At 33.3% G+C, this 144,179-nt stretch overlaps 10 protein-coding genes across 10 annotated transcripts; 2 read left to right on the top strand and 8 right to left on the bottom strand.

Annotated features, from left to right (window-relative positions):
- Positions 1 to 5,941: 5,941 nt before the first annotated feature.
- Positions 5,942 to 6,631, bottom strand: LOC120271675. Its single transcript, XM_039278352.1, has one exon. The coding sequence runs from the start codon at positions 6,629 to 6,631 to the stop codon at positions 5,942 to 5,944; it is 690 nt and encodes a 229-aa protein (XP_039134286.1).
- A 14,143-nt stretch (positions 6,632 to 20,774) lies between these two features.
- Positions 20,775 to 22,483, bottom strand: LOC120271674 (probable protein phosphatase 2C 55). Its single transcript, XM_039278351.1, has 3 exons — positions 22,163 to 22,483; positions 21,292 to 21,444; positions 20,775 to 21,068 (listed from the first exon to the last, which is right to left on the bottom strand). The coding sequence occupies exons 1-3, from the start codon at positions 22,481 to 22,483 to the stop codon at positions 20,775 to 20,777; spliced, it is 768 nt and encodes a 255-aa protein (XP_039134285.1).
- A 9,840-nt stretch (positions 22,484 to 32,323) lies between these two features.
- On the bottom strand, positions 32,324 to 34,096 carry LOC120272365 (transcription factor bHLH93-like). Its single transcript, XM_039279183.1, has 4 exons — positions 33,521 to 34,096; positions 33,224 to 33,397; positions 32,969 to 33,136; positions 32,324 to 32,643 (listed from the first exon to the last, which is right to left on the bottom strand). Exons 1-4 carry the CDS (start codon positions 33,998 to 34,000, stop codon positions 32,557 to 32,559), a joined length of 909 nt encoding a protein of 302 aa, XP_039135117.1. The 5' UTR covers positions 34,001 to 34,096; the 3' UTR covers positions 32,324 to 32,556.
- Positions 34,097 to 44,873: 10,777 nt separating this feature from the next.
- On the bottom strand, positions 44,874 to 46,980 carry LOC120271673. Its single transcript, XM_039278350.1, has 4 exons — positions 46,776 to 46,980; positions 46,615 to 46,684; positions 45,511 to 45,880; positions 44,874 to 45,416 (listed from the first exon to the last, which is right to left on the bottom strand). The coding sequence occupies exons 1-4, from the start codon at positions 46,978 to 46,980 to the stop codon at positions 44,874 to 44,876; spliced, it is 1,188 nt and encodes a 395-aa protein (XP_039134284.1).
- A 12,709-nt stretch (positions 46,981 to 59,689) lies between these two features.
- On the top strand, positions 59,690 to 60,949 carry LOC120271672 (F-box protein At5g07610-like). The gene has a single exon (XM_039278349.1). It carries the CDS (start codon positions 59,690 to 59,692, stop codon positions 60,947 to 60,949), a length of 1,260 nt encoding a protein of 419 aa, XP_039134283.1.
- Positions 60,950 to 81,527: 20,578 nt separating this feature from the next.
- On the bottom strand, positions 81,528 to 86,885 carry LOC120272478 (serine/arginine-rich splicing factor SR45a-like). Its single transcript, XM_039279310.1, has 7 exons — positions 86,798 to 86,885; positions 86,678 to 86,697; positions 83,216 to 83,338; positions 83,016 to 83,115; positions 82,775 to 82,924; positions 82,176 to 82,245; positions 81,528 to 82,012 (listed from the first exon to the last, which is right to left on the bottom strand). Exons 1-7 carry the CDS (start codon positions 86,798 to 86,800, stop codon positions 81,777 to 81,779), a joined length of 702 nt encoding a protein of 233 aa, XP_039135244.1. The 5' UTR covers positions 86,801 to 86,885; the 3' UTR covers positions 81,528 to 81,776.
- Positions 86,886 to 88,787: 1,902 nt separating this feature from the next.
- Positions 88,788 to 99,293, top strand: LOC120271895 (UDP-N-acetylmuramate--L-alanine ligase-like). Its single transcript, XM_039278579.1, has 14 exons — positions 88,788 to 89,187; positions 89,520 to 89,725; positions 90,136 to 90,206; positions 90,865 to 90,953; positions 93,894 to 93,944; positions 95,142 to 95,237; positions 95,326 to 95,402; positions 96,640 to 96,823; positions 97,446 to 97,520; positions 98,036 to 98,286; positions 98,395 to 98,464; positions 98,544 to 98,639; positions 98,856 to 98,934; positions 99,034 to 99,293. Exons 1-14 carry the CDS (start codon positions 88,813 to 88,815, stop codon positions 99,105 to 99,107), a joined length of 1,794 nt encoding a protein of 597 aa, XP_039134513.1. The 5' UTR covers positions 88,788 to 88,812; the 3' UTR covers positions 99,108 to 99,293.
- Positions 99,294 to 100,540: 1,247 nt separating this feature from the next.
- LOC120272377 (transmembrane protein 120 homolog) lies at positions 100,541 to 107,345 on the bottom strand. The gene is made up of 10 exons (XM_039279200.1): positions 107,059 to 107,345; positions 106,903 to 106,981; positions 106,674 to 106,768; positions 104,203 to 104,307; positions 104,018 to 104,097; positions 102,939 to 103,029; positions 102,760 to 102,867; positions 101,283 to 101,369; positions 100,977 to 101,045; positions 100,541 to 100,881 (listed from the first exon to the last, which is right to left on the bottom strand). Exons 1-10 carry the CDS (start codon positions 107,272 to 107,274, stop codon positions 100,726 to 100,728), a joined length of 1,086 nt encoding a protein of 361 aa, XP_039135134.1. The 5' UTR covers positions 107,275 to 107,345; the 3' UTR covers positions 100,541 to 100,725.
- Positions 107,346 to 108,696: 1,351 nt separating this feature from the next.
- LOC120271475 (proteasome subunit beta type-1) lies at positions 108,697 to 112,247 on the bottom strand. Its single transcript, XM_039278152.1, has 7 exons — positions 112,207 to 112,247; positions 112,022 to 112,129; positions 110,722 to 110,803; positions 109,656 to 109,785; positions 109,438 to 109,580; positions 109,263 to 109,349; positions 108,697 to 109,111 (listed from the first exon to the last, which is right to left on the bottom strand). Exons 1-7 carry the CDS (start codon positions 112,245 to 112,247, stop codon positions 109,037 to 109,039), a joined length of 666 nt encoding a protein of 221 aa, XP_039134086.1. The 3' UTR covers positions 108,697 to 109,036.
- Positions 112,248 to 134,676: 22,429 nt separating this feature from the next.
- Positions 134,677 to 142,638, bottom strand: LOC120271943 (auxin-responsive protein SAUR50-like). Its single transcript, XM_039278628.1, has 2 exons — positions 142,149 to 142,638; positions 134,677 to 134,706 (listed from the first exon to the last, which is right to left on the bottom strand). Exon 1 carries the CDS (start codon positions 142,479 to 142,481, stop codon positions 142,161 to 142,163), a length of 321 nt encoding a protein of 106 aa, XP_039134562.1. The 5' UTR covers positions 142,482 to 142,638; the 3' UTR covers positions 134,677 to 134,706; positions 142,149 to 142,160.
- Between the last annotated feature and the right edge of the window lie 1,541 nt (positions 142,639 to 144,179).

Here is a 144,179-nt window from a genome sequence, read left to right as displayed (position 1 = left end):
CATTTAAAGCTTATTTAATGAATCATTATCAAGTGTGACTCAACTCGATTTGAGTTTGAGGATCATTTTAGTAAAAGAATAATTTAAGCTTGTTTATGGAATCATTAAGGTTTGAGTTCAAGCTTGTTAAAATCTTCATTAAATAAGTTAACAAATAATTACAATAATAACAAAATAAAAATTGTGATGCAACTATCTATAAATTTTTTTTTTGGTAATATTATTAATGATCCGGTAAATAAGCTTGTTCATGACAATATAAATGATTATATTAATGATTGTTACAAATAAAATTGTAAATGATACTATAAACGAGCTTTTAATAATACAATAAAGGAGTTGTTCACAAGATTTAATGAGTTGAACTTGGCAATGATCAAGCTTGGCTCGTTTGTCTTACGAGCTCATTTAACTTAATGAACTTGCTGACCTAAGTTTTTAACTAGCTAAGCCTTCGAATAGTAGTTTAGAGCCCTATATGTGTGACTCAAATTGACAACAACAACAACATAATCACATATACACCTTAATATACATATACATATACATATATATATATATACGAGCTCACAACCGAGCTTATAAACAAGCTTGTTCATGAGCTATATTCGCGAGCCAAAACTAGCCGAGCTTTCAGCTGCTCAAGCTTGGCTCATTTATTAATCGAGCTTGAAAATGATGTTCAAGCTTGGCTCGTTTACAATATGAGCTGAACACGAATGAGCCCTTACTAAGCCGAACATCGAGCCACTCACGAACGGCTCGTCTCAAATACACCCCTACTCAGGATATGTATTCTTGGGTGATCTTGAATATATCTAAATATTATGAAATTTATTTGTTTTATCCACATGTTGTCCTAATTTAATTATGATTGGGTCACATGTGGTTTTAAAATTTTAATTTGATTTGAATTAGGACATGCAAAATTTTTTTATATCTAAACACATCCACTATAATTGAATTTAATTAAACAATTTGAAAATATTTTAAAAAATTATTAATTAAATAAAGGGGTAACTTCACCTCCTCATGGATAGGGTTATCGTACCACTCCCATATCCATCTAACCAAACATTCAAAAATGGATATCCAAACTTTACATATCCTTATCCCTCTAACCAAATACCAAACAATCTTTATCCTTACTATTAAATCTATCCAACCAAACACTTAAACATGGATATTCCCATCCATGGATATTTCATTGATGGATATCTCTCATCCATGGAATACTATATCCCACTATCCAAACACTACCTTTATAGGATAAAAATTTATCAAGTAAACTAGCTTAAAATAATACAAAAATGCACAACAACATTGAATTACATATGACTTTACAATGCATGCTTCCATGCAAGAACTCCATCATTTGTCTGATTCTCACCAAATTAATCCTACATATCTCTTTCTATATTACATGACCGTTGAAAATTATCTCACAGTCCAATGATAACAATTTTTTTATTTAGCATAATTATTAGTTTTAATTAACCAACTTTTTCAAAAATATTTTTACTAATTGTTGATTATGATTATATATATAATAGTGTTTTATTAGGATATACATGCAACTATATACACATACAAATTTATCAAATAATAACAAATGAAAAAATAAGTAACAAACCTATATATACATACAACTATAGACTCACAAACACATTCATCTATATATATATGTGTGTGGGTGTGCTTAATCATGGGAGAAGAATGTTTCCTTTTTATTGATTTTTTTAATTTTTTATTTTTATAAAGTAGACAATCTACAAATTCTCAACTCTTAAATTAAGAGAAAAATAAACTACTACTCTATTGTCGTAGAGGTGATTTAATTTAATGTTTTTTATAATGCATATCATTTTTTCAATACCACAGTTTTTTAGGCCTTATATTTTTTTTATTTTTTTTTATTTACTAGTAAGAAGGTTTATCAACGTATATACAGTAAAAAGTCCACTAACATACAAAACAAATATAAAACAAAAAGGCAAAACATAAATTACAAAATCAACAATCTCATGCAAAGAAAACCTCTCTATATAGGATCAGTAGTAGTCATTCATCAGAGGCAACAATGTGCATCACCACAACAGTAATATCATCTTGCTTGCCACCTATTGATATTTTCCCATCTTTTGATTTAGCTATACTGTAAGGTGTTACCTTGAACCATCTTTTGGAGAAGCCCTTAGCCATCTTTGCAATTTTAGTGGCCAGTTTTTTTAGGTTCGGTACTTACAAGATATTCAATTCCATGATTGAAGACATTGTCAAAGAGTCCATCAGTTCCAAGCACTACTATGCCACCTGTCTTCACAGCAACCTCTATCAACTGTCATCATTTACATGCACCTGTATATATAGTTATGTTTATAAAAAAAATAATAAAATAAAATAATAAATAAATTGAATGTATTTCCTAATTTAAACAAAATATTGAAAATATTAAAATCTCAGGATCAGCCAAGAGCACCGATCTCGAGACGATCTAAAATATTCAAAATACACAAATTTCAGGACTAGTCGAGAGCACCGATCTCAAGACGGTCTAAAATACTCAAATTTCAAGATCAGCCGAGAGCACCGATCTCGAGGTGATCCAAAATATTCAAAATAGACAAATCTCAAGACCAATCGAGAGCACAGATCTCGAGGCAGTCTAAAATACTCAAATCTCCGGATCAACTAAGAGCACCGATCTCGAGGCGATCCAAAATATTCAAAATATCCAAATATCAAGATCGGCTGAGAGCACAGATCTCGAGGCGATCTAAAAATATTCAAATCCCTAGATCAATTAAGAGCACAGTTCTCGAGATGATAAAAAAATATTCAAATATCTGAATCAGCCAAAAACACATATTTCAAGGCGATTCAAAACATCCAAAATTCTAAGATTAGCTAAGAGCATCGATCTCGAGGAGATCTAAATGTTCAAATCTCAAGATCAGCTAAGAATACCGATCTCGAAGTGATCCAAAAATATTCAAATCTTTAGATCAATCAAGAGCACAGATCTCGAGGTGATATAAAAAATTTTAAATCTCAAGATCAGCCGGAACATAGATCTCGAGGCGATCTTAATCTCAAAATATAAATCACAAGACAAACATATATATATATATATAATAAATTAAAATAAGAAGAAAAAAAATTTAATTAAAAAAATATATTAATAATATATATGTATAAATAAAATTATTATTATTATTTTTATTTTTAAATGGTGAGATAAAATATATAATAAAAAAATCAAATCAGATAAATAATGATAATAATAATAATAATGATAATGATAATAAAAATAATAACGATAATAATACTAATCAAATCTAACAATAATAATAATAATAATAATAATATCAAACAAAAATATATATATATATATATAATAAAAAAATAAAAACTAATAATAATAATAAATAATAAATATAAGAATAAAATAAAATAAATAATAATACACATATACATACATATATATAGTAAAACTTCGACATATATATTTCTATATCTAATATGTTTTGTCGTACGTGGTCATGGGACGCGAAAGATCGCAGTCACCAATCGTGATAACTACCCACGGTCGTCCACGACGAGGGCCACGATCAAAGAAACCGCCTCACGATCTGCACAACCGACACTGGCCTGGCCTTTATAAAAGGACGGAGAGGAAGGCGAGAAGACGGGGGAAGAGAAGAAAGAATCGACGAGAGAATTAAAAAAAAAGAGCGAATTAGAAAGAAGATTTAGAGGAAGAAGAAAGAAGAAAACGAAGGTGTTATCTCCTCTCCTCCCATTCTTATATATATATATAGTAAAAATGTTGTCATCACCGGAGAGAGATGATCGGGGGAAGAAGGTGATGCTAATTCCCGAAGGCCACCGTCGTTAGAGAAGATACTGAAACCACCGCCAGAGAGAGAAATCATTGACACTACCACTATAGCCATTACCAAGACTCTTGACATTGCCGTCATCGCCACTATCTCACTGCAAGATGGGAGGAGGCTGAGAACAGTCGGACTCCTAGTTAGACCTCAAGAGCATCAATTGACTGCATTCTCTCTACCTCCACGAAGGTCCTCAAGGATGATCCCATGAAGGTCCAAGCCAAGTTTGCCTAGGCAACAGTTGGCCTGCACGTAAAGAGAAGAAAGTCCATGCATGCAAACAAATTCTTGGCCTAGTGCTTCACATGCTTCAGTTCCCATCTCATCGGTTTCACTTTTGCTAGAGAAGACGAAGGAAAAACAACAACGGCGAAGATCTCAGTTCGAATATCTGTTCTCATGCTCTTGAAGGACTATGCCGAGGACTGTAATAGATCTCTTCCAAGCTCGTTGCAAGCTTTCAAAATCATCGTCTGCATGTTGCTGTCGCTCGTGTAGAAAGATCATGATCTAAACACTGCATTGATCCTAGGGTGAGTTCCGGGAAGCCATCGCTGATGTCGAAAGTCGCAGCTTTTGAAGGAAGCACTAGCTTGATGGTGATGGAGTGTTAGGAAAATCAGAGAAAAACACACAAAGAACACTCAAAGAAGAAGATGAGGTAATTTTGACGCGGTCAACCAAAACTCCCCACCTTTCTATCTTTTATATTGATATTGATAACTGAATTCAAACTAAGTTACTTAGCCACCAAGAAACTAAACAGATTTAAACTAACAAAGTTATCTAAACATAATCCTAATATAATTTTAAATATAAATGCAATTTATAAAACAAGGAGGGTCATAACTGCAAACTTAAATGCATAAATGCAACAATGCCTAAACATAATTTATAAATAACATAGGGTCCTAAATGCAATAACAAGATTAATTCTAACATTCACCCCCTTAATCTTGTTATGTCTTCCTCATGTCCTTCAGGCTATCTTATCTCGCAACTCGCGATGAAAGGCTTTGTTAGGACGTCTTCAAGCTGCTCCTTCGTTTGTCGTACTCAACTTCGATGTAATCCTTTTGAACACAATCACAAATGAAATGATATTTAATGTCGATGTTCTTATTCCTTTCTTCATGTACTAGATTATTCTTCAAGATGCTCAATGCTAGAAAATTCAAATGATAATACCAAGCATACCATAACCATGCCACATCTCCATGTTTTCCAAGCAAACACACAGGATGTACTGCCTTAACATTTAGTATATATAATATATTCTTTTATCTCTTCACCCTTGCAAATAGCCTTCCACCTTTATCATAGACACACAAGTATCCTCCTTTTATCACCGACTCACACCCATGCTCATCAAGTTGGCCCAAACTCAAAATATTGCTGCACAAACTAGGTATGAAGTAAACATCTGTGAGAAGACGATGCTCACCATTTTGACACTGAAACATTACAGTGCCTTTTCCTTGGATGTTTACGATGGAATCATCACTGAATTTGACTCTCCCAACTATTGTCTCGTTCAACTCTGAGAACTGGCTTCGGCTCCCAGTCATGTGGTTACTTGTACCCGTGTCAAGATACCACAAGTTGTTCCCATACACTATTTCTTTAGTTCTAACACTAGGCTTGATGTTCACCTCATGCAACATGATCTCCTCTGCCGCACGCTTCATGTCTTGCAAGCACTCACATAATTCTGTCATGAGTAGCGCCGGCTCATCATCATCATCTTGTTTCTCCACAAGATGGGTTGTCATGAGTAGCGTCGGCTCATCATCATTATCATCTTGTTTCTTAACAAGATAGGCTTCCTCATCCTTCTTCTTGGATCTGCACTCATATACATAATGACCGAAATAATAACAATTATAGCATTTCACCTTGGTCTTCTCAAACTTCTTCTCTTGATGAGTTCCTTCATTTCCACTTCTATCATCACTGTGTCCGCGTCCACGCCCACGGCCACGCCAGTTGTTTCCTCCTCGTCCTCTCAACGAGTTCGACGTACCTTCACCTTCTTCTCTTGCCTTTCATTCGGCCTTTGTCAATAGGATGTGTTCTTCTTTCTCATCCTCATAACCCCGCAATTGCTCTTCATGGGCTTTAAGCGACCCGATGACCTCCTCCACAGTCATCATTTGGAGATTGCCGAACTGCTCAATCGTCGATGCAATCTGAAGAAACTTGGAAGGGACAACACGAAAGGGCTTCTTGATGACGTAGGCCTCCTCCACCTTGTTACCCAATGCACGAATTTTGTTGACTATTGTGGTCAACTTTGTGGCAAAGTCATCAACCGTCTCCGCTTCACGCATGCGTAGACCTTCAAACTCGCTTCTCAAAGTCTGGATCTTTGCCTCCTTGATGCACTCGGCGCCCATGTGCATTGTCTTCAACATCTCCCATGCCTCCTTGGCTGTCTCCTTCTCAGCCAACACAAGGAGCGTTTCCTCGCTAATACCCTGATAGATGGCAGCAAGGGCCATCTGATCCTTCCGTGTCTCTATCTCCTCATTCGGATCAATAGGCTCAATGACATCCCACACGCCTTGTGCATGCATGTACAGCTTCATCTTGAGCGCCCATGCCGAGTAGTTGCTCTTCGTGAGCAACGGATACTGGAGGGTCACCGTCCCGTCTCTTGTTGGAGCCTTGAATGTTGGAGTCTTCAATGTTGTCGTGCCGATGGTTGTTTCACTCTTTGATGATGAACCTGACATGATCTTTGGTATCTACTCCGAACCTTGCTCTGGTACCAAATGTTAGGAAAATCAGAGAAAAACACAAAGGACACTCAAAGAAGATGAGATAATTTTGACGCGGTCAACCAAAACTCCCCACCTTTCTGTCTTTTATATTGATATTGATAACTGAATTCAAACTAAGTTACTTAGCCACCAAGAAACTAAACAGATTCAAACTAACAAACTTATCTAAACATAATCCTAACATAATTTTAAATACAAATGCAATTTATAAAACAAGGAGGGTCATAACTGCAAACTTAAATGCATAAATGCAACAATGCCTAAACGTAATATATAAATAACATAGGGACCTAAATGCAATAACAAGATTAATTCTAACAATGGAGATCCGAGGTTGACAATTTAGAATCCGGATGATGGCCAGAAAGGAGTTCGTGGTGAGAGAGAGAGAAAGAGAAAGAGAGGAAAATGGAAGGGAATCAAGGGATCAAGGATCAGGATGCTGTTGAGGTACCTGTTGAGATCGGCTACTAAATTAAAAAAGGTTTGGCAATGGCTTCCACAACATCGTCTGCACTAGAAGACGCTCCCACGCAAACAAACGCTCACTTTGCGGGGTCTCCGGCGATCGTGAACGGAGGAGCAGATGGCTTCAACGCCGCACCACTGCCTATCGAGAGTCTGCGGCACCGGATCAATGAAATCGTCTCCAAGGTCGATGAGTTGGAGCGGAAGGTGGACAAGATTGCCAAATTCTATGGCAATGATAGCAAGGATAAGAAGCTGGCCTTGAAGAGCTCCAGGAATCAGGCTTTGAAAGACAAGGACGGCGAAGAGAGAATGCGAGATCTCATGCGGCAATTTGGCACGATAGTGCGCCAAATCTCACAACACAAGTGGGTTGATCCATTCAAGGAGCCTGTAGATGTTGTAAGCTATAATCTGCATGACTACTATGATATTATTAAAAAGCCAATGGATTTCAGTACAATTAAGAACCAAATGAAGGCCAAATATTTAACATAGATCCCATTCTGAAAAATGAGAAGTATAAATTGCATTGCATGAGATAATAGATGAATGGCAACCCTAGTGTGCAACTTGAGCATACAATATTAATCATCCGAATTGGTTCAGAGGATTTCAAGGTCCTTAATAGAGTCATAATCAATAAAGGTGTTGTTATCCCATGAGAAACGGAGCCATGGTATCTAGTTCATGCCTTGAGTAGTACATGATTCCTCCCATGTATAAGCAAAAGAGAGCCACCTGGCATGATAACAAGCAAAAGATGATTTGTTTTGTCATATTGTTGAGCGAAGCTAAAAGATCATTCAACAAAAACAGAAACAAACAATATTAGGTGTATGGCTTGCACTTCAAAAAAAAAGAATTAAACAACTACGTACGGAGTGAGAGTCATGCTACAACCTATGGCTATGTTTCTTCTCAATAATATATATGAATATTGAAGAAGAATATCACTAATATCTGATTAAGTAGTGGTAAATAAAAAAATAAAGCATTACATGCGATGCATGCATGCATATTCAGGTGTATGAATAAATGAATAAATAAAATGGGTCCCACTATGAAGGAGATACACATGGACATGGATAAAATATGAAGGAGTAGATGAGATACATGTAATGGCATGCATGCACATATGTATAATTACCTGCATAACTCATTAAAAATAAAGAACCTAAAAGGCCGGTCCCACCATGTACATCGGGATGAATATGACAAGCATGGATTTATATATATATATATGTGTGTGTGTGTGTGTGAGTGAGTGAGAAGCATGCATACTCATGAAGAATCCAAAAGGCTCTTATTTGAAGAAGCCATGCATGGCATGCACGGTTTTAGGGTTGTTTCAAAATAATCAAGGAATGTGGGGCCATCATTCACCAAAAATGCATGGTTTTAGGATCAATTTTATATATATATATATATATAACATTGAAGGACATGCAGAAAACCAGTGTTTTAATGAAAATGAATGAAGGTTGGCGAATTGAGAAAGTGACGGCTAAAAAAAAAGAGATGGTAATTTGAAGCCTTTGCCTATGTGGTTTTAAGCTAGGGGTATTTATTTCTAATGATAATGTTTGCCTATGGTGTCAAAAATAAAAATAATAAAATAATAAAATAAAAAAAAGTGATTCTAAGATATGGCTCTCAAGAATAACGATGAGCTAAAATCTTATTAAATCAAGTACATAATTTAAATATGAGCCAGAGAGGGTTTATGTGTTAGTTTTGAGTTGGTAGGTCCTGGTGGTCAGATTGACTGAAGTGGATGATGTATTCATGGCAAAAAGTAGCTTGCATTCAAGGAACATAAGACCTACCATTGTCCATGCATGGATATATACTCATGTGAGAACCATTGTATACATGAAATGATGAAAAGAAATAATAATAAAAAAAAGGAAAAGGAAAAGCATGTCAGTGTGTGCATGCATATGTACGTGGAGTATAGAGAAGAATCCAAAGGGCGGGCTCCACCATTCAAAAGAGGCATATGGGATAACCGATAAGCATGGATTAATATATATATATATATATATTTGAGAAATGATGTATTAAAGTGATCATGTGTGAGGATGCATGGACCGGTTGATTCCTTCATTAATATTCCTGGACTACATTGATGTACTATTGCACATGCTTTGTAACTTTGGAGCTTACCAAATATTAACCCAATTTAAGATGTCTCAAATTTGAGCTATGTAAAATTGATGCATTAGCCACCTAATGCAATGAACTCGTTCCAAAGCAGTGACAAGAAAGCTTATTTCAAGGCAGAGACAATTTCTAAAATAAATATATAAATTTCAAGGCAATGAGGAGATATGTATTTTAAGGTGACAACAAGGCATGCAACGCGGTGATAAGGCACAGACAGCAACGATATATGATATATATACAAAGAGAGAGTTATATTTTGATGTATAAATGATGTAATGAATATATATGTATATGTATAATAATAATAAATAATATATTTTCTTGCCTTTACTTGTACTTGAGCCCTTAATCGGAGGTTCCTAAGATTTCAGTCTGGGGTAATTAATAATAGAGGCTTGCCCCTATTAGGAATGGAAAAACCCACAAAGATAAAAAAATAAATAAAATAAAATAACATTTGTGATTCGATATATCGCCTAGTGTCACTTCACCGACATGACGCCAGGAGTATATTTTCTATCCTGAAAGTTAGGTTCTTCATATATTAGTGATTCCTTAGCTATTTTAAATTCAGTATTCGCAGAGATGAAATAAGGGAAAAAATGGAGAAAAAAATGATATTATCATAAGACAATTAAAAATTAATAATGCATGGAAGAATTGATAATAAGAATCAAACCTGTGCTCTTGCAAAATCATCTGAGCGGTTGTTATTTTGGCCTAAACTAAATGATATATTGAATGTGTTGTTGAATTGTAGACTTGAAAACTGTTTTGCCATGTCTCAAAATTATGAAACTGCGGTTAGTTTCTACAACATATGATTTAACAATAAATTAAATATAATTTTACATGTATTATATATATATATATACTATTTCTCGTGAGAAAAAAAACAATCAAACATCTTCATAGTTAAACGGTAATGTTAGTGCAACTGTACTATAATTGGCATGATTTGACACATAGTCAAGATGACGTGGTAACCTGTGTGACGTGGCATAATTAATGACATGACAAGGCATGATGACATAGCAAAGAGTCTTGAATTGGAGGGAAAATATCTTGAAGATCTTGGTGGAGTTATTTTTGGCAATGTATTACAACTTGAAAGACAAGATCATATCAAGACCATATTTAAGGTGATTTGATTGAAGATTAAATATGGATGGGGCTTAATTGAGGAAATACCTATCGATGGTATGATTGAAGGCTATTGATGGTATGATTTGAAGAAACCTTAATGAGGATGATTGAAGACTATTAAGGGCAAGATTTGAAGACATGCCCATTGTTGGCATGATTGAGTTGATTGATTGAAGATCTTTTTTAGGAAGATTTAAAGGCCAGACTTGGGTGAATTGAAGATCAAGTTTGGTAAGTTTCATGAAGACGCACAAGGACGTGCGCCCCTTGCGAGGGGACTGCGTGATGAGGAACTAAGGAGGTAGGCTAGTTGCCGACAGTCGGGATCGGGAGATTTGGTAGCATCGACTCGGACTAAAGCATGACCGGGAGGTTGATGGGTCTCGAGGTCATCCGCAACATAACCAGAACTCAGTTAAGTCAACAGTCAAGGACATGTTGCAACTTATGTTACAACAAAAGTTGCAACAACTAATTTTGAAAGGTTTTTAGTAGCTGCGGAGATTCTAAAAGAAGTATGTGTTATATTTAGGACGTTGAGGCTTCTATATAAGCTACCTTGCTCTAAGATTGTGGGTAGCTCTTATGGAGGAGAGAGTGTGAGCACTAGACAATCTAGAGAGGATAGTAATCTTTATTATTGGAAGAGTAAGTGACAAGTGTTTGTACTCATCTATTTTTACCTCTTTTAGTGAATTGTTTATCTCCAAGCTTGGCCCCCCCAGACGTAGGTGAGTGGACATCGAACTGGGTTACAAACGTCATGTGTTTCCTTCTTGTTTGGTTTGTGTGAGAGTTTTATTAGTGTTTGAGTGTCCGCTAAACCACAAACCACATCGGCGGAACTAACAAGTGGTATCAGAGTCTTGGTCGCCATGTTCTCTTTGGTTTCAAAGTTGGTGAGGTCCTAACAAGTTTCATTGATTGCCAGAAAGAAAGAGCTTTCGCCACATGACCATCGTTGATTAATAGTTCCAACTATCCATTTTGGAATTCACACATGAAGGCTTTTATCAAATCCATTGATGAGAGTGCATGGATTGCCGTAGAAGAAGGATGGTATCCTCCTGCCATAGTTGATGAAGACAACAACGAGATCTTAAAGAAGAAAAATAACTAGAGTATTGATGATATGTGTAAAGTTAATGCCAATGGGAAAGGTCTCAATGCAATCTTTAGAGGAGTTGATGAGAACCAGTTCAAGTAAATTACAACATGCGAGTGTGCCAAGAAATCTTGGGGAATTCTTCAAACCATTCATTAAGGCACCAACTTGGTAAGAGAATCTAAACTTCAAATGTTGACAACCATGTTTGAGAATCTCAGGATGAGAGAAGATGAGATGATAGCCGTGTTCAATGCCAAATTGATGGACATCGCAAATCAAGTTTACCAGCTCGGCAAAGAGTACTAAGATAAAAATCTAGTCCAGAAGACTCTTAGATCGCTTCCAAGAAAATTTGATGCAAAATTCTCGGCAATAGAAGAAGCAAGAGACATTTCAACTATAAAACTGCACAAGCTGATGGGGTCCTTGCAAGCATATGAGATGAATCTCAATCCTGAAAGAAGAGTGGAAGATATAGCCTTGAAGGTTGAAGCAACAAAGCCAAAGGAGCTACAACAGGCTATTGAAACAGACAATAAAGATGAAGATGATAATGAAGTTGTTCTTCTGTCAAGAAAGTTGCATGACATGATCAGATAATACAAGACACAAGTCGAGAAATTCCAAAGAAAAGATGGTTTGAATAAAGAAAAAGGAAGAAGTTGAAGATCATCGCATGAAGATCAAGTGTAGAGAATGTGGTGGCTTTGGGCACTATCAAGCCGAATATGTTAAAACTCTCAAGAAGAAAGGAAAGTCACTGAATGCTAGATGGAGTGATGGTTCAGATAGCAGCATGGAGGAAGAAGATGAAGAAAATTTGAGCAACCATCATACATCCTTTCCTGCAGTAATGGATGGATCCAAGCTTGTTGCAAAAATATGTTGCAACATCAGCTACAACATCAATTGAAACTGACAGTGAGTACAATGAGATAACAGAAAATAATCTTCTCACAGGTGACAAACTCATGATGAACAAACTCAATGAAATGATGTTGCAAAACCAACGCTTGGAGGAAGAGTTAAGTGTATGCAAACAAAAGTTGTGCTATGCTAAGAAGACCTTGGACTCCATGAACAAGGGTACTGCCAAGCTTGATGAGATTCTATCAGTTGGAAGAACTAGTAAAGCCCGATATTGTATTGGGTATATTGGAGAAAGCTCAAGTGTCAAAACAGAAGGTTCAGGAGTTGTGTTTGTCAAGTCAACTGCTCAACAAAACATTAAAGAAAAGTAAGTCAAAGTAAGGGAAGAACTGAAAAAAGAAGTGCCTACATACTTTCATTGTGGAGAGACTGGCCACATAAGACCCAAGTACATTAATTGACAGAAGATTTGAAAAGTGGAAGAATAGTTGGACATAAGCAGGCAATCATCAAAAGAAAAGTCAGAGGGAAGACTATTGTAATCAAGAAATTATGGATTCGGAAAGATGAAGTGCCAAGAGAAGAAATAGAGCCCTCCAGTTCAGATTTGAAGATGGTGATAAATCAGACAGGTATAATATCATGGTACAACAACCAATATGTTGACCGAGGACTTATGAAGTCAACAAGCAAAACACTCCAACGAGTGAAAGTCTCTTGATGTCTCTCAAATATTCAAAAAAAAATCAAAAACAAAAAAAAAGGAAATAAAAAAAGGAAAAATAAAAATATATATATATATTATAAAAAAGGGAGGGATTATTTTGTTTGAAAAAGATTTCTTTTTGAAATTATGAAAGGGTGCCTTGGAAGTTATAACTAATTAATGGGGCATAAAAAACCCTAAATCCCAATTTGTTTCTAAAGTTGTTTTTGAAATCAGGAGAAAAAAAGAAGAAGAAGATGAAGACGGTGTTTGAGAAAAGATGAGGATGGAAAAGGATGGTTTGCCATGCTCCAGCGACCCCCACAAGAAAATTGCTGCCCGAATTGAGGAAGTAAGGATGAGAGGGACCAATTCTGGAGGAAGCCCATCAAGAGAAGAAGAATCAGAAGATTTGCCAAAAGCAATCGCCCCTTTGTCTCTCCTCAGGATGTTGGTTCATCTGACAGAGTAATAGACGCAGGAACCTCATCACAAGAAGTTCCCACAAGCGTCAAAGACAGAGATAATCTCCTGAGTTTGGTGCATGAGTCTTTTCCAGGAGCATATGTCCAGAGAAATGAAGAAGATGAAAAGGATAATTCAACTATAGTTACAGATAAAGAAAGATCAGAGAATCAACAGGCTAGAGTTAAAGATACTACAAGAGAAGAAGTAACCCCAACACAAGCAGAAGAGGCTAGCGGAGGAAAAGTACAGATGCTCCCACTAGTGCTAAAGAAGAGGTTGCTGCTATTCTAAGTGAAGTTCTGGGTGATCTACACTGACATGTGGAAACACTTATAAAAACAGAACATGTCACAGCACCGATTACAACATCTTCTACAACATTTGACAGTTCACACAGTTCTGATGAGATCCCACTCAAAGATCGTGTTGCCCAGATTGCTAAAGGAAAGAAAGCAGTGTCCAAAAAGAAGTCATAGAAGAAGGAGAAGAAAAAAATCCAAGAGAAAGTCCTTCTCAGATCTAGAAGAAGAAGTCTCCCCTAGGCCCAAGAGAAAGTGCACTAAAGCTACGAAACAGGGGGATAAACCGTTAGCAAGTTCTAAGAAAGAAAAGAAGAAAAAGGCAACCCAGCAAGCTAAGGATAGTGATGAAGACAAGTTTTTGGACAAAGCTTCGAAGAAGAAATTCAAGACTATGGTTGAGAGAGGACTTGTGGTTGAAAGAATAATAGATGAAGTGGCTTTTGAAAATTATGGGTTAGCTGAACTACTCAAAGAAAGGTGTCTTTACAGGTCTGCAACATTTGTTGAAAGCTACAGTTTGTCACTAGTGCAAGAATTTTATAGTAATCTGCTACCATCTGATAAAGGCGTCACTAGAGTTTATGTTCGAGGTAAGTGGATTCCTTTTACTCAGCTTGCATGAACATATTCCTAGAGTTTAAACCTGAGGTGAAAGCCAACTATGAAGAAGGGCTTGAGTTGAATGAAGATGTTCTGAAAGAGATTACTAGAGGAAGGACAGAATCATAGGGAGAAGAGACAAGACTTCCAGCCTCCACCCTCGCAGCTAAGTACAATGTTCTGTTTAGACTGGGCATTCACAATTGGTTACCAGTCCCACACAATTCCAGCATAGTGAAAGAGCTCACGCTTTTATTGGTTGCTATTGGCACCAGTAAGAAGTTCAATCTGGAAAGGCTGATCTTCCAGAATATTGTGAAAGAAGCTGACTATACATACTCCTTAACATCACTTGGGTACAGTGCACTGCTGTCATAGTATTTGTTACAACATGGAGTACAACTCAGAAAAGGAGAAGCAGTCACGACAGTGAAGAAGCTAAAGATTTCCTAGAAGATGTTCAGCCCAGGTAAGAAGATTGATTTACCTGTAGGACGGGTGTCTCCACCACCAATGCCATACAATGCAGAAGAGATGAATCTATTGGTTGAAGAAGAATATGAGAAGATGTTGAAAGAGCAACTAGAAGATGAGGAGAGGAGGCAATGATCATTATCGGCAGAATTGTTTATCATTGCCCGGCAGAAGCAAAAGATTTTTTCCCGCCTTGAAATTCTTGAGAAGAATAAGAAGAGAGGATTCGATGGCCCAGAATCAAGGGGAGATGATGATCAAGAGACCTAAAGATAGGGGGAGGTGCCGGAGAAGGTGTAACAAGACTTGCAACAACTCATGAAAACTTCGGCATCAATTGTATCACAAAGGGGGAGAAGTGTGCTAGTACCAGACTGACTAGATTTTACTTGACATTTGGACATTTTGGTCTTATTGTTTCTGAACATTTTTATGTTTATCAGTTCTTTTAATTGTATTTTTTTCTCACTAGTTGCAGTTTGTAATATTCTCTCAGTACTTTGTTAGCAACTAGATGAAATCTTGTGTCAGTCCTGGTTTCTGTTCTCCAGTTGATGTTGTAACTGGAAGTTGTAACAGTGTTAGTCTAGTCTGTATCCCAGTCAGTGTTGTATTAGGATGTTGTAACAGGAGTCAGTTTGGGTGCAGAAGTAGTTGTGTCAAATTATGCCAAAGAGGGAGATTGTTAGTGCAACTGCACTATAATTGGTATGATTTGACACATAGTCAAGATGACGTGGTAACCTATGTGATGTGGCATAATTGATGACATGACAAGGCATGATGACATGGCAAGGAGCCTTGAATTGGAGGGAAAATATCTTGAAGATCTTTGTGGAGTTATTTTTGGCAATGTATTACAACTTGAAGACAAGATCATATCAAGACCATATTTAAGGTGATTTGATTGAAGACTAAATATGGATGGCGCTTAATTAAGGAAATACCTATCAATGGTATGATTGAAGGCTATTGATGGTATGATTTGAAGAAACCTTAATGAGGATGATTGAAGACTATTAAAGGTAACATTTGAAGACATGTCTATTATTGGCATGATTGAGTTGATTGATTGAAGATCTTTCTTAGGAAGATTTGAAGGCCAAACTTGGGTGAATTGAAGATCAAGTTTGGTAAGTTTCATGAAGATGGACAAGGACATGCACCCCTTGCGAAGGGACTCCATGATGAGGAACTGAGGAGGTAGGCTAGTTGCCGGCAATCGGGATCGGGAGGTTTGGTATCATCGACTCAGACTAAACATGACCGGGAGGTTGATGGGTCTTGAGATCATCCACAACGTAACCAGAACTCAGTCAAGTCAGCAGTCAAGGCCATATTGCAACTTATGTTACAACAAAAGTTGCAATAGCTAATTTTGGAAAGTTTTAAATTAGTAGCCGCGGAGATTCTAAAAGAAGTATGTCCTATATTTAGGACGTTATGGCGTCTATATGAGCTACCTTGCTTGAAGATTGTCGGTAGCTCTTGTGGAGGAGAAAGTGTGAGCAGCAGACAATCTAGAGAAGATAGTGATCTTTATTGTTGGGAGAATGAGTGACAAATATTTGTACTCATTTATTTTCACCTCTTTTAGTGGATTGTTTATCTCTAGGCTTGGCCCGCCAGACGTAGGCGAGTGGACGACGAATTGGTTACAAACGTCATGTGTCTCCTTCTTGTTTGGTTTGTGTGAGCTTTCTATGAGTCTTTGAGTGTCCGCTATACCACAAACCACATCGGCGGGACTAACATGTAATATATCGAAATAATAAAATATTTTAACTTTTAAAATAAAACACTTATGCTGAAAAAAATACTAAAATTTTGTTTCGGCACATGTACCTAGTCCCAGCAATTTTAAATAACAACAATTAATCTAATCATTCAATTTTTTAAAAGATAAATTAAACTTTAATATACGTGATACCCTAGTTCCCTCTCAATAATTATGAGTAGAGTTGTACAAAAGGTGAGCATCAGTTATATAGTCTATGGAATGGGAAAAAAAATCAACGATGGTTGCCTATTAGCATTAGGTCTTTTTTGCGTAGGATACTTAATTATATTCCATTGAGAAGGTGGGTTTGAACTTCAGCTCATGCAGGGTGAGGGCTAGGAGTTATTACGCTCTTTTGTGTGTGTTTGCTTCTCACAAGTGGTTTGTCCATATTTGTTAAAAAAATTCATTTGTTTATATATATATGTTTTTTCACCAAGATAAGAGCCGCTAAAAAAGTCAGAGAAGTGAGGGTCAACAAAGCAAGTGAAAAATGGGGCTCACACAAACAAGGGTACTAAGACCACCAGTACACAACTGCTACTTACTTTAAAAAAAATATACCTTCACTGGTGATTCAAACTATCATCATTTATGAAAGACTTTATAGGGATTCATATGCTAATAGACCCCTTTATCATTAGTTGTTTATATATATATATATATATATATATGTTAATATTGGATGGTCTTCCTAAAATTGTGATACTGGGAGACGGACCAAATTAGCCCACAGTCATATAAAAGAAAAGCCAATAATAATAATAAATAAATAAATAAATAATGAAACCTGGTTAGGAGTATCATGGAGTGCAACAATACATGCAGTGCATGCTCCGGCAGCCATAGCACCATGATAAGCTTCTGACAATACAGCAAACGGTTCCAACTGCTGCTGCTGCTTCCCTCCAACATCAGCACCCTTTTCTTCTTTCTGATCACTCGCTCATTGTTTCACCACTTGTTCCGTTCTCCCCATCAACTCTTGAGCTTACTCGCCTGGATCAATCCCTTCCTTGGTCCACCCGCCAACACCGTCGACCAGTGGCGGAACCAGAACTTACCGGTAGGGGGGCTAAAACTAGAGTGTAAAAAAATTATCAAATAAAATAATTATCTACAGTAAAAATAGTTCAATAATATTACTACAATTTGAAAATACATATAGTGAAAAAAAAACATTAACTATAATTTGAACTGTTATCTTTGTCATGGTGTATCTAACTAAAAAAAAATAACTATATTTAACTAGACAACTAAACAATCATTCATTTACTTTAACATGTATATTATTATATTAGAACAACTAATTTATACTTACTATGCCACATTATCAACTTAATTTTTTAAAATTAATAAATTGTTTTTATAAATTTTATTAATATTATTTAGAAACTTTTATTGAAAATTTGAAATTTGAATGCCACATTATCAACTTAATTTTTGTCTTAAATTTTTATAAAATTTAAAATTTCGGTAACTTTTTGAAAATAAGAAAACTTGTTAATCAGTAAAAGTATAAAAAACTTAACACTCCAACACATTATCAATTTAATTTCTTTAAAATCATTAAATTATTTTTATAAATTTTATTAATATTATTCATAAATTTTTATTAAAAATTTCAATGCCTCATTATCAATTTAATTTTTTCTTTAAATTTATTAAAATTTTAAATTTTAGCAACTTTTTGAAAATATAAAAAACTTATTTTTAGTTAGTAAAAGTATCAAAAACCTAACATTGACATCATATGACAATTAGTTACAAACAAAATATTATATAACAATAATATATAAATAAAAACCCTAACTTCATGGCTGCCGGAAAGCAACCTCACCGGAGCCGGGGGGGGGAGCCGAGCCCGGCCTTGGTTCCGCCACTACCGTCGGCTACACCGGCGATCATCAAATCTTCGCACACAAACATTGCATCGTCTCCATTCTTTCGCTGCTTCTTCGGCTTTGGCGAGTAACTCCAACCGGCTTCCATCTTCAACACCCTCTTCATTTTCCTTTCCTTGTTTTTTTCTTTTGATTAATTATCAACTCAAAACCAATAAATAAGATATATATATATATATATATCGTGAAAACCAAAAGAAGAGGAAGAAGAAAAAGAAGAAGAAGAGGAGGTGAGTTTTGTTACCACTTAATTTTCATGCACTTCCTTCAGCCTAAGCACACACCAATAAATAATTTATGTTAAGGTTTTAATATTTATGTGTGCAGTAATTATTCTTTCTTGAAATTAGAACGTGATCAGTTGATATTATTTGTTATAGTCCTATTAGTATCAGAAGTCCTCGGTTTTTAATTTAAACAAAGCTTAAATATATTTTTTTAAATCATATAACTGTCTCAATATTCAAATAGACAAGGATTTTATCCCTTCTAATTATAAATCACCACAGACTAAATAGTTTTTTTAAATGACGCGGATATTAACTTGATATCCATGTCATTCACGTTATTTTTTCTATAAATTTTAAATTCAAACTGTATAAATTTGTAAATTTTTAAAATTATAAAACATTATAAAACCATACCTAAACACTATAATTATAAACCCAAATACTATAAAAACTATATCAAAAATTCTAAAACATAACCCTAAACCCTAAATTTCACATCCGAATGCCCAGAAGGGGTTTGTAGTTTATAATTTAGGGTTTCGGGAGGGGTTTTCAGTTTAGTGTTTATAGTTTTAGATAACAAAAAAATTATTATTTTTTTTTAAAAGAGAGATAAAATTTTAATGTGGCAACTTATGATTTGAGGGGACAAAATGGTATCACCGTTTCATTGAATCCTAATTCTATTGAAATACTAATGATTGAAACTTTTTTTTCAAAAATAAATAAAATAAATAATAATAATAATACAGATGAAAAATTTAAGTATTTTTCTATCCTTTTCTCCCCCTTGATTAAAAAAAGTAAAATCTGTACCCTTGATTATATGTATAATAATAATTTTATTATTATAGATCATAATTTATGATTTGTTTTTTTTTAAGAGAATTGTGGACATGTATGATAGGATTAATATCTTCAACCAAAGTGGTAATAAAGTACCGACTGCTTTGTTACAAGAGTTATGATTTTTTTTTTAATTAACTGTTGAACCTAGATTTTTTTTTTGTATTTTAAAAAATTTGTATGATCCACCTTATAATAATTAGTTGCTAGTATAGGGTTGTAAATATAAGATTTGTTTATATTCATAAAATATTTTAATTTTGTACCATATTTGTATAAATTAAATAAATTTGAAATTTTAATTTAAAAAGCACATTTATCTTTTTTTTATTGGTGAGTAGTAGTTTGATTTTTCAAAGGAGGTTTGAATGATTTTTTTTAAATATTAATTAAGTTTCCCAAAATCTAGGGAGAGCAGTGGCCCCACCGGCCCCACTTTCGCCACACAATATTATATAGGGTTTTCCAAAATATTGTTTTGATTATTTGATTGTTATTTTGGGCCATAGGTTAAATTATCTCAATTTATATTTTAAGCATAGATTAGAAAATTTAGAAAAGTCAAATACTGTTCAAAGCATTGAAATGGCATGGAGACGTGATTGAGAAGATGAAAGGTCAAATTTCCCCTATCGTTTAATACTATTAATTTTTTATTTATTAAGTCCACCTTAAGAGGAGTCATATTCTCTACTTCTCCAAAATTGCAGAATAAGTGAGATTTATCATTGATTCATAATATATCATTTTAGTCGCACTTGGCAGACTGTCATTTATATTGTATGTTTTCCAGTGCTGATCATATATGCCAAAAATTAAAATTAAAAAAATTAAAAAAACCCTTTGCATGTAGAAAATTATCTCTTTTAATAGTTTAAATAAGAGAATTTCATTAATTCCAACACAAAAGGTCCATTAACATACAAAACAAATATAAAGCAAAATATAAAATACAAATCACAAAATCTAATCCATAGAATATACACAGAAAGAGAATTTTGAACTCTCTATGGTATATAACTAGTCATTTATCAGAGGCAACAATGTGCAGTACCACAACAGTAATATCATCTCGCTTGCCACCTTTGTATGTTTTCACAGCTTCTGATTTTGCCATACTGTAAGGTGTTACTTTCAATTTTCTTTTGGAGAATTCCTCAGCCATCTTTGCAATTTTAGTGGCCAGTTTTTCAGGTTTAGTAATGAGATTTATCTTGTTTCTTATAAGATCTTCAATTTCTTGACTGAAGACATTGTCAAATAGTCCATCAGTTCCAAGCACTACTATATCATCTGCCTCCACAGCAACCTCTATCGACTGTTATCATTTGCATGCAAAATTATATATAGTTAGATTCTTCATATATTAGTGATTCCCTAGCTACTTAATTTAACTATTTGATCACCCAATTGAAATATAAAATAACTTGGGGATTAGTGATGTTATTATGAGATAAAAAGAGAGAAATAATAAGAAATGCACATTAATTGAATAAAGTTTTTATTGAGATTGATAATTGTGAGATAAGAATCAAATTAACCTGTGCTCTTTTGAAATCATCTTGGCGTTGGTTATTTTGGCCCAGACTGTATGTTGTATTGAACCTGTGTTGTTGAATTGAAGACTTGAAAATTGTGAAGCCATTTCTCACAACCACGAAACCAGAGTCTCCAACATTCACTGCAGTTAGTTTCTGCAACACATGATTTAAAAATAAATTAAATATAATTATACAAATCTGTAGGAAAAAAACAGTTTTTTATATTCTAAAAATTAGAGGAAAAGAGATCTTCCATCCAACTGGTGAAATATCTTCCATCTAAATGTTATTATGTTTCTTCACATCTAAAATCAAAGTGTTTATGCGGTAATATGTCCAAATAGTAACATGTTTTAACCTTCTAAAAAAAACTTATGCTAAAAAAAATATATATTTCACTTACTGTTTTTTCTCATACATCCATCCCAAGAGCCCTCAATAAAAATAATTAATCTAACCTTTTGATAACTCATGTCTACTCCAATTTTAATTCATATATATCCCCAATTTTAATTCTTATTCTAATAAAAAAATCATATGCATATATGCATGCTGAACATTGGAATGTGTTCTTCAAAAAAGACGATCGGCATCAAACCCAACTCAAATTAAACACACTATTACAATTTTTTTTTGTGTAGTTTCAATGTCTCAGTTATGATATTTCTATTTATCATAAGATAAATAAAAAGATAAAAAAACTATCACAGATAAGTAATAATGTAATTAACTCTTATAAAAAATTAGTAGTTAGACTCCCTTTCAAATTACGACAGAAGATTTGAGTCGTGAGCGGGTGGTCTCTCTAGTTGCAAGATTAAATAAATAAAAAAATTAATAATTATTTTTTCTGAAAGAATAAAAAGCAAACCTGGTGAGGAATATCATGGAGTGCAACAATGCATGCAGTGGATGCTCCAGGAACTGTAATACCATGATAAGCTTCAGATAACACATCAAAGGGTTCCAGCTGCAGCTGCTGCTGCTGCTGCTGCTGCTGCTTCCCACCAACACCAGAACCCTTCATTTCTTTCTCATACACTCGTCGTCTCACTGCTTCTTCAGCTCTAGCCATGAGCTCTCTCGCATACTCACCCGGATCGATACCTTCCCTCGCCCACCCACCGACGCCGTCGGCCACACCGGCGATCATCACTTCCTCGCACACAAACATTGCATCGTCGCCGTTCATTCGCTGATTCTTTGGTTTTGGCAAGTAACAACTACCTGCCTTCACCTTCAACGTCCTCTTAATATTTCCTTGCTTGTTTTTCTTTTGATTCATATTCCCTTTCTTGTTTTCCTTTTGATTAATTATCAACTCAAAACCGCGCTGGAGAATTAAAGGGATTGGAAAATAAGGAAGAAGAAGAAGAGGTAGAGGAGGAGGTGGTGAGTTTTGTTACCATTATTCATGCGCTTCTTAATGTCTGCCTATGCCCACCGATAATAGTTTTTCTGAAGTTTCTAATGTATATATATATATATATTATATTACATTATTTAACTTAGTCCGATTAGAAGTTGAAAAGATTTGATTTAAAGTCAAAATATTAAAATAGTCCTCTATTATATAAATTTAGCACTTTTAATTTCTAATATACAGTATGTTTTTAGTCACTTTATTTCCCTATTTGGGGAATCTCAGTCTAGTCAGTCTAATCATGACCGTTACTCTTATAATTTATTATTATTTTTAAAAAAAATATTAAAAGAATATATGGAATTTAAAAATTCCAACAAAGAAAAAAAAATGAACAACATGATTGGGATTTTAGATTAGATCTATAAAAATTATTGTTAAAGAGGATCATACGAAATCAAAAATTTAAAAAAACATGTAAAAATAAGGAAAATTCTTTTTTTTCTTGAATATATATATATATATATATATATTTCAAATAAGATTGGTTGATTTGCTAAATCAAAGAGAATTAGGGATACTAGATGTCATTTTCATCATAGAAATAAAGTTCTGAAGTTTAGAGCCAAACCTGTACGGAGAAAAATTGGGGAACTCTGCGCAAAAGTGGTGGAGGAGCTCTGGTCTTGTGGATTGGACATTCGCGTGGCATTGTTAAGGGTCGCCGGAGTCCGGAGGGTGGAGATTATCGGAAGTTTTTCATGATTGGGAAAAAGTTTCTCACGATTAGGGATTAGAATGGGATTGGATTTCGATCCCAAACAAAGGATTCGGATCCATACTTATTTTATTATTATTTAAAAGCTTTTCTCATGTTTTTAAAAAACAATTGTATATATATATTAATGTAAGAAAGGACAAATGTAAAAAAAAAAATCGAGAATATTATAGTATTTAAAAATAGAGAAAAAAAATTATATAAAACGGTAACACCACGTCAGATTATATCTCTTTCCAATTAAAAAGTAACAACACGTCAGACTATATCTCTTTACAATTAGAGATCACCAAGTCAGATCAAATATATAGATTTTTTAATGGCGTAGATGCTAAGTTGACATCCACGTCATCATTCACTTAATTTTTTTATATAAATTTTAAATTAAATTAATATAAATTCCTAAATTTTAAATATTATAAAACATTATTAACCTTTATCTAAAACCATAAAATCTTAAATCCAAATACTATAAAATCTTATTACCAACATTTTAACTTAAACCCTAAATACTAAATTTTAAATTGCAACCCCCAGTACCCAAAACTCTAAAAATCTAATCCTAAATTTAAGCCTTAAAACCCTAAATAGTAAACCGTACAATTTATAATTTATGATTTATGGAGGGAATTGCTAGTTTAACGTTTACAGGTTTAGATGATAAAGAGAAATTAAAATTAAATAAAAATTGTAAAACTTATGATCTAGCAATTTCTGATTTAAGTGGATATAATCCGGTGACACCGTTTAATTGAATCCGGTTCATATTAAATTAAATTAAATTAAACTATTATCTTATTGCTTTTAAAATTTAAAAATAGATTAATTTATTATAAAAAAAAGTTAATGTATAAATGAAAGTATTTTATTTAAAAAAAATTTAATATTATTTAACCGATTATAAATTTAATAATGATTAATATCCCATCTTAACTTATCTCAGATTTTCATTAATATTTGTAAACTGGTTTATCAAAATTAAGTTATATTATTTTTTTATAGGTTAATTTATCTTATAATAAATTTTGTAAGTTCATATTTTTGTTGATTAATCAATTATTTAATGTTAATTATGTAATGGTTTTGATTGATTAGATTCAAGGTCATGTGTTATTGATGAGATTGGTAATGCGTTAATTCATGAGTACATACCTGCAACTTACTTGATAAAACCCGTAATGATTTGAGGGAGTGTTTGGTTCTTGGATTGGAGTGGGAATCACTCTTTTTTAAATCCATACCATTGTTCGGATAACTATTTTTTATTTTCATTCTTATTCAACACCTCTGCATTCCTAATTCGAGAACCAAACATCCCTTGAGAATTCGACAAAGATAACATTAACTTTTGTTAGTTGACATGAATTATACATTCAAAAAAGAGATTACACAAACCTAACCAACAACAAATATAATAATTTTTTCAATTAGGTATAGCTTTTTATGGATCTTACCCTATTGACATTTTTACACGTCGGTGGGGAAAAAAAATTAACACTTTCGTGGAAACAAAATATAAATCAAGAAACCTGAGCTTTATTTTCAAGTTCTTAAATTTGTGTAAAGTAAATTAGTTTTAATTATTAAAGATATATGGTGAAGATAGTTTTAATATTACTATTTTTTTTTTAATTATATTTATGGCTCAATCAATTTCGATGGGTATAAAGGACCACATGATCTCATCCATTCATCGTAAATATTGCAAGAAAAAGCAGATCTATCTGTAATCAAAGACAAAGGGAGGGAGCAAAGGGTGCTTGAGCCCACGAAATTAAATGTATCTATATATATATATGTATATATATATATATATATATATAATTCACATATCGATTTTATTTTTTTTTAAATGGCAGTTGTGATCACTTGTAGGATTTTTTTTAAAAAAAAAAATTCTACCCCGCACTTTTGTAAAATAAATTAAATAAAAATAATAATATTATTATATTATTGATGTTTGGGTGATAATAATAAATTATATGGTAGAACAAATAAGTATCTTCAAAATATTTTTATTTTTAAATTTTATATTTTAGATATATTTTTTATCGAATTTATCAATACATATTTTCAAATTTTTTTAGGATACCAACTATAAAAAATAGTAATAAATAAATAAAAATAAATACAATTTGGTCAGGTACTCAGCATCTTCAGTGAAACGTGAAGAAGGTTTTTTTGGCCTATCACTTTTCCTAGGTCCCGCAGCTTGCTCCTGCACAGTGTTGCCACCCTGAAACCCCGGCAATAGCACATGACGGTTCCTCTCGAACTCAGTATCTGATTCATCCGACTTTTCATCAACCCCCTGTGAAACAGCATCAGTTGACCGTGCCTCTGACCCGTCCTCTCCCTCCCCATCATATAGTAACTCATCCCCACTGGGACCTCCAGAGTCACCAAGCACATCTACCGGAACCAAGACCCAAACCCCCGCTAGGGATGGCAACAGTTGGGTCGGGTGCGGGTATTACCATACCCGTACTCGTACCTGATACCCCACTAGTATACCCGAACCCGACGGGTTTTAAAAATCCCAACCCACACCCGCACCCGACGGGTAATCGGGTACCCGCGGGTATACTCGCCCCCGCCCCAATTTTAAAAAAATTAATAAAAAATATATTATTATTTATAAAAAAATAACTTAAAAGTAATTATAATTTTTTATAAAATAAAATAAAATAAAATTATTATAAAATTACAAGACCAAACAAAGAGGAAAAATAAAAAACCCTAAATTGTTAAGTTGTAGAACATATTAGTATATATATATATGTGTGTGTGTGTGTGTGTGTGTGTATATTATATATAAATATTTTAGTAATTTTAATTTCGGGTCGGGGTACGGGTTCGGGTACGGGTCGGGTATTAGAATTCCCATACCCACACCCGCACCCGTTTCATACAAGTCGGGTTTTACCCGAACCCGACCCGAAATCCGGTCAAATCGTGTTTTACCCGTCAAACTCGGGTCGGGTCGGGTTAGGTCGGTATGGGTATTATTGCCATCTCTAACCCCCGCAAGAAATTTCCATGAGAAGCCAACTGGAGGTTTCAAAGTAGAGGCAGCAGAAATATCTTTAAAGTTCACCTCCTTTAATTTTGAGAGAGAAAAATTCACCAACGAATCAAGAGGGCCCCTGGATCCTGAAGAAGCTCTCTCTCCTATAGCCAAGACCCCCTCAGAATTCGCCACAGCCTTAGTTAAAAGCAACGGGCCCACATGATGGCCCACCTCACACATCAAAACAGGATCTCCAATGTCTGAGCTAGACAGCGCAAGCGGATCCTGGCCCATGTTTGGAAACGGCCCAACAAGGAGGGCAATAGGATCATCATCCACCACAGTTTGGGCCTCCAGAACCGGCCCCAACCTTATTTTAGATATATTTTTTATCGAATTTATAAATACATAAAAAGCTTCTACTAACTCATGTGAGTCTTAAGAAGGTAGGAAGGATCTCACTAGGAGAACAACTTACCAATGCTTTTGAGTCTACAATAAAATTGTGGTTTTTAAGATGGAGTTTCAATTAAATCATGTAGTCTTAAGAAGTAGCAGGAAGGCTCTCATAAGGAGAGCAATACTCTACCACTGATTTTGACTCAATAATAAAATTGTGGCCTTCAAAAAAAGATTTCTACTTACTCATGTGAGTCTTAAAATGTAGTGCGAAGACCCTCACCAGGAGAATAGTCTATAATTACTTTGGATTTAACAATAAAATTGTAGTATTCAAGATAGAGTTTTAACTAACTCATGTGAGTCTCAAGACACAATAGGCAATGATTTGAACTCAACAATAAAGTTGTGATCTTTAAAAGAGGGTTTCTACTAACTAATGTGAGTTTCAAATGCAATGGGGAGGCTATAACAAGGAAAATAGTCTACCACTCTATTGGACTCTAAAACCATTTTTGCACATTGGACCCTAATTTCTTTATTTTTTATTAAATTTTTACAATTTATGCAAGAAAGCCCCAAAAGTTTTTGTTTCAACATTTTTCCCTCAAATTGTGCAAATAAACCCAGCATTTTTGTTTTTCTTCTATTTTCTATAAACTTTGTAAATCGATTCTTACAATCTCGCATTTTTCACTTTTTTTTATCATTTTGCATCTCCCTTGATATTTTGCAAGCTATACCCCAAATTTTCTTTTTCTTTTTTTTTCTTTTTTCACCCAAGGCTGAGACATTCAAGTGCCTCATAAAGATTGTCTACACCTCTTCCAAACAATTACAATAATCTTTCTAAACAAATCAGCCATGCATTCCATCCTATTAAACCTCTATATCTACCTAAATCACTCACTTGCTAGTTTATGTATTAAATGATGCAGCGGTATACTCGACACCGTTGATTCGCGCACGAATACCCGGTAACAAGCTTCCAACACCTGTTGATCAAAGATATCTAGGAATTGGGAAGAGAAAAATCTTATTATTTAAGAAAATGATGATTACAAAACTGATTTTCTCTTGTCCATAGGCTTACATTAAATATGCGAAAATAGCACTAAGAAAGGAGATCATTCAAAAATTTACCAAAAATAGTAAATTCTCAAATATCAACAAGAAATAAGAGATCTATCAAAATAAAGACAATTGCCACAAACGGCTCACAAAAGAGATTTCTATCTTAAGATATAACGAAATCAATTATTACTAAAAATAGCAAAATTAGGGTTTTCAAGGCCTAAACGATGGAATTTGGCCAAATTTTGGTATGACTCACGAGTTTGTTGTGACTTTTGTTACTTGACCCGTTTCCCATCAAATAGACTAGGTAAAACCACAAAATCTTGTCGCCCGCCAAATTACCGAAACGCCCTTGAATCGTACTTCTCCATGTACGCACATGCCACGTCATCTATGCACCCGTCATCACCTCATAAAATCTCCACCACTATATATATACTCCATGATAAAAGACTATTGGTGGTATCTATAAACACTAGGAAAACAACAAAAATATAACTATCATTACCAATGTAAACTCTATTTCATGTGCATTTATCAGAATATGTGAGTAAGCACTAGCTTTATAAGTTATAACCTCACCCATGACATATCATAGTGCACTCAGGGGCGGAACCAAGGAGGGCTAGCAAGGGCTGAATCCCCCCCTCGGCGCCGGAGAAAATACTTATACTTAATTTCATGTAAAATACAATATTTGGATATGTAAAAATGTGGAGTATGGGTGTGCTTGAGTGGTTAGTAGGTTTATCCATAAGGTTTGGGGTTTTTTGATCCACCCAAGTTCAAATCCCACTTGGTGCATTTTTTCAGAGGCCTAACATATATACATATATGCTAGAGTGAAACAACAAAAAAATTTTTTATAAACAATAGTTTGGTTGTTTGTAGTGAGGAGGGTCAATTTTACCATATCTTAAAAAAAAAATATAAACTCGAGATGTATTTTTATTAGTTGAATTATTGAAAATCTCATATATTTTCTATCGGTAATAACAAAATTTTAAATTATACTTTATATTTTTTTAATATGTATATTCAAATTTTGGTTATATAAGCACATTATTTTCATTTAAAATAATTATTTTGTTAGATTATTTTTTTACTTTTTATTTTTTTATTTTGTCTTTAGACTTCAGCCCCCTCTAGCATCAAGTCCTGGTTCCGTCCCTGAGTGCACTTATAATTAGAGATGTTCTATTAGCTACCTCCAAATAGTAATAGTTAATTATTCCGTTAAAACCAATTAAACATTATGAATATAATTAGCCATTAGTTCTTTAATGGCTGTCAAGGTTTAGGATCTAAATAATAAGCATCACAACATGTTTGGATCTAAATAACAAGTAATATTAGAAACTTCATAAAGAGCATGTCATCTTGAACCCAACTTTCTTGATGATGAATGCATCTCGCTTTCATCTCCGAGGAAGCATATAAAAGGATCTCTATATATTATTTTGATTTCTTTTCTTTTGAAATTTGTTTTAAATTTATAAATTACATATAAATAATTACACTTATGGAGTATAGTTCAATAAAAATAATTCCAAATTTTATTTCCTACCTTACCCTTATTTTTTTTTATTTAAAAAAAAACTGAATTATTTTTTATAGATGTTATTTTGTTTTAAATTATGAACCGCAGATATTTGTATAAATAATGTTAAATTTTATTTTAATAATATATATTTCTTGTTCATGTTATATAATACCAAATTGAATATTATTATTTATTAAAATTTTAATTTTGCATCCATTACTATATGCACGTGAATGGCACCTGCCCCAGACTGAGTTCATATTCATGACAATTACAACATAATATATTCCTATAAATAATGTTATTAACTTCATTGTTTTACTTTATATCTTTATTGTTCGTGTGTGTATATAAATAATTAACTATTATTAAAATTTTAATTTTGCGCATATTACCAGATGCACTTGCATTGCACGTGCCCAACACCCAATAAAAGTTTAAATCCATGAAAATTACAACTCATATTCCTACAAATAATCTTCATTTTTTATTATATATATATATTAAATAATATATCTTGAAGTTCGTATGGATTTAAGCACAGTACAAATTAAGTACTTACAATGAGTGTTAATTAAAGTTTGTTAACTTAGGTTTTAGTTTTTTATAATTATGAAATAAAGCTGAACAGTTAAGATTTGTTAATATACTGTATATAAATTATTCCATTTTTAATATTACTTATAAGTTTATTAATATTATTTATTATATAGTGCACAACGGAAATCCAACACTAATACGAACTTTAGTAAAAAATAGATGCTCATATATTACACATTATTAAAATTTTAATTTCACATATATATATATATATATTACCTTGAACTAATGGACACTCCCAGTATATAGTAGTATATAATAAGACAGAAGAAGGTCACGTGCATGGGAACACTCAACTCAAAGAAAAAGCAGATAGTGTGCATGAATGTTACTTGGGTGGCGAAGGGGACAAGAATGAATGGCTGAGATTGCATGGGACAGGGCCCCACTCTCTGACAAGTCAATGGGATGAGTTGGATGTATACATGAACTCATCTGGGACCAAGACAAATAAGCTGGACGTACATATAATAGTTAAAACACAGCAGCACCATCTCGTTCAGTCATTCATTCATTCATATTATATATTTTGCTGTTTCTGATATTGACCTTTCTTCACTACAACATGTGTAGTGTAGGTACCCCATCATTATTATTATTATTATTATTATTATTATTATTATTGGGTTTAATGAAGTATAGATGTAGAAAATTTATGAATTATGTATGGTGTTAGTGTTCTATCAAGAATATTGGTTTAAATCTCAGTTCAAGCATGCTGAGAGCACATTTGTATTAAAATAATAATTTAATGTTTTTACAACACTAATATGTGGTTTGCTCATCTTTTATATAAAAAAATAATAAATATTTAATGTGTTTGAAATGAAAATTTATTTTTATTAATATATATATATTTAATAAATATGGACAAATCATGTGTCAAAAATAGATACACACAGAGTTGAACTTTACAATACTTATTCTCTTAACTTAAGCGAACTAAGATTCAAATTCATTTTTTTAGCAGGACAAACAACTTATGCATGAGACTCAATACCTTCCATTTGAACAAGTTAAAATTCAAATCCTTTTTTTAGTGGGACAAACAACTTATGGAATGGACTCAATTCAAATATACCAAACTATTAGTGGCTTTTATTAATGAGTAATGCTATATAGAACGAAAAGATCACACGAAACCAGCCACATGAATGATGTGGCTGGTGACGTGTATTTTTTTAATTAAAAAAAAATAAAAAGAGAAGATCACACGCACAACTCTGCCCTAGTTTATGTGTCTCTCTCTCGTGTGGGTCTCGGCCACCGCTTCCCTCCCCCGCGACCGGCCGCCTCTTTCCTCCCCCGTGACCGGCCGCCGCTCCTGGCCTTCGCTTCCTCCTCGCGATCTCTCTTCTCCTCTCATTTGGCTCTCTCTCTTGTTTGAGTGTGTGCTCCCGCCACCGTCTCGCCTCCCCCGCCTCGCCCGCCTGCTCTCCCCGCCTCCCGGCCCCCGTCCCCCATCAGATCCCTCCACCGCCTCGGGCTAGCTGCTCCGGCCTCATGTCCCTCCCCCGCTCCCGGGCGCTGCCTCTCTCTTGTTTGGCTTTGAAGAGAAACTAGGGCACATGTCAGTGGTACACAAGAGATAGAGAGCGGAGGCCTGTCCGGTGGTGCACGGGAGTGGGGGAGACAGACGGCGGCCGGGAGCTGGGGAGACGGATGATGGCCGGGAGCACACACTCAAACGAGAGAGAGAGAGAACCAAACGAGAGAGAAGAGAGATTACATGTTTGATCTTCTCTTTTTAATTTTTTTTTAATTAAAAAAAATACATGTCACCAACCACATCATTCGTGTGGCTGGTTTCGTGTGATCTTTTCGTTCTATATAGCATTACTCTTTATTAATATATTTATATCATTTTGAAATTTTTTTTTTTATTATTCTGTTATTTCTAACAGCCTAATTCAATGTAAATTTTCATTTTTTTTTTCAAAGAATCTGTCTATATTAAATTAAATATAATTATATCAGTCAATAATTGAACATTTCAAATTAAAAAAAATAGTTTAATATAATATAAATCTATAAACATACTAAAGTATTTAAGTAAAGTTGCATAACTGAACCTGAAACTTTCCTTTGTTTTGTTTGAAGGATAAGCTGGTTCTCAGAACAACTTTTTACTGTGTTAGTGTTCTATTCATAGCAATCAAGTCTCAACACAATCCCCCAAAAATTCAAATACTGTGATGATTGCAACTTGCAAGCAAAGGGATAAAAAAAAAAAAGAATCATAATTAATTATGAAAGCTCCATGCTAAGTTTGGCTTCATCTGATATTTATTTCTCAGAAATAAACATTTTACAAAATTACATAATCATTAGTCACATAGTAACACAACTCTAATATATATATATATAACAAAAAAAACAAAAATAAAAAGATTCTCTTCTTCTCACATCATAGATGACTAAGTTACAGAAGAAAAAAAATATGACAATTGATTATTATTCAAAACATTGAACACATTGATTGCTCATGTTTCTTGTTACAAACCCTTCCCACCATAACCAGCACTCCTGAACAATGCTTGCTTGATCTCCTCACATGCCATCCCTGACCTCTTCTCCACATCCTACCATTTTTATCCAAAATAAATAAATCAATACACCACCTTAAAAAAATGCACTAGTCCCTAAATATTTAAACATAATATCCAAACCAAATTTTTTTGTTGGTTGAATTAATTATAACCAAATAATAATAATAATAATAATAATAATAATAATAATAATAATAACCACTAATTCACTTGTGACTTGTTGACTAACTAGTGTTTAAATATTTATTTGAGAAATTAACTCACTGATGATATTGCAGCCACATTCACAGCCCATAAAGCTGGTGATTGTAGTACTTTTTTTTTTAAAAGAAAAAAATTAATAATAATAATAACAAACCTCAGAACAAGAAGCTTGCAGTCCAAAATCATTGAAACAGGAAATGACACACTGTTGAATATCAAGGCCCAAAACCTCCAAACTATCCAAAGTAGACAACAACAAGCCAGGTTTCCCAGTGCAGCAAATCTCTATCCTTGTATCACCATCCCTCCTCTCCACATCAAACTAAATAATGAATAATCAAAAAATAATAATTAGATATTTAATAAAAATAAATAAATACATAAATTAGAATAAAAAGAAAAAAAAAACCTTAGGAGGTGAGTTCTTGACTGAGACATCATCAGAGTTCATCTCCTTGAAAATGTTGAGCAATTTAGAGTTATCAAATCCAAATTGTGCCATTTCTTCACTCAGATTCTTGATCCTTTCCAAAAGCTCCTTCATGTAATCAATTGTGTCCCCCAATATTGATGTTCTATCCATCTACATTTTCCATTTATTTCTTTTTTTTATAAATCTAAAAAAAATCCAAAAATCCAAATATATATATATATATATACATATAGGAAAAAAAATCGAAAAAAAAATAGAAAAAAAGAGAAAAACCTTGGTGATTTTGGGGACGATGGAACGAAGAAGAGAGAGGCGATCATTGAGACGTTTCCTACGGCGGCGTTCAGCCATGAGATTCTTGGACGGAGCGCCGTCGGGTTTCCTCTTCCTGGATCGGGAGACGAGGAATGGATGAGGATCGGTGAGGCAATGGTCAGTGAGAAGAGGAGGGGATGAGAAGGGATGAAGATCTGGAGTTGTGATTGGATCTTGATAAAATTGAGAAAAGGAATCGAAGGTGGAGTTGAATCCGGTGAAAGAAGAAGAAGAAGAAGAAGGAGGAGGAGGAAGAGAAGGAGGAGGAGGAGGAGGAAGAGAAGGAGGGAAGGTAGAGAGTTCAGGGGGAGAGGAGAAGAAGAAGAAGTCAGGAGGAGGGGTGGAGAGAGGGAGAAAGAAGGAGGAGAGATCCCATGTATCTCTTCTTAGGGCTAAGAGCTCTTCTAAGAAAGCATGCTGCTCTTCAACCTCCTCCATTTTTTCTCTAACTCCAACTCTCTCTCTCTCTCTCTCTCTCTCTCTCTCTCTCTCTCTCTCTCTCTAGCTCTCTTTGTCTGATCAGAGAAATGAGCTTGCTTCTGTGCCGATATACCATACCCATACCACATATATATATATATATATATTCTTCTAGTTGATGTATGTATTAATATATATATTGATTTTAATTAATATTAAATAAATTACCGGAGTATGAACTCAAATAAAAAAAATAATTTAATATTCATATGAATATGTTTTAAATTAGTCAGGGCCAACAATTTTTTGGTCCATTACAGATTCGAACCTTTGGATGAGCTGAGTGAGAGCATAAGCCAATTACACTAAAGTATTAATTTTTTATTTATGCATATTTTTAATGTGATTTATTTATTTTGTTATTAAAAAAATTAAGAAGATAAATTTCTGTCGGGGGACAGTTTTATTATTATTTTGTACACAACAATTTGAACATGAAACGACTTGTTTAAGTGATTGGATTCTCTATCATTAGAATATGGAGTATTGTTCATTCACAGTCTCTTGTGCGAGAATGTTGTTTTTCTTTTTTTTTTCAAGATTGCATAGTAGAATAGATTTATTAATTCAATTTGGTCCACATTATATGACTTTAATTACCTGATGTGACATATGACACTTTTTATTGTTTTCTTCTTTTCAGGATTGCATGATACAGGAGATTTATTAATTTAATTTGATTCATATGGAATGACTTTAATTATTCGATGTGACATATGACACTCTTTTTTAGAATCGGTACTTGTCATGTTTATAAAAAAAAACATAAATATATATATAAGGAAAAATTATTTTTTAGTCTCTGAAAGTTTCAAAACATCCCAGACAGACTCTCTGACATTTGAATTTGTTACTTTTTAATTAATGTAGCTTACTCCGTTAGTTTATTCTATTTTACAACATGTATTTTTCGCTTAAAAATGTATAGTTTCCATTTAACATTGCGTGTTTTTGTTTAACCACATAAGTTTTCACTTAACATATAGCATATTTGCATTTAAAATTTGATTTTTCCGCTTAAAATTATGAGTTTCCGCTTAAAATTTAGTGTTTTCGCTTAACTACATAAGTTTTCACTTAACATATAAAGACATTTGCGTTTAAAATTTGACTTTTCCGCTTAAAATTATGGGTTTCAACTTGAAATTTGGTATTTTCGTTTAAAAACTGAGAGATGCCAGTTAACATCATTACCTTTTATGTCAACATCAATCACCTTTACGCCGAAAAGTCGAAAAAATAACCTGTCAGAAAAAAGAAAGACCTTTTGGGAATACTCAAAGTCATGGGGTTTTTTTGTGAATACCTGAATTTTGAAAGGACTTTTTGTTTATTTCCAGTATATATAATTTTATTTTTACATAGAAGAGTTAATATTTTATTCTACTCTTAAATATATATATATATATATATATATATATATATATATATAGAGAGAGAGAGAGAGAGAGAGAGAGAGAGAGAGAGAGAAATTCAAAAGTTGCAATGGAATTTTGATTTGAATTGTAGTGGTTCTAGTTGTAGGCTTGTAGCACTACTACTATGATATTATATTCTTTTATTAGTTCATGAATTATTCTTAATAAATTTTTTTAAGGTAGGAACCAAATAATCTAAATTTGAGTTAAAAAAACCAAATTAATAAAAATATTTAAGATTTTTTTTAAAACATATCAACTAATATTAATCAAATCAAATTCTCATAACTCCAAATAATAATTTTCTCTAAAAAACAGAAACCAAAAACTCTCTTTCTAAATACAAACTTGGGGAATTAGAATCACAGCACACTCCCACAAATATAAATAATACCTCCAAATTTAGCCATCATTGCGGTGCAAAAGAAGATCTCTTCCATATTAATGACTTGACTTTATAAGGCATTAAACCACCCAATTAATGACTTGGACTTGACTTTTGTATAACATTAAACAAGTCATTAATTGCTACAAAAGTCAAGTCATTAATTGGGTCTACATGAATAACTTATCTTGCTTATCATCAATACATGATTTCTATTTTACATCATTAAATATAAAAAAAATATGGAAAAAAAAAAAGACAGAGTACTGCATGATTCCTTGTTGATACATGACTAGAAGTTTGTCATGGTTGTACAAACACGGGAGGATTTTTTAATGACAATTTGAGATGGAGAAAGACAGGTTTGACCCACAGATTATGTCCGGTATGAAAAAAGATAGGACCTTGTCAGGTTATTTCTTCATCATGATTAATAGAAGAAGTTAAATATTGCAGGGGTCACGGTAGTCAATAATGTTTGGTTGTTTTGTTGGTATTTGTAAGAAGACAATAGAGAGAAAGAAAGAGAAAGGTTGTTGAAAAGGGCATGTATGTATTCATTGAATGGTATGTATTTATTGAGGATTGAACATAGTCTCTGGTTCTTTCTAAGATCTTTTGTTGGAGACTTGGATGTTGATGGATAAATATTCACGAGTTGTTGTTTTTGATGATTTTTTTGTTGGAAAGAGGTGGTGTCACTGTAATTTTATTTTATTTTTATCTTTAAATATTTTATTTTTCTTTTTGTTATCGTGAGTGAATATTATATCAGAATGTTGAACATTAAAAATAAATATACTTAAATAATGGAGATAAAAATGTTAGAATATATGGCAGGAGTTATTTGAGATGATCTATTGAGAAAGGAATTTATTTTTGATAAAAAAAGGAATTTATTTGAAATAGATTATAATTGCATATATTCTTAAACTACTGGTCGATGGCACATAAGAAAGGTGAAATTTTTTATTTGGAGTATAAAAGAACAAGAAAAGATAAAACCTAAAAGGTGTTTAACATGATTGGTTTTAGTTTATCTATTTTTGGCTCTTAGTAATAGAATACCGTGTAAGGAAAGGATTCAAACAACTATTTTAAATAATTGGTACCACCGACTTATTGTTGTACCAATGTATACGTTTATTTGAATAGATTATTATAGAGGGATATTTTAAAGCCCAATTTAAAAATATTATATGGTAGTTTTTTAAGTATATTCTTTTAAATCTAAAAAGAAAATAATTACAAACATTTTATATAATAAAAGTCATAATTTTGATTATAATAATTGCTCCTTTCTGATTTAGTGCTTCCTTCGTTCCGGTATCTACATTATTTTATTATGTTGCTAAGTGTGTGGGTATATGATTAATGGTTTTGCTTTATGATTATAATTTTTTATAAATGGTTTTGCTTAATGATTATAATTTTTTTAAAAAAAATTAGTTTAAAATTTTGTAATTCAAAGTAGAATTTGTTTGTTTTCTATGAAAATCCAATGGTTTTTTCATTTATAAAGTATGAACAAGCTACGAATCAGTACATACATAATAGTAAAATTAATCTTTTAACACACATGTGTGCTTATTTTGTGTGTTAATTTTAAATCTGTTTTCTTATAAAGAAGAAAATATTTTTTATAAAGTACTCATAAAGTTAATTTTAAATCTGTTTTCTTATAAAGAAGCAAACATTTTTTATAAATTACTCATACCAATAGAACAATGGTCATTTCATTCATAAGTATAAATATTTGCACTTTATAATACTTTGGTCATAAATTTTTCTTTTTTGTAATAAGAATGCCATTTAACTTTTTTCCTATTGCATGTGAGGCCATAATGACCCAGTTTAAAGCCGTTTCCGACGAGTGTGCTGATGTGGCACTGAAATGGTGCTGGAAACGGCCTTAGAACAGGTCATTATAGCCTCATGTGTAATTAGAGAAAAGTTCAGTGGGTTTTTTGTTAAATTTTTTTTTTGTGACTACAGCATTATAAAGTACAAATATTTGTAGCCACGAGTGAAATTAACCTAATAGAGCAAGATGCCATTGGATCAAATGTGTTATTTTAGTTTTTTAAATAAAAATATGTTTTATTTCAATACTTGCCTTTTGAGAGACACACTTATTTTGTTTCTTTAACCGGTGTTGACTCATAATAGTGCAACACGTGTCTGACATACTAGTTGCCCTATTAGTTTAAAAGACTATAAATAAAATTATTAAATTTAAATCAAAATTAACATATTTATTTAAAGACAAAAATGAAATGAGGGCCATCAGTAACTTTTAGCCTAAAATTAGTTTTAGCGATATTGGAAATGTTATAAAATTTGAAATTTTTTATATTAATTAGAATCAATTTTACATCACTTACATCCAACAAAATTTTTTATGATCATAATTTACTGTTAATTACAACACAATTATAGAACAACTAGATAAAAACTATTGTTTTATTTTTTTTTAAGACAAGTGTAACAATACAATTATAGTAGGGTGCACTCACACAAAATATAATATGGTTTATGCATACACTCTCACTTTGCTGTCTTAGAGATTGAGTTGTAAGTCTATTTTTACAATCAGAGACTCGTGACATCACTAGGTTCATCACATTTTAAACCTAAATAATAAACTTAAACAATAAGTTATGTAAAACCTCTTACAGTAAGACTAGTGTCACAGTGTCAAAGACTTTTTGGCCCATTGTTATAACACAAATTACTATGCCAATATTCAAATTGTCAATTTATATTTAATGCTACATTTTAAATTATATACACTAAATCAAATAACTTAAATTATTCCACTGTAGCAGGAGGCTTGACACTACATCCAAGTCTAGTTTCATCCAATCGTCTACCGAGTCATCTAGACTTTTTTTTTAAAAAAAATTTCGTTTTATTTTATTTGTTTAAAAAATATGAACAAACAATATTTATATATTAAAAAAAATTATACCACCTTCTTACTATCAATATAGTTCTGCAAAAAGTAAATCATTTACCTTGTTATAGTTAATTTCTAATATTTCTTTAAGCATGAGATAGAGAGGATGAATCTAAAGGGGAAAAAAAACAAAAACAGAAGATTATCATTTGCAGGATATAGACAAGAATTAGGCACTCATTGGATAAGAATAATTGCTGTAAAGGGTACACATTTCTAGGGCTTGAGATCCGGGATTAGACTAGAGATATGCATATAAAAAGCAAACAAAAGAAAGCTCCATCACTCTAGTTTGGATGTCATCCATCTCTAATATAATAAGTGGAATATCCATTAGATTCTTCATGTAAAGTGCCAGAGAATGCTAAAAAGTGTTAATCTATTTTAGTATATAAGCATAAACATAGGAAAGAAACAAAGCAAAGAAGACAAAACGCTGTTGCTTAAAAGAAAACCTCTAACTTAATTTAGGTGACTTCTTTATCTAGACTGTTTACTATTACTATATCATGTTCAGACTGTGAGATACTTCACAGAGACTAAAATACAAGAGGAAGAAGACATCAAACAGACCAAGATAAGTCAAGTGGTTGGACAAGGAACATGTGTTGAAAACTTCTAAACTGATAATAATCTCATAGTAATTTTTATTTGTTGTTGTTCCTCAAATCTCTGGGGCGGATGTCTAGGGTTGCAGCAAGTTTCATTTTCATATACCCCAGAAAATTCAAATTGTGATCGTTAGGTAAAGCTGATTAATTTTAAGGGGCTAAACTAATAGGGTGAGGGGAGTCACCTATGTATTCAACCTAATAAATAATTAGTTAATGAATGAGGGATTATCACTTTTTTGTAATAACAAATCTTAAATAAATACAATAAAAAATAATAATAATAGTGCTACTTTCATAGTGTGGTATGATTATACTTAGTCCCAAATAAACTATGAATTAATTTTAATATCATGGGGAGTTAAACACTAGCTAACCGTGTTGACATGAAACTCTATTAAATGCCTATAATTTTACACCATTTTATCGTTAAAGAATAATGGTCTTTGATATTTAGGCTTTACTTACCGAGGGTAAATAAATAACTTTTAAATTCTAACTTGAGTCATCGTGTTTAAACAAATGAACTCTGATATTTTACACTGTTTGATTAATCGTATTTTCGTTAAATTACTTTGATTTCATATTGTATCATTTTGATAGATCATATTTCCATTAACCTAGTTTGATTTTTAGCTATATTATAGAAATGTTTGCAATGTTACATTGGTTGTATTTGTTTCCGAATTTCTTTTTACATCTACATTATTTCAATATTTTTAATGATTGCTTAATAGGAGTGGGTAAATTAGCAGGGTTGTTGAATAAAAAGTGACTATCATTTTCTTTGTAGACTTGAAACTTCATTTTATTTATCTTGAATAATTTTGTTACTTCAAACCTCAATTGTTTTGTTATTGACCTATGCTATTATGTGTTAGCGTAGGTTATTTTAAGACTAATTTTGATGTGATGCATGCTTACCAGGTTTTACCTAGTGGCTATATGCCGCGGTTTATTGGCACACTGAGTTCGAAGCTTGACATATATTTTTCAAATTAATTAAGACTTTAATTAAGATTTATGTAAATATGAGAAATCTTTTAACAATAGGGCAGTATACACTTAAATTTGACAAATAATATTCTTTTCCTAGCTGTCCGGAATATGTATTTTTTTTTAAATTTATTAAGACTATAATTAGGATTTATATAAATATGTGATATCTTCTAACGACAGGGTAGTATACGATCCAGAATCAAATCAATGATTTTTTTCCTAGTGGTCCTGAATATATAATTTTCAAATTAATTAATATTATAATTAGAATTTTTTTAAATTTTAAGTTTTTTAAAGAAAAAATTGTACAAACTATATTTATTTTAAAAAATAGTACAAACCGACCACAATAACAACTATACAAATAGACAACAACGGCATGAATATTAACTTCTTTATTTACTAATAGATATTAATGTTGCGCTAAGTCACTGCTAACATTATAAATGGTATGACACCAAAGTATAAGGGGGAGGTCATGGGTTTAAATCTCTCCCCCAACAGTACTGTTCAATGTACTGTTTATACACTATTTACCCGGGATTCTTATATTATTCTCATACTGTACATACACTGCACATCCGGGTTCCAGTACTGTTCAGTACTGTTTATATTCATATAAAAAGGGCGCTTGTCGTCTATTATTAAAAAAAAAACATTATAAATCGTTTAAATAAATAGTTAATAAATGAATATTTTAAATTAATTTTTTTACACAAAAATGAATTGTGGGGCCAGAAAAAAAAGATTTAAAGATTATAATTATTTGAATGAGATTATTAATAAATGAAAATTTAAGTAAAATTTAAAACAAACATAATTTTGCCAAAAGGCTCCCAAAATTAAGCTTCACATAACTATACATGTACTAGTATTACAAAGAAGACCTGAGAATGAATGACAAGTAAAAATAATATACTTCTGAAACAAAAGTATCCAATTTTGCTATGCCTAAGTATGCAAGTAGTTAGGGGGTGTTTGGTTCACAGTAATGATATATTACTATGGTAATGAGATTACTGTGGTAATGTGATTGGGAATGTTATGGTAATTTGAAATTACCATGTTTGGTTGAGAATTTATATTACTGGTAATTTTTCATTACCATGTTCGATTAGTCATGGTAATTACCTCAGTAATATGTCAAATTTATCAAAATACCCTTACATATAAAATTTTAAAAAATATAATTTAAAGCATTTAGATAAATAAAAAATTAAATTATAATATTAAAAACTATTTTTTACAATTTTTTAAAATACCTTTGTATTTACCAAAATATCCCTACGTATAAAATTTTGAAAAATATAATTTAAAGTATTTAGATAAATAAATAATTAAATTATAATATCAAAAATTATTTTTTTTACAATTTTCAAAAACACCTTTGTATTTACTAAAATACCCTTGCATATAAAAATTTGAAAAACTTAATTTAAAGTATTTAGATAAATAAATATTTAAATTATAATATCAAAAATTATTTTTTTACAATTTTTTAAAATATCTTTGTATTTACGAAAATACCACGACATATAAAATTTTAAAAAGCTTAATTTAAAGTATTTATATAAATATATAATTAAATTATAATATCAATAATTATTTTTTCCACAATTTTTTAAAATACCTTTGCATTTATCAAAATACCCCTACATATAAAATTTTGAAAAATATAATTTAAAGTATTTAGATTAATAAATAATCAAATTATAATATTTAAAATTATTTTTTACAATTTTTTAAAATACCTATGTATTTACCTAAATACCCTACGTATAAAAATTTGGAAAACTTAATTTAAAGTATTTATATAAATAAATAATTAAATTGTAATATCAAAAATTATTTTTTCACAATTTTTTAAAATATCATTGTATTTACCAAAATACCTTTACGTATAAAATCAAAAACTTAATTTAAAGTATTTAGATAAAAAAATAATTAAATTATAATATCAAAAATAATAAGGGAAAATAAAAACTAGGGAGTGTAATAAGGAATTAGATTAATTGAGTGGGGTCATAATTGGAAAAAAACATTACACATTACCACCAACTTGGTAATCTGGATGGACACCTATTTTGGTGATAATCACATTACTATCTTATTTGGTAATATTTCACTATTGGTAATCTCACATTACTATTAACATTACTATTGCTACAGTAACCAAATGTGGTAATTTAAACACATTACCGCGAACCAAACGCCACCTTAAGAGAATATTATTCACAGTTATCTATATGCAACAAACAACATAGAAAAAACAAAACAAAAAACTGATGCATCAAAATGATGAAGTAATAGGTGTTTCTGATGCAAAGATTTACTGCAATTCAATTTTGGCTTTTGCCAAATGTGGAAATGTGGTGTTGTACACCTTGTGTGGAGAAAAGTCACATGCCTCATCAGTTATCTTGCTTTCGACCTCTCAGAAAGCATGAGAATTTACTTGGTTTTTTTTTGTCTCCTATAATGGTGGTGGATGGTCCATGCATCAAATGTGACAAAGCATCAAATCTCACTAATTTCAGGATAAAATTGGGAAGGTTATCGGTTAAATTCCAAGCGATATAAAATACAAACACACTGCACACAGCACATAGGGCCTTGCTCAGAAATAAAATTGGAAAGGTTATGGGTTATATACAAATTGCAAGCTTAATTACATCATGCTTCACAAGAATTGCATTATTTAAAAAAAGGAAAAAAAAACCCGCACTGGTAACAAAGATATAAAGATATCGAAAATGAAATCACTAGTTGCTCACCACATCATCATTTAAAACCTGTGCAAGGGATGCAATAACTTCTTGTATAGTGGGCCAGTTGTCGGGATCATACTACATAAAATGTTCAGCAAGGAGCACTACAGCGGATGACTGATTTCTGGGATATTAACCCTTCAAACGAGGATCTAGAAGCATAGGGAGTTTTTTACCCAATTATACATCTAATGCCTGGCAACATGATACATAAAACATGATTATTACAAATAAATCAAAAATTATTTTTGAATTCAAATCCAGAAATGCAAAAAAGAAAATTTGAATATGTGCATAGTTATAATGCTTTTGGCTCATAGAAGAGTGAATTGCACAAACTTTTGATTTACTCATATGCTTAAGTGCTCAAGTAAAATTGAAAAAAATATGTCTAAAAGAGAATCAGTAGAAGAAAAGAAGCATAAATTTATATGAGATATATCTGACATGTTTAAATGCCTAATTGCCAGGTCTTGTGAAATTTGATTTCCAGTTAGCAGATTACGTAGCAGAAGGCCAAAACTGAAAATCATGCTTTCACAAGTGATCAATCCTAATTTCTTTTCTTTTTGTAGGATGGGTTCACACAATTACTTGGCTAAAACTTAATTGTATGGCAGCTTTAATTAAGGGTGTGTTTGTTTGGATGTAATTGTAAATGCAGTGGATTTTCATTTACAATGTAACTGGAAATTCATGTATTTAAAAATACAGTAATGCAAAATCTGGTGTTTGGTTAGATGTAACTGGAAATACTGTATTACAGAATTTTGTGTTTGTTTGGAGGGATTTGGAAATCTGTATTATGAAATCCGGTGTTTGGTTTGATGTATTAAGAAGTGTGGGCACCCATGGTGAGATTACCCCTAAACCTTTAAACTCACAATATTTTTTGTTTGTTTTTATTTATGATGTCAATGTTGAATATCTTGTTTAATATAATTAGTATATTAATCAACATAAGAATTAAATTTTTAATTAAATTAATTTCTAAATTCTTGATATATTTTTTAAATATATTATCAAATATGACTTCTCCCAATAATATTTTACTTGTTTTCTTAAATTTGAATTAAACAATTCGGAGTTAAATAAAATTTAATCATGCATGTTAAATTAGCCTCTTGCACCCCATATGTCATACAACCATGAAGAAATAAATTCGACGAGGCAATATGTATAACAAGATCAATTCATAGAAGAAGCTACATCTATTAATTTGCTAATTGTAAAGCATATGGAAATCATTTTTGTACAAATAGTTGGAGATATCCATAAAAAAGTTATATACAACATTCATTCACTCAATTAAAAACATTCAAGGAGGAAACTACATTCATAATGCTCCATCTAGTACTTCCCATTCAACATGTCCCTGGATCAACATAATAAAGACAATAACAAATGAGACAATTGCAAACATAAGATGTTCAACATGCATAATACAAATTAAAAACAAAGATAAATATCACTCAAAGTCATAGTCATAAGATAATCTAACAAATGAGACAATTACAACATAAGAGGTTTAACATGCTTGATACAAATAAAAAACAAAGTTAAATATCCCTCAAAGTCATAATCATAACAACATTGTAACAAAGTTAAATATCCCTCAAAAGTAATGCATAGAAATTAGCTTCAAGTTTGGGTACTCTTTGATTAGCCATTGTTTCAAAAAACTCCTCCGCTCAATACATTCTAAGTTCTTCATCCTTCGCCAAGAAACATATAGCCCTCATTTCATCCGCCATCAACCAATCATAGGCCCTATTGATCTCACGACCAGAATATCCATATGTTTTTAATTTCATGCACTCTTTCATAAGGTCTTTGGCAAAGGACAAAGTACGAGTGAGATTCATATTCCCTAGTGCCTCCTTAAATGTGTTATTCATTTCTTGTATTGCTTCAACTTCGGAGATTAATTTTCTTTTTCCTTTTCCTTTTCTTGTTTGAGTGGATGTTGCTCCCCTTGGTTTTAAACTTTCTGAATGTGTGTGGATAGGTGTTGACATATTTGCATGCAAATCTGTCTCCTCAAAAGACATATCTTCAAGACCACCAATTTGAGGAGATTGACGGATGCTTTCATTATCATACATGTCCATGCCAATTTCATCCCCAAAGTGAACAGCACGACGTCCACTGGCCTGGTCATTACCACAAATAGTCTCTAGCAAATCATGATCTTCAATTGGCTTGTTCAAAAAAGGTTCATCTTGTGGATGAATCTAGAACACAAGAAAAAATATTAGTAAAGGGTTCACACATAAATAAAAATTAAAAGAAACCATAAATAAAATTTGCTTCCAAGTAAATTAGTACCTTGATATAGTCCTTAAACTCCGACTCACCAATGATTATCATTTTCAGTCTATCATCCCAACCCATTCCACTTAATTCTTTCAGTTTTTTAATTCTTGTCCACCGTTTTTTAATTGTCCTTAGGTGGTTGGACACATTTGATTCAGTAACTATGATGCTGAATTCCTCTTTTATTGCCTTAATTGCGGCATGAAATGCTTGGGGTTTGAAACCTTTATCGACTTTAAATCCTTGTTCCACTTGGGTAGCCATGAACCGTATGAAGAAGCGGCTTTCAGTAGATGTCCACCTTTTGTTGCCACTAGGTCTCTTAGTAGGGCTTCTTACTGTTGATGTTTGGCTATCACAGGATGCTCTCATGCTGTCCATTCTACAATTAGCAAATACATAAGCATTGTTTCTTAAAAAAAAACAACTTAATTGTAATCAAATCAACTACTCAATGGCATAAAGTTCACAATGAACATGCTATAAAAAGATGATAGCATTCGAGCATGATTAAACCTAAAATAATAATAACAATCAAATTATATACTGCAGATTTTAAATACAAATAATACCAAAAAAACAATTATATATTTTAACTAACTAGAATTACCAAAAACATTGAATTACCAAAAAGATCCAAGCAATTACCACAATCATTGACTTACAAAATGGTCCACAAACAAATAATAGTACAACTCATTGTCCTAGAAATATATTTATTTTTTTGTTACATAAGCAAACTATTAACTATCTACTTATTTGCCCACATATTGCAAGCAATTGTTTCACGGTATGCCACCCATTCTTGGGCCTCTTCTCTTTGCTCCCTTGTGTTACCCTGTGAGGGTGGCCGATGTGGAGTCCACTCTTCCTCAGATGGTATAAACACATCTTCACCCCCACTTAAAATGTAATTAATTATGTAGAATACACGTAGCCAAGACTAGTTCAACCTGAGTTTTGAATGGAAAAAATGGTCTAGATGCTAGAATTTTAAAACGCCCTTTAAGAGAACCAAATGCATGTTCAATTGTCGCATGAGTTGATGAATGGCAAAGGTTAAAAAGTTCTTTATGGTTCGCCGGTGTTCGTGAGCCAAATTCTTTGAGGTGGTACCTAACACCCCTGTAAGGAGATAAAAATCCTGGTCTTGTAGCGTACCCCACATCAACCAAATAATATTTTCCTAAGGAAAATCAAATATGACAGTTAACAAACTTATAATTAATATATTATTGCCGTATGTTAACCTATACTAAACTACACAAAATGGATACCTTCAGGAACTGATAGGCCATTCGATCTCTCGAGTGCATCACGTAAGACTAGAGCATCGTGTGCTGAACCTTCCCATCCAGCAAGGACATAGGTGAAATGTAAATTAAAGTCCATAGCAGCAAGCACATTTTGTGTAGGGTATGGTTTCCTTCCACGAAATGCTGCAACTTCAGATGCAGGAACAGAAGCATGGATATGTTCCATCTAGCGCCCCAATACAGTCCTATCATTATTAAAATACAACTAAGAATTGTTATTAGCTAGTACATTCAAGATAAGTAAAAAATGTATGACTACCTTGAAATAAGGATATAATGTAGGCCTCGATGCTATATATATTGGCGTTTGTGTACTAGGTGGGTGGACATACTCATCACGTAATTGTCCAATTGCGGAAAGCACATGATTGAAGTATCTGCTAATAGTCTCGCCAGACCTAAGAAAATTGTGGGCAATGATGCGATTGCGTTGGTTATGTCCAATAGTAAGGAGGAACATCAATAGTTGTTCTTTGATGGTGATGTGCAACGTATCTCTCATAAGACCTTTTCGTCTCATTATAGAGCAAAGATTAAAGAATGTGGATTCGTTCATACGGACCATGTTGATACTGGTGGTGTCATTGCCGTCCACCAGTCTGGACAAGTATTGCTCTCTAATTACTAACCGATTTCTTGATAATTCTATACAAACTATACGTCTTTTGCTACATAAAGCCAACTTGACGACATAAGCCGCAGCTAAAAATATTTGCATAATAGATAACTGAGCATTTCTGACATTTGTAGCCATCTACAATTTTTAAAAATACAAAGATCAGGATTCATAATAAAACTTCCTTAATGTAATATTTAAATATAAATTAATTTTAAAAAAAATCCCTAATAAAACTATATACCAAAAGTATTTTAATAAATCAGCCCTAAAAAGAATACATGTACTAAAGACAAGATATAAAAGCAAGAACTTCGCATATATAAGCAGATAGAACAACATCACACCACCAGGCCAGATGATATAAAACCAGACAGTCATATCAATCATTCATGTACATTTACAATGTCCACAAGAACATAGCTTTCAGCAAACACAAATCAGCAGATATTGACTTGATCTTAAGAAACAGTTGGGAAATATATAAAGACCATTCTTCAACTAGAGATTATGATGAAAAGTTATCTCTGACTTCAAGGTGAAAATAAAAGCCAGTTCTAAAAGCAATTTTAGGCACCAACGTTTTATCATTTGATAAACCAGTGGTGATCCCCTTACTATTTTCTTTTTATCAAAATTGGAACATAGGCACAAAAAGGTAAAAAAGAATTAACTAAATTATAACACTATCATGATCCCTTGATACAAAAAAGACATCATTTAGCTCATCTATAATTATGTGCAATCCAAGCAACCTTGCAATTATCACAACCTATTGATGACTAAACTAACAGGCAAGATTTATTAATGAGGGCCACCAGACACAATGCAACAAGACAGTGTTTACTTTCCATATAATCACATTTTCTTGCAAAGTTCACCATATAAGAAATATTACAAATGTGGGCCACCAAAAGGCACTTAAAATGCATGGTATTGATATTTGGGATGAGTGATGCGTCTAACCCAAGAATGCATTCTTTCATATTGGATGTCCCACTTGAAGAAAAGTGTTTAATGTTATTTTTACTCAATATTATTCTTAAACTGGCTGTAACCATGAATCTTTCTAATGGGGTAGCACTAGTCTCTCAAATTTTAATCAAGGCCGTTAAAAACCAAAAAGTGCTTCTTCTACATCGAAACCATTCATAATATATTGATAGAGAAAATAATTGAAAATGAGCTAAAATTATCTTCCTTGTTCGTTAGAAAGCTTTCTGCAAAGCAATCCCTTACCAAATTAGTGGTTTCCCTAGATGAACATAATAAAGACAATAAGAAATGAAACCAAAACAGTCTTACGAGACTCATATACCAACAACTCTCTCCTTACAAACCTGCATATATATATATATAAACTTTAATTTAGAGAGGAAAAGATTAATGCTTTCTGGTTTCTCCTTACAAACCGACAACTCTCTCCTTACAAACCTGCATATATATATATATATATATGATGCAAAGAATCATTGGTTTTCTGAAAACCAATGTAAACAGAAAACTAGAAAAAGCAACATTAATTCCTGTTTGGTTGATAATGATGTGCAGAGTATTAGAAATTTATGAAGAAAAATTAGAACAAACAACATTAATGCATGACAAGATCTGGATATCTACAAAGATGAAGGAAAGGCTAGATTTACAAAGATATCTAAAAATTAGAAAAATTATTTACCTGAAGCTGGACCTTGCAGGATGAGATGATTTCTTGCAACCAGAGGTTGACCTTAGAGGCGATCTTGCTGGTGTGAGCAAAGGATGACCTTGAAAGACTCTTGCCGGTGTGAGCGGAGGATGACCTTGGAGGAGATCTTGCCGGTGTGAGCGGAGGACGAAGTTGGAGGACCCTTGCCGGTGTGAGCGGAGGAGACCTTGGATGAGATCTTGCCGGTGTTAGCGGAGGATGAAAACATTCAGATGAACAGCCTCTTCTTTTCCCTCTTTGCTTTTATTATCCCTGAATTTGGTTTTACTTCCGATTTGGGCGTAAAACCAAATACACCCAAAAAGACATTGTGCTGTAAATTCAATTACACCAGGATTTTTATATACACCTAAACAAACAATGGATTTTGTAAAGCAAGGTATTTAGTTTTACATGTAAAACTAAAAATAGCCAAACAAACACACTCTAAAATACAAAACTAAGTACATAATAATATTTTCTTTACCAAAAACAAACAGATAACATGGTCAAATATACTGGCCAACTAAAGAAAATAAATTGCAAGCTAGGTTAGTACCGATTGTGGACAATGGAGGCCTGTAAGTAATGTTAGTGCTATAAAATTTAGCATCCTGATGATTTTTTACAAGACCGAAACAAGAAAGACAGGATTGCCAGCCTGCGAAAGAACAAAAAAAAAAATCAACAACAACCAACATTGTTGTGGAAATTGGCATATAAGGAGACATGCTTTATTAATCAGTTTCATCTATATTATCTATAGATCCATTTCTTATAAAATTAATTACTAATACGCACCTCATCAAAAAGAACTTTATTTAGATTCAGATAAAAAAATATAAATTAAGCACGTCCTACATTGATGGAATATTCCAAAGCTTCTACTATATAGCATGCAACTCTCAAACGCATAGACCACTCCATGGTCTTCCTTTTAGTAGCTGTAGAATCAACCAAGAAATCAATTAATATCTTAAAACAGGATTGAATGAAGATACATGAAAATTTGTGCAAGATGCATATAGAACATGTTATTATCAATCTCAAGAAATAAAATTGATCAACATAAAGAAGCACATGTAAATTCATGAAAACCCAAATGAAATTGAAGGCATAACAAGCAAAAAGATATACAGTCAACACAACAAAGTAAGTCTAATAGTAAGTAACACTTGATGAGAAACAAGTACCATCTACTTTCAAAAATTGTGAATGGTAGTTTAAAAAGAATAAAAACCTTATTTTACAATCTTGCATAATAAAAGCAGGGTATAATTTGAGCATACAGAAGTTTGCCCAGCATACTATTACACAACGTTTTCATGCAGCAGAAAAAATAAAAGGCCTGTGTAAACCAAATGGACTTATCTCCACTTGAAAATCATTTCTAATAGATAAAATTACAGGAGCTATCTGATGGAGTACTACCAGTAGATCAAAAGTTTTTAGTGTGAAAAGATGAGAATTTTCCTAGGCCAATCCTTAAAAATGCCCCCTCCCATTCCTTTCCAAGCTCCCTTCCCACAAAAGTCTCCCCTTTCCCCAAAAACAACCTTGGCACGTGATAAGCATAGACTCCCTGCCTCATTGGCATCCAACACTGATACTGTTGATATGACTGGCACGTGTCTGCCTATTATTTTTTCTTCTTCTAGAGTAAGTCAAAATAATTGGAGGTCTACCATTACCTTCCTCTTCAACAATCACTTTGTCCTCAAGGTAAATAGTGGGAAATTGCTTCACCATGTCGACGACTCCCAAGTGGCCTCAAAGTCAGGCAACCCCTTCCATTTTATAAGGACCTCTTGTCCTATAGAACTTTGTCACGTTTCAAGTACTTTTTTTGGTTCCACCATCCATTCCAAATCAACCCCCAATTGAGGTGGTAAAGGCTGGGCCTATTCATGATTCCCCAACACTAGTTTAAGTTGAGAAATGTGAAAAACTGGGTGAATGATTGTAAAGTGAGGAAGTTCTAGTTTATATGCCACATGATTAATGCACTCAACCACCTTGTATGGTCCAAAGAATCGAGGAGATAACTTTTCATTCAGCGTCTTAGCCAGCTAGGGATTGAAGCTTGTAAGGTTGTAACTTAAGAAAAACCATGTCTCCAACTTCAAAATGCAAGTCACAATGATGCTTGTCTACTTCATGATTCATTTTGCATTGTGCTCGTGCCAAATGTTGCTTAAGCTAAATACGAATCTCATTCTTGCAACTGTTGTTCTATATCAGCCACACATGTGCCTTGAGAACCAAACCTGATCAAGGAGACGGATCCCGACCATTCATCGCTTGAAAAGGGGTCATTTTGTAGTGGCATGGAATGCGGTATTATACCAAAATTCAACCCAATGCAACCACATAATCCATCGATGTAGTTTGTCCCCAACGAAGCAACGCAAATCAATCTCAACACAGTGATTAACGACCTCTGTTTGTTCATCCCTTTGGGGATGATAAGCAGTGCTCTAACTTAATCAGGTTCCCTACAAGGGAAACAATTCCTCCCAAAAGTGAGTAAGGAATATCTTGTCTCGATTTGAGACAATTGACTTTGGTATACCATGTAGTTGAACTATTCCCTTAATAAAGATTCTAGCTACCATTTTGGCTGTGAATGGGTGCTTCAACGGTGTAAAATGAGCATATTTGTTGAAACAATACACGACTACGAATACAGTGTTATATCCCTCGGATTTACATAGCTCCTCGATGAAGTCCATGGAGATGTCATCCCAAATTTGTTGAGGTATAGGTAATGGCTGCAATAAGCCTAACGAAGACATAGCTTGATACTTGTTCTGCTGACATACCATGCATTCAGCCATATACCGCTTCACATCTTGTTTCATTCCTTACCAATGCACATCCCCATTCAACCTCTTGTAAGTTAGTAGAAAATTTGAGTGTCCACCCAGAACTCCATTGTGATACTTATGCAATAGATTTGGCATAACCTATGACCCTTTTGGAAGAACTAATCGGCCCTTGTATAGCAGATTACCATGGTTAAGGGTATAGTCTGGGCAATTTATAAACCCATTCTCAAGTTGTTCCTTGATACCTGACAACTTGGAGTCATTTGCTATATCCTCCTTGAGTTGGCTCACCTCCAATACCTTGGATAGATTAAGGTACCCAATTGTGTGAGTTTAGTAATGAGAAAACGCGAGAGAGCATCTGGTGCTTTGTTCTCTTCACCAGGCTTGAACTTCATTTCAAAATCATAGCTAATAAGCTTGGTAACCCATTTTTGGTACCCGGGTTGCACTATCCTTTGCTCTAATAGAAATTTCATGCTCTTTTGATCAGTGTTGATGCTGAAATGTCGTCCCAATATATAATGCCTCAACTTTTGGATAGCTAGAACAATGGCCATCAATTTGCACTAGTACACCAATTTAAGCTGATTGCAAATCGAAAGAACCTAACTGAAGTAAGCGGTTGGTCGACCCCCTTGCATCAAGACATCCCCGATTACAAAACTAGAGGCATCTGTCTCTATCATAAATAATTGAGCAAATCCGAAAGCACTAATACATGAACAGTTGTCATGGCTTTCTTTAGATTCTGAAATGCTTCCGCTACTTCCCTACTCCAACAGAATGAGTCTTTCTTGAGCTGTCGAGTAAGTGACCAAGAGATGGCCCCATATCTTGCAACAAACCACCTATAATAGCCTGTCAGTCCTAGAAATTCTCGTAACTCTTTTAAATTAGTTGGAGATGGCCAGCAAAGCATGGCTTTTATCTTTTCTTTGTCAACTGCCACACCCTCCGCTGAGACCCAAGGTCCTAAGTATTCCATGCTTTTCTTGCTGAAAACACACTTCTTTGCATTGAGGTGCAATTGATTTTTAGCCAGTATGGATAAGACTTGGTCGAGATGCTGGACATGGGATTCCTTATTCCTGCTATACACCAAAATATCGTTAAAAAATACTAAAACAAATTTCTGAAGGAATGGTCAGAGTACCATATTCATGAGTGACTGAAATGTAGCTGGTGCATTGGTTAAGCTGAAAGGCATAACAAGGAACATGGTTTTTGGGACGTCTTCAGTCCTCACTTGTATCTGATGATACCCTTACTTTAGGTCCAACTTTGAAAACATTATTGCACCATGCAAATCATCAAGCAATTCGTCTATCACTGGAATTGGAAAATGGTCCGGATCGTCACCTTGTTGAGTGCTCTGTAATCTACACAAAATCTCCAACTTCCATCTTTCTTCTTCACAAGTAGCACCGGGCTAGAGAAAGGACTTGCTGATGGTTGAATGATTCCTATTCCGCACATCTCTCGTACCAACCACTCAATCTCATTATTTTGAAATTGAGGATATTGGTAAGGCCTTACGTTCACCAGCGCGGTCCTTGGTTCCATGCGAATAGAGTGGTCAATATCTAGACTAGGAGGCAACTTGGTGATTGCCACAAACACCCTGGGATGTTTATCCATGCTGTGGTCAGTTAAAGCAATGGGTTCCATTTCAATAATTGTATAACTTTCATCTATATATTTGGTATAATATAAACGTTGCAACTGATTGAAAGATGTTTGTTGGGGCGCTTCAGTAATATCACCCTGTAGTTTGATGAATTTCATGTCAGTATGAAATTGAATAGATCTAGCCTTGTAATCGACCATGTGAGGACCTAAAGTGGCTAGCCATGTAGATCCCATAATCAACTCAGCACCAGCAATGGGAAATACATACATAGGTAATGTAATTTGATTGCCTTGGACAGTCAGTTGTAACTTTAGAATACAACTTTCAACTTGTAAGGCAGTACCATTTCCCACTAGAACTTTAATTGGATGTGTTGATTGTATTTCTAATTGGAGAAATTGAGCAACTCTGGGTTGTATGAAATTATCATTGTTGCCGCTATCCAACAAAATTTTTACTAGTTGCCCTTTAATTGTGCTAGTGAACCTGAGAGTGCTTGGCAGTGAAGAAGAGTTCATTGCATTCAGTGCTAGTTTGGAGGTTGAGATGTCTGTAGATATAGAATTCTCCACGTTGAAGACAAAATCAGCTGTCTCAGGATTGTCATATTTAGAAGGACCATAATCCTTCTCCAAAGCTTAGACTAGATCTTTCCAATTGGAAATAGTCTCGGTTTTCATGAGCATTTGAAACTAAGGAATAAAAGGATCATCAAAATGGATGGGAGTGAGATAGCATAATAATTAAAGAAGCTTTAAAAATCCAATTAAGGACATCCTCACCCTGGCTAGGCTGACTGTGGTCACTATATCAGTCGCCGGAACAAGGTTGGCAAGTTAGAGAGTCTCTAAACATTTAGAGATTGTATGTAAAGTATGTTCCAACCCTTGAACATTCTCATCTCAAAGATCCATAGTGGCTAGGAATCATTCTTCACGCTGATCCATGACGGAGAAGACCAGAGACAACCCACTGTCCTTCTAAATTCTTGTCTGTCCTCGTTCCTCCACTCTCCTACCTTTTCATTATACTCCTTCTAGCTCAGTTTGACTCTGTTTCTCCCGTGAGTCACCAGTCTTTCCTCCTCCACCTTGGTATGGAGTGATGAATACCTGAAGCCATGTATTGGCCCTATGCTCTGCCACTTGTCTGTCTCGTCAGCCTCTTATTCGAGTCTCCATTGGATGCTGAAGAGTTATTTTCCCCTGGTCACACCATCTCCCACTCACATGTGAGCCATTTAAACCGAATTCCCTTGGTGCCTTTCTTTTCCTCTTCATAGCAGCGGCCTGTGTAGGCGGAGGTCCAAAGATCTTCGTTGTCGCTTTTTGAGATCACGTTCTCTTCAGAGAATGAGTTCGTTGCTTCCAATAGTTCAAGAGCACTGTAGCTTTGGAAGAGCGTTATTCCCTCACGAAACCTTCTTTGTAGAAAAGCTTCATACAATGAACCAGCATCCTTTGATAGAGAAATCTAGGTATAATACCCTAGTTGGTCCTTGTACTTTTCTCTTTTCCCTTTTGGTCCCTTTACTCAGAAATGCTCCCGACTAGTCCCTCTACTTTTGAAAATGTGCACACTTAGTTAAAAATGCTCCCAACCAGTCCCTCTACTTTTAAAAATGTGCCCACTTAGAGGGTCTAAGTGGGCACATTTTTAAAAGTAGAGGGACTGGTTGGGAGCATTTTTAACTAAGTGGGCATATTTTCAAAAGTAAAGCGACTAGTCAGGAGCATTTCTGAGTAGAGGGGCCAAAAGGGAAGAGAGAGAAAAGTACATGGACTCTTTTGGTGATTATACCGAGAAATCTACATCAAAGGGTGCTGCAATGGCGATGCTCCCTCGGGTTGGAGCTGCGACGGTGCCTTTGGTTCCCCTACTTGTTTTCGTGCCCATTTGGTCCCCCTATTTTTTTTTAAACTCCGTTAGTCCAAAAGCAAATGACCATCATATTTTAAAAAGTGGAGGGACCAAAATGTGCCCGTTTGATCCCCTACTTTTCTAAAATGTGTCCTTTTGGTTCTCCTACTTTTTTAAAACGTGCCCTAATGGTCCCCCTACTTTTCTAAAATATAAAGATCATTTGCTCTAGAACTAATGGGACGCGTTTAAAAAAAGTAGGGGGCCAAAATGGCACTAAAATAAACAAGGGGACTAAACGAGTACATTTTAAAAAATAGAGGGACTGTTTGAAGTATTATTCCTTTTTATTTTAAATTTTTGTATTTAAATATCAAAATATGTTTTACTTGTACAGTTTCCCGCCTACTTCTTTTATTATTTATTTATTTATTTATTTATTCTTTTTTATATATTTAGTTTATTTAAAAATTTTTATTATTTGAATTTCAAAATATGTATTTTACTTATATGGTTTCCCTTCGACTTCTTTTATTTATTTATTTTTATACATTTAGTTTAGGAAAAATTATTTTTAAGTCTCTGGAATATTTTTAACTTCTTGCTAGGTCCTTCTGACAAAATAATAACATGTTTAGTCCTTCTTTTATATTTTTAATACTATGTAGTCCCTTCCGTCACTCCAAGCCGTGACCATCTTGTTTAATCCCAAAACTACCCTTCAATAATTTGGGAGGGAATAATAGCGCCAAGTCACGTAATGATATGGTCATTGTACTGCTCACTTGCTTTTGAAGTTTCATTCTTCTTCTACTTGTGTCTTGGTGGAGAAGCTGGTCTTCTTTTGCATATTGTTTCCATTCTTGATCCTCTTTACCATAGTATGTGAAAAAGCATTTCTCTCTTCGTTCCTCACCTCTATCTTCCCATCCAGAAAAGCTATCCAGTGCAACGTTACCCCAGCTGTAAGGATCTCGTCTTGAGAAAACCGTATGTCAACGATATCGTCTTGCAATTTTGTTCATATTATCTTATTTTTATTAACTACCATTTCACAAGTTATCCATTTCTGAGCAAACATTTTTTTGTTGCAGGGCCCAGTAGGACATGTTTTACATTGTTGTAAAATATAAGGGAGAGGGTTGTGTGTTAAATTTAACTACCTTGACTGGATGGGAATTATTATTGGAAGAAATATGTACGTATTGGCACTTTGAAGCTTGTTTGGTTAGAGTTAAGTATGTGATTGCTGATGAGCAGAAGACAATGACTTCCATTAGTTCTGAAGATGACTTCCAAACAATGTGCAACATTCACCGCTTATTCAAAATAAATGTGGTGGATATGTTGCTAGATACTGTGAATAGTAACACAAAAGGCAACTCCGGGTCATCAACACCACCGTAAATATCATATATCTTTTATTCTTTTATTTTTTTTATATCTCTGCATACACGATAGCTGTTGTCCTGGTATTCGATGTTGATAGTGTACACATGTGATACGGTGATCATTATGTTAGTTTTATGCTCATTAAAACGTTTTCGCATCTATTAATGTAAGTTGAAATACAACATTCACTTATATGTAATTTCACTCACATGAACCCAAAAGCCTCTTGGAGATCACCTCTCTATAATGAGTATTTTTCAAGTTTCTCTGTGGTTTTAGAATGATGATAAACTTGCATATTAGCTACCCCGGGCAAAATGAGAAACTTTGTTTTAGAAGCATATTATTTTGACTTGTCATTCATTCACACGAGGATCTACATAGCGATATTTGCCTCAAGTCTACCATTCTTTGAAGCTTTTGGGAAGCTTTCAGCAAGATTTATGTTTTTTAATTTATAATTATATCTTGATTTACGTACTAACAATGTCATTCAAATAATTATAATCTTAAAATGTTCAAGTTTTTTTTAAATTTTTCTGGCCCCATAATTCAAGTTTTTCTTTAAAAATATATTTTCAAATATTTATTTATTAATTATTTATCCATATAATTAATGACCTTAACTGTTTTTGAATATAAATTTTATTTGTTTAAATGATTTATGATATTATTAAAATGCAATAAATTTTGTTTTATAATATTATTACAATATTAATTAATATCTATTAGTAAATAAATGAAGTTTATATGTTGTGGATTTGTACTACCCATTTATTAATGAATGTAGTTTATCTAATTTTTTTTAAAAAAAAATTAAAATTCAAAGAAATCCTAATTAATTTGAAAGATATATATTTAGGATGGTTAGGGAAAAAATCATTAATTTGATATTGAGTTTGTTAATTAGATTATATCCAATAAATATATACTTGGATGTTATACTTGGATGAATGTTAATATTGTATTAAGTATTTTATAATGTAATTATTGTGGTACTGGTATAAAAAATACTAGTTGTTATATAAATTTAATTATATAAAATGTTTTTTATATCAATTAAATATAAAATATTTTTAAATTTAATAAAATATTTTATTAACTTGATTAATTATTTAAGTTTGAATTAATTTTCATGGCAAGTGAAAGATAGAAAAATATTTCATGGTTTACCTCGAGACATTTGGGCTAATAACACTTGATGCGGAGGTTACAAGGGTTTCTTTCTTACTACCACAATTGAAAAAAAGATTTAGATTTTTTTATTTTATTTATTTTTTTATGTGTAGTGATTGTAGTTCTTATCTCAAAATAATTTTATCCTAGTTATGATAATTTGTAATTTAATTTTGTGATACAAAAAATACTATTTTTTATTTAAATTTGATCGTAAAAAAATTTTTTAAAAAAATATTTACAATATTTTTATATTCAATAAATAATCTATTAAAAATTAATTAAATTATTTTAAGTTAAATTAATTTATGTGAAGAATATTAAATAATTAGTACTAATAATAGATAATGGAGAAATTTCACCATCATACTAACACGGTGATTCCATCTTTTAACCTACACCAAACAAAACAAACAAAAAGAAAATACAGTATTTCAAATTACATCAAACCAAACCACATTGATGTAAGTTGAAATACAATATTTACTTAAACTGTAATTTCACTTACATGTAATTTCACTCACAGGTAACCAAAACATCTTAGAGGTCACCTCTGAGTATTTTCTAGTATTGTGTGTTTAAACTGTTCCACTTCTAGTGGGCTCTTTATTTTGCCTTTATTTTTTTCTTTTTGTTGTACCTTTGTGATCTGTTGATTTTTTAATAAAATTATGATTTATCCACCTCTTGATATATATATTTCAATAATATTTATTCATTTGAATATAGAATTTGATTACATAATTTAGTGTCTCTCTAGGTCAAGTCTCTCTGTGGTTTTAGAATTATGACAAACTTGCATATTAGCTACCCCGGGCAAAATGAGAAACTTTGTTTTAGAAGCACATTATTTTGACTTGTCTTTCATTCACACGAGGATCTACAGAGCGATATTTGCCTCAAGTCTACCATTCTTTGAAGCTTTTGGGAAGCTTTCAGCAAGATTTATGTTTCTTAAATTATAATTATATCTTGATTTACGTACTAACAATGTCATTCAAATAATTATAATCTTAAAATGTTCAAGTTTTTTTAAATTTTCTGGCCCCATAATTCATGTTTTCTTTAAAATATATTTCAAATATTCATTTATTAATTATTTATCCATATAATTAATGACCTTAACTGTTTTTGAATATAAATTTTATTTGTTTAAATGATTTATGATAATATTAAAATGCAATAAATTTTGTTTTATAATATTATTACAATATTAATTAATATGTACTAGTAAATAAATGAAGTTTATATGGTGTGGATTTGTACTACCCATTTTTTTAATGAATATAGTTTATCTAATTTTTTTAAAAAAAAATTAAAGTTCAAAGAATTGAAAGATATATATTTAGGACGGTTAGGGAAAAAATCATTAATTTGATATTGAGTTTGTTAATTAGATTATATCCAATAAATATATATATATAGAAAAATAATAATTTAGATACGTACCTAAATTACTGTTCTCTACGGATGTTTAATCACAGCTGTTAAATCATATTCGGTTGTTTGTTTATATAGATAACATTTTTGTTCAGTGTGTATATATATATATATGATGTAGTACGTCCCTCTCTATATATACAGATCGTATAATATACACAGATGTGTCGATAGATAGATTAATATTTGTCAATATTCTTTTCATTATCTTGTAAGTTTGTAACCTCATATATAATTCCGGTAATGTTGGCGGACAACCTCGACCTTTTGTTGGAGGTACTCTCCCTGCTTCCAACACGATCCCTGATCAGATTCAAAAGTGTTTGCAAGCGATGGCATTTGGTCATCTCAGATCCGTATTTTATCAAAATACACACAAATCGTTGCAATCCTTATGCCATGTCAGGTTTTAGATTTTCAAATCAAGAGGTTGATCGTTGTTACTTGCTTGGAGGTGCACATGCTTCTGCATCAGCATCAGCATCAGCATCAGCATCAGCATCAGCCCCAGATCTCTTCTCCCTTTCTATCCTCAAAGATGATGCTGAAAGCTTGAAAGTTGTTGGTAACTACCGTCTTTATTGTTGCCGTTCTTTCTATGGTTTACTCATTTGCCCACTTATGCTGAGCCGATCTGAGTTAGTATATGAGTTCATCTACATATTCAATCCTGTGACAAAACAATTCAAAAGAATTCCTTATGTTGACCCAGAACGGTATTTTTCAGATATCATTCTCACTCCTGATCATAAAGTCATAATGTTTTCAACTCATTTCATCCATTACAATGATGCTGATATTAGAATGTATATCCCAGACACTCAATCATGGAAGACCTTATATTCATTTGGATATCATAAAAAATCTCGAAATTTTGAATCAATCTTTATCAAAAGAAAAGGAATATTTTTGAATGGAACAGTTTATCAGGTAATGGAATCTGAGACCATACCTGAGACAACCCTCAAATTTCCCTTTTGCCGCAAACTTTACATATTCTCTTTCAACTTGGAAAGTTTGTCAGCACAAAAACTACTACTTCCTCTTGATTTTTATCAAGAAAATCTATATTTTGGAGAGATCCAAGGTCATTTGCACTTGATTATGCAACAGAGCATATTTGATTTTGTTTTTCATATAATGGAGATCAAAGAAGACTTTTCTGGATGGAATTTCTTGCATTGCATTGATCTGATCAATTTTATGAGAGATATACATCCACAAATAGAATATAGAGGACAAGAGCAATATTTATATGGACTTTCACCGATACATGTAGCTTTGGGAGAAAGAGAAGAAGACTATGAGTTGTTCTTAACGTTGGTTATTCCCAGATATTGGCCTGCATACACATGCGGCCTTACTAAAATTTTTTCATACAATATTGTCAGTAACACCTACCGGGAAATACAGGAAGTTTCAAACGAAGAAGAAGGGCGTTATGAAGGGTATTATGGAGCTTTTCGTATCAAGACATATTATCCCATGCTAACCACTCCATGATCCATGCATGATGATGTGGTTGTGGTTTCTATCTTAATCTTCTTCTTAGTGTACGAATATTTCTACTTGTTATTTATGATAATAAAGTCAACATTTTTAACACTTATTTCAGTTAACGTTTAGGTATTTGCTTGCCCTCATATTATCTCCAGCTTTGCATTAAAATTCCAACAGATTGCCTGGATATATATATATATCATGCAAAACAATATGCAGATGGTGCAAATAAATGTGGAAATTTTATGTTAGAAGTAAAGTTTGACTTGACATTGCTACATGAGGGAGAAATGGAGTACTAAATTTCAGCATTGTTTTTAGATCAATTGATCTGTTCCGGCCCTTATTAAAGAAAAAAAAACACTAATTCGACTATTAGGTGGTTTTGAAGAAGTACGGTACAACATCCCATTAATTCAAAGAAAATACAGTTTTGTAATTTTTTTTTTAAAAAATGCTCACGGTAAAACTCTTATGTCCTTTCTAGCTAAATCATAAGTTCATCTGGTGAATTCTGAAGTTTTAGGTGGTTGTGACCTTCTGCCATATGCTAGTAATAAGTATTTCCAATACTTCCATCACAATAGAAAGTTACACGCTTAAGTTTCAGCTTAAAAGATGCCTGAGAAAAAGAGATTTGAGTTTGGTGAAATCATTAAGCAATGAGTTACATTTAGTATGAACATTAGATTTGGATCTATTGTTTTTATGGTAGGAGAAATATATAGTAAAAAAGCATGGTGGTCAAAAGAATATGATCTTTCTTTGTAATGATGTTGTTAATGAAACAAAAAAACTATCGATCTGCAAGTTTTACACGAATTACTAGTGATTATTTATCTTACTTGGAGACCGGCTGCTGATTTCCTCTACTCCAGTCTATAACAGGGACCATCGGAAGATTATTCCCTGTGGAGAATAGAGAATGCGGTAGTAAATAGAAAACCTAGAAAACGAACATATACAATAATGTTTGAAGGGCAATCTCATCATCTAATTCCATATTTTTTACAATCAATGAACAAATATAACAGAAAATAAAAATATGAAAAAGCCGTATAATTTCTTAAAAGTATGTCATGTAAAAAAACATTTAGGAAGCTTGTTAAAGCACTCAATGAACGACAAAGATGGTCGCTATGATAAAGAGGCAAAGGACATGATAAAAAAAAACTGCATCTCTCTTTTTCAAATGCTAAGAATGAGTTGTCCGAGGTTATCAACATCGAAGTTGATAATGAACTTCATACTGCACTCTGTTCTATCATGAAAGAAATGGCTGTGGTCATGATTCCACAACTCAAGGAACATGCAAAACAAATTTTCAAGTGAGTATATAAGATACACAAACATCATTCTTTACCTTAGTAGTAGTATCATATCCAAATCTAGCATGAAGGACACATAACATTAAATCAAAATAAAGATAATTGCAAGCAAATTAATTTTTTTTCAATCATCTTGTTCACTTGAGATGGAGGTTAATTCCTATGCTTGTGGGTAGCCTTGTCAAGGTTGAGTTGACCAGGTGAAGAAAGTGATTGCAAAAGAATAGGATTATATGTGTCAGCATAGTACAATATTTATAAATATCGATCATATTAAGAAGCTAAGATAACTTTTTTGTGCATTATTAGCTCACTTCGATTTCAAGATATTATGTACACGTCAAAAAATAGCTTGTGACAGAGCTAAGGGATTATGCAGATCTTTCCAAGACACAGCCACAGAGCTGATAAGTTGGGATATAACACAACTTTTAAGAAAAACTTAAAGCATGCATTTTTGTATCAGGTAGATAGATCAGAATGATAAAGATTATCACCTTGTAAATGAGGGATTCGAACCCTCAGTAAACAAAAGCCTACATGGCAGTTCTAATGCTACTCCTTGAACCACTCAGAATCCATTTTCAGAGGAGAGATTTCAAGGAATGGGAGATCTATTCACTTTATCAATAACCTTTAATTGTTGAAAATTCATTCTAGAGCAGCCCCTCCAACCGGAACACTTAGATAGCTCCTGTGTCAATCACTTCCATTCCTCTCATCAGACCATCTGTTGCACTTGCATTATGTAAACCCACAAGCCTTGTCCCAGCCCCCTTTCTACCTATTTTGAAGGCACTGAAAATTAATTGATAAGTATGGCATAAGGATTTTGTCAGCCATGTGCAATCAACAAATGATGTTCGGGAGAATGAGAATCTTACTTGCAGCTATAGCTAGGTATTATGGATATGTAAAAAAAAATGATCAGAAATAACAGCATCTGATAAATATTCAGGATCTAAGTGATACACAAGAGTAATCAGCATATATTACAAAAAAAAAAAAATTAAGACTTGTTTACTAAACAAAACTCATGGCACATTATGGTAAAAACGCATCATGAAAATATCGAAACTATCAGAACTTTTCATTATTAACAAAAATGCCAGAATATTCAACCCCCGGTCTCGCTCTCTTCCAATTGACAAGTGCAAAGATATCTTTTCACACCATAAAACAATAAGAGAAAGTTATATCTAGTCAGAGTCACAAACCAGATACACTGTGCATCTGTGACCAGTACTAGCTATGCAGGGATAATGAGAGCACAGAATAAGAGGAACAAATCCTTTGCCTATCACTGGTGGCCACAAATGTTTCGTAAGTATAACATTGTGGCCACATACGTTTTTTTTGTAACAATGTGGCCACGAAACTTGTCTCCAGTCACACTCATGGCCACAATTTCATGTTTGGGGGCTGTTTCCGGCGAAGGTGCTGAGGTGGCGTCTGACGTGGATGGCTCTATAATTGGCCACCTCAGCATCTTCGCCGGAAACAATCCCCAAACATGAAATTGTGGCCATGAGTGTGACCGAAGACAAGTTTCTTGGCCACATCGTTACAAAAAAAACGTATGTGGCCACAACATTATACATACGAAATATTTGTGGCCACTAGTGATACTTACCTTGTCTTTGAACATTGACTATTGACTCAGGAAGCCTATAACTGCTAAAGCCAAGTGATCCATGTGTGGCGAGTGGTGTAGCCTAGATCAATAATAATACCTCCATAGCCCCAAGAAAGCCATTATAATTTACAAGCAGCCACGTTGGCACAATTAATTAGCTCAGGAAGAAATGCAAATACAAACACAATGTTGTAGATTAAAACAAAAATGGCTGATCTCACCGGGCTCTGGCCAGTTCTGAACATAGTACTTTAACCATCATCCAAAAGCAAACAACCCTGATAGCACTGATACAAGGTGGAAAAGATGAGCTTTGCTCCGCAGCATACTTCACTTCACATAAGTGAGTCATGATCCAGCATATAAACCACCACCTCCCTCTCCAGACTCCAGTGGCAGTGGTTGCTCAGCTCAACCAAGCCGAACAGCGACACCAACAACATTTGTTGCCTCATAGCTGAGATTCTCAACCTGGCTAACATGGCAGAGCCAAAAATTTTTTTTAGAAGGCCAAAAAGTTTTTTTAACAAGAACTCAAAATCTTTTTAGATGACAAGTAAAAAACGAACAAGGCCAATATTAAATTTTTATAAATATTTTCCTACAAATATGTTTTTTTAATAATATATATACTAATTTTTAGAATTAGTATATATATATATTAAAAATTAGTATATATATTAATTTTTTAGGGCGATTACATGTGGCATATGCTAGATTAGATGCTAGATCTGAGTAAAAATATGCCACGTGTGATCGCCGTTAACGGTATATGTTTGGGTGACCAAATTGTAAAAAAAATTAAAGGTGACTTATCAAATCATAACTTTTTAAACCTGAATGACCAAAATGATAGCACGCAAAAAGATACACACAAAAAGGTAGGGAGCCATTTAAGGTGTTTACCCTAAATATTTTGAAACTTCATAATATTTTGAACTAAACATCAAGTTTGTTTAATAATAAATATTTGTTATTATTAAAAATATTTTTTATTTAATATAATTAATTTTTATTAATATTAATAAACTCAAATTTACTTACTTTAAATAAATATAAAATTTTCCTCTAACTCTATATTTTAAAAAAATAATCTTAAATGAATTTTATCATCATTCAAGGATTTAAATTAGAGGTGGTAAAATGGGTACTAACACAATTACACCACACGACACGAGACGGTTTAAAGCTTGTATAGATTTAATATAAATGGGTTTATGTCATAAACGAGACAACACGATTAAGATACACTTAAATTAAACGATTTCGTGTGGTAATCGTGTCAACTAGTGTAAGACACGATTAACACGAATATAAAGGTAATAAATAATAATAATAGTTCACATACATTGGATTTTAGATATTTAGGTACTTATGTATGTTGGATTTAAGTATCTAAATATTGATATATGTTTTTTGGATTTTGAACTAATATTTTTAGATTAAATTCAAGCTTGTTGTCATTGTTAATTCGTGGATTTTATGTGAAAGTAGGTTAAATGGGTTGTGTCGTGTTACAAGACCCAATTATAAGAGTGTTAAGTGGGTCATTCATGTTACGCATCCCAACTACAGATTAAGCGGGTTAAATCATATCGTATTATATGCTTCATATATGGGTCGTGTAGGTGTTTAGGAAATTATACACGATTATTACTCATGTGGTGTCTGTGTCTAGCATTTTAGTATTATATTGTTATTTTGACACGATGCGATTAGACACGTTTACACGAATTTCCCCCCTAATTTGGATAAGTATAATTTCATATAAAAGATATGTCTAGTTTCAAAACAAACTGGCAAAGTATTATAAAAGTAATTAAAAACTATCTATCATTGCATTCAAAAAATGCAATCAATTTATTAGAAAGTTGATATTTTTGAGATTCTATTGAATTGGAAGGGCATATTGGGAAAAAAAATTCGCATTCCACCTAGAATGCGAGATTACTACTTATTGAGTTGGTAATCACATTCCCCGTAACGTTGGCCAAGTAATCACATTCTACAAATATGTCATTCTCATTTTATATAACCAAATGAGTTAATATAACATTACTTAATATATATTTCAGAGTAATCTAATATTACCCCCAACCAAATGACCCCTAAAAATAAAGATAACATCCTAATCTCATGAGCTCTTATTTATATGTCCAATTTAATTAATTTATATTTATTAAAAAAACTTTCAAATTAGTGTTAAATTTCTAAAACTATTTTAGGTTTTAAAAGTCACCTTTATTTAAAAAATTCATAAAGATTCCATTGATGTCTCTTTATATTCATTGTATTTTTTTTAATTTTCTCTATTAAAATGATATTTTTCATTTATTAAAAAAAATTGGAAAGCATAGCAATACATTTGAGTTAAAAGGTAAATTTGAAAAAAAAAAATCATTTTGTGCTTGGTAGATTTTTTAAATGGCCATATAAAAAAAACAAAGAAGGTTTCTAAGAGGTAGGGGTGAGCAAATATATATATATATGAATCCGATGATCCAATCTGGTATCCGACTTTTTTAAGAGAATTTAGTATATCCAAATTTTTAAGATAAGAACCTACTCGAATCCAAGTCAGGACAAAAGGAAATTCTTGTACCCAGATCCAGTTTTTAAAATATTCCTAGATATTAAAAATTTAACATTTTTTTAAATGCATAGGCTTAGCCAATTCTTCCATTATAATTTGACAACTTATTTATTTGAATTGTAAAAATATAAATGCAAATTGAAGTTTCTAATAAAACAATTGTGAAAATTGAGATATAGATAATTAGTAGAATGAATATGATATATAAACTATATGAAATTTCTAAACTTGAGGAATAAAGCTTATAGAGCATGAGTATTTTGAAGGTAAACATTTTGACTAAATGCATTGTTGTTAGGTGCTAATTTGAATAATATTAAGTACCCCTATTTATATGCTATTAAAAATTATTTTATTTGTTTTATTGACTTCATTCCAAACCAAGGAAACAAGTGAAAGAGGCAAGATTCACCTGTGCTACATTAATGCTACAATGACTCATGATTTCAAGCATGAAGGCTACTCAAGATTTCAACAAGATATAAAAGAATAATACAACGACAACATTCCTCACATCAAACAACAAGACAATGCAAGAATAAGGGTTCAAAAACTATCATTCACCACAAGCCCTATATCCATCTACAAAAAGAAAGAAAACATGGAGAAACAAGGAGAAAGAAGAGCCATACCTTGCCAAACTCTAAAGGGAAGAAGAAGGAATCAAGACTTCACTTTGAATGGAGGATGAAGAGCTTCGGGTCTTGAACTTCACCCAAAGAGAAGAAAGCTTAGAGGATGAAAAGAGGAATAATTAGAACAAAGAAGGATAAAAGGGTTTTTGGATGTAAAATTTACAAGAATACCATATGATAACAAGAAAGAAGGGTGCAGGAAAGCTTCCCATAGGTTGTCCCATTTTGCACAGGCTATGTTAAGCTTTGCCCAACAAAAGAATCTATGGTTAAAATTGGCACAAGTTGTGTCATTTCGCTCAGGCTAAGCTGATTCGGACAGGCTATGCGGATCTATGCTGAACAAAAGGTTTATGGCTGGAATTGGCACAGGCTGTGTAGAATTCGGCTTGACAAAAGCTTTCTATGCTAGGGATGGCACAAGCTGTGCCGATTCACACAGGTTGTGCCAGAAACTCGATTACAAGGATTATTCTACAACCAAAAACTTCCCACACCCAGGGCTGTAAACGAGCCGAGCCGAGCCGAGCTTTGCCTTGTTCAAGCTTGACTCGTTACTATTTAATCGAGCTTGAACTCGAGCCGAGCTTTCTTCGAGCTTCATTTTTTATGTTCAAGCTTGGCTTGTTACTATTTGAACCGAGCTCGAGCTCTAATCGAGCTTCTTTCGAGCTTCATGCTCGAGCTCAACTTGTTAAAAAAATTCGAAGCTTAGACTTAGCTAGCTAACTTGATTAAGGCTTGACTATTTTTTCAAATTGACAACAATGACATAGTCACATATACACCTTAATATACATATACATATACATATACATATATATAATGTAATATATATATATATATAAACGAGCTCACAATCGAGCTTATAAACGAGCTTGTTCATGAGCTTGGTCACGAGCTGTGTTCGCGAGCCAAAACGAGCTGAGCTTTTGGCTGCTCAAGCTTGGCTCGTTTATTAATCGAGCTTGAAAATGATGTTCAAGCTTGGCTCGTTTACAATATGAGCTAAACACGAACGAGCCTTTATCGAGCCGAATACCGAGCTACTCACGAATGGCTCGGCTTAAATACACCCCTACGGCCACACCAAACAAAGCCCTACAGGGCACACCCAAAGTAGGGGACAAAACCAAATAAAAGTTTTGATATCACATATATTATGGCCATTTTCCCTATTCTGATTCGGTCTTTGATAAAATTTTCAAAATTTCTAGGGACTTCCTATAGTGTAGGAGTAGCAATCTTAGTGGCTTCCACTCCATTAGTTTGACCACAGCTACACTTGATAGATCTGAGAAGGGTTTAGGTATCAAACACCTTATGCTCACAAAAATTGCTCTTATGACTAAAAATCTTTTTTTTTTGTTATAAATAATTAAGATAAAATTTTTGGTTGATGTATTTCATTTAAATAACAAGTATTTCAGTGTTTTTAGATTGTCCTTGATTTCACAAGCCGTGCAAATCTCTTTTCAAACAGCTAAGATTATCAAGAATAATCTTAGGATTAACACCTGTAATCCTGATGTTGTGGATTTCTAAAGAGGTCCCTGGTTGTTTGAATTCCCCATTGCTTAAAAACCTACTTTTTTTAATGTCCAGCTTCCATTAGTGGACCTTACTCTTTCCCTTTTTATTGAAAATGGAGTGTTCAATGATATTACTCTTTATGATATCTTTAGTCCTTTGATGGATGAGGATAGTTTAAAAAAATTTGAAGATTAACTCTAACGATGGCAAGTTTTGGGTTCGGTCTCCTAAAAGTTGTTCTCACAAGCTTGCTAAGGTAGTCTATGATCATTTAAATCTTCATTGCCACCAAGAATATTATTGGACAAGGTGGAGTAAACTTTGGAGATTACCTATAGCTCCAGAGTTGTGAATCCTTGATTGCCTCCTATGCTTGGGCTCTATAGAATGCGAGGTGTAATTATATTTTCAACAAGATCAAACTTTTTTTATCTTGTCTTTCAGAAGGGCCTTTAGTTTGCCAAATAGAATTCCAAGGACTTCACAACATCCACAAGATTTACAAAGGAAAATTCCTACAACTCTACCTCCAAACAATTGTTTTCAATTTTTACTATGCTTCTTTGGTTGCTTCTTTCAACCACACTAGATTAGGGTTTATTATGACCATTAATTTTTAATCAATGTTTGTAGGAGTTAGTGCTATGTTTGTAGAAACCAGTTCTGTAGGGGAACTCATTGCTGCTAAATTAGCACTTGAGCATCGTTGCTGGAAAAGCTTGGAATCAGAGTTCTTTTTCATGGATTGTCACAGCCTACTAGGGATCCTACAACAAGAGGATGCTTGGATCTCTTAGAGGCATTCAGACATGTTTCAAAATTAAAAGATCTATTGTGAAGGATTACACTTATGCTGTTAGAGGTTATCCCAGCGGTCGCAACGTCATTGTGGATGCTTTGGCAAGCTTTGTTGGGAGCAATCCATCTCTTTCTTTATTTCATCAAGGTCTGGAGATCCGACATTGGCTCTAGGAAATTATTACCAAGTCAGGATTCAATTTTTGAGTATGACTTTCACTTACAGTCTTTTTCATACTTTGTTTAATATGTTGTTTGTTTCATTTTCTTGGTTGCTTAGTTCCTTTATCCTCCAAAGAAAAGAAAAAGCGATTTCTTCTAAACACACATCTTCGTAACAAATGACCACCCATCATCAACATATAATTGTTTAACTCAATACAAATGTATTGTATGTCCATCCCCAAGTTAGCTTATTCGTACCCTTAGTGGTCATTAAAATATTACTACTAGCACTAGCATTGGTAATGGTTCTTTAAGTATTCCCCTCCATAGATTTATATATAGCATTTAACAAAGTGTGCTCTAAACTAGCTTTCTTCCCTCTTGTGTACGTGCTCGTCTTCCCTTCCTCTTCACTTCCTTCCTCCCTCCCTTACCATGGCAAGTGGGGGGCAAGTCCCCTCATCTTTACCTCCATCGTGGGCAAAGATAGATTTGGCTATTAATCGTCACCCAAATCTTTCTCCTCTTCATAATGGCCTAGTCCTGGAGAAACTGAAGGCCAATACCTTTGAGTTCATCCACATGGACAGTGATGCTATTTCAAGAGCTCGGATGCGATTCCAGAATGCTCTCTATGGAAAGTTTTTTGGCAAACCTCCACCCTTCGACTAGTTGCGGATGATTCTGCAATCCAAATGGAGCGAAATAGGAGTGATTCATATATTTAATCTTCCAAATGGATACCTTCTCCTTTGATGTGAAACTCGTGAAGGCATGCAAAAGTTACTATTTTATGGCCCATGGTCAGTCAATGGTGTCATTTTGCAGTTGGCTCCATGGCAACCATGCTTGGAACCAACATTTTCTAAGCTATCTATGGTGGCGATCTGGCTTCAATTACACAACCTCCCAGTTAGGTTCTGGGATGGCGATTCATTAGAGACTATTGCCTCTCACATCGGTAGGGGTGTATTTGAGCCGAGCTGTTCGTGAACGGCTCGGTGTTCGGCTCGGTTAGGGCTCGTTCATGTTCGGCTCGTATTGTAAATGAGCCAGCTTGAACTTGATTTTCAAGCTCGATTAATAAACGAGCCAAGCTTGAGCATCCAAAAGCTCGGCTTATTTTAGCTCATGAACATAGCTCACGAACATGCTCATGAACATAGCTCGCGAGCATAGCTCACGAACAAGCTCGTGAACACAGCTCACGAACAAGCTCGCGAATAAGCTCGTGAACAAAACTCATGAACAAGCTCGTTTATAAGCTCGTATATATATTTATATATATATATTAATATATATATATATATACATGTATGTCACATATGTTGTTGTTGTCATTATTATTATTATTATTATTATATATACATGTATATTAAGGTGTATATGTGACTATGTCATTATTGCCATCATCATTATGATTATGATTATGATTATGATTCTTATTATTATTATCATCAATATTATTACTTGACTCACATACTTGTAAATTGCAATATTTAATTAATAAGATATCAGTTTATATCATATAACAATATGTATAAACAAATAATGATGAGTAACAACTTAAAATAATACGTAAAGTATATGGTGTGATAAACGAGCATTTAGCGAACACGAGCTCAAACGAGCTTCTAAACGAGCTTCTAAATGAACTCGAGCTTGAACGAACTAATAAACAAGCTTTATCGAGTCGAGCTTGAGCCGAGCTCGAGTTTAATAATTCCTCAAACGAGCCGAGCTTAAACAATATTTAAAGCTCGATTCGAGCCACGAGCCGAGCTCGAGCTCATCTTTTTAGTCACGAGCCGAGCTTGAACACATAAAAGCTCGGCTCGGCTCGGCTCGAATACACCCCTACACATCGGGTGACTTCTTAAAATTGATGACTGTATTTTGATCTAAACTTGCTCGTATTTGTGTTTAAATTGATCTAAAAAACCGTTACAACAAGGTATAAGGATTGGGGACAATGCTCATAGACTTTTTGTTGTTGTTCTCTACAAAAAAGCTTCCACCTTTTTGCTATTTATGCTGGATAGTCGGACATAGATCAAATACTTGCAGCCATTGGCATCTAAAGGATCAAGGAAAACCCTCTCCACCCCCTTGTTTGAGTCCGGCAGACCAACAAGGGTCGGCAGTCAAGTATGCCGAGGACCAACCGTAGGCGATATGGAGACAGTAGCTAATCTGAATCCGGCAAAAGCCATTATTGACAAAGTAAGCAAGTTGTAAACTCGATCAACCCTTCGGAAGCAGACTTCGGGCCTTGGATGCTAGTTTCCCGACGGAGAAGTCACGGACGAAGTCACGGTGGCGCCGGGGGCTTATCCTCATGTGCTAAACCACTGCACCCATGTGATGACTCTAGTGGGGGTTCCAACGTGCAGGACTCTCAAAATGGTTATGTTCCTATGACACGTGGTGGGTTAATAGTGAGAGGTTATGGCAGTCGCTCTCTACACCATACTCATTATGTTGTTCCTATTACTATTAGGGTGGCAAGGAATAATAACTCTAAGATCTTATCTTCAAATCCCAATCATGAATCTTCGCATCAAACGGCTCCAAATCCCTTTGATAATACGCAGTATATTGGTTCTGATAAACTATATATCTATTGCGTCTATGAGCTCCATAGCTTCTGATGTGATGGAAGCTAAAAGAAAATCAGTGTTGAGATCTGAAAATCAAAAAATTTATTTGGATACTTCACCTCTACTGCAAACTTCTGATCAAGTTATGGACCAAATCAACCCCGAAAGCTTCAATGAGTCTCATAGGATGGCGGTCAAGAGAGTTGAGGCCACTATTCGTCCTTCTCAAACTCCAATGGGTAATTCTGATCATGAAATGAGCAAGTCAAAGGAAGAAGACAAGGAGATGCCGGAATATGAGGTAATAGATGACTTGATGATGCGTAATCAAGTCGTCTATTATATACAGAAATACATTATGTGGTCAAACTCCATGCATGGGGGAACAACTGTGCCACTATCTTCTTCCCTTTTGGCCAACACACAAATACCATTAATTAATTAATTAATGCATATAATTATTTAATCGTTTGATTAAGATGATGATATGATCTCATTAATCAAAGCTTACTAAACAGAGAAGGAATTGGAAGAGATGCTCTTGTTAGGATTACAACATCTTGTCTTGATGTGCTGAGGTGTTGATTAACTTAGTTGTTCTTAGTAATTGGAGCTTGCTTTGATAAAAGTTGGAGTTCCTTTGAGAATTTAAAACTTTCAAATTAATTTTGAGTCTAGTTTTTTTGAATTTGAATTGATAATGAATATTGAAGCTTGAATCAAAATCAAATCAACTTGACTTGGAATATATAAATATTTTGTAATGTGTGAATATAATTATCGTAATTGATTTTTATGAAAATAGGTTGATTGAATTTTAATTTTGAACTAAATTAAGTAGAATTTGAATTTTTCAAATTAAAATCGAACCATATATATATTATAAATTACGCCCGCCTAATCATATTTTTGCCTATACAAGATTCTCTTTCTTCCTTTAAATAATTTTATATATGCTTTTTACTGATGAGCAAACAATGTATATAATATGGATAAGGACACTCATTAGAGATAAGAGCTTGCAACCTAGACCACTCTCCACGCATATTACTAGCTCCATCATATCCCTAGCCATGAATATCTCGTACATTGAGATTGTGTCGAAGAAGAACACTAAATATTTCTTTCTTCAAAGTTAGTGAGGTGGTGTCAGAAACATGAACCGAATCAAAAAATTGCTCCTTCACAAATCCAACTTTATTAACAAATCTCACGACAATGGCCATTTGCTCCGTTTTGGATTCATCTCTTGCTTCATCAACAATGATATAGAATTTTGAATCACCAATTTCCTCATGAAGGGTGCATCTTATTTTTCTTGCAAAAACATGCAATATCTCTTTTTGAACACTGTGGGAGGTGTAAGATGCATTTTGAGGAGCATTATCTGATACAACAGATGCCACACATTCAGTATAAGATGCCAACAATTTTATTAATTCAAGAAAATTGCCTCGGATTTTTGAATCTGAAAGTTCATGGTGGCCTTTTAAGCTGTATGCTTGGAATGTGAGCCATCTAACAACATCTATTGAAATCTTTCATATCAATCTGTTGTTGGCAAATTGTTGTGAGGTTTGCTTCTTTATAATGTGGGGAATATGTTGTGCTTGGTTCATTAGATCACGAGATTGCATGATAGCTTTCTTATGCAAAGAGTTTGGATCCTTTCCAATATGAGATAAAAAAAGCACAATTTTCACCATCATTAACTTTTTTCCATGATAGAAATCCACCAATTATAAATGCTCCTAATCCAACACGCCCAGTTGGCTTATTAAATAAGTAACAAGAAGGACAAAAAGCAGCATCTTTGCTTGGAGAGTATTCCAACCATTTGGGGAATAATTGAAACCATGAAGCTTGGAAACGACGATGAGTTTTCTCATCTAAAAGATATTCTGAAATTATATGTTGAAAAGGACCGGCTTTGATGTATGTACGCCGAATTTCATCTTGTTGGTGGATTGGATAACTCCAAATTGGTGGATGTTTTCCAGGATGACGTTCCAAAGAATCTAAGTCATCTTCTTTTTCAGCTAATCAAGGAGCTTTAGTTGATAATTCTTCCTCATGCACAATAATTTCACTTGAAGACTCAATTAAATTTAATGGAGAAGATGAACTACTAGGAGAGCTTCTTTTCATTAAAAAAAAAAAAAGAATCAATCGTTTGATTCTTCATTTGAACAATCTAAATTAATTAATATAGAATTGATTAGATAGATATTATAATTAAAGATTACAAGGAAATATGTTAGAAAATATATAACTAACAAAGAGAACTATCTGATCCATTATGAAAGTTTTCTAAATATAATCAAACTCATGTTAATTAGAAAATATAACTTATAATTCATAACCCAAATACCCGATCTTATAATTCATAACCAACAAGAAGACAAAATATACCCTAAGCAAATTCACTAAGCAAATTATCTAAGACTCACATCTTCAAATCCCCCAAAACAATCATCTAACACCATGAAAACTCCTCTAGGATAAGCAAACAAATGGATCCAAATGCAATCTTAGGATTAATTCACTCACAAATGCTACATATTGTCTCTAAATCTAACAAAAACAACAAAAACAATATCATCAATCATGATCCCAAAATTCAAATAAAAACTAGAGCAAGATGATACCTTTTGAGTCTTTGAGAGCTTTGCACCTTGGACCATGGATGGTCAGCCGGTGATGGCGAGGTGGTGGGGAGGCCTAACGTGAGGAAGAGAGAAGATAGGTCACGAAGGGAGAGAGATTGAGAGAAAATAGGTCACTTACTCACTCTCTCACCAACGGTTTTAATTTTTTTTTTTCACTTAACTCCCTTTGAAATTTATATTTATATATAAATAATTTTTTTAAACCATATAAAAAATTTTACAAAAATTAAGGGGGCTAGAAAGAAATTTTCCAAAATCCATAAATAATTTTTTTAACCATATAAAATGAGTAATGCTATATTTGACGAATTCCTCATCCGAATTACTCAGCCGAATGAAGTGGAGGTCCACGTGTCACACTTTTTTTTATCCTATTCACCCCCTCTAAAAGTTAAAACTAATAACCCTAACCTCTTCTTCTTCTTCATCATCTGACCGCCACCGTCACACTTGACGCGGGGTTAATGCCAAAGCCCTGTCACAACACCTCCCACACCATGATTGTCATCTCGCCTGACACCACCAGTGACGTCGCCGATGTCACCGCCACCACACCACAATCACCTTCCTATTTGTGCCCCTATCGCAAGCCCCTCACCACCGAGAGGGTCTCGCCGTCTCTGCTGCGTCACCATCTCATAATTTCTTTAAACCGGTGTGATAGTGGTGTGGTGGCCATGGCGATTGTCACGATCACAACTCTCCTTGATTTCTAGCCTCAAATCACATCCTCTGTTTTTAATTATTTAATCCCAAATTTTAAAAAAATTAAGGGTAGGGGAGAGATGTGAAGGGGGAGGTATGGTTGAGTGGATTCAGAAGTTGGATCTCTTGGAGGTGTTTCTTGTTTATTTGGAGTCAATATATGATGATTTGATTTGGTGAGAGGGATCTGATGACATGATCTTGATTTGTTTAGATGTTTTTGTTGTTCTGCTGTAAATTTGTTGCTTTTCTGTTTTTTTTAGATGTTTTTTTACAGGTGCTTATTATAGAGGATTTGAAGGCTAAGTGATTGTAAATTTGTTTGTTTTTGGCCGTATATGATTAATTTAGATTTAAAAAAATGGAGACTTGTTCTTCTGGAGAGGACTTTGTGCTGAATGTGTTGCTTGATGGTGGTGAAGTGGCGGCGATGATGTTGGCGACGGTGCCGGTATGGTCAGGCGAGATGGCAATCGTGGTGTGAGAGTGGTGATGGTGGCGGTCATATGATGAAGAAGACGGTGGGTTATTTTTTTTAATTTTTAGATGGGGTGAGTAGGATAAAGGAGGGTGACATGTGGACCTCCACGTTATTCGGCCAAGTAATTCGGTTGAGGAATTCGTCAAATATAGCATTACTCAATATAAAATCAATTAACTGCTTATATTGCTTGTTGGGTTCATGTGGATAATTTTGCCTAAAAATTTAAATAATTTTTAATGATATTTATATGGAAAACTTGTCCACCTAAACATCATCATCAATAGTTTTTTTGGTTGGCCGGTTATTGAAGGTGTAGTAAAGAATGAGAGGAGGTGAGTTGCATTTAGGGGGTCCTCATTTCAAGAAGTGAGGGAAGTAGTCTGATTTTTTCTACTTCTAGTATTCATTTGCGCTGAGGTGGGGAAGTGACACTTTACTTCTCTCACTTCCGACTGAAGTGGATTTTAAACTAAACTCACTAAGTATTTTCTTTTTACTGAAGTGAGCCAATCTATAAAACTTCACTTCTTTTCACTTCCAAATTTTTTTTAAATTCATAAAACTTCACCCAACACCTAAATTCTTTACGGCGATTGAGGGGTCGATCTGTGTTGTGTGATATTGTCTGGTGAACATATGGGGCAGGATCAAAAGGACATGGAGAGGTTGCCGTTTGAGGGCTTCGGCAATGTCTTTCTGTTCAGCATGTCTTTCTTATCCTTTTATTTGTCAATCAATCTTGCTCTTGTACTCATATTTGTATCTAGTCAATTCTATTCTCACTTTATGACAAATGAACAATAGAATTACTAGAGTGATATCACTTCCCCACTTCAAGAAAGTGACATTTTCTCCATTTTCTCACTTCAGATCACTTCCTCCAAAATTAATGGCCCCTTAGTTGACAGATTAAAAGAAATTATTTGTTTGGATAAATGGTCCACTTCTTCTCACTGCTCACCTCTCATATTCTGCTTTACCAAATGAGAGTATTTTCAAAATTTTGAAATTGTTGAAACTTGTTTTTAGAGAAAAAAAAAAAACTGATGAGAAAAGCAATAATGCTCTTTCATCTTTTTTTTTAAAAAAAAACCATTATGTCCTTCAAATTTTTGTACATATTGGTTGATTTAAAATTAATAATAATAAAAATAAAAATTTTGCAAAAATGTAAAAATATATGAGTGTTAAAAAAAATTATAAGAGCAAAAATGTAAAAATTATGGTTTAAAAAACCCTACTCAATTCTCTGATTTAATTTTATTTCAAACTCTTCATCCTCTTTTTTTCACTCCCTCTGCTCCTCCCTCATGATTATTTGCACCAAACAAGGGATAAATGCTATATTTTTATTAAATAACCACATCATCACTTCACTTACTAATGTCAATCATTGGATAACTCAATGATGTTGGAAAGATAATACGGCATCATCTCTTGCCTTTACATAGCACTTCCCTTGTATAGCTTTTCCATGTATAGATGCTTGCCATACTTAGTCTTTCCATACATAGATGCTTGCCATGTATAGATAATTGTTCTCTGTATAAGATCAATACAACACCACCGCCCTACAGTTAGGGGTGTAATCGATCGAGTTCGAGCCGAGCAGTAGCGAGCTCAAGCTCGAGCTCGACTGAAAATTCGGTACTCGATACTCGGCTCGAGCTCGATCGAGTATTTATTTTATAGCTCGAGCTCGACTCGGTACATAAATCGAACTACTCGAGCTCGCTCGATTAAGCTCGAAAAAACTGAAAAATAACCATAAATATTATGCTCGAGCTCGAGCTCGAAAGTTTTTCCCCTTGATTTTTATCAAATAAATCTAATATTATATATATACATACATGCTCGATTAGGCTTGCGAGCACTCGAGCCAAGTATCACAATACTCGAACTCAGCTCGCTCGACTACTCGAGCTACTCGAGCTCGAGCTCGACTCGACTGTGACCGAGCCGAATTTCGAGTTTTCACCGAGTCGAGCCCGAATAGCTTGCGAGTAGAGGTGTATCATTTACACCCCTACCTACAGTGTGGCGTCTTTCTCATTCTCCCTCTCTCTACATTAATTCACAAATGATATGACACAAAAGTACAAGAAGGAGAGCACAAGAGTTCAAATCCTTTCCCATGTAGTATTGTTCCTGCATTGTTCATGCACGTGTACACTTGGGTCAGTACTTTTTTTTGTACTATTCACGACATGGGTGTACATCCCATGTTGGAGAAATAGTGGTTTCATTCTTTTAGGGTTGCAGGGCAAGGGAATTCAGGCACAAACAAGAGAATGTTACTCTATATTGTGATAACCAGAGTATAATGCATTTTGCAAAAAAATCCAGCATTTTATTCAAAGACAAAACATATCAAAGTTCAGTACCACTTCGTTTGTGAAAAAGTGGAAAAAAGTACAGTGAACATGCAAAAGATTCATACTATAAACAACCTAGCAGACTTTATGACAAAAGCAATCAACGCTAACAAATTCATATGGTGTCAATCCTCTTGTGGCCTAACAGAGACGTAAGCAACATCAAGTGGCAAGTTAGAAAGAATGGTGTGAAGATTTGATTGTCTTTCAATCATCTCTTCAAGTGAGAGAATTGTTAGCCACCAAAACAATGTCTTACCAACTCCTCACAAAACCATCAACCTATAATCAATGGCGCCAATTGAAAGTAAATAAAGGGTATGAAAATGGCGGTGGGGTTAGTGGATCAATAGCCTATAAAAGGGCCATCAATTGAAGCTTATCATACACAATTGAAGTGTGAGAGTGAGAGAAAAAAAAATTAGAAGAGTGGGAGTAATAAAAAAATACTTTTGATTTTGTATTTCTCCTTATTATTAGACAAAGTTGGTAACTCCTGAAATTTTCCCACTTAATAAATTTTTTTATTCTTGCCTATGATTTTTACTTTAATTATTTAGGAGTTTTTATGTCATTTATTTATAATATTATTTTTATTTATTTTGCTTTGATACTGTTTAATTCAGTCTTACATTTCACAACATAATGTTTGGTTGTTGTTTGTAAGAAGACAATAGAGAGAAAGAGTGAAAGGATGTTGGAAGGGAATGTATGTATTCATTGAGTGGTAAGTATTTATTGAGGATTGAACAGAGTCTCTGGTTTTTTTTTTAGATTTTTGTTGGCAACTTGGATGTAGATGGATAAATATTCACGGGTTGTTATTTTGGATAATTTTGGTGGTGTCACTGTTTATTTTTAACTTTTTTTTGTTCTAGTTAATGAATATTATATCAGGATGTTGAGCGGTTAAAGAATAATATACTTAAATGATGATAATAAGAATGTTGGAATAGATGTCAGGAGTTATTAGAAAGGATCTATTGAGGAAGGAACTTATTTGAAATAAATTGGTTGTGGGGGTTTATAGCACATAAGAAAAGTAAAAATTATTTTAAGTGGAGGGTCATAAAAGAGAAAAAAGATGAGACCTAAAAGGTGTTTAACAGCCTATTGTTGTGGTAATGTGTGAGTTTATTTGAATAGATTATTATAGAGGTGTTTTTTAAAACCCAATTTAGAGATAATAAATATTATTTTTTAAAATATAAAACGAAAATAATTACAACCATTTTATATAATAAAATTCTTTTTTTTATTTTAATAATTGCATTTTTTTAAAAAAAAATTCAGTGTTTCCTTCTTCAGGAAGTATCGATATTGAAAAACAAAAACAATCTCTTAAAAAAATATTTTAGAATTCATCACAAATTTAAAGATTGAATATCTAAGTAAAATCTATCTAGTGCCATTGGACAAATAGTTTTTTGGCCTATTGTTATAATACCCATTACCATATCAATATTTAAACCCTGAGTTTGAATTTAGTGCTACATTTTAAAATATATACACTAAATCAAATAACTTAAATTATTCCACTGTAGCAAGAGGCTTGGCAATACATCCAAGTCTAGTTTAATCCAATCGTCTAGCGAGTTTCAAAAAAAAAAATTGTTTTTTTTTCTTTGTTAAAAAAATATGAAGAAACAATATTTATTAAAAAAAATATTATACCACCTTCTTACTATCAATATAGTGTTGTAAAAACCTAAATCATTTACTTTGTTATAATTTCTAATATTTCTTTATGCATGAGATAGAGAGGATGAATCTAAAAGAAAAAAAAAAACAAAAACAGAAGATTATCATTTGCAGTATATAGACAAGAATTAGGCACTCATTGGATAAGAATAATTGATGTAAAGGGTACACATTTCTAGGGCTTAAGATCCGGGATTAGACTAGAGATATGCATATAAAGAAGCAAACAAAAGAAAGCTCCATCACTCTAGTTTGGATGTCATCCATCTCTAATATAATAAGTGGAATATCCATTAGATTCTTCATGTAAAGTGTAAGAGAATGCTAAAAAATGTTAATCTATTTTAGTATATAAGCATAAACATAGGAAAGAAACAAAGCAAAGAAGACAAAACGCTGTTGCTTAAAAGAAAACCTCTAACTTAATTTAGGTGACTTCTTTATCTAGGCTGTTTACTATTACTATAGGGCAAGGAACATGTGTTGAAAATTCTAAACCGGTAATAATCTCATAATAATTTTCATTTGTTATTGTTCCTCAAATATCTGGGGTGATGTGTCTAGAGTTGCAGCAAGTTTCATTTTGCATGTAGCCCAGAAAATTCACATTGTGATCATTAGGTAAAGCTGATTAAATTTAAGGGGCTAACCTTATAGGAGGGATTAAAAAAAATTACCTATGTAATCAAAATAATAAATGATTAGTTAATGAATGAGGGATTATCAATTTTTTGTAGTTAAAAATCTTAAATAAATACAAATACAAATAATGAGAAACAGTACTACTTTCATAGTGTTGCATCTTCAAACAAAAGAAGTTACAATCGTTCACTCTATCCTGTAGAAAAAGGCTGCTTGGTATGGTCTACAAATTGGGTATTTTCCTGAATAGCCAAATAATGATTTATGCTTAGTTTCTTTAAAACATCAAAATTTATCTGACATCATAAAGGAGGGTTTTCATCAATTAATACCTTAACTTGCTCTGTTCCTGTCTGGAGGTTATTATATGCAAGATTTCCATCACAATCTGATCCATTAAGGCTAAAAATCATGTATGCCAATGTCATAAAGCTAAATAGAAATGATGAAGAAGAGCACTCTATTTGGCGCTTGATAAAACTAGGGGTTTTGGCAACACAGGCACCAGATAAGTAAATGCAGTACGCCATCCAGAATAAACAGAATAAAATGAAGAACAAAGCATTTCTGGTGTTCAAGACCATCATATTAACAGACTGGAGTAGTCATGCACCTGGTTATGACAAGGAAAATCTACTAATCTCAATTTTAATGCAAATAAAACATGCAATCCTAACATGGCTTTGAATAATATCAAACCACATTCGCGCTGACACATGCAAGCAACCCACAAACTACACTGATGTTAAGCATTGAACATTAAGATGAGTAACAGATACCTAGTCATGATCTTGTTTGGAGAAACCTCCAAAGGAGGAGCTTTCCAAACATAAAAGAAAATAACTGCATGAAGTATTAAAGCACTCAGACCATCCAAACAGTCCACTAGTTCAAGCAAAGAAGAGTCTAAATACGGTTTCTCCTAACACAATGTGCACCCCAGCCCTAGAGAACACATCCACAATGTTACCTGGCGTACACATTGGAGCGGCGACCATAACCACCCCTGTCTGGACTTCCATATGGGGAGTAGGGAAGGGATCTTGACCGCTCCCTTCTGGATCTACCACCACCGTATGGTGAACGACGAGGAGAGTATTCACGCCCACCACGATAGGGTGAACGCCTAGGAGATCTGCGGTACCCACCACCACCACCATAGTCATCACGCCCAACGCCTCCACGGTACCTGCTACGGTAGCCTGCCAAGGAAGAATGGAATCTGAAAATGAACGACGAGCCAATAACAGAGTTTACTCTATATTCCCATATTCAACCAACATGGAACAAGTCAGATCTGGAAATAAAAATTACACCCAAATATTCCAACTTCAGCACTGACAAGAAAATAAAAGCTACACTCACTGCTGTCTCGTGTGCTTTTCATACCAAGGTAGTTCCCAGGAGTTGGTGTCCGTGGCCTTTTCCTCCTTGACTGCAATAGCAAAAAAACACTCAGTCCCTTACAGAGAAAAAGCAACAATTAACTAAACAATGGGAGTACAAGAAGACATTCTTTTGTTAAAAGCCCTAAAAAAACAGTACTCAACACTATAATTATAGTTTGATATCACTGGAGAACTTGGAGGTAAGAAACTTCTATAATTAAGGATGACTTCTAGTCCAGTTACATGAATATTGTATGAGATACCATAAATGCCCTGATTAGAGTTGATAATGTCCGTTGATTAGTTGTTGAGGTAGTTGGAAGGTGAATGCTGAGGTTGTTTAGTTGGCAATTTTGCTATGTTTAGTTGATGTGATGCAAGGAAAACTGTTAAGCTGGCCATTCATCAAGCTGTGTGACAAAGTTGAGATCGATGAACTCATCATCTTGATTGTTTGTTGCAAACACAGCTGATGCAGTGTCTTCTGAATATAACCAAAAACCTCCAAGTCAACTGAAAGAACCAAAAAAGATTCCTCCGAATTACGATTTATACAACTATAATGCAACAATTTACCTTCTCCACAGTTATATAGCGCCCTTCCAATACTGACTGATTGAGATATTTTATACAGCGATCAGCATCATCGACAGTATCCATGGTCACAAAAGCAAATCCACGAGAGATGCGGGTCCGAGGTTCAACAACTAGACGACAATCAACAACCTAGACACATTGAAGTCATTAAAAACATAATAACATTAAACCCATTAGCCACCTCTCAAACAAAGGAACATAACAGTAATTAGAAACCAACCTTTCCCTCCTTGGAAAAGTGGTCTTCAAGATCCCTTTCTGTGACTCTAGTAGATAGGCCAGTCACATAAAGTGTATTTCCAGGATTGACAGCATCAGTCCTAAGACAACACAGACGTTTCCCAAATAACTTATCCAACACAATGTCAAACACCTACACCAGTGGCATCAATAATGACATAACAGCAAGTAGAAAAGAACCTGCCGCGACTTCCAGATCTTGACCGAGATCTTGGACGTGGGGACAGGGATCTGGATGGTGATCTACCCCTAGACCTGGACCTGGAGACTGATCGGGAATGGGATCTTGATCTAGACCGGACCCTGCAAGAGAATAAAGTATAAGCATGCACTTTGTATGTAGTTTCAAATGATGAGAAATCCTGAAAACATTAATTCATATTAAATTTGGTATCAATAAATTAAATGATTCAAACAAAAAATGAGAATTCACACTAATTAAGTTGTAAAAGTATAGGCATAAGGACTTGACTGAACAACCCAGTAAGGCAAATTAACACAGCCAGAAGGATATACAATAGATATTGGATGAGCAGTTTAATCAGGTCTTAAATATCCATCATACATATATACATAAGAAGAGCATGAAATATCACCAAATCACCATGCTATAACCAAGACTGTTGAATTTCCAAATGATGAAAGGCTACAAACATAATAACATTGTGTGTTTTGCAAGTTCACAAATTCAAGCATAATGAATTCAAGAAGATGTCACCACACAGATCAGGACTATAAATCCTACTATTGTCATCTATTAAATCGCATTTTAAGTTCCTATAAAGCTTGAAAATATACCACCTTCACAATAGAAAGTTAATATAACACTCCCCTCCACAATCAGGCATCAAGGGTTCGAGACATGTATATGCCCAATTGATTTGTCCACCTCTCAAAAAAATAAGAAAAAGGAACTCTAAAAATCTTTGTGTACACCAAACCAAAGACCTTTTGTTTTGTAGCTGTTCTATTCTAATTAAGAAAATCAATTAGACAGTTAGACCTGAATTTTCAGGAGGAATTAGTGCAATATTGCTTGAGAATGCAATTGTTGTGAGCGCATATTCATCTACCATCAATATCAACAAAAATTAAACACAAATCATAAAACATAATTAGAGCACTTATGGCTCTTGAGTATATACTATATTTGCTTAATGCTTATCTTATCAAATTTTTTTATTCAATAGCAGAATACTAGTGGGAGAAAGTAATTTTTCGTCGAGGCAATTATAATAGTTAATGCAGCAACTGAGCTATCTATTTCTTCCGCAATCTATCATGAAAGAAATCAACTCATATGAATAATGAATTCACTGAATAATTAGTCACAATAATAAAATAAATGAAGACAATAAAATTGAAATAGTTCTCATGTTAAGTGTCCAATTTAAGGAGTATGTCTATAAGGAAATGACGGAAGACCACATGGGCAATGAAGCATGTTTTTCATTTCATGAGAAATTAATTACCTCACCATGACTTGACATAAATCATGTTAAAAGACATTTCTGGGAACATTGACACAAATGGTTCATGGAGGTTGTCATCTCATTTCGTAAGGTGTTAGATCAAGTCCCAGAGAAAGTGCCATTATAATATATCTTGGAACCATGAAAAAATGCCGATAAACTAGAAGATGAGAATGAAGTCGATAAGGTTTGACATGCAATAAGTCCACTTCAAAGAGACCCTAAAGAATAATACTAAATGGTTTCTGGTTTTCATTTGCTCAAGTAGTAAGGCTTCAGGTGAGCTCCCCCAACAAGACACACTACAATATTTAGTTTCCACCATTGCGTTGGGAACCAAAGAAACAATTGATGACCAGCAGAATGATGATAAAATCAATTCATCATGTGATTATGCCATTGTGAAGCCAAATGCTCTAACTGATAAACAAAAGACAAAACTTCAGCTAACTGGGTGAACAATGTGACTGGTTCCTGGGGTGCCAGGATGCTACTGTCACCGAGTATGACAAATTGAAAAATAGGAGTGTCTGTCCACAAGCATTCTATAATTAACATCGCACATTAACACATCAGAAGATAGATGCATTCACACGTCAGAAGATAGATGCATTCAGATACCGAGATGACAGAGCATGAAGAATAATACTTCAGCATAATTGCTAACAAAGTCGACTCATCACATAAGCCTAAAAAATAATCCTTGAACCTCAGATTGGGTTCATAATATGAAATAAGATGCCATCCACAGGGAAGATAATCAAATCCTTTTAAACATTTAAGAATCAATAATAATTCTCTAATACAATAATCCTCATTAGTATTATTACAGGTGGTCTCAGCTAAGAGTCTGTTTGGAGTCTGCAATCACATCCATATTAAGTAATTGGTAGACAAATACTAGGAAGCTGCCTAGCTAGTGATCAATCAACTAAAACAGAACATTGTTGCTAGCAGCCAATTAGTTCAATATCTCAAATGGACCAAATTCAGCCCTACTTAGCTCAACCTAACCAAATTCAAATCCATTATATAACAAAATACAAACCAAAACCATTACACAGAGAACTTTGCAAAATTGTAAAATCAAAACATAGACCTGAGAAGGAAAAGACAGATCACATATTCAAATTAAGACCTGAGGCATGCATATTGTCACAAACAATTCAGCATTTTGTGTATTGCAGCATGGGTTTTTTCTTTCCTGCATCTTTTATTGATCCTATTCCATAATTTCATAGATATCACCCCTTACCTCAAATCACATTTTCTCTTTCATTTTTTTTTTAAATTACCCCAACTTCAGGTTGCCTACCTAGGTCAGAAACCCTCCACTTTTACCTAGCCATCTAGAAAACCAAGACTTTGAAAACACTAAATTACAGTAGTGATCAAGTTGGCATTCACATATCCTTGTGTGCTTGCAGGACCAATCTGTATGGTATAAATGTCTAGAAAACCAAGACCTTAACAGTAGTGATCAAGTCGGCATTCAGATATCCTTGCGTGCTTGCAGGACCAATATAAATGTCCAACTAAAATCGAAACACACACAAGTCATAGGATTTGAAAGTCTAGTATTAAGTTCAGAGACAAAACTGTAACAGTGATGGGAGGAAAATAAAGAAAATTATTTGAATCCATCTTCTTTCATTAAATTCATCCTTCTTTCTCGTTCAATAAATACCAAGAAAAATCATGTCTTCTTTTATCTTCTCATCAAACCTGCCTCAATTGAAACACAAATGCCCAGGCCCCAACCCCAAATTCGCAAAGAAAAGAAAACAAAAGCCAATGGACTAGGATTATACCTCAGAAAACCTAGCTTACAGTAATCAAGTCGACATACTGATAACCCTGCTTTCTTGCAGGACCAATCTTAAATGTCTAAAACTAAAATCGGAAGACACAGAAATCATATGATTCGAAACCCTAGTACCAAATTCAGAAACAAGAATTGTAACACTAATGTGAGTAAAAACAAAGAAAATTATTTGATCCATCTTCTTTCATCAAATCCGTCCTCCTTTTTCATTCAATCGAACCCAAGAAAAACAACGTCTTTCTTTCCCTTCTCATCAAATCTGCCTCAACTGAACACAAATCTAGAGATTCCAAACCTAATCCAAAAAGAAAAGAAAAAAAAAAAGGCGATATCTTAGGGTTTTACCTCTTGCGTGGAGAATCCGCCTGCACAAAATCGAAACCAAGAACACCAAGAAGCGAGAATCAGTACCGATAAACAGCGATAGAGAAGGGAGAACCAAAGAGAAGCAGCGCAGGCGCTTACCATCTGGGATCGACGCCGAGAGTCGCAGAAGCAGTGATTTGGGCGCTAGGGTTTCTTCGGCTCGATTCGGGAATAGAAAAGGGCACTCTCACTAAACGGCAGCTTTATATATACAATATATAAAGAGTGGCGTAGCTGTTTGATTCGAGACTCGAGACCGGGCGAACTTAGATTCATGTTAATTGGTTGAGCCACGTTGGGTCCGTACATATGTATATTGTAATGTCGATCAAATGAAGTTGGATAAATATTATTTATTTATAAAATATACTCTATCAACTAAATAATTCTCATTTTAAACTATATACTTGATCCACCAAAATATATTTAGTTGATCTACATCATTTTTATTGTTTGGATTCAAAACCTACGTGACGTAATGTGTTAAAAGATTTCGGTGTGGAAAATGGCTTGCAGTCCAATCTTCTTACTACCAGATGGGATAATATTTTAAACTTGTTAATAATACAATCATTTAATAGATGAGGTTGGCATATCAAAAGGCAACTTTTTCGTGGGAAGAATTTTTATTTCTTCTAATAAACATGAAGTGAGATTATATGGCATTCATGTTTTTATTTTTTTATTTTTTAACAAGACAAACATGGTATAATTAGGGATATGTGCATGAGTCAAAAATTGATATGTACACCATTATTTGGTGACAAGAAGTTTGGTTTATAAGGTCACATCAACACTAAAAACCCATTATCACTACTGCATCTAATGTTATTTGAATTCAGAGTTTTTAAATATTCACACCAATATTTTTCGTAGTAGGGTCAATACCTTTGAGTCATCTATATTTTAGCGTTTTAAACTATCTAAACAAATATTTATATTAATAAAATTTAAGTTAATTTAAAGTTTTATAGTCACAGGATAAAAGCTCTTTTTATATTGATTAAACATAAATATAATCTTAAAAACACTCTCCTATTGTAGGAGTGAAAAACTACCTTTAAAACAATAGAGTGACATTTTATTTTTTTTTAACTTAAAAAATCAAGAGCTTAATCTTGTTATTTATCTATATCTTTTTAAAAAATCTCTTTATCTCAAATCCAAGGAGTTGGTAAAATTCAGTGTTTACTCTATATATGATGGTGGAGAGTTGCCAAGATTTTCTATGCAATATAGACATATTATTAAAAAAATATAAAAATCATCTTGGCTCGCTGTAGTGCACACAAGCCACCAGGCCAATTAATATCTGGTTCTTGTGCCTACATAAATAACTTTTTTTTTAAGGTAAATTATTTCAATACTCACCCAATTATTCGGTCACTTTTATTTGAGTCAAGAATTATAAAAAATTTCAATTAAGTATCATAACTTTAGATTCTCGTTCGATTGAATCATTTAGACTAACTCCGTTAATAATATACTGATGTGGTACATCATATCGTCCGTCTTTGCCACATCAACATGTCATATGAATAAAAACATTTTTCACTTTAAAGATAGTCAACTTATATAATTAGTTATTCATATCAGATAAATAGAAAATAATTTGATTTCTGAATTTCTAATTCTTTTTTTTAAATTTGATAGATTACAATAATGTCTCTTTTTAATTTGTTTTTTTGTTCATATGGTATGCCACATTAGCACACATGTAATAGAGTTAGTCCGGGTGATTCAATTGAACGTAAATCTAAAGTTAAAGTATCTAATTAAATTTTTTTATAATTTGATGACTCATGTAGTAAAATAGTAGTGATAGAATAGTTAAATATTTAAATAATTTTTTTAAAATTTTTTGTTGCATAAACTGAAGTTTGAACTCACTTCACCTCCTTATAGTAAGTACAAAACGAACATCTTCTGCAAAGTACCTGATGCCATAAAACATACATGGTACATACTGTGGTGCAAATACTAGCAAGGGTTGATTGTCCTGTTGTATGGTACAGTACAATGTCCACGGAACCTGCCGGCATCACTCACAAAGAAGCTGCTTGGAACCTGCCCAAGCCTTGTCAAAACAAGAACAAGAAGAGCACGTTCATATCATGCATCAGAACATGCAACACTTGCTAATACCAGCATCATCATCCCATTTAGTTACCACAATTCACAAATTTTCACTAAAGATGAGGTCTTTTGCTTTTCTAGCTACTACCAATGCTTGTTTGCCCATCAATGCTCGGCCAAATCGAGACCAATGTAGCCGGAGACTATGCTTTGCTGTGACTCCGTGCGGCCGGAGGAGGCTTGGCTTTACCGGAGGGTTTTGTTTGACCCCAGAAGGCCAGAACAATGTGGAGCTCTGCAAGGATGGTGTGTTTGAGGATGATGATGGTGAGAAGAGAAAGAAGGAGTGGGTTCATTTTGTTGGAATTGGGGGATCTGGGTTGTCGGCTCTCGCAATGCTTGCGCTTCAGCAGGTAAGCCCTAATTCTTTCACATCTCTTTGCATCTATTGGTAATGTTTAGGGTTTTATTTCTCTCATTTTAGATAAAGAAGAGGAACTGATAGAGTAAATTTGTGTGCTTTTCTCTCATTCTCTATCAATGCTTCTTCTGTTCCTGGTCCGCTAAAAGGTTGTGTTTTGATTTTGTGTCATTTTGCCTAGAGATATTGTCATACTAATGAAACAAAATGCAAGAGAATCTTTAGCCAATATTTATATACATTTGCATGTGTATTTAAACTATGGAGTTGAGTGCTTAAATGTATTTATGTATATGCTGTTGTTCTTTATGCTTCTCAATCCAGGGTTTTGATGTAAGTGGCTCTGATATCATGTGGAGCAGCTTCCTGGACAAATTACATGAAGCCGGAGCAAGATTATACATTGGTCATTCTGCCTCAAACTTGAAAAGTGAAAATGGAGCAAGGCTTCCTGATGCAATTGTTGTTTCTAGTGCTGTTCCTTCAGATAATGAAGAGGTTGTTTATGCAAATTCTGTCGGAATTCCCATGTTAGTATGAATCCATTTCTCTCTCTTATTTGAATGTGTGCATCAGAACTTATTTGAATTCTTGTTATGTAAAGACCTCATCTTAACATGCAAAATGGCATTCTGTTTGTCAAAAAAATATCTATAAGATGTTTATCATAACTAACCAGCAAAAGCTCAAACATTCTTTCGATGCAAGATGGTCAGATTTGCAACCATTTCCTTCATTCTGAATCTAATAATGAACTTACTCCCGGAATATGTTAGCAACTTCCAAGATTTCTTATGATAATGATTTCCTGTGGCTGCTGGTCTTACCTATTAATAACACTGGCCTCTGTAAAGCAGTTCTTAATGGAAGTTGGAAAAGTTGGTTGTTGCAATGTTTCTTTTCAAGGTTTGACATAACTGTTTGTTGGTTTGTTGTTCAGATACAAGAGAGATCTTTGGCTGGGAAAGATTACAGAGCAGTACAACCTTATTGCTATTAGTGGAACTCATGGTATTTGTCTTTGCCAAAGCAACCTGATTACTTGACTATAGCTTTCTCTTTTACACCTTTGCTAACATATATTTCTAGGTTTTAGGGTATTATTTATCAATTTCCTTTCAATAGTATCATAGGCTTTTTAAAGTTGTAATGACTGATAAAATCTCAATTTAGCTGAATTAAACAGCTGAACACCCTTGATTTCCCAACTCTTGTATACCAAATGTTTTGATTAATATAACGTTATTATCTGTTATTTCCAAGGATTTTTATTTAGCAATCAACAAAGAAACTTCCAGAGCTGAGTTTATTGATCAATAGTCTATTTTTTATGCCTGGATTACATCGCAATAAACTATTTCTGATGGATAAAAGGATGCTAAATTGATTTTCTGTATGTTCCAGTATCTTTCATATGTTAGCAGTACCTTAGATTAGTCTGTCCTTTTATTCTTGAGGGTTGGTACTACAAAAGAAAGTTGATCATGAAATAGATTATCAACAAGCCTAGATTTAATTCTTCATGGGTTGATGCCTGAGCTGTTAATGGGGATGGCCTGTAAATTCAATGGCAATATGTCTGCGCTGGTTCAAATTCAGCATGGTCCAAAAGTTACCTGCCCCCGAAAGAGTAATATTATTCTTATCATTACCTATTTTCTTTTTGCAGGTAAAAGCACCACTACAGCAATGCTTTCGTTTGTTCTGAATGCCATGGGGGACAATCTTATTTCGGTGGTAGGAGCAAATGTGCCACAGGTATGGTTTTCTGAATGTGTAAATACGACATGTTTAATTTTTGTTAGTCTACATGCATAAATCTGGATATATCTGTCAGATGTAAATTGAACACACACACACACAAAAAAACTTGGAATTAATTGACTAGGGAGGATGAGGGTTAAAAACATTAGCCCAAAGGGCATTATTACCTTTATAAACTAAACCAGAGTAAAACTTAATATGTATGGAGGCAAAAATACCCCTAGCTTAATAAACGTTATAATCCTTCTCCAATCCATAATTTTTTTAAATTTTCAAACTGCAGTTTGACAAATTATAACCAAATCACCACATATTAATGTTAGACTCATAGAAGTTTCTTCGACGAAGCACATTGATCAAAGCACATGATTGGTAGTGAATTTCTACTGATACATTTTCCTGATTAACTCCTCAACTCGTAATGGATACCTAGGTAGAAGAGTGCATTACTTAAAAAAAAATCACAGTTTTCAAGACACATTGTCAAACTTTTCAAGGGATCAATTGAAGTAAGCATTTGAGTGCCTTATAAGAAGATTGCTATGGTTTATTTGTATCTCATCCATGGTTGGTTCACATGGCTGTGTAAATCATTATCAACTAAAAAATCTAGCAATTAACAAATAAAACAACTATTTGCCCAATGGAGTCCCTTTATAATCTCAATCTCTATGTATCGCGACTTCGCGAGTAATTTAATGTTTACAAATATTAGATTTTCATGGGCACCAAATTCATGAGTTATATTGCCCTTACCGTTTTAGCGCTGTCACTAACCATCATGGAACTGAGTTCATTTTGTATCCTTTAAGCCAAGATGCTATCAAGTCATGTTGCATATCTAGCTCTCACGCATTTAATAATTAATAGACAATTATTGGTATTGAAAATACAAAAGTGTTACAGAGCATTGATTGACCTTACCTAGGCTTAAGCTGTTCCTCTCCAAATTTCAATTTTATGGAGTTTCTAATGATATTATACTTTGCACAATCAGCAGTCTTGGTATCATTTTTTGCTCAAGTTCTAAACCCCGTTTGTTTTCAGCATTTGAACTTAATAGCCAAGTTCAAAGGTATGCATTGGTTTTAGAATAGATCGACCATGCATGGATCATTGAGTTACTTTTGGCCTTTGATAGATCATTGCATCATACCAAACTATTCATTTTCAATGTAACTGGATTTACACGTTCAAGTTGAATTTAATTACCTGCGTATCAAGTATGTTAGGCAGAACTAGTCAAACTAACTTCAAATAAAATTGTGATAGTTCTCCACTTCATCTAGGTCTGATGGCATTGTCAACACATTTAATATTAGTAGACTTTTTGAATTCATAACTCACCATAGTTAAGCTTTCAATAATAAAATCTTTTGAATTCTTAGTTTGGTATTTAGCTAATTTGATTTAGCATTTTCATATTTTATATTTTTGGTACTAGTGGGCCCTATATGGGCTCTATATGGGCTTCGGGGTCTTACACCAAAAAGTCTCAAGACTTAGTCGCTCAACCCCTATACCTATATATAAACCCATTACACTTCTATCACACAACCGATGTGGTATTATATTTCCAACACCCTCCCTCAAGTTCAACTCGGTCGAACTTACACAGATTTATACACCAGAGGTTTGTTTACATGGACTTGTACATCATGGTTTTTAAAAGCGAATGAGGCGTGCGCCTTGAGGCGCAAGAGAACAGCCTCAAGGCGCACGCCTTGAAGTTGAAAACCGAGGCTTAAGCCTCACTGTCAAGAGGCGCACGCACTGAGGCGCACCGCCAAAGTGCGTGTGAGGCTTAAGCCTCAAAAATCCTGATTTTTGTAATATCATTTTAATTTTTAAAGCAAATAAAAAATATTTATATGTATATACTTTCATTAATAAAAACTTATATATGTAAAATTCAATAAAAAACTCATCAACACCTATGGTTTTGCAAGTAGTACGTACCAATTTGATTTTTTAGATTATGTAAAAATGACAAAAATTATCAAGATAAACTATTTTTTTAGATTTAATGATAATTATCAAGATAACTATTTTTTTTAGTTTTAACTAAGATAAGTTACCAATAAGATAAGTCATAATATTATTAATTTTTGAAAACAAAACAAAAAGTCTTTTTTTTTATTATTTATAAATAAAAATAAAAATAATATAGTTTAATCAGATAAGTTCCCTCACGTTTAAGATAAGTTTTAAAAAATATTTATTTTATAAATAAAAATAATAAAATCTAATGACATCTTAGCCTCTCGTTTCCTTGTACTCCAAGAGTGATGTTTTTTAATATATGGTTAACTTTTTACATAGTTTGCGTATGGATGAATTATTATGTTTTGAATTTGGAATTAAAATTTGCTAGTTTTTGTTGTTTTAGTGATTTTGACTATAGAATTATGGAAATTAGGAATAATTGATAATATTTTTATTACTTTGTATTTGATAGACAATTTTATTATTGTTTTTTCCAAAAAAAATTGAGGCTTACGCCTCGCCTCATGGTTGAGAAGCGCCTCGAAACCCGCCTTGGGTTTTTAAAAACCTTGTTGTACACTACTTGTGTCTCAGAGGTTCTACACACATGGACGTCATACACACATGGACTTGTACCACATCGGTGGCTCCACTATATTGCTCTGATACCATGTTAGATTTTATATTTTTGGTACTAGTGGGCCCTATATGGGCTTAGGGGTCTTACACCAAAAAATATGGGCTTAGGGGTCTTACACCAAAAAGTCTCAAGACTTAGTGGCTCAATCCCTATACCTATTTACACTTCTATTACACAACCGATGTGGTACTATATTTCCAACAGCTTTCAATAATAAAATCTTTTGAATTCTTAGTTTGGTATTTAGCTAATTTGATTCAGCATTTTTAATTGTTTGGCGTAACATCAACATAATTATCTGTTCTCAGTTTGCAGGAGGAAATATCATAGCAGGGAAAGGCCCTAACTTTGTCTTGGAGGTTTGACTTCCCTCAATATTTTTGGATTAGAAAGACTTTTCATAAGATGTTTGAAAGATAATAAGTTGAGTGATCATAGATTCTATTTTTATTTCTTATCTTTGTTAATAATGTCATGTTCTAAATTGTAATCAAATTGTTTGATATATGAATTACTTAGAATTCTGGGTCTCTCATCGTATCAACTTAAATTTTTAGGTTGAATCAAGCCCAGATTATGTGTTTGATTTGAATCTAGCATGGCACTATGGTTTGATCAATCGGTTTGTTTGGGACATGGCTAAAAAGAATAGAACATATCAAGGGGGTGTATTAATAATTAGAATAATTAATATACTAGATGCAAATCAAACACATAATTTTGCCCGTTTCAAGCTAAAAGCTTAAATTGATAGGAATTGGAGGCCCAGACTTGTATATTCATATCAATGTGACCTGTGTGGAATTTTTAGTACAATAAGACTTGCATCTAAAACTCTAATTTTTCTATGAGGACTGAATTTTTTTCCTTTCATAATTAATTTTAATTTCTAGACATACATCTAAACTGCAATTTTTTCATGAGGACTGAAATTTTTCCTTTCATGATTAATTTTAATTTCTTTTATTTATTTATTTATTATTTGGTCTCCATTCTAATTGTTTGGGTAGCTCCATGAAAACCCATTAATATTTGTTGGTTGGAGCACTTTGGTCCATAATCTTGTGAAGGCTATGATTTGTTCATTGAGCAGATCCTCATAAGATAGAGATTTTAGTAAGGGATGAAATGAAAATATGCTATTATTGATTGTTCATCTTCGATTTAATTTGTCCACGAGTCCTGTGTTTCAATGGGCAGATTCGCAAATGTCATGCATTTACTGCTTCAGTGACCAAATTGTTACTTATACCTCATAAATAAATTTTCAAACCTTAGAAAGCTTTATGCAAATTTTGGCAGAAGTATCTCATTTTTCTAGAAAATTAAGCTTCTTCTAGCGGATTGTTGACTGTGCTAGCATTAGTTTTAATAAAGTTCTTAAGTGTATGTTCTTGTTTCGAAATAGAGAATTAGCCATGGCTTTTCTACATAAATTACTTGATATTTTGGGTTGGTTGGAATGCAGACTAATGAATACAATGCATGTAATATTATGAGATTAAGCTTTCATCTTTAGATAAAATGCGTGATTTTTTATACTTGTTGGAATGCAGGCTGATGAATATGATAAATGTTTTCTTGCATTGGCACCACAAATTGCTGTGGTCACAAATGTGAACTGGGACCATGTTGATACTTTCCCCGATGAGGTTTTCCTGGACACTCAATCATAAGAATGTAATTTGTACTATTGCATTATATGTTACTTATGTGCTCGTGTTGGTTCATAATTGTTAGGAGGATATTAAGAATGCCTTCAGAGAATTTGTCCATCGAATTAGAGCTGGTGGTCATCTCATTCTATGTGGGGATAGGTAGGCAAAGTTCAGTCTTCATCATTTGGTTCCCATACAGCCTAAGTCGTGCATGCAGTCTTATTGATACTATTTAGTAATTATTTTCAATATGTTATAGTCTATGCTCAACTAGATGTTAAGTGATTTTACTGAATTATTCTGATGCTTAAATAAACTGTTTAATCATAATCATACATTCCAGGTTTCCTATATGCTTGACCAAATGAGCTAGATAAAATTGACTGTCTTTGATAGAACTGTTATATATTTATTATGCGTAAATTTTTATGATTATTTTCTTAAACAAACAGATAGTTTTTTAATCTACTTTATGATGTGTAATCGGAAAAAATTTACTTCTTGAATCAACTTCATTTACAACAATCCTTACGTGTAATTTTGATATGGATTTTTTTAGGACATTTTTTAATACTAGGAAAAATATGTCTAAATGCATGGTTTGGCCTTTATATTTTTAAGATCTTTGCTAATGACATTTTAAAGTTCAGATATGTATATCTCAATGTATCATAAAAATCTGATTGTTGATGATATAGTTCCCTTTGAGAGATTTTCAACCAAAGAGCAAGCAATTAGTTATTTTGCACTTTAAAAGTAGGCTAAGATATTCTTCTGCATTATTGGTACTCTTTGGAAAATTTTGGGGAAATATATTGGGAAGGGTCTCTTATGCATAAGTAAGCTCTTGAACTTTGAACATGTAAATCTTGGATATTTCACTATCCTGGAGCTTTCTTGCTTTATTATTCCCAAGCTACCATTTTGATAATGCTGTAGTTCTTTATCTATAACTTAGATGAGATTCCAACTGAGTATTATTTGGTTCTAATAGATCGTTTTGCCGCATTTCCTGGACATAGTGTCTTTGCTTTTGTTATGATTTCTGGAGCTCTCTTTTGGTTGGACTCTGTTTAAACCAGTCACTTTGAATAACACAAGCATAACATCTTAAAAACTAAGTATAAAAGCTGTTTAATGTTGAAATTGTATATTTCTTAGGCTGTTCAAGTTATAGCATCATAGTTAAGGTTAATGAAAGGTGGCTGTGTTTGACCTTATGGCTTTTGGGAACACATGTTTTCTGCTTGAGTGGTCAATATATAGATCGAGCAGATATCAAGTAGGGATATCAAACAGATTACTTGTACGGATGGGTGGGGGTGAGCTTGTGTGTCTTTGTGTGTGCGGGCTTGTGAAAGGGTATTTCGAAAATTAATGTAAAGGTGGTGTTCAGTGCAGGTGCTTGTGATTTACTTGTAGAGGATCAGCAGGGAATTGTGCCAAACATTAAGAGAGTGACAAATGCTCAGATAACAAATCAGGGGTACTCTGTGACCACATATGGAATTTCTAGTAAAAATGATTGGCATGCATCCGTAATTACATCCAATTTACAAGGTGGCCTTGATTATGTACTGGTGAGCTTCCTCTAATTCCATATCTTTTGAAAGATTTCTCTTCTCAGTACTTAATATTGAAAACTTAGAATTTTATTTTGGTCTTCATTCACCGAGCATATTAATGTCCAGAGCTGATGTATTTGTATCATTTGATGAACATTTGAAACATGCAAATTTGAATATGTAAGTAGTACATATGATCCTACATATATTTTTATGCTCTAGAGTTATATGTTCCGTCTTGGAATATTTTCATCTAATATTCCACAACGTAGGTCACTCTTAAACTTCCAGAAATCTTCTGTTGCTATTTATAATTTTCGTAACTTCATGGACTATGCCTATTCCATTCATTTCAACAAGAACTCATTAAAACTGTATTGATAAACTGGTAAAAGTTTTGTATTGATACCATTCATACCATTGCACTTTCAATTTCTAAATGCAAGCCTAATTGGTTGATTATTCCCTAATTTCCTTTAATACAAATGGAATTGAAGTTGGTGGTAAAAGTCCATAAGCCCTGAGTTTCACTATCTTGCCTTCTGAGGTCTGGAAAGTAATTGCAAACTTTTTATCTGTTTTTCCCTTTTCACTCATAACTTTCTTTATTTGGTATTTTTCTCTCAACTGCCTGCAGCATCACAAGGGATGTCCTGTTGCAAACATCAGCCTACTGCTGACCGGAGATCACAATGTTCTTAATTCATTAGCGGTTGGTGCATTCTTTCACTACTCATAGTTACAATTTGAAATGCTGAAATTGCTTGTAAATTGTGTGATGAGTTTTTCCCCTAATTTATTCGCTCTCATGTTCATCCTTGTTGAGGAATCGAGCTTTTCACATGTATTGCCCATTGAATTACATACAAGTTTCTATAAATATTTCAAACTGAAATAGACTGTTCAGGTTTTAAAAATTTCATACCAAACTGAACTGCAATCAGTTTAAAAACCAAATCAAAACTGGACCAAATTTCTTCATTTCAGTTCAGTCATTCATTTGACACTTTCAGACCAAGAAGGGACAACAATCACTGATCATGTCACATTTGAGATTTCCTGGCTTACACCTTCCTTCCGCATGATCCCACTATCTTGATTAATTCAATTTTTTAGGAATATTCATTTTCAAAGTTTACAAAATTCAGTCAGTCCTTAACCCTATGCATTCCTGAACACAATTTTAGTTTTCCATGTGCTTTTTTAATAGATGTTTTAATGTTGCAGGTGATTGCCACAATTACAACAATGTTTGATGGCAAGAGGAATATGCATGATACAATTAATGCTATAAGCCACCATTTGGCCATGTTCGTAGGTGTATCCAGGAGATTTGACTTTATTGGAAAGGTCAATGGATGTCACATATACGATGACTACGCTCACCATCCAGCCGAAGTTCGAGCTCTTCTCCGAGCTGCTAGGCAAAAATTTCCATCACAGGCATTATGGCTGGTTTTTCAGCCACATACATACAGGTTTACTTCTCAAACTGAACAAGTTGGCAGATAACTGCAGTCACTTGATTTGGATCATTCAAGATCTCTGTATTGTACACTTGAAACACAAACTTGCGTGATTTGCAGCCGTCTTGCTGCTTTTATGGAAGATTTCATCACTGCATTTACTGCTGCGGACCATGTCATAGTAACAGAGGTAACTAAAGGCTGCTACTCTTGCAAACTAGAAAAGATAAATTCATGCATATCCTAACAATTTGATTTATATTTTCCAGATTTATGCTGCTAGAGAAACTGATAATGGGAACTTCAGTGGAAGAGACCTCACAACTTCTATCATCGGTCCGTCATCTGAGTATATACCTAAAATGGTATGCAGATGCACTTTTCCTTTAGAAAATATTATTGTGAAAACGAACATTTTTTTAGATCAACACTGATTTGTTGAGTGTGATAGCAAGCTGCAAAAGATGAATATCTCTCGATAACATTAAATCAAATGACTGAATTGAAGATTCCTTCAGTGTTGATTCTATTAGTTTGTTAAATCCTTGTTTGCATACTCAAGTCAAGCTTCTTGTTATCAGGACGATGTAATCGACTTGTTGGAAACCAAGCTACAATCAAGTAGAAATCAGGACGTTGTCGTCTTCACTGTTGGTGCAGGTAGTACAATGATGCTAATTTGCTTGAATTCTAGTTACACTTCATAGTTCTATGGTGAGCATGAATGGACACTGATGACTCATTTGCTTCTCTTTTTAGGTGATATAACAACTCTGGGTCCTAAACTACTTGCCAGATTGCAACAGAGTTCCTACTGTCAGATGGCAGTATAGTTTTGCGGCGAAATTATTCTTTGTATTATTATTATTATTATTATTATTATTATTATTATTATGGAGAGTAGGATGTTAAGACTGGAATTTTTGTGTTGCGGAAGAAATTTATTATTTATTGGAGAAAACAGATTCAGATGATTCATGGTTTTATGATTATCTGTTTATGTCAACCATGCCATACCATCCCACTTAACAGTATCACTTTTAGATTTGCTGAGAGTAAGATAAGGATTTTTAGTGCTGCTTTCTGCTGTTTTGTTTTGTTGTAAGAAAGAGAAATAGGTATTGTATGTAGGCAGTGAAGAAAGAGAACCAGCGTGTGATGTAAAGTTAAGTCATGGTTGCTTCTAAATGAGGTTTTTTTTTTCTTCCAAAAATACGACAATCACATGTCAGGACATATACAGGACATACAAAGATATATAAAACAAGCTCAACAAATATTTATGCTCTCACGTTGTATGGGCTTTGAAATTCAATCTCGAGGTTTTCTTTCAAACAAACATCTTATGTAAAGGATTTTGTACTAATAAGCTAAGAGGTCGTTAGTGTTTCTAAATGAGAATTGAGAATTGGGTATAATAACAGATGTATATAGTCACTTCAGTTTACACGAGCAAGAAGATTATGATTTTTTTAAAAAAAAAAATAAAAAAGTAAATAACCGTGTATTCTAATAAACTGATAATAAAACTGTCATTTGAACTTTTCATTTTGTATCACATTAAATCCTCCGATGAGGGAGTATAACATCAAGTTTTGGAATATATAACAACTTGGAAAACATTGATCACCTCATCAATGAATATCTATATGTACAAGATGAGGTTTGTTTGTGATTTCAAATGTGATATTAAATAATATATTTGTTTGGTTTCTATTTAATATGATAAGATGATTTGTTTTTATTATTTTGATATGATATTAAGATTTGGTTAAGTTTATTTACAACATGACTAAATAAAAATAGGCTCACATTCATTAAGGATTTATTGATTATGGAATAACATGGTTGAAAACCAAAAGTAACCCACAAAGTTTGGGCATTCATTTATTTCAACTCGTAAACAAAAGAAAAATGTTCATTTTTTAGTAATGAACTACACAAATTTGTTTGTTTTGTTTTGTTCTATCCATCATGTCAACTCATGCAAATGTGTCTTGTGGTTAACCATGTTAATCATTATGTTAAATGAAAAAATAAAACCTTTGTAACTTTAAAAACTTACCACATTAAAATATCTTAAAAGAAAAATAAATGAGCATAATACCTCCACAACACAAGAATGATAACTCGTTTATTTTCCAAAGGAAAGGTTGAAAATTGAACTCTTTTATACAACAACTATTGAGAGTTATGATTTGTCCATATTTATCAAAAATAAAAAATAAAAAATCACACGAAAGCAAGCTCGCAGACAACCACAACGTCAAGTTGGAATCATCACAAGCTCGAAACTTGCTCGAAACTTATTCATAACTCGCAAAAACCATGAACATTATTATCACTATCATACATGTCTTTTGCTAGATTGGCAAGCAAAAAACCAGCAGGAAAATAATGCTTTACAAAAACAGTGATTAGGATTAGGATGATATGATTACTTGGATCAAACTATCTTGAATCAGTTGACAAAAACTGATCCATATCCTGCTTGCTTTTGCTCCTCTTCATCTTTGCCTTAAACTTTGACTTTGCCATCAATGTCTGCACTGTGTTTATGAAGTTACCAACAGCCATCACAACCAGCAAGATTCCACAAACAATGACCTACAACAGCAAACAAAATACTAAATTCTATGGTTCTATTATTTAGAGCTATTGATCAACCCGGAGAATCTAAGAGAAAAGGATTAAATACTTGCCTGCCATGCAGACACTACACCAATTAATGCAGTTTGAAGCAGTAACATCCCAACATAAGCTTCAAAACCCTGAAAGACAAATCAAAAGGGGCAGTAACATTTAGTTCTTTCACACCTATTTTTCCGCTAATGTACTTCAAGAAGTTAATTGACCACCATCTGTCATTTTGGTTGTAGTCTAAACATAATCATTGAAAGTCACACAAAGGCAAGCATAACCACACAAACAGTGACAATTGTTTCTTGGAAAACAAGGGAAAGAAAGAAAAAGAAAAGATGAAGAATAAGAAAAATCCATTTCATTACCTGCAAAATAAATAAGATGGGACATAACAGCCATAATTGCCCTTCAACACCAGCAGTCTCTCCCCACACCACATCCATTCTCTTTGCCTACAAGAAGCAGATTGAATAATAAAAATGACATGACCAGATTTACTGATGAGTAATGAAACATGTCTAAATTTGGAAAGAGTAGTTATTGAAATAGAGATCTGGCAGAAAATTAACATGATCATAGGTATATGCAAGAATTGAAGGGACTTTGAAGAAGAATAATGCTTGCGGGTATGGAAGACAAAGCAGAAAACTTACAGAAACATAACAAAGATAAAACTAAAGACTAAAGAAAAGTGCATGATGATGAGTGGGCAATGACTTAAAAGAAGCTTGTAATTATTAATGTCAAATCATGGACAACTAACAATTCTTTGGGGGACATATGACAATGATACATATAGATGATGGGTGATGGTGGACAACATAAAATGCAAACCAAATATATTATCTAGACCAAATTCAACCCAAAATCTTAAGTTGATAGGATGAGAGATCTATACTTATAAATTCATATTCATATTTACCAAATTAAACGATGAGAAACTATTTGTTACTCTAATATGCCCCTATGATACATATAGTCTATTTTAACTAACCAAATGGTGAACATATCAAATAAACCAAGCTTTGATACCATGTTAAATGCAAACTCAACATATTATCCCAGCTAATTCAACCTAAAAGTTTAATCTTATAGGATGGGAAACCTAGGCTTATACATTCATATCCTTATTTACCAAATTAACCAACATTACATAATTAGTTATCTAATACACTCCCTTGAAACATGCTAGTATATTTAACTAGCCATATTGCAAACAAACCAATCAATCCAAACACATTATCTAGTTTATTTGGTCAAGAAGGCCTATTAAAGTAACAAATCGTCCCATATTAGTTAATTTGGTAAATAAAGGGCCCAGATTTCTCATACTATAAGCTTAAGCTATTGGACTGAATAACACCCAAATAATCTGTTTGATTCGCATCTAACAGATAGCTTAGAGTATTTTAAGGATATTATGGTTGTCTAGAAATATTTAATAAAATACATAGCTTACAAAAATATTTAAATGTTACCATGAAGATGGCAGACCAACTTTTCGCCATCAAACTTGACAATGGAAGGTTCTTTGATGAATATGATGAGAGGTCTAAAAGATTAACCACGATTTTCACATTTTACATGCAGGGGGCCTAAGTTTACTTGTCCATGCTCCTACAATAATTAATGTCTTTGTTAACTTATACACCATTCTCTCAGTTGATGCTCAATGAATTGGATTGTCTAATGTCATGGAGTAAAACAAAGAAAGATGCACCATGTGAAATGCATGAGGTTATAAATAACTAGAATTCATCCTATGCTTCTAAAAGATAAATGAGCATACAAGTTGCAATCTTCAAATGCACAAAAGTTACAAATTATGGAACTTCATATTACCTTTCCCAGTGCGATGCGAGTATACAATCTTTGTCTTTGATATCTATTTTGTAAAAGCATAGCAACACCTTGCATGATGGCCCACACTAAAAATAACTGTACTCCTCTCTGCAAGAAGCATAATATGCATGATATAAAAAAAAATTTGTGTCACTATTGAGATGAGAGCAATCAAATACCTGCTTATTGGCACAATCTGGTTGTCCTTTAATCTCCCATGTCAGACTTACAAGGGCCATCACAATAGCACAGTAGTGATGATATATCCACCTGCAAGTAAATCAAGGAATATTTCTGATTGATAGAATGACTGAGTTTGCGCAATTACTATCACAGGATTGATAGAATTAATAGTCTTCAAATAAAATTTAAAAATAGGGCGCCATTGGAAAAATGAGTTGCTAAAAGGTGGGTGTGAAAGAATAAGATTTCTCAAAACAAGGTACTACTCTAAGAAAAATGTTTCATAGTAAACTTTCTTCAAATAGCATATAACCAGTAATAGATTTAAATCACCATCTTCTCAATTCATTAAAAGTTAATCAAATCAAACACAGCCAAAGCATAGATGGAAGTGTGAGAACATCCACCTTCATATACGGCCGTTAGGCATCAGGCCCAAGCTCAAAAGTCTTAGAAACAAATTCACAGATCAAAAGTCGGCATCCCGGTGAAACGAGAGTTTATTAGTTTCCTAGTTCATAATATTGTAACTTCTTAATTTGCCAAGTAAATAAATCAATAAATAAATAAAATAGAAAGCTGCAAACAATTTGCTACCTCTAATAAAAACCAAAAAGAAAAAAAAAAAGAACAGAAAATTGCTGCATCCCTTTAAGTAAATATAATCTGGTAATATCAGCCATGGCGTTGAGGCAAATTGCTTCACTTTATGAATTAATCAAGAAAGCTTTTTTTGGAGGGATATCAAAGACCAGGTTACTAGGTTGCAAAGCATGAAGTTTAAGCCTTATGATCTAATTTGCTTTTGAGAGCAATAAATTAGCTCTTGAGTGCCTCGACCATAGGACATAAGTTCTATCATGTATATAGAAGCACAAAGAAAACTGTGCATATTCTCCAATTCTATCAATTCACTTCCCAGATGTGCAGTTATAAATTATTCTCAAGGCATACACCGATTGAGGGAAAGCTCCTAAGAACTTAATACTAATCAGTTTGGCAAAACTCAGTATACGACTATTCTCAATTTACATGCTGAACGAAAAGTAAAATAAAAAAGATGTTCCTCAATTACCAAGGACGGATATCACTTCCATTGACTCTCAATATGTTTTCTCTCAAAGCCAAACTTGTGTAAAGAAATAATAACCAAGCCTGACAAAAAAACAAAATAAAATTGAAAAACTGGGAGTTATATTTAAAATCAGACATCAATATAAGATGTGGCTGCAACACAAAACTATTTGCAGAGATCTCTACCTGGTATAACTGAACAGGCAATGCTGGCAGGCATCCGTTCCAGATCCAAGACCTTAGAATTAATAGAGTTGATGGAAAGAGAAGAAACAGGACTGCTGTTCTATCCTGCCAAGATGGAAAATAAGGCATCATTGGTACATAATATCACTAACTAAACCTACCCCAAAACTTCTAATAATCCTTGCATAGTTAATTATATAGTAAGAACCTTTAATACAACCGCATCAAAACGTTAATTGCTAGAGTGAATATTAAATGATTAGCCACAGGTAATAGGCTAAGGTATTTCTCTTTGATAGTTAAAATTAAACATAAGGTGGCTTACATGATATCAAATCATTCGCCTGTAAGAATATAAAACAAAGAAAAGGAGGCCCCAACAAATAAGCAATTATAACAGTGATCCCTAATTAATCAGAACTATTGAAATCAAACAGAACACATCAATCAAAACTATCATATTGCAAGCAGAGTAAGAGTTATAAAAGACAATAGACAAGAGCCAAAGTATAAACAAAAACAACAACTTGTATCACACTTCTTTGCTCAAGAATCAGTACCAATAATCAGGTCAAAACAAGAGAGATAAAAGAAAATGGTAAAGTCGAGACAAACTAGGAACTAGCAGACAAGGATAGCATCATAGTAGGGCATTAAAGAGAGCATCATCATATTTCATTACTGAAAAATCACTTGGCTGCCTATTGTAGTCAGTCAGGTGACTTCGTAACCCGTCACTAAGTACCACCTCATAAATTAAAAAACTGTTCAACCAAATTCAGCGAAACAGCATCTAGGCATGACGAATTGTAACTTGGACCTCAAAGTCTGCAGTTCTTAATCACATGCTCACACCTTGTTCACTATGAACATTTACTTAGTTATGCTAATACATTCTAACAAACATATTTGCATTTAACAAAACCTTCAACTATGTATATATACATATGCCATTGGAATGCCACAGCTCTGGTTACAGTTGATGGAAAATGAGGAGTGGAGTAAAACCAGACAAGTAATTCAATATATGTGCCACAAGGTCGCCTCTAATTAGCTATACTACTTAGTGAATGAGTATATAAATACATGTACCTCTCACATCTAGAATAACAGACACAATGGTGTGACAAAAGAAGCCCATCAAACAGTTGCAACCATAGGAATTGTTAGTATCAAGCCACTTCACAAACTTTCAATTGTAACCACATCACACACTACTATCATACCCACACCAAACTAGCATTCACAAAACCAAAAGCAAGCCCACACTCTCACCGACACACCTCTTCAAAACTAAGCATCGAGTCAATAGTACACGTAAGACCTCTCATAATAATGATTCAAGGTTTGACAAGATAGCTCCAGTTTGATAGACAAATGTTAAATCCTTCTTCAAACAGTTGGATCACTGCATTGATAAGCCTACTAGGAATAATAAATCTCCATAAAATTAGCCTTTGAACACCTATTTTGGCCATGCACCCAAATTTGCGAGTTTATCAACATAGAGACACAGAACAATAGGAAGTGGAAGCTTGCCACCGAAGAAAAGAAAAAAAAAAACAAAGGCTGGATAATAATTTTATGAGATACCATAGTGCCTTTGGTTTTATACAAGGTGAAAAAGGGATGATCTGTAGAAAGGCTGGGGAGCGGAAAGAATATTATAATGGAAGACTGTGAAACACTACAATCTTTTACATGAAAGGAGACAATTATCTGTCTATATTGTCCTAGATAGTATTTTACAAGCAAATATCTCAAAAACTAGAAATTATATCCAATAACATTTTGGTTCATTTTCATGAGGTGGATTATTCACATTTCTGTCATCTGCTCATCATTTGTGTTAAACAAACATCATGGCAATTCACATCAATCTTCACTACATTTAGTTCTAGAGAGTTCTCAAAGTAAAAGTTCAGTTTTTAGATAAAGGAAAAAAATTGGAATAAGAAAGTGAATATAAAATTAGGGAAAGAAGGTACCTAGGAACCACATGAATCACTCCTAAACAACAAGTCTTTGCAATGAGTATGAAAAACTGCAACATAGATATTCCCATATAATAGACGCCATACAAACCCAATGATTGATATATTCATCACTAACATAATTTACTTAAGTCCACAGAGCAGAACCAAGGAGACTCAGCTAGAATCCAATGCCTCATTATTCCAGCAAACTAACCTCATTGCTATGTCAAATATTCAACCACTCTTCCTTTCTCATTCCTTGTTAACCAGGGCACAGTTATAAAGTTCTAACCCTTTAATGATATAGAATGAACCTGTTTTCCCATATCCCATCACCCTCTGAAAGATGGTATTTATCTATCTCACAATAATGCATCAACTCCAAAACAACAGATGATGAAATATATCTTCAAATAAACTAAGAAAACCATAAAAATCATTCAAAGTTAACAACTTCACCAGAATAACAAAGTAATAAAGTGAAGAAAAACAAACCCTGTAACTGTTATACTCCTCCTTCACTTTGAGTTGAACCTCCTTCCTTGTTGCCCGAACATTTATAGGGCCAAGAAACATCTTCAAGAAGCGACCTGCAATTCAAAGTTTAAAAAAGCCTCAGCTCAATCCTCATGTAAAAAAAACAACAACAAAAAAACCCCAATTCCATCAACAAAAACCTGAACAAAATCAGATGAAAAAAAATAATAATAAATATCAAAAACACCATTGTTCTTGCTGGGGAGGAGTGGCGCCACATCGCCATCACTGAGGAGGCATCTGATCCTACACAAACCTTCATTCAACTGAACACCAAGAATCAAACAATCACAAACCAAACAAAACAAAAGATCAAGGAAATCCAGAAACACATCTCAAAGACCTTATCCGATATCGAAGGATCAAGGGCGGCTTTCCGAGCAGCGGTTTCCAGTTTGCGGAGGTCCGAATCAAGGGCGATGGCTCGCTGGCGGAGGGTCTGTTCCTCGTTCCAGGTCTTAGAGATTAGCGAGGAAGCAGAGTCCTGGATCTCCCGCGCGAGCTCGCCGAGGCGCGCGACCTCGGCAAGAAGGTCGCGCTCGGCGTCGGTGCCCGCCATGCTCGGCGGGCGTGGTCCGATTTTCGATTGCTACGAGCTTTTGCTGGGAAAGCAAAAGCGGCGGACTTGCTTGCTTTGATAGCGCGACCAATTTATTTAGATGCTTTTTATTTATTTATTTATTTTTAAATAGTGCTTGTTCTCACGTTTTATTTTTTTATTTATTAAAATTAAATATTTACGTCCTGACGTGGCAATAATAATAATAGACAACCTTTTTTTTTTGTTGTTGAGTGTTATAAAAAAATTTGTTATTATCGAGTTAGGTCATTTTGGGTTGGTGTCAAATGTTTTTCTTTTTTCCTTTTTTAAAAAAAGAAATAGATATTTACCAATTGAACCGATTTATTTTTCCTTTTACAAAATTTAATTGTTTAAATAGTTAAAAAATAAATTTAAACAAGCTTGGGATCAATGCTTCATGCAGAACATATTTATATTTTTAAAAAATAAAAATAAAAAAATAAAATAAAAACAAAAACAAAAACAAATCAGTACCAGTCCTGGAGATTAGCTTCTAAAAGTAAATCTTTAATTAGTGTTTTTTAAATTGCTTTATGTTGGATGTCTTTACTATAAAAACCAGTCTGTACTCTGTAGTTTTAAAAACACACACCAAATTGTTTATTTTATAAAATAAATATATCTGAAAAAATTGAAGATTTATTTAGATATTTTTTAAAAGTATTTATTGTGGGTGAAGTATTTTTGGAATAACAAAAAAAAACAAAACAAGACCAAACATAGGAATTTATCAAACTTTAAACGTGACAGGACTTGCACCGACCGACAGAACACAGACGATATATTAAAATTTATATAATTAACGTTATTAAATAATAAATATTTTAAAAATAAATAAATAAAAATATGATGAAAAAAAATTACAGTGGAAATAAACAAGATGAGAATATCAAGACAAACAAGAAAAAAGAAAAGAAATACCAAAAAACCATCCATTGGATGTGAAGCCGGAGAGACATCAGATTAAGAGGCTTAAATAATAAATATAACATATATTTATTTAAAAAAATAGCATAAATTTATTCAATAATAAAAGTATAAATAATATGGTAAGATTTAAGTAGATAACAAAGAAATTCAATACAATTACGACACAAATATTGAACCAATCCAATTAAGCATAAATTTTTCCATGTCATTAACTCCGTATTGAACATAAGATCAGTAAAAAAATCCACCTCTAATTTAACTCCAACCAAACATTGCTAAAAATTCACTAATATGAGTATACAATGTGATCATACTGCAGACACCTCACAAGGGAATACCACTTAACAGAAAATGTTCATAAACCTCATACCAAACTAACAATATCCACATAAGATTGAACTTTGATAAAACAAATTCATAAGTTATTACCCACAAGTTCATATGATAATATAGAGCATATTCATAAAATACCTTTATAAGAAACAAAATCATACCACTTTTGCAAGAAATCAATGTGATAGCATTTTGTAGCAAATTGTTTCGAGGCAGGACCTCAGTAATGCATCACATGGCCATAAATAATGCCAGGAACATAGGAATGAATCACGTGTAATCATGAAACTATTCCCAAAATCCAGCATTTTAAATTTATGTAAAAGAAAGGTTCATAATGCAAACCCGAAATGAAAATATGACACAGATTGTCCTTATAAACAAGCTGTGACATATCAAGTTTACCAAATGTTTCAGATATTAATAGTCATGATGATTTCCAGCTCTGCCAACCATCCAGTAACTTGTCATAAAGTTAGTCTTTCCTGAGTTCCATAAATTCATGCCGAATGCCTGATGCATTTATAATGACGATTTCTAACTTATCCCCCTGCAAAATACCCACCAGAAGGTTAAGGCAAAGAAGATGCAGAAGAATGTAAAGGATTCAAGGAGATGGTTACAACACATCACTTGACTTAAAACTTTTTGACGTGTAATGGAACAAAATAAAATCAAAAGAGGAATTCATTGAGACATACAGTGTAGATATCTCTTTCAGTAGCAGATGCAAACACATCTTTCACCAAATCAACTGCTTCCATTTCTGAAAGAGGTGTCACAGAGTCCTGCTCAAATTTTATGGTCAAATTGTTAATATTCAAAATATAAACCCAAAAAGTGAACTTTATTTAGTTGTCAAAGCTGAAAGATTACCTTTGCAGGTAACAGGAGAGGACTAGGGGATTTCAACTGATTGTCCAAAACAGGCATGATAAGTGTGGATCCACTCCCTTGTGAACTATAGCCAACCCTCTCATATGATCCAACAGCATCATAGGTGAACACACAGCCCTTTCCTGGAGGAGAAAATGGATAAAGTGAGCACCAAAACACATGCTGTGAGTTAGCTAAGTTTATAGGTGAAAACACACCTTCATTGTCAAGACCACCTAGGACATTGAAAGCATAGTACGGAAAGAAGCGCTTGTAGTAAAGTGTATTGGAGAGAAGCTGAGCCATTGCAGGGCAGCTCATTTGTTTATTATGCTGATGCTGATAAATCTGAATAAGTACAAAATCACAATCATTAAGTCACTCAAGAAAAAGGAAAGAAACTATTACATGGGCACGTGTACTTCTACAAACACTAACATAATCATGGCAGAATTGCCCATTTTAACAACTGACTGCAGAAAGGAGGTGATGCAAATTGAGATTGTATATACAAGACCCATATTAACTAAAAGAAAGTTTTACTTATTAACCATGAAATATAATTATATTACAGCCTCATATAAAGAACAAAGTCCACAGTTCAGAGCATGACTTAACCTTGGTTATATAGCTCATTATGACAGGCTCCACAACCCTTGCTCAAAGCATACAAGTGAAATATAACCACTCATCTCACAAAGACCACCGTAAGTCATCTTGAGAAAAGATGAAAAGAACATGAAGAGTTCATCAGCAGTGCATCCTCTAAAGTTGGCAATTTGGACATACTTTTGCCATATTTTTTCTTCAAATTATTACTTAATACACTCAAAAGATCATGCAAATTGCACCTAACTATATACATGCATAAGCCTAAGGAACAACCATTAATAAAATAGAATCAACATTGTCAAGACATGAAATTCAACATATTCAAAGGTATAATCAACCTACAAACAAATGAGATGCACAATCTAACACATTGATAAATCAATATATTTTACTAGTTTACCACAACATTATTTAGTAATAATACAACGCTAACACAATTTGATAATTTGTGAAGTCAAATAGTGTCAAAGAGTATCTACCACATCAAGCAATATTAATATAATTCCAAGAAATGGCCCTCTAAGAAAAATATTATGAAAAGGTCAATCTCACCACACAAAGGTTGCTTTATGACTTCTGAACTACAGGTGCTGAATACTACGTGAATCAGGGTTAACAAGGAAAAAAATATCACATTAATACATTAACGATCACTACCAAGTAATAACTCACTAAGTGCCTTGCTGACAAATTCTTCTGAAGAGCTTTTATATCCCCTTGGAAACCAGATGATGCCAAAACGCATTTATCGGCACTGCATAACAAAAGAATTAACATAAACAACACTGGACATAATAAAAAATAAATAAATAAGAATTAAAAAATAATCATGTAACTACAAGGATGCATTAGTTTAAAAATAAATCACAGTATAGTAGAAAGGACGAGCCCTGCTACAGCATCACCACCTAATAATTCATAATTAGTACTCCATGGATCAATACATGATGCAAAAATACAAACTCATAGAAATTAGGAAAAGAGGAGGTTGCCACTAGTTTCTCAGAGTCCATATGACTAACAACAGTCTCCTTTAATAACAAATAGAGGAACATTTTTCGAGAGAAAAAAAATAAACAAGCAAACAAATTCAGAAGATGTTATATCAGACCGCCTTTCCTTGGAGTCATTACAGAGTCCTGGTAATGATCCTGCCAAAGTAGTCAGGCAAAAAGGGTACCAACATATAGTTCTATAATAAATAGAGAACAGATTTGGCTAACTGAATCCGCCTAAATCAAGGAGGCAATACATATGATCATAAACCAATTGCTAGAATAAACAGAACAGTTACTAGTAAATCGTGATTCCCAACTAGAGTGTTTGAATATATGGAGCCAACATGATAATTGCTGAAAGACAGAGAGGTTGCCTTACTCTATGTTTGTGATGCAAAAATAAGTATAAACAGTCAAAATAATTACAGATTGAAGAAATTATCAACTGCCAATAGAAACCAAACAAACGGCAGCAAACATGCCCTTTTATGACAAAAATAAATAAATAAATAATGGCACTGCAAGTTACAGCATGAGTTAGTCATCTCTTCACAGGCTTCACGGAAGCCCCCTGAATGAGTTCAATTATAACTATAAAACAAGGAGTATGGTATCCTTGTATTGTCTTAAACTGAGAAAACAAGATGTATAAGCAAATGGGGAAAATATCCATTGAGAAAAATTATAGCTTTATTTTTTATTTTTATTTTATTTTATTTTTGCATCTAATTCGCTCAACACAAACACATTCCTCTAAAAACCAAAAACTAGAGGAAAAAAAAAACCTAGTTTACAATAAATGAGATGGATTTAACCCTTCAAAACACTGGATTTTCATTCTATTCCTTTTTCCTTCAATTCCCTCTCAATCCAAACACAAAACATCAGGGATCGATCAAAACCTAGGTCACAAGGCATCACAAGTACAAATCAAAATCAATCTAAGTTCACAGAGGATCAAGAGGTGGCCTTACAGCTTGCAGATCTTGGAGTAGTCACGGGTGTATATGCTATAGCCGGTGGACAACCTGGTGTCGGCTGCAACGACGCAGTAGTCCGCTCCGGCGATCGCCACGCAAGTCCTGCTCAAAGATCACAAAAAATCATGAAAAATAGATGGATCTATGGAGGAAGGAGAGGAGAAGAATGAAGAACGAACCCTCCATTGTTCTCATAGACCCAATCGCCTCTTCGAGACATTTCTCAGAGCTCCAAACCCTCTTCTGCCCTAATTTAGTTTTCGGAAATTTTGAAGCTTTCTTCGCTTTCTTTCTACTGCACTCGATTTCATGGCTTGCTTAGCAAGAAGGGGATTTCAGTACATGGGTCAACGGGCCTGCCGTCCCGGATACGGCCCTACTAGGCCCGAGGCCCGCCACGCTGGCACAGCCCAGACCCATTTGACACATTTGAAGTTTCAGCAAACAGTGAGCCCACCTGTCCGAATTTCAAAGACAAAACTATATTTTTAATTTTTGGTTCCATATCTAGTTTAATTGTTTTATTTATTTAGCATGAAATGTTTTTAATGGATTATTAACGAATAACATATCAATTTACTGTATAATTTGATTTTTCGAATTGAATTTAATTAGTTTAAAATATTGAGATAAATATTTATACTGTAGTAATTAATAAAAATAGTATTCTTTAATTAACTTTAATATAGTATTTGGATTAAAAAATTAAGAAAAAGTAAAGAAGGGAAAGGAAAGGAAGAGTTAAACCCTTGTAGGTATAGACAAATTTTATGAAGAAAAAAAAAAGGAAAGTTTTTAAATAAACTTGTAAAAAAAGAAAAAAGAAAGGAAAAGACATACAATAATAATATGATTTACCAATTATACCCTTATTATTAAATAAAAAATTACTTACTTCTATTTAAACTTATGCAATATAAATATCTTAAATAAATTCACACTTTAAGCATATTTTTTTAATAAATATTATAATAATTATTATTATTTTAATTTTGATTTTTATACTATAATTTTTCTTTTTCTCAAATACCACCATTTATTTTTCTTTTAGAAGTATATCATACATTATTTTAAGACCAATTCCTCCTACAACTCTATTGGATCATTACAAGATCACTTTATTATATTGTTAGTAAACATATTCTAATATTTTAATTCATAGCATACTAATCATGTTGAATTAGATAATTATTAGTTTTTTTTCTCACTCAAAAAAATTTTAATTTTATTTGTACTTTGAATAAAATTCGGATAAAAAATAATTTTATTGAGATAAATTCTTCTGAGGATGAATTGACAAATAAAATACACAACATAAATAAACAAATAAACAAATAAGCAAACAAAAAAGAAATACGTAAAAGCAATTATCTGCGATGAGTGTCATATGAATACTTGATTAAAATAAAATTAGATTGAAAAAAAGTGAAAAAAAAAAACTTATGAAGTGGCGTTATGTAATTAATTTAAAAATTTAAGGGTATTAAGGTTTATTAAAAAAAAATTAAAATTTTTAAGAGGATATCCATCCCCCGGCACCCCAAATCAGAAGGCCAGAAAAAGTGGGGTTTCGGAGGATTTCGGATGGTCAGAGGTAACCATTCCTTTCCTTTCGTGAAAGTAAAAATATCTATCCAAACGAGAGAATGGCTCATTCTGACCCTTCAAAACCATTGATTTACTTTGCTTTCTCTCGTCGGCTCTCAATCCAAATATAGCATAAATAGTTTGTGAGGATAGTTTAACTTATAAATTGATATATAATTAAATGATAATATTTTTTTTTACTTATTAAGCATATTTAATAAACAATTAAATCACAGTGTAAAGAAACAAAAATTTAACTTAATTCTTGTAGCTAATGACAAAATGATTATGGAATAAGACAATGAAAACATTTGCATTACAACAATTCAATAAACCTTGAAATATAGTTCTAATCTAATAGCATTACACTAATAACAAATCCATCACCATAAGTGAAGCTAAGTTTACAACCAAGTTATAAAAAACATTGTAGACATAGTGTCATAGTGTCATAGTTCAAAACTGAAAAACACAAGCGATAAACCCTCAAGCAAAACACATGCCACGTTTACAATCCCAAACTAAGAAATTTGTCTTGGATGCACTACAAGTTCCTCTGCCATATACCGGTGGAGAATATTTGGCGCGCCCAAGAACTTGAATGTTCTGGTCTCACTATCTGCATAATATGAATAAACTTTGGCCACATCACGTGTTGAATAACCAACTTCAGTAAGCTTCATACATGTTTTACTTAGCTTGGTGGTAAGAGTGACTAGGTTATGCTCCTCAATTGCAAGTGCAAGTCTATCCATTTTTGAACCTACAGTTTGTGTCAAGGCAAAAACAACACTAGCATATCTTTTTTTTACCTTTCTTTCTTATTTGTGCTTCTTGAGAGGTATGTGCTTGTGAGCTATTTGGTGTTGGTGAGGGTATCTCAAACTCTTAGTTATTGTTAAACTGTCCATGCCCAAGATTCTCTGGTGTCAATCCAATATTAAAATTATCTTGTAAAAAATTTGGTACACCATCATCAATGGGAGATGACTCAATAGTATCATGGGCAAAATGCCATGTTGCATGATCATTGCCACAAACAATTTCAAGCAAATCATAATATTCAATGGGTTTATTTATATATGGTTCTTCATTTGGATGGCTCTGTCAACAAAACAATAAAAAATTATCATTAAGGTTGGAGAAATATGAACAAAGTGTAATGGGTGACTGCAAAATTGTAAGACATAAATATCATACCATCAGACATGTCACGCATTCCTCTTCACCCATAATTACTTTCTTGTTTTCTTCATCCCAACCCACACCACTCATCTCTCGAAATTTTCTAATTATAGCCTATTTGCACTTTAACGTTCGGAGATGGTTATGTATGTTAGAATACTTGGTATAGTCTTTACCAAAATTCTCTCTCAAAGCATGTATGACTGCATGAATTGCTTGTGGTGTGAATATCTTATCACACTTCATACCATTTTCCACCTATGTTGCCATAAATTGCAAGAAAAACTTGCTCTCACTGGGTCTCCATCGCATGTTACCTACATTCTTCCTATTGCTTGATGAATGACTATCAGCTTCCATTTTTTCCTGTTACATTGCAAACACACATTCATATACAAAACATGAATAGCAATGAAAATATAGAATACTTGGCCTTAGGAAAAAATTTGACAATGTTTAGAAAAGTAATAATTGAACTATTAAGAAAAGAAAAAACAATATGTTGTACTTGGCCTAAAAAGAAAAGAAAAAAAACCACAATCAAATTACTTGAAAGAAGAAATAAATAAACTTCCTTTTACTTAGTCTTGTGTTACAGCACAATGTAGGTGTGAGAATATTTAAAATGTTTTCTTCAATCAACGACCAACAAAATGGTGAACTTATTCTTTTTTTTCCTTTTCAATATAAAGCATAACTTTATACTTGGAACTAGCTAGTAAGAGAGATAAATTTCTCTAAAAAAAAGTCATACAACCCGTCATACAAATCTAAAGCCTTGCCAAACAAAGTCATACAACTAAAAAAAATCCAGAATATTGTCTCTAAAAGAAGTAACCCATCATTTAACTTGTCATTCAATGAATTAGTTATTATAGTTGGCAATCCTCTCTCTCTCTCTCTATATATATATATATATACACACACACAAATTTTTTTTGCATGCTATATGCAAGTAAAAATTCACTCATAACAACTATATCAATTATTCAACATCAAACTACAACATAAGAATTCACAAATCTGTAATTTTTTATTGAATTAACAACATATGAAATCCAAAGTAATTCAACATCAAACTACAATTTCTGGTAAACAGAAATACTAATAAACAATAAAAAAATAACATAACATATCCTTCATAGATACGTTTATCTATTGTTCCACATATCATGCATTATCTGATCCCTTTTGTCCAACCACTCTCTAACATCTTCACGTTGCCCTCTCCTCGAAGTATGAACTCTTATCTCTTGTTCCCATTCCTCCTCAAAGGGTATCAATCTATCACCACCCTGTCTAATAATAATATTGCAAAGAATGCAACATGCAATCACTAGGTCAACTTGGGTACTATATTGAAAGAAGGGCCTGGGTGTGAGAATCTTAAACCGACTTTTCAATGACCCAAATGCACGCTCAACTGAAGTCCGTGCTGATGAATGCCTATGGTTAAACAACTCCTTAGGGTTTTCATGAATACGTGACCCGAATTCCTTCAAGTGATATCTAACACCTCTAAAAGGTGGTATAAATCTAGGTCTTGTGGCATATCCTGCGTCGACGAGGAAATATATTCCTCAACAACAAAAGAATATAGGATTATGTTATATACTATAATATCAATTTATGTTTTGTATATTAATCAATAAATAAATAGCAACATATACCTTGTGGCACTTTAAGACCATTGGGTCTTTCTAAAGCATCATGCAAGACTATCGAGTCATGTGCAAAACCTTCCCAACCAGCAAGCACATAAGTGAAGTTAAGATCAAAGTCTACTGCGGCGAGCACATTTTGTGTTGGAAACCCCTTTCTACTACAAAAAGATGCAACATGTCTACTGGAACACTCGCATGTATATGTGTACCATCAAGGGGCGCAATACAATCCTAAGAACACGTAAGTTTGTTGGGTCATGCTTAAAATACGGTTGTTTTATATTTTTGGTAAACATGTAGATGCAATTATGTATCTTAAAGTATGGAAAGAATCTTGAGCGTTAATGTAGGTTGATAAAGTACTTAATAGAGGTCCAATAAACTCTTTTTGTAATTCTCCAATGGCATGTAAGATAGATTAAAATATCTGCTAACAGTTTCGCCAGACCTATAAAAATTGTGTCCGATGACTCTATTTCGTTAGTTATGACCAACAATATGAAGGAACATCAGCAATTGTTCTTCCACGTTGACATTCATTGAATCTTTGAGTAGTCCACGAGATCGTAGTACTGAGCACAAGCTGAAGAAAGTGAATTTATTCATTCTAACCATGTTAATACATGTTGTGTCATCACCATTTACCAAGCGGTCAAGATAATTCTCTCTATCCAAGCCTCTACGGGAATTGGCTATAGACCCATAATTGTGGCTGCAATTGTTGCGACCTCTTGTAATTTCTGTGAGGTTTTTCTTTTATTACTCTCCATGAAAAATCACCTACTTGAAGTGGAAGGGAAAATAAATGTTCATGATCCCATTCATGGCTCCCATTCCTTCTAGTAGGAACCAAGCTGATAAACAAGATCCAATTACGGTTCAAAACAAAAATCTAATTACAAGGCTATAAAGAAATCATGGAGAGTTTGCCAACCTTGGTACCATAACCTTACCATCCTATGCTCATGAATTAGTAAGTAAGGATTTAGAGTTTGTTGGCTTGCATTCGCATGGAACTTGCTAGGGAAAGTTAATTTGGATAGTTTGAGCAATTAGTTAAGGATTGAACAGCCATGAAGATCTCAAATCAATGGTCTATTAGGTAAGAGAACTCTTTGAATGAATCCTTAGAGCATGAAATTATGTAAGGAAAACTTTGGGATGTTCTTGCTGCTTTGTGTCAGGATAAGCTCGTTCTCAAGAAAAGATCCAACAATATATAGAAATGAAGCAGGTATATCCAACTTAAAAGATTCCATGGATTACATTTAAAATGAAAAAAAGAAAGAAAGGATAACCAATATCAAGAAATTGTAGTAGTAATTTTTGAAGAGTACACTACCAAGCACAAATATCATCATAGTTTTTTTTTATATATATATTTTTTTAGTTTAGTTTATGATTGTAGTTTTATCATGAGAACTGCAATGAAAATTAAACTTCTGACTTGGTGAAATGTGCATGTGAAATGATTTTCTACTAGAGGTCAGATTCAATGCATTGTAGTTGCAGCCTAATGGGATACCTCTTTATATTATGGAATGTATGTTATATAATGGAATCTAATGGGACACCTCTTGTAGTTGCACCCTAAGAATTAGATTTTGTTCTATTATTTTAATCAACATAAAAGGATCTTTAGGATGCTGGAACCTATTCAAAATAATGGGATGGAGTAATATACCAGGGCTATTTAATTTAAAAAATAACATATTTGGTTTCCATACTAATTGGTCTTTTTTGTGTTCATGCATACCAACTTAGGTCTTGTTAGGAAGCTCGATTTCTCATAAATAGCACAACCTACAAACTGCTTGGGTAACAAACAACGGAACCTCACAAAGCATAATCAATCTTTAATCATTTTTTATGTAAATAAACAAACCAACACATAAACCATCACTTCTTTCTCCGATATAAATAAACACACCACACATAAAAAACCAAACTTTATGCTTAAAGAAAAAAAAGAAAGAAGCAAGAAATCCAGCCATTAAATCTTAAAGAAGAATACAATCCAGAAACACAAAAAGATCCATAGACACCTAAAGCAAAAATCAACTCCATGACAAAGCAAGATCCAAAAAAATAAATACCTTTGAGAATGAAGTAGACAAGAACAGAAAGGCAAGAGTACATTATCGCGGAGGAGAAGAACGCCTATCCACTACCGCCGCCAAGCAAGGTTTTGGAGCTTCGATGGTCTGTGAATCAGTGAGTTTATTGAGATTTGGTAAGGTGGGACAGGATGGAGATGGATGGGAGAAGGATGAAAGATGGATGGGAAAGGGATGAAAGACAAATAAAATCATAGAATGAGCGGCGTCCCGCTGTTTTGGAGGGGTGCCACTCATCCAGTTTTTAGGGATGAGGGCCATCCCCATCCAAGCCCATCCATGAAACCAAACTACCGGATGGGCCTATAGCCCTGGATATCCGGATATCTGGGCTACCAAACACTACCTTGGTAAAAAAACTGAATATTTTTAACAACAATGATATATTGATTTGTTTTTTTTTTTTTCCAATATTCATATTATTTAAAAAAATTAATAGATTTGATTTAAAAAACTACAATTTTTTTTTTTTTGAAAAATATAGAGAAGCTACCAATTCAGAAATTTCAATCTTAGACCAACTTTAGTGGCATGGGAATCTTCATTCAATGAGCGATCACTAGATTGAGCGCCCATTAGGAGCGCTCAATTAATGGCCACTGAGTACTCAAACGGAGGGCTCCACATAATTTTTTTAAGATTCAAATAATTAACATGGGACTCCCATATATTTTTGAAAATATAAGCATTGTGTGAATGCATCTGTTATTTTCTTTTTGATTTTTTAATTTTTCATTTTTCATTTTATCTCCGCAAATACACGTAGATTCTCAAACAATACTTACATTCTTCTCCACTTTTTCATCTTTAAATTTTCTACTCTTTAAAGATAAAAATACTCCCCATCTTCCCAATGAATTTTTCAAATAATTTCAAAATTTTTCATATTCTTTCTTTCCACCAAATATGCAAAATTTTCAATATCCTCAAAATTCACAAATTATCCTAACTCAAAATTTTCCACACTTTTATCCAAATGTCCAAAATCAACCAAGTTTTTCATATGGTTATCCTATATTTTCGGGATCGGGTTTTTTCAATTCGAGCAATACAAGTCAACAAGCCAACATAAAAACAAGTGGCCTTCTGATTCCTTCAAGTGACCCTTGGATAAAAGTTCTCTTACCAATCAACAAAATACAATGGAAATATGTTTATTTTCTAACTCTCAATTTCCCCCCTATTCCACACAACTACGGATTGAGAAGATTGTTCTGAGTTGCTGGTTCTAATAATGATATAAATGTGCTCAACCAATCTCCTCTGTTCAATAACGTATTATATGGATAAGCTGTAGAAATTTAGTTCAATATTGATGGTACAACATCACAAAAGGATATTATCTTGTTGATGGTATATATCCAGATTAAGCAACATTCGTTACAAGTTTCTCATATCCAAAAGACCTGAAGAGAATTAAGTTCAAAAAAATGTAAGAGACTAGAAGAAAAGGTGTTGAGCAAGCATTTGATGTGCTTTAATCTTGGTGGACAATTGTACATAACGTTGCCCCTTTTTTGCGCATGGAAAATTTGAGAGAGATAATGTAGATATGCTTAATATTACATAAAATGATCATCGAAGATCAAGGGGATACAATTACAAATTGGGATATGATGAAAGTAAATCCTCATTCCTTTTTAGTCGAGAGTGCGCTCAAGATTTTCAATAATACCTAAAAAAATTTTCAGAATTGCATGATCAAGAAGTACATCATCAACTTCGATCGGACTTGGTAGAGCATTTTTGGCACCATCTCAGGGTGAACAACGATGAAAATTAGTGTTTTATATCTTTTATTAATAATTTTATTTATGTAATATTTTAAGAATTTTTAGTTGATATTAAGTTCTTTCTTTATTTCTTCATCATTTTGATAAATTGTTTTTTATTTTTTTATCATCCACAAATTAATTAAAATTTTCCAAAATAATATAATAATTTATTATTATTCATATATTTTTATTATTTTAAATATTTTTTTGAAATATATATTTTTAAAAAAATATATTATTTAATTATTTTATTAATAATATTTAAGATTTTATTAAATAAATATGTTTTAATGAAATATATAATGTAAATAATTAAAAAGATGAATGAAATGATTGTGGATCCCAAATTATAGTATAACTATTGTGCGAGATAGTTTAATGGGTAGGAGTTTAATCAGTAGATGAGGTGGCAAGGGTATCAAACTCTATGAAAGTATAATAATTAAAATTACCTTTAACTTTTGAATTAATGAAATACTAGCCCTCATATTATAAGCATGGAACTAAGACATTTCTAAAAAATCACTTCTAGGCCCATGGGCCATGATCAACATGACATTCTCTTTAGTGATTGACTACTTTGCTCCAAGTTTAGCTAATTCCAACCATGTCAACAAGACCAAATCACTGATAATTTAGACATGTTTAGTTCAAGAAAGGCTTCATAAATACAGCCTACAATAAATTGTATATTTACTGATAACAAAAGTTAGACTAAAACAATAATTTTAGTCACAATTAGTAATAGTAGCACTATGCTAATAGTAGCACAATTAGTAACAATAATTCTAGAAAATGACCTTAAACGCATGCATGCATACATTCATTGTTATAAGTTCTTCGCACTATGCTAATGATCAAACAAGGTAGAATCATTTTAATGCTTCCATAATGGAATGGACTATATATATAGATAATAGATCACATGTACATACAGTGCTAAAGATCATCTTATTAAAAAGAAAAAAAAAAAATCAAAAGCATGCATATATAAATACATTGATCCTATCGCACTCTAGAGAAAAATAAAGTTGGTGTGACTAAAGAGACGGCAAGTTGGTTTTGGGACATGAGTGTTACATTTGAGGAGCATGTCATGTGCATGTTGGAGGACATGCATACGTAAGTGGTGTTATGTGAGCCATGACCAACCCTACAACAAAGACATACTAAATTCATGGAACTTGTATTCATTATCTCTAAAGAGGATATATTGTGAGAGTGGTTGGCTCAATTTGGGTGGTCCTAAACGTGGATACATTCCCTTCTTATTACTTGTGTTGTTGATACCCATTCATTTTGCATGGCCTCTTGCAATGTCTCATTCTAGCGACGTGCCGTGTGACACTTAAGGGACATGATTTATATATATATATATATATATATATATATATATATAGACACTAGATATCTATCTTTTAATGGAATGGACTATTTATGTGTGTTTTATAAAACAAAAACTCATTTCCAAATTAAACATCTATTTTTGGGAAGCAATTTAGGTGGAGAATGTATTACAACAAACTCAAACTTTAGTTACTAAGAAAAATACATACAAAAACTCTATTTCAAGTTTTATGAAATACAAAATATATCAATGCAAGCTTAATTATATGTTAGTAAAGGAAAAAAATATTAAGGTTTGTACATCTTATTCATGACACTATTTGAAGAATTATATATTAGTCTTTATATGTTGAAGAGTGTTACAATATTTTTTTTATTTCAAAAATTATCTTATCCGCTAATGAGTGTCCTACTTAGGAGACAGTTTAATTTTGAACATGTGTATTGAAAAATTAACTCCGCACATATGTACTGGAGATGGCTTATATATCCACATTTGGTAAAAAAATAAAATAAATTGGATCCAAAATAAATTCATGATTTTGATTAACATTTTTATCTTTTATACTTTGTAACTTAGGTTGCTTCCTTAATTTCAAGAGTCTTTACTTAACAAGATGAAAATATAGGAATTATTTATCATTTTTTTATATTTTAGAAATTGTTGGTTATTTTTCTTTTAATTTTATTCCATTTATTGCTTTCACAATACTTTTTAATATTTTAAATTGAGTTAAAATGATTTTTTCTTTTTTCTTCATATAAAATCTTGTTTACTATAAATGTCATTCCTCAGGCATTTACTTTTGTCACCAAATAACAATTATGGCCTTGTTTGAATTGGTTTATAAAAAAAATATTTTTTTTTTCAGTTGAGTAGAAGTGCTTCTCCAAAATAAGTTAAGCATTTTTGTGTATTTTATATTTGGATTAGTTTTTCTGTAAAAAGCAGAATCCGTAAAAATAAACTAAAATTTTTTTTTTTAGAAAACTAATTTATGAAAAAAATTGTTTTTTTAATTATTTTTTTTACAGTTTTCTATTTTTATAAAAAAATCAATATAAATAATTTTTTTTGAGACTATAAATATTTAATTTATAAAAAATTAATTTTAAGTTTTCTAAAAACTAATCCAAACAAACCGTATAAAACTATAAACAATTCCAATCCATTGAATGACAAATAAATATCTTTGCTGGGGTTGACTTTGGACCCAACGAAAGCTCCAAAACACACTCCAAAGTTTGGCAAAATAATAATAATAAAAGAAAATAAAACAAAGAACAAAGAACCTACATCATCTTGAATGTAGCATAGAGAGGTTGTACATAACTTTACTACAACCCCAACAGCCAACGAACAAGTGGTGTGTGTGTCCCACAAGTTCCATTTAACAAGAGGTGAGCCGCGTCCCACATTAAAACCCTTTAAAGAAAATTTTGTAGATAATAATTCTTAAAATAATAATAATTCTAATAATATAATTAAAAAATAGTGATATATATGTGTTCATTGCAAATTTTGAAAATGGTGTTTGTGCAAAATATTGGTCTAGCTGTTGCTAAAAACTCAGATATATTAAGAAATTAATTCTATATTTATATTATATGTATATCTTGATACGTGATTTGTCTAAATTTAATTAATTAATTAATTAATTAATAATAATAATAATAATAATAATAATTAGTGCAATCGCACTATAATTAGCATGATTTGACACATAATTAAGATGATGTGGTAACCTGTGTGACGTGGTATAATTGATGACATGGCAATGCATGGTAACATGGCAATGACTCTTGACTTAGAGACAAATATCTTGAAGATCTTGGTGGAGTTATTTTTGGTAATGTATTACAACTTGAAGACAAGATCATATCAAGACCATATTTAGAGAGATTTGATTAGAGACTAAATATGGATGGAGCTTATTAAAGAAATATCTATCAATGGTATGAATGAAAGCTATTGAATGTATGATTTGAAGAAACACTACAACATTATGCATCTATAGCTATGGAAGAAATTGTAGCAAAAAGTACAAAATCCTGTAGCTAAACATGTTAGTTTCAAAGATGAATCTCATAGCAAGAAATGCCATAGCTAAAAGTTAGCCACATATTTTATGACTTCTGTAGCTAAGTGTAATATATTTTTGCTACAACTTTTTATTTTTTTCAATGTCTAAAAAGAATAAAAATATTTTTGCCATGAAAAATTTAACTTGGTAGCAAATAATTAGTTATTTTAGCTACATTATATTTATATATATAGCAAAAATAGATTTTTAGTTGCAGAGAGAAAGTTTGTGTCTAAAAAGTTTAATTTACTTGCCACGATGAAAATTATTGTCACAAATATTTTATGATTTAGTTATAAATGTAATATGTCCGTAACTAAATTAAACATTCATTTGCTATAGTTACTAAAATGCAGCTAAAAAAATGTAGCACCTTTGCTTTCGAAACAAATCGAGTTATAGCTACACACTAAAATATTTTACTATGAAATAGGAGGCTTGTAACAAATTCTATAAGAAAACAAGGGCATCAGGGATAAAAATTTCCGTCACTGAAAGATCAAATTCCGTGGGTTATGACTTTCACGGATGGGAATTTCCGTTAGTAATAATAAAGTGGCTAATACTATTCTGTTGGTAAAAATATTTCCATTGGTGATGTTGAAGTATTAGTGACGGAGTACTCCGTCACTAAAAGTGTTTTTCATCCACAGAATTCCGTCATTTAAGGTATTCATCATCAACGGAATTCTGTCACTAAAAGTGTTTATCACCCACGGAAGTCCGTCACTGATTCTCATCAACACCAACGGAATTCTGTCACTGAAAGTGTTTATCACTCATGGAATTCCACACTGATGGTTTTCATTAACAACAGAATTCCGTCACTAAAGGTACTAATTACCAATACAATTTGGTCACTAATTATTTTCATTATCCATAATATTCCGTCTATAATACTATTTTTTTTATTAATTCATTTTTCGAGTCTTATTTCCCTGTAGCACATATATATTACAAATGCTATTTCACAAACTATTTATAATGTCTAAAATTATTTATTCATTAAAAAACAAGTCCAACATTGTTTAAGACAAAAACATTCAATGTTTCATCAAATTTAAAAACATTATAGGAGAAGTTATATGTAAAATTAACCATAAAACACCCAAGTTTTATGAATCACTCAAACATTCAATCTTCACCATCAGTGGTTTCATCTTCATGGTCTTTGTCATTCGTGCCAATTTGAGAAAATCCAGCATTCCTACAAAATGTTGCAGGATTTAACATCTCAGTAATGCGATACAAAAATGTCTTGATTTCATTATGAGAATCCTCCAAGCTTTGTAGATTATTCTTCATAGTCACTACTTCTTCCCGTAGATTATCAACTCCATATTCTTGAAACGCATATATATTGTGTACTACATAAGTTTAAAGGCATATAGGAAATTAAAACAAACACACACCTGAAATCTTGCCCACATATCCTCTTTGATATCATTAGGTGTTTGTTTCCATGTTGGCCATGCATCATTGAAGTTAAGTTGTATACATTTTGTAATTGTCCTAGCAACTTTAGGTTCAATAAATTTCCTATCATAAGAAGACAAAGAAACATTAGTTTATATTAATTAAAAATTTGATTTAGTATAAAATAAGATGAATTGCAAATGTACATACTCATCATGTAAAGTGGTAATAAGGACTCGATCATTAGGATTTGTTGGTGTAGGCATTACTTTATTTGGACCTCTTGAACGTTTCCTTGTTTCTACATCTTGGGTGATCGTATTCTCAATTGCTTCATTCCTAATATGTGGATTTTGGGTTTCCGGTACCTCTGTTAATGGAGTTTGTGAGTCATCCCAAGAGTTCATCAAAGGTGGACTTTGCGGATGTGACATAGTAGGTCTAAACCATGCTTCCCACGCTGCTGCACTTGGAGGCTCTTCAACTACTCCATCTCCAACCCTTTTCTTACCTTTTGGTTTTTTCAAAGTTTTCCCTTTAGGCATGATTTCTTAAAACTAACAACAAAGAAAGAATAAAACTCATTCATAATTGCATAAATATTATTAAGAAATCGCTTAGAAAGAGGCTAATCAATGTATTGAAAACCTTAATTAATTAATTATCATTTACATATGTGTAATGAGGCTAATCATTATTTTGTTCGTTAATAAAAAAAAATCCATAATGTCACAAAATAATGTACATAAAGTTATTACAATAAATGATTGTACATTTGTACTTGAAATAAGATTAAGATTATTTCATAATGGGCCGACTAGCAATACAACTATAAATGAGCCTGCCACTAAAGAATGTTGACATTGTAATTAATGGGCCGGGCTTGAAAATAAAGAAATCCACTCTCTCTTCAAAATAATAAGTAACAAGAGAAATAGTAAAATTAATTTGGTCATATGAAAAATTTACTCTTACATAGATATTTTTATATTTCATTAACAACGAGCCAAATAAATTAAAAAAACCTAAAACATAAAAAATGTAAAAAGATAAAAAGTAAGGTTCTAAAATTGTTATTTTTTAAAATGGGGCTTTTAACATTATTTGGCTTGGGATTCAAAGTTTTTTTTTTTTATATAATTTTTGTAGGATAGGATTTAAGAAGATACCATTTGTTACCAAGATAAAAATATGAAGAATTGGAAAACCAAACAAGAATGAAAACACCATAGAACCACCAAAATAAAGCCTACATCATAGACTTAATATAATAACACATGATTCACAATTAGAACAAAAAAGAGAATAATGCAATAGGAACTCACTTATCAAAACAAGCATGCATGTCAATTAGTAGGCACTGTCATTTGTTAATACAACTACTACTTTGATAACTATAACTCAGCAAGGAACATCAATCATCATAATATATAACTTGTTGAAAATAGTGTCAGAGCCATTATCTGTTATATGATTGAAGACTATTAAGGGTAAGAGTTGAAGACATGTCTATTGTTGGCATGATTGAGATGATTGATTGAAGATGTTTCTTGGGAAAATTTGAAAACCAAACTTGGGTGAATTGAAGGTCAAGTTTAGCAAGTTTCGTGAAGACGCACAAGGACGTGCGCCTCTTGCGAGGAGACTGCGTGATGAGTAACTTAGGAGGTAGGCTAATTGCCAGCAGTCGGGATCAGAAGATTTGGCTGCACCGACTCGGACTAAACATGACCAGAAGATTGATGGGTCTTGAGGTCGTCCGCAACATAACCAGAACTCAATCAAGTCAGTAGTCAGTGCCATGTTGCAATTTATGTTACAACAGGAGTTGCATCAGCTAATTTTGGAAGGTTTTTAAATTAGTAGCCGCGGAGATTCTAAAAGAGGTATATGCTATTTTTGGGACGTTGAGGCGTCTATATAAAATACCTTGCTCTGAGATTGGGAGTGTCTCTTGTGGAGGAGAGTGTGAGCACTAGACAATCTAGAGAGGGTAGTGATCTTTATTGTTGGGAGAGTGAGTGATAAGTGTTTGTACTCATCTATTTTCACCTCTTTTAGCGGATTGTTTATCTCCGGGCTTGGCCCCCCCAGACATAGACGAGTGAATGCCAAACTGGGTTACCAATCTTCTGTATCTCCTTCTTGTTTGGTTTGTGTGAGCCTTTCTATGAATGCTTGAGTATTCTCTAAACCACAAACCACATCGGCTGGACTAACAACAACAACAACAACAACAACCAACAACAACAACAACAACAACAACAATAATAATAATAATAAACAGTGATATATCCCCGCAACCTATTAGGACTTGTATTATCTGTTCGTTCTTTTTATTTTGTTTTTTTTTCTGTTGGATTGAGTTTACCATTATAATTGAGTTTAAAAATTAAACTTTAGATCAATCATTTGTGATTTTATGTTTATCATTTAGATATTTCTTAAAAATAGATATATCACAATATATTAGAGAAAAAATAAACAACAACTACAAGATTTTAGAACTGTGTTGCGTGTTTTTGTTTTTACAAATAAATATTTTATAATTGATTATTCTAATTAATCTTTATTTTAATATCAGAATTTTTTGAAATTTTTTTTTGATTAATTAATTTTTGAGATGAAATACTAAGAACTCTATAAAAGAGTATATCACCTAATTAATATATATATATATATATTATACATATTTAAATGTGGAAATTGCCAAAAAAAACTCCCAAGTTTGCAATATTGCCAAAAACACTCCTTTAATTTTGCAATCCCTAAAACCCCTACCTTTTAAACTCTATGTTTTTCAAACCCCCAAAGCATGTAACGGTGGTTAACGGAGTGATTTTTAAATTTATGGATGAAAATGCCATTGTATGGGAAGGCATGGTTGCAACCATTTCGAAGTTACTAGAGCCCTATACTTGTTTTTTCTCAATTCGCGTCTTCAGCTCTTCCCTTTCCGAAGTTGTCTCTACCGGCACATCCTCTGTAATTTCAGCTATTCCCTTTCCACTAATGTCTCGAACGAGAAGTTCCGCGCAAGTATTCGGTATTTCATCAGTTTACAATCTAAGGTATTGATTATGGTTTTATGTTAACTATTCTGTTACAAAGAAAGATTTTTCGGTTTTGTTTTGTGGTTCTGTTTTTATTGGAAGATATTAAAGTCTGCAGGGGGATTTCTCGGCTGGGGTTTTGTTAGTCTAAACGGAGATTTCTCGGCTAGGGTTTTGTTTTGTTTTACATTGTTCATCTGTGTACACGATCGAAATAGTTTTTCAATTGTTATGATTTGTGTAATGTTTATAATGTACATTTCCCCTTTCATTTGATATGGTTGCAGTTTTACAAATGAGGTTTACGTTTAAGAAATGAGAGGTTACCATTTAAATTTTGTTGTCTCTATTTAAGTATTGTTGTCTCTATTTAAGAAACTAGGTCTCTGTTTAACAAGTGATATCTCTGTTTAAAAATTGAGAGGTTACCGTTTAAAACCTTATATTTCCGCTTAAACATTTGTGAATACTGCTGGCTGAATGTGTTGTTATTGTCACAGGCTTGTGATTATGGCGGTCAAACTAGTTAATGGGTGATGCTACTTGACACCGGTAGTGGAGACCTTGGCTGAATTGAAAGTTCACATGACCCCTCAACACTGGGAAATCATCCGAAGGGTACTATTTACAGCATTTACTGAGTTGGAAGCTATATTCCAAGAGAGGGCCCTTCTTAATTCTATATTGTAAAGGTACGATGGCCACACCAATAAATTTATGATCGGGGAAAGCCTGTTGAGTTTCAGGCATGAAGATGTGGCCCTCGTTCTAGGTCTACGTTGCGATGGAGACGTAGTCGTGTTTCAGAAGAAGAAAACACGCTCAACTTTCGAAGAGAGGTATTTATCAAAAACCTACGAGAGACACAGAGACTCCATCAAGATCACTCTTGAGCAACTTGTTGGACAGAGGGGACAAGAAGAAAATTTTGCTAATTTCCAGATGGTGTACCTCATGGGTACAACCCTCTTCCCAAATACCTCATGCTCGGTTCCGAACTAGATCATTGATTATGTCGATGATCTACCTGGTATGGGGTGATACGCATGGGCACAAGCAACGCACAAGTGGCTTATGGAGGACATTCCACAAGCAGCCACTCGAGTGCAAGCTAGATGCGGGGGGAAGAAGACCAACACAGGGTATATTAAGGTTTGCTCGGTCATGCTTAACATCTGGTTTTACGAGCTGGCCAGAACCGGAAAGAAAGTCCGTTTCGGCAAGATCCCAAGGATGCTGTGCTACGGTGAAAATACTTACCGGAAGCAAGCGACGATAGAAACAAGTTTAAATAGTAGTAGTTAATGGTTAAGCATATTATTTAGCGTTTAACTATGTTTATTTACTGTTTAAAACGTATTATTAAAAGTTTAAACAGTTTGTTCTCTGTTTACGTTTATGCTATAATGTTTAAATATATAAATTAAATATTTAAATATAGTTTTTATTGTTTAAACTGAATGATTTCGCTAAGATTGTTTGGTTTACATATGTTAGTTTCTTGAGCTGGTTCCGGCGAATGCTGATGAAGATATATTTGCTCGGGCCAACCGATGGGTGGATGCTATTGCTCCGGAACCACTTGCTCGAAGGTAAGATGAGAGGGAAACCTCTTTCGTGCACGCTCGACGCCGTTCTCCTACTTCCAGCCCAACACGCGCACGCATTCCTGGACGCTGGAGAAGCCCTCTCCTACTCTTATGCAGGTGTGCCAGATATTGATGATCGAGTTCCCTCAGCTTGTCGCTCGGGTTGAGGCATTGGAAGGATGGTCACAATCGACTGCGCCGTCCCTCCGAACAAATGAAGCACCCGGGATGGACGAGGCATCGGAATTTGACGACGATGACTTCATCGGGATGGCCATTCCAAGACAGCCATGTTTGAAGAGACTTGCAAAAAAAGGAAAACAATAATACCTCTGTATCCACCATCGGCTGATGATGAAACAACATTAGCACCATCGGCGCTTGATGCTATTACCGTTGATGACATGGCCGTCACGGTGGAGGAGATTATAGATAATGTTGCCATTCCCGCTATTGATAAGATCGTTGACTTTGTTGTTAACAAAATCTCTGACCCGCTGGAACCGGTGACTGATAGTGCGGCATCAAAGATAGACACAATCCCTGAAGAACAAGAACCAGCTAAGGTTGTGTCTCCCGTTGATGCTATTGCCGTGGCCACGGTTGAGAAGATCGTTGACTCCGTTGTCAACGAAATCATAGTCACCGTGGAACCAACGGCCGACAATGCCACATCGAAGGCAGACACAATCCCACAACAACAAGAAACAAGTAAGGATATGTCTCCGGTTGATGTTGTCGTCGTGCCCGCATCGAAGAAAGATGCTGCTGGTGCTGAACACCGATAACCGTCAACAACAGTGCCACATGATGATCCCAAAACAAATGTTGACGAGGGGCAAGGGAACGCCATCGCAATGACAATGAGAGATATGATCCTTGCCAATAAAAAATTAGACGAAGTTCGGAAAGTCTTTATTCTGAAGAAGAAAAAATACATTGGACAATCATGCCTCAACAAACACGAACATGAGTTGATAAGGATCTTCCTCAAATGCCCTATGGACAAGTAAGTTTGAAGTTTTTAAGTTATTGTTTAAACGTATATGTTAACCTTTAATTTATATATATACCGTTTAATTATTTGCAATATCATTTAAACATTTGCTATATCAGTTAAATAGGTACAATCTAATTTAAGTATCTCTGTTACCGTTTAACTGCAGCACTGTTGTGTGGAAGAATAACTCTCTCAGCACCACACAGTCCAGACTATTCACTCTGCTTGAGGGGAAGGAGATGGTCTCAGACGATGTGATGGACGCTTTCGTATGTATAATACAAAAGTCGTTGAGCATAGTGTCATATCCTTATAAGAAGCGCCTCCATCACACGACCACTAGCGTTGTTTATGTCAAAGCAGGACGACGCACATAAAACCACTATAGCTATGATCGGAGATGCCGCGCGCAACTTGCATGATATTGAAATTGTCATCCTCCCGATAATCATGAATGACCACTTCCATGTTGTGGTCCTTGACAATAACAAAGAAGAATACAGGCATTATTCTTCATGCCAAAGCGAGGGGTACGATAAAGACACGTTAGAAATGGTAAGTTCTTTAATAAATTGTGCTTGATTAATAGTGTTTGGTTAATAACCAGTATTCTAATCTCAACTTATATACCTCCACAGCGGAGGCTATTTGACATTTGTATCGATATGGAGTTCGGCTAGTCGGCGACCGCAAAGTACCCACTAGTTCACGATATTGAAACCCCACGACAAAAACAAGAAAGTGTCGACTGCGTCGTCTATGTCATGTGGTTTATCGAGCAATTACTCGCCAATGAGAAGCTACGGCTACCATAGACGGACGTCCCTTATCTGAGATTAAAGTATGTTTCCCGCATACTTAAAGAGGGGAGGGCAGCTGGCATCACTGACAAAGGGGGATCTTCGAAAGCGGGTTAATAGAATTCCTTGTTTTTGTTTGTTTTCAAAAGTAAACCAATTTAAATTCAATTCATTGTTTTCGAAGAACATGACAAATTTTGTCAATGTAAATTTACTAGTCTCTATACTTATATACTTGACTCTTTTTTTTTTTTAACTTTCAGTTTCATTGTTTAACTTACAGCTTTTTTGTTTAACTTTCAATTTCTTGTTTAAAATCAGTGTTTCCGTTTAAAATAATGTAGTCACTTGTTAAAATAAGTATTGTCTGTTTAAACTGATAATATCTCTATTTAAATATATATGTTAACTGTTAAGAATAAGAGTTTCTCTGTTCAAAAATCAACTTATTTACAATGGCTAGTTGGTGACAGTTTCATTGCAAGATCTGCGATTGTGACCGGAGCCGTGGTAGCGGCTGTAATGTAACTCACGAACCTGAAAGACTTGCGACTGGATCCTTTTTCGTCTAGGACGCCTAGGTTGCCTTCTCGTCACAGGCGGCCGCAGACGCAGTTCACGATTTTCGTCCATAGGCTTGTCATCGTCGAGTATGGGTAATATAACTTCCTTATACGCCAGTTTGTAATTGTCGACGGTGAAGTAGCCGCTAATAAATCGATGAACGTTGGTGTTTGTCTGCATTATTGTAGCACAAGTGTGTTTGCACGGGATACCATAAACTTGACACCTGTGACATGAGCATGTTCTGATGGCAAGATCTATAAAGTTACTACACAGTTCAATCACTTCATAACGATCATCGACACAACGACTAACACGAAGATTTTTGCTATCCTCTACAAGTATCTCTATCTTCGAATGTATATCCGGGCATAAGTAGGTCTCCATTTGTTCGCTTGCTCACGGTGGTTGCATAACATGCGCATCAACTTGAACCTGTACAACGTAGAACACAAATCTCAAACAAGCTTAAGCAAATACATTGATAGTTAAACATAAACACAATTGGTTAAACAATATTATTATAAGTTAAACAATGAGGTCGATAGTTAAACATAGACAATAATATTTGAACATTTCTAAAATGTTTTAAAAGATAAGATCAATTCTTAAGTGTAAATCAACATTCGAATACCTTATAGAGTCGACCATTTTCGTCACCGGTAAATGCCGAGCTTCTTTGATCCAAGCATTGAATGACTCTGCGACATTTGAATGCATCTCACCCCAACGTTCACCTCTGAATAGATAATTCGACCAATGTGCCATATCCGATTTATTAATCAACCAGTGATGGGCTTCTGGTGATGTGGCCTGCAGTTCATTCACGGTATCATCGAGTTCTTTAGCCGTGGATGCCCACGCAATATGAAACTATATAGACCAATAATCCTCCCTCAATGCCTTCCCAAGTCTGACGTTGGCTTTCATAAAATTAGCCTCAAAGTGACGAAGATAGTATGCATGTGGAGAAGAAGGGAAGACTCTCGCAATAGCGTTTACAAGACCCTTGGACCTATCCAACACAAATGTAATTATCTCATAATAATATCCTTCCTCGTATAAAGCATCACCTAACTTGAATATGAACCAAGTCTAATTGGCATCGGTCTCGTTGTCGACAATACCGAATGCGACGTGGAAGAAACCATTGTTTTCATCTTTGCATGTGGCACCCAGTAGAGTACCCCGATACTTTCCAAGGAGGTGGGTACCATCAACAAACAGCAGTGGCCTGCAAGCCCTCTTGAATCCCACAAAACACGCTCTGAAAGAAAAGAATGCACGTTTAAAACGCTCACCGTCTTTTTCCACAATCGCAATGTTGCTGAGATTTGTCTCAACCACCTTATCCACGTACTAAAGCAACAAATCATAGCTAGAGATGTCACTGCCGTCGAGGACCACTCGGGCATGCTCTTTTCCCAACCAAGCCTGCTTGTATGGAATGTGGACACCATGTTCCCGCAACATGTCCTTCTGAATGTCGATGGCTTTATACAAGGGCCAGTCTTTGAGTTTCTGAATCACTCGAGCGCTTACCCATTTTATGGACGCTTTCGGATGTGAGGCCAATCCTAGTCCACCACCGCAAGTGTGTGACGAGTTGATTGTCTTTATTCTGAAAGTATTTTTATTATATTCTTTTGATGCATGAAGGCGACATTCACAACCAACGGCAGCACATTCCATAGTCACCCAGTGTTTTTCGTTCTTTATGAATTTGAAGTCAAAATTTCATTTGATTGCAAAATTTTGAAGTGCGTCCCTGAAATGTTCAACGCTTTCAAAACGTTATCCGATATCGAACGACAACACTTCAGAATGATCTGACCAGGAAGGAAGGCATCCCACATCGTCAGGATCGCCATGGGGTTGACCGGGCGCGCTCGCAGAATCTGAATTCCTGCCAACACTTCAGTTTAAACAAAAAATATCAATATTTTAAGTAGAGATAAAATGTGTTTAAATGATAAAATCAAAATTTAAACGTTAATACAAATATGTACATAATACCAAATAAATTAAACGAAGAAGATAAAGTTTAAATGAAAACGCAATATATTTAAACAGAGATTAGAAAAGTTAAACACTAATGAACTTATACAACTAGATAAACATAACAGAGGAGAATCTTACAACGAGAAAAACTCATTTTCAGTAGGATTCGACAATGATACATCGTTTGTCTCGACAACAAAATTGACTACAGCGCATTTGAAGATGGAGTACACGTCACACATCCGCTGGAAGTCGACATCGTTTTCTACTGGACAAACCGTTTTATATCCATCGGGTGTGATAAACTTCACCCTCACACGTGACACATATCTCAGCTAACACCGACTCCCAAGAAGTCAGCGCCGTGAACATTAGCACTCTTTCCTCCCCGTTGTATCTAGCAATATCACAAAAACTCTCCATAATATAATGACAGAACTCAAATCGAACAAACCAAATGAGGAGAAGAAGAAGAAGAAGAAGATGATGATGATGATGTAAACAGCCTTCTAAACTTTATTTCACAAAAAGCAAGCAAAAAGACAAACAAAAAAAATACACAATTGTATGCATAAAGGTCAGACATGATGTGATTGGGCGGTATTTTTTCCTCCATTTTCAAGGGCAAAAAAGGTATTTCATAACATGGACTAACTTGAAGTGATCGAAAAGGGGTAATCCCTAGAGACAATCATTACTAGCGCCGGTTATACTTTTCTTCCTCTTTCCAACACTTCAGCTTTTCTTTTCTGCCGGGCATCCTTGGCTCGAAGTTCTTCTTCGTTTTCCATATTGTCATCAGTCGAAAGAAAGTTCTCACCTTATTATGAGTCTCTGTTTAAATGTCAAACTACTATGTTTAACAAATGTGATTTAGTGTTTAAACTTTTGGTCCACTGTTTAAAACCATTTTATATCGTTTAAACACATATGTAAAACCTTTAAATATTATCATTTAACTGTTTAAAAATATATGTTATCATTTAAATTGCATGCTTTCACTGACATTGTGTTCCAAATGGATTTTTTTCCAAAACCTATGAGAGACACAGAGCCTCCATCAGCAGAGGGGAGAAGAAGAAAAATTTGTCAAGCTCCTAATGGTGTACCTCATGGGTATAATTCTCTTTCCAAACACGTCCTGCTCGGTTCAGAACTGGATAGTTGACTATGTCAATGACCTACCTGCTATAGGATGATATGCATGGGCGCAAGTGACGCACAAGTGGCTGATGGAGGATGTCCCACAAGTCTCTGTTTAAATGTGAACATTTTATGTTTAACAAATGTGACTTAGGGTTTGAAATATTGGTCCACTGTTTATGACTTTTTTATATCGTTTAAACACATATGTAAACCGTTTAAATATTATTATTTTACTGTTAAAAATATATGTTATTATTTAAATTGAATGCTTTTACTGACATTGTGTTCACTAACAGAGCCTCCATCAAGAGAACACTTGAGCAGCTTGTTCACTGTTTAACTAGTTTCGATATTGTTTAAACACATAAGTAATCTGTTAAATATTTTGATTTAACTGTTTAATGTTATTGTTTAAATTGAATGAGTCCCCGACGTTGTTTAAATATCATTTTCATTGTTTGATTTCTAAGTTTATCTGTTGAAAAACATTGTCTCTATTTAAACAAAATGTTTAACTAAAACGTTAAGAGAGAATGTCTCTTTTTAAACATCAAAAGTTGACACTCAAATAAGTTTGTTTCATTTAAGATAATTTACACATTTACAATGCCTTATGTTTAAATATTAAAAGTTGGCACTCAAATAAGCGTGTTTCATTTAAATATTTAAACATTTACAATGCCTAGTCGGACCTCGGACACTTGCGACTCGATCCTCTTTCGTCTATTAAGATCATCGACACCACGACCAGCATGAAGATTTCGGCTTTCCTCAACAAGTATCTCTACCTTCGAATGCTCACGGCGGTTGCATAACATACACATCAACTTGAACCTGTATAATGTAGAACACAAACACTTAAACAATATTAAACAAAGACACTGATAATTACATAGGAAAAAGTATATTTAAACGAAAAGCGACATATTTAAACACCGACAATGATGTTTTCATAGTATGGAAAAGATTTGAAAGGATAAGAACAAATCTCAAGTGATAAATATCAAATCCATCATAAAGGATGTGTCACGGTCATCCTCCTCTGGAAAATCCTCCGCAATGAAGCAATAAGTGAAAGCTTTCTTATCTTGCCCAAGTCGAAACGCCCGCTTGATTGCTTCCCCGTCATCCTCCGCTAGAGAATCTTCTGCATTCAGGCAATTACGCGAGCATTTCGACCTGGGCAAGAAAAGATAGTTCAACTTATTGATCTCAAAAATGTGGTCTAGCTGAAGTGAAAATCCTGGACACATGAAAAAGAAACTCATCCGAGAAGAAGCAAAGGAGGAGGAGGGGGTGTCCAGGGGAAGGGGTATTCCTTCTCATTTATGGTGTGAAGTCCACAAGCCGGTTGACGCTTCAGATCCGAGAAAAAAAAAGGGAAACACACAGGGGACCGAGCTTTTCTCATTAACGAGGAAGGGGTCTTCCGATATTTATGTTAAATTTAAGAACATTTAATGGCGTCATTAATTCTTGTGCACGGGATACGACAAACTTGCCATCTGTCACCTGCCAACACTTCAGTTTAAACGGAGAAGATAAATATTTTAAGCATAGACATAAAGTTCTTAAATAGTAAATTATCAATTTAAACGTTAATTCAAATAGTTACATACTGACAATTATATTAAACGAAGAAGACAATGTTTAAATGAAAACGTAATATATATATTTAAACAGAGAATGGCACAGTTAAACAGTAATGAACTTATACAACTAGATAAACATAAAAGAAAAGAATATTACAACGAGAAAAACCCGTTTTCAGTAGGATTCAACAATGGCACATCATCGGTCTCGACAGGATCGACTGCGATGCATTTGAAGATGGAGTACACGTGACACATCCGCTGGAAGTCGACATCATTTTCTATTGGACAAACCGTTTTATATCCATTGGTGTGATAAACTTCACCATGACATAGGAAACATCGGGATCTCATCGCTCACATATCTCAGCTGAGCTAACACCGATTTCCAAGAAGTCAGCGCCGTGAAAATTAGCACTCGAATCGAAGAAATTCTCACCTTATCAGGAAACCGGTAGAATTCAAATCGAACAAACCAAATGAGGAGAGGAAGAAGAAGAAGAATTGATAAAAAAACAAACACATGATGTGATTGGGCGGTTTTTTTCCCACCATTTTCAAAAGCAAAAATAAAATTTCATAACATTGACCCATTTGAGTCAACAGTAGGGGTAAAAGGGAACTTAAATAATAAAGGAAGAGGTGTCCAGAGTTTGGCAAAGTTGGAGGGGCTGCTTAGAAATATTTGAAATTCACAAGGGGTACCTATTTAAATTGAAAGCCTCTATATTACTCACAAATATGTCATAATTTTAAAGTAGAGTTGGCCATTTATGCACGTCAAATCGAAATTTAAAAAAATATAAATTTTTAAATTAAAAAAAATCTTGCGGACAAATTGCAATTTAGTGAAACATTTAAAAAATCCAACTAGATAATAAGTATGTTGGAAGGACACGCGGACTTGGATAATTTCTTATTTAATAAATTAAAATAACAAGCAAGTCTTATAAAAATAATAAAAAAACAATTCTAACCAAATTTATTATATAAAAAATATAAATTAATCAGCCTAATTGATCTATATGATACATGTTTAGTTGATTTAAATAAATGATTTTTAATTCAAATTTTTATATATGCAAAAAAAAAACACTTGTTAAGAATAATGAACTCACAATACTTCTTCCTAATTTGGTATAGATAAAAAAATTTTAAAATAATTAATTAACTAATTAATTAATTAAAAATATCGACATATTAATTTTGCCGACTTAAAATATTTTTTTTACCTTTAAAAAAGCTTTCTCATAATTGCTTTTTATCTATTATGTATATATCTCTTAATGTCGGTATATCACTTCAATCTCTTTCATTATTTGTCAAGAAAGTTGATTGCACAGCCTTAGCCATTTGCTCAAGCAACTTGGAATTATATATATATATATATATATATATATATATATATATATATATATATATATCAATTTAACAAAGATTTATCATCCAGCAATCTTCATTCTAATCCGTTTAGGTCATAAATCAGTTCCATTCATCAAACTGTACTCCTACCAACCAAACAACCTGTGATATTTCACATTCCGTTTCTTGAGAAACATATTTAAAAAAAAACAAAAAAACACACACATTTATTCAAAACACACACACACACACACACACACACACACACACACACAAAATAATGTTTGGATCTTTTATTATAAATAAAAAAAAGTAGAATTTCACATATATGCACTTTGTATCTTGATGATTTATTTGAAGCATGATTTGATGTTTAAACAAGACGGAATTAATTAACAAGTAATAATGCACATTATTTATGTGCTTTGGATGCTAAAGCAAAAGCATTAACAAATGTTAAGACAAAAAGGCATTTGCAAGGGGTCATTGTATCATAGCTCATAACAGACAAGATCTTGTAGAAAAGAAGGCGAAATCTTGTCTTTATTTAAGGTTAATTAATTTATAGCAAATAACTACTTACTGATAACAAACTCTTTATAAAAAGTTACTCTAATTAGTCAAGTTGCACAAAAGTTGAAATTAATTATCATTAATAGTTTATGATGACAATGCTTTACAAGCAAATAGTATGACCTTAATGGATTAATCCATTATTAAGATTTGCATTTAACTTTTGCATATATGTTGATGATTGGAATAAGTGTGAATTATATTATTTGGTCAAATTAAACAAGAGGGAAAAGACAAAGTAACTACATAAAACTAGCATATGTCCAAAAAAAAATTAGAGGTTTACAGGATATATATATATATATATATCTCCTATTATGATAAAAAAAATTATAATTGTTACAATTTAACTGATTGAATAATTTTTTTAAAAATTTTTGACAAAAATGAACCAATAAATATATCACAAGGAAATTGTTATATCTATTCACAGCATATAGGTAAACAGTTGTGTTATAATTAGACTTTCACATTTATCAATGGATGGCACACAAAAGTGATTTCAACAGAAGATGAACTTTATAATTGAAATATTACTATTATAGATATTGTATTTTATTTTATAAGAACCACACGTATTAATAATAATTAGAATAATTATTTAAAAAAAATAATAGTTAAAATAGGGATTGAAGACAAATACCCACACTAACAATCTCAAAAAAAACTACTTTGGCATTAGAAGAATGGCAATTAACTCTTTCTCTTGGTAAGTCATGAGAGACTGAGAGATAACACTCTTTCACGATGGTTGAGGCAAATAATTTATCTATTTTATTAAAAAAAAAATTCATGAACAAGCAAAGGAAGTTACTCAAAATCTTAGCAAAAGATCTAAAATAACTAACAAGGACATTGCTTGAGTGCATAAACTGATAATGCACCGGTATTACCAAACCAACTCCCACATGGGTTGTCACATGAAATGGGACCATTAACTATATATATATATATAATTAAAGGAACAACCTAACTCAAGCTAGCTTAACTTTAATTAATTCCTCCAATATAGCTTAGATTCTCATCTAATTTCTTTCTTGCTGTTTTACTTGCTTTTTCTCAATGTCTAGGACTGCACTTCATACTGACACGCACCACCCATGAACATGGTATATAGCAAAAGCATAATATATACTAGTGACAAGATGGCTATAGTTTTAAATAAGAGGAGGAGCTAGCTTGTAATGTATATATATACATTTATAAGAGGATCTTTGACTAGTTCTATTGTTATAATAAGAATTATATATACATATATAGAAATTCTCTTTTGAGAGCAATAATAAAAGCAAGAAGAGATGAAGAAGAAGACATCAGTGGTTGAGAAGAAAAGAGAGAGAGAGTTGGGATTCTTTCCATTATACTAAGAGAAAGCTACGGCCACCAACAACATGAAGGCTTTAACTTGTGGCCCTACAAAAGAAAGTATGTATGTGATGGGATCATGGTTGGAGGACTTTTTGCATTGGAAAGATGTAAACAAGTAATGGGATGTTGAAGGTCTTGTAGTCAAACAAATTACTGAAATCTTAATGGCTGATCATGCACCTCTTTCATACTTTTTTGTCTTAGGTTTTTTAAATTAATATATCTTTTGGCTTATTTTTTTTAATAACAATATCTTTTAATTTTTTTATTAACATTAATTATTTACTACGGCTAACCACCTTTTCTTTTATCGACACTCATCACATGTATAGAGTGTTATGTTAAAGAGACAGATCTAAACCCAGCTCACACATAGTGAAAACATGTGTGTGTTGAGATATTAACCCTATGCCTATATACGCCATAGACATGTGGCTTATCCATATTTCATAAAAAATATATATATTTATTTACTATTTGAGTGGAAAAGATTTTTTTATGTAATCAAAGAGCTCATGGCCAAGAGACATTAGTACCATTGCAAAAAACTAATGTGAGACATTTAAAAAATATCAAGTTCGAATTTCATTGGATACAATAGTGATAATGAGTCATCGGTTGTAAGTGCATGCTTGCTATCTAAAGTCAATATCACCAGGTGAGGATGTGAGAGTTAGATGATCAATTCTCTACCCGTGACAACGCCTCAACTGCGCTAGCCGTTTTCTTAAGAAAAAAAAAATTATGTGTATATATACATACATATATATTAATAAACAACATTCACGTGTATAGCATATTTGCAAATAAGAATAAGCTTTTAATATCTACTCCTTTGTTATTTTGGTTTTTTGTTTTGATTATATATATATATTATTGTTATAATGATTTATTCATTTTTCAAAAATATATATATATATATATTATTGTTGTTGAAGATTCCCTTATCATTGCACAAGAAGTTAAAAGCCAAAATAATAGTTATTCTTGCTGAAAAAAGAAGCTAGAACCAATCATATACTTGTTGACTAAATTCACATTATCATCAACGATCAAAATGCCATAACATATGCAAGTTGCACACAAGCAGCAAGTTTTGATGTTCACCCTTATAAAATATCTTCTTAATAAATTTTTTTTCCTCTCATTTACTTCCCTTTCCCTTAATATAAGTATAAAAATCCCAAATCCAAGAAATAAGAAAAAAAAAATCAAACAAGTAAATATTCTATTTTTTTAATTAGAAAATAATTTTATAGTTAAATTAGACAAGTTTAATCAATCTTTCCCTCCCACATTTATTAATTTATTTGTATTAATCTTTCTTGCATGACTGATCAAACCAATTCACATAATTTAAATATAAAATTAATAAATCTTTTATTTTATTTTTTCTTACACATAAAAATTCAACTTCAATTGAAGTTTTTCAAAATAACTGTCAAAATTAATATAACATATCGGTAAAGTGCAGGAATTTCATACAAAAGGTCGAATCCTTCCTCATGCATGGATTTCATACGAAAGTCGAATCACTCCCCATACATAATAATGAATAATGTAAATAACCAAAAATTTATTCATTTCCTCAAAAAAAAAAAATAAAAAATAAAAAATAAAAAATGGAAAATAAAGGAGCATCTTGATTACTATAACTCTTAATCAATCTCATTAGATTCAAGCAAACCTTAGGGCGGCGCCACCGCACACCGCTAAGCATATACAAATCCACCCACCTCCAAACCCCCTCTTTCTCATGCTCTCTATCAAGTTAGAATCATCATCATACAAATAACCAAAAAAAAAGAAGAAAAAAAAAAGAGTAAAAAATAAAAATAAAGTTAACATGACTCTTCTTGATCTTCAAGTGATGATGCTGAAGATGAAGAAGGAGATGATGATCATCATCATCACCGGAGCATTGAAGTGAGAGAACGGAACACAACCTCTTCACAAGGGATAGTCAAGCCCATATCATGATCAAACCCAAACTCCTCCTCAGCTCGCCGGAGAAGAGACTGAAACTCCGGGTGAGAAAGATAAGATATAGGAACAATAAAACGGCTACGGTTCTCTCCAACATAAACAGCAAAGTGTCCTTTTGGTACATCACCGGGGAGTCCATCCTCATCAGCTCCAACGCCTTGTCTTCTCCCTAAACTAGAACACCTTCTTAGCATCTGCTTCAGTGCTGCAGCTTGTGGCAACTTGTTAGACTTCCTCAGAGCCATGATCTTTTTATTTCTTTGTTTTGTTTTCTTTTTGGAATTCTATATGTGTTTGGTTGTATGAGAGAGAATGAATGAATGGAGTGCAAGGGAGGAGTGTGTTTGTGTGTGTATATATAAAGGGAAAGGGGAAGGAGGGAGAGAGGCAAAGGCACGTGAGAGGGAGGATGACAAGACAAGGGGGGTGTTGGGGTGTGTGTTGGTGCTTAAGGACATGGCAGGGCCTCTTGGCTTTAATCACTCTTACCTCTGTTACCCTTCCTAAGGGCAACCATGGCCCCTCTTCTTTCTCTTGTGTGTTATCATTCATTGACTCTATATAATTAATATAAGCAGCTATGTATGATTTTGGGTTTGTGTTAAAAGTTCTTGTCTTTGTATTATTGAATCTTATCTCTTTCTAATTTGATTTTTTATTAGTTTAATTTATTGGAAATTATATATATATATATAATGAATTGAATAGATTCAATAAATATTTTAATAATTATATAAATGACTTAATGAATTCAATCAACCAAATATGTTATTTTTAAGTTAGATTTGATATTAGATTAAAAAAAAATGAGAGAATAAAGATTGATAAGTATCATTCACTCACCTAATTTGATTTATAAATAAAAAGAGAATTATCTATTTTGACTTATCTAGTTTCTTGTATATAAGATATCACGGTTGTCTAGTTTTATAAAAAAATACACTTTACATACTAATATCCAAGTCAGATATAATGTTTTTTATGATTAGTTTATACTAAAAGTCAAACTCAAAAATAGCTAAATTTTTAAAAATATAATTTATTTTAAACTCATAATCATCTCCAACATAAATAAAAAGATTCAATAGGGGAAAAACCAAACTATGAACATGTTTTGGACAAAACCCTACAAGCTCAAGTCTTGGTTTTGATTTTGTTCCAGTGGGTGAGGATTGAGACATTGGAACCGTAGTTCACTAAAGTCTTTGATGTCACCTGTGTTAGTGTGCCATTTTTGTATCTTTGTGGCATGCTTGCTTACTAATGTGACTCCGTAGTTATCCTTCTTTTGGATGTAGTGCAATGTTGTTAATTTCATAAATCCAAATGCATGCCAAATTCTTGGTCCAATTTTCAACGTTCCTATGGGCACCTATCAAGCAACATTGTTAGGTGGGTTTTTAATTAAGTTTTGAGTTATATATATATATGTAGTACAATCTTATAAAATTATAAAATTATATATAAAAAATATATCTATTTAATTTGAAGATTCAAGAGTTTTTAAATAAAATATGGATTTTCCAATCCTTTATCTATTAAATTTCACTTATACCCATAAATATATATATATATATAATTATTTATTTTCAAAAAATACAAGTTAAAACAAAAAAAAGTTAATTCAAGTTTTTATAAGAATATAACTGTCAAAAGACCCAGTTTAATTTTACATATTCGTCCCTACCACATAGAGACCCTTAAAAAAATCTCTCTCACCCTTCCAGTAGGCCCTACATCCTTGGAAAAGGCACTGTAAAACTACTACTCAAAATAAAATTAAAAAAAAAAAGGAAAAATTCTTGGCATGGTCCTCCATTTTTTCATCCTTGTCTCTTTCTCAGTGACTGAAGAACAAAACAGAGACCATCCACTCAATCCCTTTATGGTCTTAAAAGTTAAAACATCAGTAATTAACTTGCACATGAACACAGTCTCCAACT

The sequence above is a fragment of the Dioscorea cayenensis genome, chromosome 11 (genome assembly GCF_009730915.1).
Source record: "Dioscorea cayenensis subsp. rotundata cultivar TDr96_F1 chromosome 11, TDr96_F1_v2_PseudoChromosome.rev07_lg8_w22 25.fasta, whole genome shotgun sequence".
NCBI classification, from domain to species: domain Eukaryota; kingdom Viridiplantae; phylum Streptophyta; class Magnoliopsida; order Dioscoreales; family Dioscoreaceae; genus Dioscorea; species Dioscorea cayenensis.
This window is presented reverse-complemented; position numbering and strand designations above follow the sequence as displayed.

Coding starts and splice junctions, on each gene's coding strand:
- LOC120271675 (XM_039278352.1), bottom strand. CDS start 6,631: ATGTCAGGTTCATCATCAAAGAGTGAAACAACCATCGGCACGACAACA.
- LOC120271674 (XM_039278351.1), bottom strand. CDS start 22,483: ATGAACGGCGACGATGCAATGTTTGTGTGCGAGGAAGTGATGATCGCC. Junction 21,445..22,162: donor TCCATGATATTCCTCACCAG/GTTTGCTTTTTA, acceptor CATGTGTTGCAG/AAACTAACTGCAGTGAATGT. Junction 21,069..21,291: donor ATGATTTCAAAAGAGCACAG/GTTAATTTGATT, acceptor AAATGATAACAG/TCGATAGAGGTTGCTGTGGA.
- LOC120272365 (XM_039279183.1), bottom strand. CDS start 34,000: ATGGAGGAGGTTGAAGAGCAGCATGCTTTCTTAGAAGAGCTCTTAGCC. Junction 33,398..33,520: donor TCGTCCCCAAAATCACCAAG/GTTTTTCTCTTT, acceptor TGGAAAATGTAG/ATGGATAGAACATCAATATT. Junction 33,137..33,223: donor TCAAGAACTCACCTCCTAAG/GTTTTTTTTTTC, acceptor TTCATTATTTAG/TTTGATGTGGAGAGGAGGGA.
- LOC120271673 (XM_039278350.1), bottom strand. CDS start 46,980: ATGGAACATATCCATGCTTCTGTTCCTGCATCTGAAGTTGCAGCATTT. Junction 46,685..46,775: donor TGGCCTATCAGTTCCTGAAG/GTATCCATTTTG, acceptor GATTTTCCTTAG/GAAAATATTATTTGGTTGAT. Junction 45,881..46,614: donor TCTCCTTACAGGGGTGTTAG/GTACCACCTCAA, acceptor TGCTAATTGTAG/AATGGACAGCATGAGAGCAT.
- LOC120271672 (XM_039278349.1), top strand. CDS start 59,690: ATGTTGGCGGACAACCTCGACCTTTTGTTGGAGGTACTCTCCCTGCTT.
- LOC120272478 (XM_039279310.1), bottom strand. Junction 83,339..86,677: donor GCGGATTCTCCACGCAAGAG/GTAAAACCCTAA, acceptor ATTCTCTTGCAG/GGTCCGGTCTAGATCAAGAT. Junction 82,246..82,774: donor GCTATATAACTGTGGAGAAG/GTAAATTGTTGC, acceptor TTGCTATTGCAG/TCAAGGAGGAAAAGGCCACG.
- LOC120271895 (XM_039278579.1), top strand. CDS start 88,813: ATGCATCAGAACATGCAACACTTGCTAATACCAGCATCATCATCCCAT. Junction 89,188..89,519: donor CAATGCTTGCGCTTCAGCAG/GTAAGCCCTAAT, acceptor TTCTCAATCCAG/GGTTTTGATGTAAGTGGCTC. Junction 98,640..98,855: donor CTGAGTATATACCTAAAATG/GTATGCAGATGC, acceptor TCTTGTTATCAG/GACGATGTAATCGACTTGTT.
- LOC120272377 (XM_039279200.1), bottom strand. CDS start 107,274: ATGGCGGGCACCGACGCCGAGCGCGACCTTCTTGCCGAGGTCGCGCGC. Junction 104,098..104,202: donor TGCCTGTTCAGTTATACCAG/GTAGAGATCTCT, acceptor TTTTTTTGTCAG/GCTTGGTTATTATTTCTTTA. Junction 101,046..101,282: donor CCATCTTATTTATTTTGCAG/GTAATGAAATGG, acceptor TTTGTCTTTCAG/GGTTTTGAAGCTTATGTTGG.
- LOC120271475 (XM_039278152.1), bottom strand. CDS start 112,247: ATGTCTCGAAGAGGCGATTGGGTCTATGAGAACAATGGAGG. Junction 110,804..112,021: donor TACTCCAAGATCTGCAAGCT/GTAAGGCCACCT, acceptor TTTGTTATGCAG/TGCCGATAAATGCGTTTTGG. Junction 109,581..109,655: donor AGGTGGTCTTGACAATGAAG/GTGTGTTTTCAC, acceptor TTTCTCCTCCAG/GAAAGGGCTGTGTGTTCACC.
- LOC120271943 (XM_039278628.1), bottom strand. CDS start 142,481: ATGGCTCTGAGGAAGTCTAACAAGTTGCCACAAGCTGCAGCACTGAAG.